At 34.5% G+C, this 144,179-nt stretch overlaps 1 long non-coding RNA gene across 1 annotated transcript; it reads left to right on the top strand.

Moving 5' to 3' along the window:
• Nucleotides 1-34,549: 34,549 nt before the first annotated feature.
• LOC150094476 (uncharacterized) lies at nucleotides 34,550-142,321 on the top strand. Its single transcript, XR_016550225.1, has 3 exons — nucleotides 34,550-34,626; nucleotides 125,573-125,697; nucleotides 141,975-142,321. It is a non-coding gene; the product is annotated as an uncharacterized LOC150094476 (long non-coding RNA).
• Nucleotides 142,322-144,179: the final 1,858 nt, after the last annotated feature.

Here is a 144,179-nt window from a genome sequence, read left to right as displayed (position 1 = left end):
TTAGAAATAAAGAATCCGTGAGTGGAATGATAACGTTGATATAATTAAACCAAATGCAACGATAAAACTATCAGTGTTCCCAAATACATTCATTTCAAACTCGCGTTCAGCAATGGTAGAAAGAATGGAAAAACTAACTGTGCAGATTAATTCAGTTTTGAAAAGAAGATTAACCCTCCTTTTTAATTATATTTCGTTTTTCAAAGATTCTGCCATCAAAGTAATTGTACTTAGACACTATATATTGTAAACATAATCAGAAAAACGTTTTTTTTAAAAAAAAAACTTCTATTCACGAACAACTTTTCAGGACCAGTTATTTGCGAAAGAAACTGAGGAATGACTGAAAAGGCATTTGTTGCACTTAAGATTTACTTAGATTCAGAAGTGGGTGCAGGACATTTAGGACTACGTTAATATTTATTAATGCCTCATATCAATGTCAATTAATGTTCAGTTTTGTTCACAATGATCTTAGATTAAGCACTTAGGCATCTATTTGTATTCTACTGGGTGAAAATTACTGTAGTTTTCTATTCTAAAATGAGCCTATATTCTTGCTTTCTAATTCTCAAGTTAAGTGACGCAATCATTGTGTGTGTGTGTGTGTGTGTGTGTGTGTGTGTGTGTGTGTGTGTGTGTGTGTGTGTGTGTGTGTGTGTGTGTGTGTGTGTGTGTGTGTGTGAGAGAGAGAGAGAGAGAGAACTAATATATATTCCGCGCGTTTAGGACACGAGGATTTAAGCACTAATCAAGTGAAGTTGAGTTATTTTGTCTCATACTGAAGCAACGGGGTTTTCATTCCCGGAAATTCAGGTTTTATGCCCAAAATAGGAAGAACACATTCAACAAACTAATCTACTGGGTTTTAGGTCTCTGTAACCAGATTTTATTAATAGAGAAGAAATTACAACTATTGCTCACAGGACTATGATCACAGTATGTTATCAAAAATTCATGACAAGAAAGAAGGTTAGCCAGTTGCATTATTTACAAATATGAAAAGTTTTGTTTCATTCAGATCATATCTCGTTATATTCATATCTCGTTATATTCATCTTCCCGAAATATATGAATATATATTTCAGGAAGATGCCTGTGTGGATATCACAAGGCATTATCAAAACGACAATGGCCACAACTGCTCTATAACACCCTATGAGGGTTCAAAAATCCATGTTGAATTTTTCTTTTGAAAGAGATGGAAGGACAGAAAGTGGCATTAATAGGTTGTTATAAACTTTTATTTTACTTTACCTATTCTCAACCAAAATTACTATTTTATAATGCTACCTAATGAATAGAGACCGGTCTACATTTATTTAAAATAAATACTATAAATCTGAAATGTTATTTTAACATAAATTAAGAACTTTTGGAAACAATTTTGTCCATTTCATAAAGTAAACAGGTGCAAATTTTGCATATTATAATAATATTCTAATTAGAATTAAAAATCTTATTCTTCAATGCTCATATACACAGTGCGAAATAGCTTATGAAAGGGAGGGATGCATACTAGTTATATATAAATAAATATAACGTTGATGAAATATGACAAACATCTTTAGTTTTTAATCAGTGTGAAACTAGACAATTTGAATTACACTATGGAGATCAAACCTTTGATAATACATTTAGAAGGGAGGGAGAGGGATGAAAAGCATTATTTTCTCCCTCCTTCCCTCTCTCATCTCTCTCTCTCTCTCTCTCTCTCTCTCTCTCTCTCCAAACTGTGCGTTATTTTCCTTTAATTAAAAGAAATTCGAGGGTTTCTATCAATCGAATAGGCCATCTAAATGATAGATAGATAAAATTAATCGGCGGTTTGATAAAATGTGGAATACCGTACTTTTAAATTACTGTTAAGTTGTGTAGTTAATACAAAAAATAATAATAAAACTGATGGGTACTTGTGGTAACATCTATGACACTGAATGGACAGATGAAACACGGTTATATGTTCGAATCTAGTTTCAGACCAGATGATCTTTTCCTTAGCTTTCTTCAGCAGGTTTCCGACTTAGTCCACATCTGGTGGAAGCAGATTGGATATGTTCTCCGAAAATCGGATTTAAAACTGTGCTTAGAAATCTTTGCTGTATAATACACTCTATTTCACAAGTGTAATACGAATTCAGTATTAGGAACATAATATGGTGACAGATGTCTACGGGACTCTCTACCAGTAACCTACAAATCGTCGATAGAGCAATTCGACTACTGAGAAGACTTCTGTGAAGTGGGTTGTCTACCGATTTCGAAAACTTACAGGTTAGTGAGTTAGTATTCCATTTAAGGAATGAAAAGCAAATAATGAATTTACTCATTTATGAAAAGCAAATAATACTCGTCGTTGTCCTTTAGTTAGGAGCATATTAAAGTGTATCCTACCTCAGTGAAATGTATACAATTAATTAATAATTTAGCATTTCATATCAGAAAAAAAAAAACAGTTTTGCTTTGAGTTCAGAACGAAATCTATGGTTTAATTAAATCCGTAACATAATCTGTTATTGACCTTTATATACAAGGGTGGTCTGAAGAGTTCTCGGCCTCGCCCATAGATGGCAACACTATCGGCAAGATTTTTTTTTCTAAGTTGGTACATCTGCCATAAGCATTTATGTGAAATTGCAAGTCATTCTATGAAGTATTTTGTGTTATACAAAATACTGAATTAAACATATTGTCTCTATCCCTTGAAATGAATAAAATTGAGTATCGTGCGGTTATAAATTTCTTGTAAAAGAAGGTTTAACGCCAAAAGACATTCATTCGAAGTTCATAACGGATACTCTTCCACTTCGTTTTCGACAATTAAGAAATGGGTTGCCGAGTTTGAACGTGGCTGTACCAGCCTTTTAAATGATCCATGTGAAGGACATCCAAAAAATGTAACAACACCAGAAATCATTGAGCAAGTGCACGATATGGTATTGGATGACGGCGAGTCAAAGCGCGTGAAATTGCTGAGACTATAGGCATTTCAAAAGAACGTGTAGGATATATTTTGCATGAAGAATTGCAAATGAAAAAGCTTTGAGCAAAATGGGTGCCGCGCTTGCTCACAGCAGATCAAAAACGCACTCGCACGAAAATCTCTGAACAGTGCTTGGAGCGTTTTAACAAGAATAAAATTGATTTTATGTGTCGATATTTTATTATTATTATTATTATTATTATTACGTGGCTGTACCAGCCTTTTAAATGATCCACGTGAAAGACGTCCAAAAATGTAACAAAACCAGAAATCATTGAGCAAGTGCACGATATGGTATTGGATGCCTGGCGAGTCAAAGTGAGTGAAATTGCTGAGACCATAGAACATTTCAAAAGAACGTGTAGGAGATAACTGGAACTTGTAGGATAAAAAACAATAACTGAGGAATATTATTCCGATCTTTTAACCAGACTATACGAAAAAATTCGTGAGAAAAGACCCGGTTTGCAGAAGAAAAATTCATCTTTCATCAGGACAATGCACCTGCCCACAAAGGTGTTTTGGCAATGGGAAATTAAGGGATCTGCGTTTTAATGTGGTTCATACTCCTGTTTTTAATTTGAAAGTGTTCCCAAGTAACTTTACCAGTCACGCCGAAGACAGTGATATAAAATTCACCGAAATCGCTTAAGAAGAAACTAAATTTTGAAGTGTCAGAAAGTGAACAGAGATGACCGCGGTCAACAACGAGCGAAGAACAAAGGACGTCGCCATTTTTATAATCACGCCACTACTGCTAAAGCGAAGAAAGGTGAGTCATGAAGTGTATCAAATGCCTGGAGGATTTATCGTCCGACAGAAATCAAATGACCTGTACGAAATGCAGTGGGATTCTACACTTAAAATGTGCCGGCTTTTCAGAAACAACCTGGCAACTTAAAACCAATGCAACACGCGAGGAATGAAAGTGTGTAATCTGCAGGAGGAACGCTCCTAAAGCAGCCACCTACAACGCAGCCGATTTATACCTGAGTCAAAATCAGATGACAAACTGAATAGACAAAAAAATGCAGGTGAGTCCTATAATTTCAACTCTTTAAATATACTAATAGAAAACGGTCTAGAGACTATAAAAGCCAGCTTAGTAGATCTTGTGCAAGAACTCTTAGACAAACAAAACGAACAAATAACAAACAAATCTAGCGAATATGAAGATTTGGTCAAACATATTAATTTAGCAGTAATAGAAGTGCTGCAAACGGTAAAAGTCATCAAAATCAGCATTAACGCACTAAATGACAGGCAACACAATTTGATGAAAGAAACATCCAAACTCTGTCAAGAACTTCATTCTCTAAAACTACAATACGAACGGTTAAATCAGCAACAACATAAAAAAGATCTTATCATGAACGGTCTTCCTGAGACTGCACCTACAGAAAATTTCAGAGATGTAGTTTTAAAATTAGGCCATGCAATTGACATCCCCCTACAGCTTAACGACATTCAGACCGTAAATTGGATTCCTAGGAAAAGCAAAAAAAAAAGGCTTGCCATGACCTGCACCAGTCATAGTTCGTCTTACAAGCAAGTCCACAGGAAACAATCTCATAAAAACTAGCAGACAGAAAAACCAGTTGCCAAGGGCTTGAACGCATTGCTAGACAACACACCAATATTCCTACCCGAATATTTAACACCATCCAACCAGAATCTGTTTTACTAAGCAAAAAAAAAAAAAAAAAATGCAAACACAGAAAACAATTACCAATTTTTGTGGATCAGAGATGCCAAGATATTCTTGAGGAAGCAAACTTTAAAACCGATACAAATTAAAAGCTCAGAAGACGTAGAAAGTCTGCCACAGTGAAAAAAAAGGTCTCCTAATTAGTTCAAAAAGAAGACCAAAATAAAAATGAATGAGAACCACCAAGACCGATGCAATAACACTAGAACATACCGTCAATTTTACTTTGATCAGACCTTTTAGATAATTCATTTGACCTCCCGAACATCAGCCTACTTCCAACACAGCAATCAAATCAATAAACAAAAATACACATATCTAACCGGTGTCATCCTCAGATAAGTTCATTAAAAAGCTTCGAGCAAGCAGAGACATTACATCTCAACCAGGATCAAAAAAAAAAAAAAGAATTATTTATTACATTGAAGTGCTGTAGTTACAGCGATTAAAAACATTAAAAAGCAAAAATTGTAAACTATATATGACTTACTGTTATACTATAAATGCTGTTAAAAATGTAACCTTATCCAATTGCAAACTATAAATTACCACCCATAGTCACTATTATTAACGCATTTTAGAATAAAATATACGGAAAAATTTGTATGAAATGCACTGCAAAAAATATATGTAATATTTTTACATATAATATATGTAAATATGTGTATATATGTAAATGCTCTGTAAGATGATAAATAAAATGTTATTACAGAATAAAAAAATATTATTATTATTATTATGTGACACTTTCAGGGAGTCCACAGACTCATCGAGGGAGAGTGTGCCAACAGCACCGAACGATTGATCCCTTCCAACTACTAACCGCGCTCAAACTTGCTTAAATTTTTGCATGAGCCATTAGTAGCAGAGGCTCTACCAATCGACCAATCTTTGCCGGATGAGACTTGGATTCACCATTACACATCAGAATCCAAACAGCAGTCAAAACAGTCGACAGAAGCCGGTTGTTCAGCGCCAAGGAAGACAAAGTCTGTTCCATCAGCAGGAAAGGTCATGGCATCGGTGTGTTGGGATGCTAAAGGCATTTTGTTTATTAATTATCTTGAAAAGGGTAAAACAATAACTAGGGAATATTATTCCGATCTCTTAACCAAACTATACGAAACAATTCTTGAGAAAAGACCCGGTTTGCGGAAGAAAAAATCATCTTTCATCAGGACAATGCACCTGCCCACAAAGGTGTTTTGTGGGCAGGTGCATTAGTTTTGTGGGAAATTAAGGGATCTGCGCTATCAACTGTTGAGACATCCACCCTATTCCCTATATTTGGCTCCCTCTAACTTCTATCTCTTACCAAAAGTAAAACTCAGTGGAGCAAGCATACCCTGTCAATTTGAATGCCATAAAAAGATTTTTGTCTTATTTCGCACAAGAAACCGCTCTTCATCTACTCTCACATTTTAACAATACCTACATCTTCACCCAAATCAAAGATCTCCTTTCAAATTGAATTACACTTCTAGCCTCTCCTTGCATCGTCATCTCACAGCCCTTGAGTCCTTTGCACTTAAAACTATGTGTATTCTTTTTCCACTCAGGATATAATTTTTCACCTGTGCAAACTACTAACACTGTTCAAATCCCGAATCAGCCCTACCTTAGAATATGGTTCTCATATATGGAGTGAAGAATCTAAAACTTCTCTAGTAATTCTTCATGCTATCTGGAAGAAGGTAACTCGGTTAACCAACACTTCACTTAAATGCTCTCCTACCAGTATCTCATATGTCCTGTTTCCACTCTATTACTCTTCTACTGGTATATGTGTTGCTCCTCCAAACTGACTAAGACCATTCCTCCAGTTTCTCTTAAACCCATAAACACACGAGCAGTCGCCGATACTCTAAAACAGTCTTCCCCCACATAGTTATACCCTAAGAACTGCAAGCTTTAGTTGTTCAAATAACATATTAGCGGGTTCTTTCTTGATAACTACAAATGTATGGGTGTGTATATATATATATATCCCATTCCCATTCTCACTTTCGTATTGGGCTCAATGGCCTCTCATGACCAAGTAATTTAGCTTGTTTGGAACCGAATTAATACTGAGATAGGCGGTTAATACTCAGATAGGCGCACACCCTATCAATTTGCGTTTTATGCAAATTGACAGGGTGCGTTTTATGGTTATCGAATTGCGTTTGTTCTTCTAACCGTACTCGCGCTTTTCTCTGATGAAAAACCCGATATTTCAAGAGAAAAGCCCACGCACCTTCGTATAAGACCAGCCAACTCACCTTCAAATGAAATGTCCTGATAGAGGTTCGCGTCTGAGATTGTATTCGAACTCCGGTCTTTCTAACCAGTTGTAAAACCGACTAAGGTACGGCTTATTGATTATAATACATATTACAACCGTTTTCATATACGCACAGCCGATTTTCGACTGTTCCTTCTGCTATGAGAAGATTTGATTTGTTCTAAATAAATGTAAAAAAAATCTAAACAAACAAATAATATATAAAAATAAATCAGTACTCATGTTTACAACTTTTCTTGGTGAGTTAATAGCATTCTGTGTATTATTATTATTATTACTTGTCTTGACATGTTAGATAGCATTATAGGCTCTAAGTGTAGCGTAGCTTAAGAGAATAAAACCATTATTGAATTGTGGTTTATATGTATATATATTCTTTCGATGAGTTTATTTTCTGTGTTAATAAACTGCATGATTTGACGAATTTATTATTTGTAGAGTCTTAATTTATTAACTATTCAAACGGAGAACATTTCTTTTTCCCCTCATCGAGTTAATATTCCGCAGTTTCTTTCTTGGTATAGATTTCGAAGATTGCTTTGGTTGCTAACACAGTTTTATGTACAGCGACCATGATTGCGTCTGCTAGTTCATGAAGTCGATCATTCAATTTATTGAGGAGACAGCATACCAAAGAAACCACATTATTAGATAAAAGAAGACATTTATTGACACAACCAGTGACCTGCTTGGAACCGAGCAGATGAATCTGCGGGCTTCAAGCTATGCGCTTCTGTTTTATTGTGAAATGAAAGAGGCATTCCACCAGCAGAGACCATTCAAGCAGCTAGCTGAACGAATTTTTTTCCCTTGAAGTAGAAATAGAGGACTGCATTTAAATGCATCACGAAATTTACCTGCAAGTTAGTTGGAAAAACGTGTTTACTCTTGATCTATTTCTGAATCAAATTAATAAAAAAAAAATAATGAAAAAAGACATTAGTTGATAAAATGAGCAGAGCGAAATGATAAAAAATAATTTCTTTCGGTAACAATCTTATTTAAGGCATCAGCAGCTATTTTTTAATGCTCCATACGAGTTCTGGTGGTCAATATATTCGAATTTAAAGTTATCTGCTTAGGAAGTAAATAGAAAGTATTTCGTTTTATATAATGCATTTATGCTGTGCAGAATATTCCTTATTACGTACAAATATCTATTTTTAATCATAAACGTGTGATTCGCAAAAAGTATCTTATTATAAACATGAAACTATTTATACTTCAGTATGAAACCTGATATTATTATTATTATTATCTGAAACCTCCAGGGAGTCAAGGATTCATCAAGGGAGGCTGTAAATTACCCAACCCAGCTATCATTCCTTCCCTTAAATTCATTTACATTAGATGCACTCACTACCCCTAAGGGCAAATTATTCCACTCACTCACTGCTCTGTGAGTGAAAAATCTAGCTCTTACCCCTTTCTTGACTAAGAACAACCTAACTTCCATGGATGCCCCGTGTTCTATCCCCGCCTTCCATATAACGAAAATTTTCATCATTTGAAATGCTATAACACCCATTCAAAAGTTTATAGACCCCTATCATATCACCTGTCTTTCTCCTGTTAATCAGAGTCTGTAATCGCAATCTCATAATCTAAATCCCATATTCCGGATATAATCTTTCAAACTCTTCTTTGCACCCTTTCGACAGCTTCTTTATCCCCTTGGAACCCGGGAAACCAAATCTGAGTACAGTAATCCAAGTGTGGTCTTATCAAAGCCTTATAAAGACGCAAAATTACTACCTTATCCTTACATGTCAAGGCTCGCTTCAGCATAGAAATTATCCCCTCTGAGTTGTATTTCCAACTTTTGCTATGAAACCTTTGAACTTAATTCTTAACCACCAATACACCAAGATTCCTTACCTCTTCAGTTTTTTGTAGTATAACCCCGCTAATATAATATGTCACTGGATCTCTAATCACTCCAAAGTGCACAACTTTACACTTACTAACATTAAACTGACAGCCATTTTCGTTTGCCCAGATTTCCAGTCTATTCAAATCATTTTGTAATTGCTGGATATCAGTAGCATCCCTGATTACCCTGCCTATCTTCGCATCATCAGCAAACAATTGCAAATCTGATGATAGACCCTGCTTGAAGTCATTAATGTATAGATTGAACAATAATGGTCCAAGGACTGAACACTGAGGTACACAACTGGTTACCTTAAATCTGGCAGATTCACAGCCACTGTATACAACTTTTTGATATCTGTCTGTCAACCATCCCCTGATCCAAGTCAATAGATTATGTTAAAATCCCATATTCTCCAGTTTACGCAATAGCCTATCATGTGGTATCCTCTCAAATGCCTTAGAAAAATCCAACATTATCATAGTGTGTCCATTTCCTTTATCCAACTCGGCCGTAATATTGTTATAAAATATGAGCAAATTGCTAAAATATGACCTTCCTTTAGTAAACCCATGCTGTTTCCTGCAAAGTATAGAATGATTGTCTGCCCATTTCTGTATGCGAGTTCTTACCAACTTCTCTAAAATCTTCACTACCACATCAGAAATGCTAATAGGGTCGGTAGTTAGACACATCAGTTTTTGCACCTCCCTTGTGCAATGGAACTATATTACATTCCTTCCATTCCTGTTTTATCATTCCTGAGCTGAGACTCAAGTTATACAAATGTGTGAAAGGCCTAGCCAATTCAGCTGAACATTCCTTTAACAAATGGGCAGATATTCCACCTGTCCATATTGAAAAATTCTCATCCAGGTTATGCAAGAGCTCTTCAACCTCATTTTCATGAACCTCTAACTCTTCCAACGTAGCAGTAGCACTGTGCACCATATACATAAACCTGGTTGATATATCTTAGCAAAGTGAGCACTCATTAACTGAACAATCTCCTTAGCTTCCGACACTCGTGTACTATCTGCATTCAATAAAGTTATTCTTCCACATTCATTCTTTCTTTTGCTTGCGGCATAACGATAAAATTCTTTTGGATTGCCTTTTAGCTTGCATGGCCAATTTCTTTTCATACTCCGTTTTAGCTTTTCTCAGAATACTCTTTACTTTTCTGGCCTGAGCTTTATATATTTCATAACTCCTCTCACTCTTATTCTCACGATGTTCTTTCCACATCAACTTCTTGTGGATATAAAGCCTATTCTGAAATAAAGATTGACATGAAGCAGAATTCTAGGAATGGAGTAATTGTGACTATTTAGCCATTTATGTACAAAATAATTAGAAAAATATTGAATTACATGGATTAAGTGAAGATTCTTCTGATTACATGTAGACTAGAAAGGTTTTTTGAACCTAATTCCATCGTTTAATTATATACTTAAAACTTTATTAGAATCAATGCTAGGGAAATTTGACTCCGAATTAGTTGGAAGACCCACAATATATTTCTCCTACCTTTATTAGGTATATTTATTCCACGAACTGGAAACTACAGTGAATGCATTATTTTACCAGAAGTGGTTTCCAATTCGTACAAAAACTAAAGCCAGGACGCTAACTCCAGAGCCTCAGGAGATGCTCTGGAGTTAGCCTATTCTCTATGAAAACTAAAAAGGCACAGACCTAGGCTCTAGTTTAACAATCAGAATACCATCACTTATTTTCAAAAGAACTAAACTTTCCTCTTTTCTACTCGTATATTTATGCTAAAAGCTTTAGTTTTAAAGGCTGGATATGAGTCATTGTGAAGGTGCAGTATTTAATGGAAATAATACACGTAACTGAGTAAAGAAATTAATGTTTAGTTTAATGTTTCTAGTGATTCCTCACTGTCACGAAGCATCACATTGGATAAGAGGGTAGCATGCATGCAGAACACATAAAGGAAGTACAAACTATAGCTTAGAGCTAAACATTGCAGAATAGAAGTCCTATATGCAGCTGGTCGGAGTCTTAGTTATTTAGCGATCTTAAAATTACATTTCCCATATTTTTAAAAGGCTTATATTCTAAATATATTTATTCAGTCAATCACTCGAAACGGAGATCACTAACAGTACCACTTTTCATGGGAGTTTTCATGTCTATAAAACTATCTCTCGATACATGCATGAAACATGTGGAAATCCTTAATTTATTGCTTTTGACATTTCTAGGTCATTCAGTCGATTTAGCATAGGTTCTTCATGTAAGCTCCGATCCTTTTGCAAGTGGCTGAGCTGTTGCTTATATAACACTTATTCTCATAATGGATTTTTTTTTGTTTTTCATCAGACAACTTTATTAACATACATCCTAGTCCATGATTTTTTTTTTCTTTTCAATGAAAATGTACTTTGGGGATTACAATTTACATTTGATTGAGAATCAGACTTCATATGATTCTAAAATTTTCTGACTAGATAATTCATTTGGGATATCTTATATATATATATATATATATATATATATATATATATATATATATCTGATCCACACACGAGATGCCATAAGACCTATAACATATTAGTGTCATGTATGGGAAAGAGGAATAGAAGAAAAGAGTCTGTTCACATTTTCTTGAACAGCTGAGGGGTTGTAGTCTTTGGGGAAGGTAGACTGTTCAAAAGGACAGAAGTAAATGAAATAAAAGAGGGGGCAGTGAAGTTGGTTCGGAGAGTTTTAAGGTGGACTGTAAAAGGGCGTTGGTTAGCAGTGGCTCTTGTTTTAATGATTTTGGAGGAGAGTGGAGGAATAATAGTGGCCAATTCAGCAGAGCACTGTCCATGAAAGTATCTGTAGAAGAGACACAAGGCAGAAACTGAACGTGTGTGTGAGAGCGATTGAAGTGGGTGCGAGAGAGAGAGGGATTATTAATGAGCCGGATTGCCTTGCCCTTTTACGGATAAAATCAAGCAATCTTAGAGAGGATTTTGGCGCACCACTGCAAATTTGGGAGCAATATTCCATGGCTGGGTGAATTTGGGTTTTGTATAGGGTTAGGAGGTGTGAAGTAGTGTCTTGTGCCAAAAAGTACACCAAGTGTTTGCGCATCTGCAAAAGCTATAGTTGAAATATGATTGTATCAGGAAAGATCGGAGGTGCAAGTCAGTCCAAGAAAGGAAATCTGATCGTGTTAAGATATTTCAGTTTTACTGCAGGTAAGGAGGAGGAATGCTAGTCCTTTCTTGTGAGAAATCAAACAGAAATGGGTTTTGGTGGCACTGATTTTACAAAGTTGACCTTGCCCCACTGAGATATATCTAGGAGATCTGAGTTCGGGTCCATGGTCGTGGTAGATCTCGAGGATTCTGATGCTTGATCACTAGGAGGTTTGTCGAATGAAAAGGAGGAAGGGGGATGTATTGTCGTCGTCCTCAAAGCTATGGATAGGATTGGAAGTCTGTGAGAGCATATCGTTTATATACAAGAGGAAGAAAGTGGCTGAAAGAACAGAACCCTGCTGTACTCCTGCATTGATGGTGAAATCTTAGGAGAAGAAGCTGTCCACCACAACAGGTAATTAGCGACCAGTGGGAAAGTTGGCGATCCAGTTGCAGAGTGAAGAAGGTAGACCATAAGATGGTAGTTTGATGAGAAGGCTCCTGGGGCAAACCCGATCAAATACCTTTGAGATGTCCATGGCAACCAAGTGAGTTTCTCCAAATTTCTCCATGGCTTGTGTCCATAGGTGGTTGGTGAAAGCAAGTAAATCAGCTATGGATCGCGTGTGGAGGAATCCATACTGCTGATCTCTGATTAGTTGGTATGTTCCTAGGTGGTTCAAGAGTTGGCTGTTGATCTTCTCCATACTTTTTGAGAGAACAGAAGTGAGAGCAATTGGACGGTAGTTCGATGGTTGACTTTCATCACCTTTCTTTGGGATGGGCTGGATGTGAATCTGTTTCCATGTTGTCAGGTAGATACCAGTTGAATAGACTGAAGATATGATACAGGATAGGTGTTAGTTCTGAGTCACAATTTTTAACACAATTGATTGGATACCATCTAGACCAGATGCCTTGTTTATGTTCAGGATTCTTCGGATTTCTTTTTATCAGAAGACTATGGAAGATGGAGGGAGCCGTTCTTTGTGGAGTGGACGGAACTTTAACCAGAGAATTACTATTCTCTTCCAATGCAAGAATTGGAAGAGAATAGTAATGCAAATAATTTGGCCTTGTCTTTTGGTGGAGTGACTACATTATCATTTGGATGCGAGATTGATGGAAAACTGGGTAGGCAAAATTTGTGCCCAATGGCAAGGGACCAAAAGGAGCGACTGGGCATGAAGCGAGTTTGCAGCATTTGACCCTTTCAAATCTGACTTCGGATTGATGATTCTTTTGCAACTGTTGCAGAGAGGGTAGCTGGAGTTGTGGTCTTGAGCTCTGGTAAGCAGAGAATTTTCCTCTTACTGCATTGGCACACTTTTTGTAAGAACCAAGGTTTGAATAGAGGCTGAGAATTTGGAGTTGAATATGGGCCTAAAGCCCATATTCCACTCCAAATTCCCGCGAAGATGATTTCTGTTATTCTGTCTGAGCAGGTGTTTGGATCAGCAGAGCTGAAGCAGTAGTCGAACCATGGGAAGGAGAAATAGAAGTTATGAAGGTCCTCCCAGTCGGCACCCATCTAGTGCCAAAGGACACGAGACTGCGAACTGGGTGTAAATTGTTCTGCAGCAAGAAAGAGAGAGCGAGAGAGAGGTATGAGGTTGTGGTTAGAAAACCGACAACCACAGTAATCGAAGCTTCCTATCAAGCTTCCCTAGAAGGGAAGCTTGTCAGGAAGAGGTCAAGTGTGTTTGTAATTGTAGGGGATTGGCTGGTATTCTGGTGGGAAGGTTAATGATCTGAGATAGGTCTTTGCGGATGGCGGTCACCTCAGCATCCCTGCCTGCTTGGTTGGTGAAACTGAAGAAGGGGAGCCAATATGAGTAATGGACATTGAAGTCCCCAAGAATGATGACCTCACTATTGAGGTAAGTAGACTGTAAAATGTCGAGCATTAGAGAGAGAGAGAGAAAGAAAGTTTAAGAGTTCAGAGTGGTTGACGGAATTTAGAGGGCGATATGAAAAGGGAAGATTGATTTAGTAGAGAAATTTTGAACCAAAGCAAATCAAACAGTAGGAATTCAAAGATTTTCAATTTCTGGCATGGCATGTTGGTTCTAACGAATGAACAATTGCCACTCTTGTGGCGGAATGAGCTGAGTAATGTATAGTTTAAAAACGTTGAGGTGTACAGTGGCTGTTGATGAGCCAGTTGGTGTTCTGAAAGGAATAGTAGTTCAGGTTTAGATGACTATATGTGGTGGTGCACATCGTTTGTATTGCTGTTTTGGTCACCAGTATTGGTGAAGTGGAAGTGGAAACGTTTTTTTTTTTTTTTTTTGTAAGAATTGGTATTGGCGGGTTGTTTGATTGGATTTCTGTTCTATTTTATGTTTTTTTTTTATAGGTTCTTTTGAACTATTTTGTGTGTGAGCATTTTTGAGATCCACAGTAAAACGTATTTCGTTCGGTTGTGGTTCATTGCGTTTGATGAGAAAGAGATAAAAAGGAAGTGGGATTGGGAAAGGAATCTATTTACAACTTTTATTTAAAAATATGAAATTAATACGTGACGTATTCTACATTAACAATATCATTACCGTGTTGTTTGTTTTATTTATTTGTGTTGAGTCGATCTGAGAACTGCACCCTCAGTGACCGAACTATTGGAGACGACTGCCATTATTGGATTGCCTGTGCAAACAGTGTGATAGGTAAGGCAAGCAAGAACAGTGTTATAAACAAAAAAAATATGAAATAAAAGCTGGACGTATAAATACCAAATTATATATTGGTACAATTGCTCAAATGGCTGTGCTGTAGAAAACCAGGTTGAACTGAGGAAACATATGTAGCCATGTGTCAAACATCACGAATGATGTATAACAGTAAATCGACCTTTGATTTACTCAAAGGTCCACTTATTTCCAACAAAATCAAAAGCAAAGAAACATCGAGTTTAATACAAGATAACTAGAGCAAGGTCGAATGATGTGATGAATCCTAATATTTGTTATTTAATGACCAGGAAAGGAAAAGAGTATAGCAGCAACTACACGAATCCATGGACTAAGGATAATCATAATTATTACAACACTACAGGATGACAACAGAATGGTCTAAGACATGTTTTCCTGGTCTTCCTTTGGTACAGGTTGTCAGTACACTAAAGGATCAGTTTGTCCATTTACCATGGCATTGTTATTGATGAAGACATCGATGTTTTATTTTTTATGTTTAATGTTTCATGTGACACTCCACTCGCGAAAGGTTGTGAACTATTGGTACCTTAAGTGGTTATGTTTTTTACCTATTTTTATTTTACATAAGTTTCTATTATTTTTTAAATATAATCATGCTTGAGAGATCCCACATGAAACTTTTTCAAGGCACTTCATGCTTACAATAAGCGGAAGGTGGTCTCACATCGAGCACCGAAAATCATCTCCTACCCATCCTAAAGGAGGTCACAAGCATCCACGGCGGGGTTGGAACCCACAACCTGTTGTTGGAAAGCGTATATGCTGACCACTGGCCTTATTAAGCCAGCAGCATTGACAATTTACTCTTCAAGAGATGGATACTGACAATATAACATACCACTTCAACTGTTTTATACGAACTTTTACATGTACATTGTAGTGAGTTTACCTTAATGGATTAATCTCTTCAGTGAGTGGATTACAATTCCAGAGACATGTTTGAATATCTGTTCTGTACTGTACTGCAATGTTTTTCCTTATACGTATTTCATCTAGCTAGAAAGTCTACTTTAACCTGGAGTTTGGATTACAGATTCACGCAGCCTTAGTTACTTACCCATAATCCAAATAATAACTCATAGAATATACCTACTTGTACTCTTCAACTCTCATAGTTCAATATAATATTCTTCTCCCATTATCTTATGGCAAGACAGTTCGGGCAAATGGAATACTTCTCAAACAAACACGTCTTTGAGTGAGATATCAACAAAATTAGTAAACTGGTAACTTCTGAAGTAAATTTACGTTCGTAATTTTTTTTTTTTTTTTTTTTAAGTAAGTCATTGATCTCGAGTAAATTGGTCTCTCTTGGTAGACTCTATCCTTAATGTTGTATCATAAAATATATCCCACAGCAAAGTACACTAAATGCATGTTTTAATTTCCCTACAGAAAGTTCACCCAAAAATTTTAAAAAAGTTTCGCGGCAGGTGCCAATCCCCATGTTGTAATTTAGACAATCTGTTCATAAGATCACGTGGGTCTGTTGTGTGCAGCCGCTCCTTTCTCAGCAGTTTATAAAGGGTAAATTATGGCGTCGTGGGATTAATTCTTTCGCTTCCACTGCCTGGAAAGCGACCACGATACTTCGCCCAAGTTGCATGTCTGAAATTCTTGACCAGCGAATTTAATTATTTCATATGTCAGTTGCCATCCGGTGAATATTTTGCTTTTATTTTGCTTCTGTATTCTACCCTTCTTTAACGCGCATAACTTGCCGGAATCTTGTGCTTTTAATAAATGTTTTTGCATACGTTTTAAATCTAAGTAACTGATTGTCTGAAAAGAATGACAGTCGACACTGTAGTTCTTGAGAATTTTAAATTATAAAAACACTAATACAACAGACTAATGGAAGTGCTTTTTTTTTTCTACAAAGTATAAGATTATTATATAAACTCAGATGGAGAAAGCAATGAAGAAAGCAAAATATTTTGGCAGAGGAATGGATGATGCTAGGAGAAAGTGGAAGAGAATCTCTTCAGTCAAGTGTTAAAAAAAGTACTGTTCAGTTCCTTGGTAAATAATAATGGCTCTCGGATAATAAAGTCAACAGCACAGCAAAAAACTCACAAACTTTGTTTTATATATACTGTATAATCAGTTATCTAATAGATTGTTACATATGAGATTCTTATGGATTGCTAGAGTGACCGGTTCGGCACGATATGAGATCGCCTGGAAAAAAATTGTTTTTAATTCGAATAAGGCTTTGATTTTTAATTTATAACTTTCACTTGGTGCTATCAATGGAAGTTTTTAAGATTTCAAAATGTGTTCTTCCCTTTCCTCCTGTACTATTGCTGTTGCTGCTTATCTCCTTGTTTCCTAAAATTATATTCATGAGCATCGGCATAATGGAACAGTGAATAAGCCTGTCTGCATAAAAAGATATCAATAATAGTACGATTTATGACTGCTGGACGACTATATCTACATACAATATATGTTCCCTGGCTAGTTTGCAATGTTTTTTTTTTTCGATGAAAACTAAAATTCCAGGAGGAAAAACTTCGCCATTTACATTTATGTTAGACTGGCTCATGCACCAGTTGATGAAGGCAGATTGCGCTTGTTTCAGTATAGTGCTACTGTACTATATATATATATATATATATATATATATAGGAAATTTGGAAGAAGAAGTTGCAATTGATGTCACGTTTTAGTGTGACTAAATTTAAAATACTGAGTCCTGTTCTATTATTGGAGGATTGCCATGGCTTGGATAAATACATCCTAAATTAGGTTTATATTACCTTTCAAGGCAAATGAATCTCTTACTTTTAGATGGGGGGGGGGGAGTCATACAGAAAGCGGAAATTTCGAATACCATGAATGTAGTTGCATAAATAAACTTGATTTGATATTTTCTTTCATATTGTAAAAATATTTAGATCACTAAACATTTTCAGTCAGAAATAACATTTGGGTAAATTTATAAATTTAATTCATGCACTAAGATAAATAGGCATATGAATTCTCATGTCCAAAAATTATTTACTACATCTTACTTGTTCCAGCTTTCAACACATATTGTTCATACATCAATTTTCATGGATCTCTCTCTCTCTCTCTCTCTCTATCTATCTATCTATCTATCTATCTATCTACTGCGCTAGAAGAGGAGCACTAATAAGAGCACGACGCAAACATATTAACTTCGCAGATGCCCCTACAAAGTATTTCTTTTCACTAGAAAAACGCCAACAAGAGTGCACCACTATATCTGCTATTAAAACAGATAATGGAAACATCATAGAAAATAATGACGAAATCCTCTTATATACCTTGCAGTACTACAAAAATTTGTACCAAGCCAACCCAACATCTATGGAGGCCACGAATAAAATTCTCTCCGATGTGAAAAGACTCTCACCAACAACAAGGAGTAACACAGAACTCCCTATCACGTTACACGATCTGAAAACTGCCTGCACCTCCTTACCTAAAGATAAATCTCCTGGCATAGACGGGCTCACCACTGAATTTTATCAGTCCTTCTGGGAACAACTTGGACCTATCCTCTACAGAGTATTTGTCGAAGCGAATGCCAATGGCTTTCCACTCAATATGACAACATCAATTATCAAACTCATTCCAAAGAAAGGAGACGCGACCAAACTAGGAAACTGGAGACCCATCTCTATCACAAACACCGACTGCAAAATTATATCCAAAGCCATTGCCAACAAACTTAAACCCGCTCTGAGCGAAATAATAAATAGGCATCAGAGCTATTCCATCCCTGGAAGATCTATCCACGAAAACTTACATCTCATAAGGGATCTCATAAGCATTGCGAACAACAACAGTGAAACAATGGGTCTTGTAACACTAGACCAAGAAAAAGCTTTCGACCGCGTTGAACACCTTTACCTCTTCAACTGCTTGAAAGCATTTGGCTTTGGCTCAGGCATCATTCACTCTATTAAAATGTTGTATGCCAAGGCACAGTTTTGCATGAAAATAAACAACAGGCTTACCATAACTGCACCATACAGCAGAGGTATTAAACAAGGCTGTCCACTCTCCGGTCCTCTTTACACAATTGCCATCGAACCCTTTCTGTGTAGACTCAGCATGCTGCTCAAATGGGGGGGGGGTGGGGGGGGGGGGGGGTGGGGGGGGGGGGGGGTGGGGGGGGGGGGGGGTGGGGGGGGGGGGGGGTGGGGGGGGGGGGGGGTGGGGGGGGGGGGGGGTGGGGGGGGGGGGGGGTGGGGGGGGGGGGGGGTGGGGGGGGGGGGGGGTGGGGGGGGGGGGGGGTGGGGGGGGGGGGGGGTGGGGGGGGGGGGGGGTGGGGGGGGGGGGGGGTGGGGGGGGGGGGGGGTGGGGGGGGGGGGGGGTGGGGGGGGGGGGGGGTGGGGGGGGGGGGGGGTGGGGGGGGGGGGGGGTGGGGGGGGGGGGGGGTGGGGGGGGGGGGGGGTGGGGGGGGGGGGGGGTGGGGGGGGGGGGGGGTGGGGGGGGGGGGGGGTGGGGGGGGGGGGGGGTGGGGGGGGGGGGGGGTGGGGGGGGGGGGGGGTGGGGGGGGGGGGGGGTGGGGGGGGGGGGGGGTGGGGGGGGGGGGGGGTGGGGGGGGGGGGGGGTGGGGGGGGGTAAAGAACCCGAAAACTGAAAAGCAATATCAACAGATGCAAGCTGCTATTATAAAAGCCTATCAAAATATCGCCACACCTCAGGAAATCCGTATTCCTTCTAGAAACTGCTCGGGGCCGATATTTCATCTTGTACAATCTGAAGCCTCAATTCCAATTCTTCCCTCCAACTACAAGAAAATATACCACTTATTCATGTCAGTGTTTCCAACCTCGCCCTTCATATATTCATCCTTAACCCACTCATCTACAAGGCTGCATATGCCACTCAGTTTTCAGTTGGAACTTCCATATAAATCAAAGTGTGCCAAACCAGATTCCGGCATACAGCGGAGACTATGGCATAACACCTTGCCAACTCCTAAGTTCTACAAATTTCAGCTAAGAGAAACGGATCTGTGTCTATTCTGTTACATTTCAGGAACACACACATATCTAACCTGTCCCGCAAACAAAGTGATGATCACCTATGTCCTGAATACTGCCTCTAGCACCTGTAACTACGTACACAGCCAAGAAGACTACTGGAATTTAGTTCACACAGAAGAAAACAGACGCAGAATATGCAATTTCCTCTTTATCTGCACTAAGGCCGTCATCTACAGCTTCTACCTAAAACACACAAGAAATAACCAGCACCCATCCATCACTGAAACTGCACAAATCCTCATGTATATCCTCAGTCGGAAACTAAAAAGCAGTCTTTCACTCGAACTAGTGTACTACAAAGAAACAAGAACTGTCGCGAAATTCATAGAGGAGTGAAATTCAACTGGTACCCTCTTCTGGATTGACGACGACAATACGCTTCATCTGAAAGATAACTAAGACTGAAACTAAACTGTAATGTTAAATTCATTTATTGCATTCTCTATTGTACTCGAGAAGAAAAATTTTCTTTCTCTGTAATATATATACTTATAATATGTAAATAGTCCTTGTTACCTATCGTCTAATGTATATTTTAGAAGTTAAATAAATAAATAAAAATCTATCTATCTATCTTTCATCCCTCTCACAGATGATAGTATATTTCACAAGTTAAAAGATAAATACATCAGTTCTACTCCATTGCATGCGGGGAAACTTCTTCCTACTGGAGGGAGACATTCCAGAGATGATACTCTCCTTCTGTCCTTATCATTCTGACTCTTTATACTTATATTGTATTCTCGTAAGCTTATCATGAGTCCTTTTCACTTTCGCATTCAACTAAATCCAAAGTACTGTCACAGTCTTGTCGTGCATTCTGACGGTTAGAATCCGGAAAAGGGGAACTTTTCCTGATTCCGAGCTATGCATACATAGCTTTGATCCCCCCCCCCCCCCTCATTCCCATGAACGGTCTCTGATATCGTGGACACAGTAAGTCGGCTAGTGCGATTTGCCATGATAGATCACTATAAACCTAGCCACGAGCCTCCAAATCTTCTTTCTCATGGTTTCCAAATCATGAGAATAAAGATATTCATACTGTTTAATTATAATTCATGCAATAGCTAAATATTCAAGAGATTAAATGTCGACTTTAGTTTCGGAAAGATTAGTAAAATACATAAAAACAGGAAAAATCCATTGTGGTGATATTCAGGTATAAACGTAACGTCAGTATCAATATTCAGAGTAAAAATTAGTATCAGTATATTTTTCATTTGATAATTCGCGAAATAGTAATACACTTAAGGAATTAAGTTCTATTGTATTTTTTATAGCAGATATTTGAGTTTAACTGTGTCTGCTGACAAATTAAGATTTCTCTTTTTATGACAACATGCACTATATCATTGTACTTTGTCATATGTTGACAGAGGGATGGATGATGCTGAGAGAAAACGGAAGAGAATCTCTTCAGTCAAGTGTTAAAACATTACTGTGCAGTTCCTTGGGAAATAATAAAAATAATTTCAATTATTTTATTTTTATATTTTAATCTTAATTTTAATTTTCAGAGTTTTCGCGTAATTTTAAAACTGGATATTGAAGTTACATCTGAAATTCTCTGAACCTACAGTATATTAGTAATTAATGCAGTTAATAGAATTCAAGAATTAATAATCCTTAAAATTCTACAGTTTTGTTTTTCCTTTGAAGTAGCAAGGTTAGTGATTCAAGTGTTGAACATCAAGTCACACCTAAAATGTTTTCGTGTCATTTTTGCTCTACTAGTGCTGCTCTTTTTTCTGTTAGGTTGTGCCTCGAGGAAATCTGAGTATAGCAGCTTCCAGGGGTTTCGGGCCATACTCGAATTGCTGAACACTCCCTGACTGGAGAAGTGTCCACACGTCCTTCACCCTTGCTACTTGTCCATGTCCTGTAAAAGTTTCCATATTCCATTACCATTAAAGCCGGCATAAAAGAATTGTTGCTGTTGCTATAATTAAAAACTCCTCCCCAAACTCCAACAGAACCACAAAATTCCATGTAAACACACACACACACAGTCGTGTGTGTGTGTGGCATCTCTCTCTCTCTACCCGCTGCCTAGATTAGAGACATTTAATAGTATTGCCACACATCCATGGGAGGCGGAAGCTTTCTCTTTTACGGAAATGACTGTTCAGACAACTAATTATGTCAATCACTTGGGAAATTCTCAATTGTTGTTATAAAAAAATTAACTATTATTAAAGAGGCATGTTTAATATAACAAGAAAGAATTGCATACGAATTGTTAATGTTATCCAAACAACGTTTCTCTAACTTGAATGTTGTCATGAAATCTGAAAAATCTGGTTAATGTAGCTGGGTTAGATATAGATTCCAGATAGTTCTGGTATCGTTGACTGCTCGGAGATTTTATATGATGCAAAGTAGTTTCTTATTAAGATAAGCACAAATCACAGATATTCATGTCAACTATAATCACACATTTTAATCAATGTAACGTAATTCACACGAGAAATTGCTCTCTCTCTCTCTCTCTGTTTATATGGTAGTTTCAGTAGAAATAATATAAATAAAACTAGCGTGTAAACCAGCGCAATTTGTAAGCTGTCTAGGAAAAGGAACGTGCATGCTTTCTACTTCTTTCTCTCATTTAAATGAATTTCTTTTATTTAAAAGAGTGCTTCATTCTCTATTTACTCCCCTCTAGTTCCATTAGTTATTCGCGTTTTCCTTAAACAAATAACTCTAATCTTTTGCAATTCGAACATCAGAAATTTATTGCTTCCAGAGAATTTTCTGTCTGGTTGATTGTCGGTAATTAAATTTGATAATAAACTATCAATTTCTCCGAGGTTCATTCGGAAGGCAAATACGCTGCATCTACTCCCAGCTCACTACCGTAGAAATTATTTGCGTGGCAATTTGTTTTAATTACGGAGAGTTCGCAATAGCTATATTTTCTGCAAAGATGAGCATGCATCTCGAAATCCCTGAGGACAGCCATGTTATCGATGTTTCTGCGATATTATATTTCAGCACTTCGGCCTTATTCTTAATGGGGTTTTCGATAATAATTTATGATTCATAAAGATATTTTTCTCTTTGACACGAAATCAAGTAATCTATATTAACGATCGAAAAAAGGACTGAATCGTCGAGCAAGTTGGATCTATGAAGGATGCCATCACCTCATTAGCACGGGTTTAAACTTAGTGTGTCCTGTTGTCATTAGTAAGGCAGAACTAATCTCTTTTATTCTTAGGACAAGCTCGTGCCGCTGTGTTTGTCATCTGTCTAAATGATATAGCTGACCCTTCGAGTTGAGTTCTAAGCTCTTTATAAAGCTGTCTGAGAGAAAATCCCCCCGCTCTACTTTCCTTTAGCGTCATGGGATTTGCGTCAAAGATTTTTTTGGCATTTCTTTGCAAGTACATAAATGAATGAAGATAATACGAAAGGTTTAACAGCAGTGATCCTATATTTAAAATGAGAATAAGCATTAAAGAAGAGAACGAAGTTTTAAAGATTACTCTACTATTTTAATTGATGTTATTTCTAATCATATAAGTAATATGAAGAATACTGAAATAGCATTGCAGACGGAATAGCAAGAATGACAACAAATTTATCCCTAATACACAATGAATCATCAAGATTGCCTGTAAATGCTTTAGAAATCTTTTAATAACATACGAAGGAAAACAACATATTTTTAAACTACTATTAATTATATTGTATATTTTCAAAATAAAAAGTAGGAAAGACAGCTGTTTTTGTTTTGTTTTTTTATCACAAATAGAATTTGATTTTTGTTCTCCATGCTGACATTCGCGAATCCTCTCTATTACTAGCATTTGGTTTACATCTAACACCCAACATAGGAATGAGTGGACTCACCTTAGCAGGCTGAAAATGAGGTTTCACTCAAATATGGATATTAAATATTAATATCAAGCATGTTTCCAAGATATTTTAAAATACGTACGACAGTATTTTTCATCTGCATTTATAACCAATTTCTATGAATTCTCTTCTCTTCATGTTATTATTATTTATATTCCAATTTTTACCATTTCTCTATACTTCTGTATTTTGCTCACGAGTCTTACGTCTTTCCTTATGGTATTACGAGCACTTAAGTTTCCATTTTTTTATTGCAGTAGTACCTATTTTACTGTTTATGAAAATAGATCTTTTTGCCTCTAAGTTTCCAAACTATATTTTCAACTTTTATATTGAAAGTTGGAAAATTTACAGCAGCTGTTCATTTTTCTAGAATTCTTCTTTCTGAGAGAGGATTGCTACTTCTCTTTGCAGCGGACTATTTTTTATTATGTTATAGTGGTTAATATTAGAATTCATTTTGCTGCGACTTCTCAATTTTCTCGCTTTCTTGAGTTTCCGAATAAATAACGTATCTGTAATTTTATATTTCTCCATTGGAAAGATTTCGAGAGAAATTACAGAGGTTACTGTATTACTGTTAGTGTCATTCGTATGGTTTTACTCTCTTTTAATTTGATCATGTTCTTCAAGACGCCTTATATTTACCATACGTCTTGTATTATGCTATTATTTCTAGACTCTGAGAAATGTAATAGGAATATGAAACTTTTAAGAATGAGCGTTATTCAATATTCTCTCCTGCAAGAAAACGAAATGAGAGAGAGTTGCGGCAAATGAAGATTTAATTAATTTAACTAAAAGGCTGCGACATACTGCAACACCGTTTCTCTCTGTTACTACAAATCGTTCTATGAGAGATAATTTATCCACTAAGTCATATACAATTTAAAATTATAAACCAGGATACCTACTACAGGTGATGTTTAGTCAACAGTAATTTATTCGTTCAGTTTTTATTCAATGATAGTAGACAATTTTCATATCCAAGTGTGAAGCTTTCTCCACATTGTATATTGGTCTCTAAATCTAAAAAATGAATTTTGGTCTCTAAAGTAGGTTCCTTGTTTTGTAATTATTATTATTATTATTATTATTGCACCTAAAGGATTATATTTTCTATAGGTTTACAAAATTTCCGTGGATTTCACAATTGTAAAATACAGCTACTCCTGTAGCATAAGATTAATGGATTCTTTATTAATTAAAATGTATAGATTAGGAAGAGTAACAAATCAGCCATATCTGGATAATATGAAAGTCAGGACCATTAGTACAAATTTAAAAATGAGCCAAAAAATTATGTAACATCGGAAATCAATGTGGAAGGTGAAGTGATATACCATCAGAAAATATATATCAAAACGTAGGAATAAACCACAATAAAACAAAATTTAGAAGGCAGTAATTTTGCCTTTTAATTTTAAATATAAACATTTAAAGATTATGAAAAGTAAAAATAGTATGAGTTAAAAATTTGTTGCACTTTGATGTGTTACAATTTTTATTTAAAATTTTTTATTTAAAATTTGTAATCCATAAATAATCCATTAATCTTAAACCTAGATTGGTAAAAAAACATAACATTCAATTACCATACACCTTAGCGTTTTTGTTTATTACAGATACTACTTTAATTCCTTATTTAATAATTAAATAACAGTGTACATCTTTCGATAAAGGATTCGATTCTGTATGAAAGGAGCCTTCCTACAAAGGGGGGAGTTCGTTTATTGGAGCGTTTGTGTGCAGTCAATATAATCTTATTAAATATAGATACATTTTTCGGTTGTAACGAGAATGCTCTCACATTGTTTTTATCCTATGTTAGGCTTTCTGGATCTTTTTTTCTTCTGACGCTTAAATATGTACCTGCTAAAGTGGTACCAGTCTTTGGATAGAATGATGTTGGTTCGTGTAGTAGAAGTATGTCAAGAATATTTCGAGATTTTTTTTACTGAAAGTGTGGTTATGTCTGGATAATTCCTCCGGAAGTTTGGATTTAGCACCTAGGATAACAAGCAATATGTGCAGAAAAAACACTCTCCTCGATATCTGCCGATAAATATATTTTATACACCGCCTTATTTCCTCTAGTGTTGTCGCCATTTAAAAATTTCCATTCTATTGAAAACACATTATTATTACAGGAGGTTACTATTGTGACCACTGACAGTAGTATTGTAATATTTTCCCCACGTCTCTAATCTTATCGAAGCAAATTCAAATATTTAAAAACAAAAACACACGGTGATGAGTCAGATTGGGGTGGGAAATAAATAGTTCCTCTACATTTATTTAGTTCCTCTACAGCAAATCGGAACGTGTGTGTTGCAAAATGGACTATTTATTTTAACTGGAACATCAAGTAATGTACAATTTCGATTCGGAAACCATTCTTTCATCACACTTCCGACCAATCGCTTTCAATAATAATAGTATATTCATTCTTTTATATATTTTATTTTTATTCCGTTTTGTTTTTGTTTTGTTTTTCCTATATTTATTTTAAGCTATCGAGTTTCGCTAACCATTTATCAGATTTGATTTCGATATATTCATTATGTACAACATACCAAATCAAAGAACTATACGAACTAACTCTCGTATAATGTGCGAGTTTTGAAAGCCACCAGTATTTGATCGATTCAAAGATTAGTTAATGCGAGACAACTGAACTTATTCTGTTTAGGTTCTTATTCAGAAATGAACTGATCTTATGTAAACAGCAGAAAAAAAGTGCTTTTTACCAGTCAGTTATTTTCACATACAGTAAATTAACGATATGAAGATACTAGGAAAATTCAACAACTCACTTATGTTCTGTCACTGTTATATTAACCTATTTGAATAAAAATCAGGCAATGCTATCTCTCACAACACCAGTTTAAAACGATGTGAGAAAAGTCCGTACTTTATTCAAATACGCAGTTTTGATCATTATTTATTATAAACCTAAGATATACTTGTCTGACAGCTGCTATAAAGTGCTATAAAGATTTTCATTAAAGACTAAGCGAAACCGACTACTGCAGTGGCTCTTATTTAAATTATACTTTTCACAAACATTTTCTCTGCCATTATTTAAATCATAATTAAAGAAAAGAGCCTACAATATTCATTTTGGCTGTAATTCTTATTGCAGAGAATAGTCATTATAATAATAAATCACTAATTATTTTATACTAGGTAGGCAAAGAGAATTTACTTTTTTCCCCATGAAAAGCATAAAGCATCCTATATTATCTCATGAATCCCGCCTCTTCATTCAATCAGCAGAAAGTACATAAAGTGCACTTTTTGCACCTTCTTAACTTTAAATAATGGGCATCTGCTTGTCCGTCGTTTACGCTTAAGAAACTGCTTTCGCTACCTGAACTATCTCAAGTATTATTCTAGAAAAACTACTTCAAATGAAGCAGTTGTATAAAGAACTAATTACGCTAACTGCACTAGATGTTTAAATGCCTTGTTACTAAGAATTTCTAAGCCCACCACTGAATGATTTTTGTTAGTGTGAGCTGATGCAGCTAACGCAATTGGCATGCTCTATTTCATAAGAATTTCTCAGGCAGTATTTGGATTTCTTATTGTTAACATCTAATCCATATAGTCAAATATTTTCTTCTTCGCGTTTTTTTTTTTTATAACCAATGAGCATGCATTGTTAAACCAGTGCTAATAATGTCTTAATCATCCTTATTTATTTGGTTAGTTGCCTATTAGTTTAACCCGACGTTGCGAATTATGCCTCTGATAGTTCTCATTAATTGTAATCCTCATATAAGTTAATTGGTTTCTGCAAAACAAAAGCGTACTAAATAAAACTGACTGCATTATCATTCATGAAAAGTAATGTAGATTAGCTTAATTTTTTCTACGTGCTCAAATGCTAATCATTTTCAAAATAAGGAGGAACTCTTTGTTTACTTATTGATACTTAGTAAGTAAACAAAGTAATTATTTTTGTAATTTACTTAGTAATTATTTTGCAGCTATCATTTCTATTATGCATATTCTAAAGAGATATCCGACAGACATGAAATTTCATTAATTTGTGACAACTGCAGTGTTTTATAGTATTTTCTTTAAAAAAGATAATACCAATAAACATGAGGTGTTGGTTAAGTTTCACAGAGAGTAATGCTCATTTTCCAGACTTCAAGCACATATTCTTGAAACAACTTGATGACTTTTATTTATAACGACTAAGGAAAATTTATCGTTTGTTAACTGGCATATGGTTTATTAACTGGCATATTAACTAGCTAGCATGCAGATTACAAAAAACATTTTAACGAAATAGTTCAAAGATAAGTGTGTTGTAGTAAGAAATGTCTACACTTGAGTTGTTTCTACTTTCTTCCAGTTAGTGCCGTTGTTTTTATTTATGCATTTATTGATTTTTACGCGATATTTGCTTCGATTATACATATTTATTCGTGAGACGCATCATGTTTTACTAAAACATCACTCTCAGAATAGACTCATTCGATAGTCGATAGAATAATGTTCTAACCCATGGCAGCTTTAGCTGACTAGTTAATAACGCTAACCAATCAACAAATCCATACTTCTTGTTACATTCAGTTTTTAGGCCTTTGTTTGACTGCTTTCAGGTATATTGTGTAAAAGTAGTCTCTTCATACCAGCACTTATTTTTTAACTATTAAAAGCAATATGCATTTCTTACAGCCTCATTTTTATAACAAGTTAGTGCACAGATTCTAGCGAAGAGACTGAGGCTGTATAACAATATCTTCTGAACAACAATAATAAACTACTGTAGAGAAAACTGGTAAAATTATAGAGTAAACTAACCATTGATTCAGCATTCCGACCGTATAATTGTCTAAGAATATTGCTTAAGGACATGCGTTAATCAAATATATAAACCGTATGAATAACAAAGAATTTGGAGCTACGCTTTAAAACATGAGTTATATTTGAGAAGTAAATATAATTTGCATCCAGCGCATTGCGTTTTAAAGAAAAGATTTTTACGTGACTTCTTGAAATATCTCTAACACTTGCATCGATGTTTATAAACTGATCTGTGGTAAGAAGACCAAGAAAATTGCATTTAATTTTCTTCTGAACAAATACTACCAAGAGATTACTACACAGATATCAGTATATATTATACCTCTATAACTTTAATACAAATATAGTTTTATTACTCCGTGATTTAATAAATATCGAGTGTATTTTGAAGCTGGTTGAATATTTATTTTCCTTTATTTATAATCCGACGACTTTTGCACTTTGGTGAGAACTTGGAAACGATTGTGATAAAAAGCCAAAGCTATAATAAATGCCGAAACTTTGTGCCTGAGACAGAACGAAGCGTCAAGAGTCATCTAATGACGGGACTGTCAACTATTGATTTCAGATTAGCAACATTTCAGACCAAAAAGACGAGAAGAAAAATAACAATCTAGCAGGTACACCGCCAGTCAAGTGGAAGATACGTTAAGTGTTCTTACTTTGCGCAATACCTCTTTAGGTAGCAGAGATGGGAGGGAGGGGGGGGGTAGAGAAAATATCTACCAAAGTCGAGAAAATGTTATCATCAGTTTCAAAACCAATGAATGTAAACGTTTGCTTAAATAACACAAAAAACGAAGAACTTAATTTGTGTTTTCTTTATGAAATCCTTTTCGAATTAGTGAAGAAAAGCAGCATAATAATTATCTACTTGTTACTTCTGTTTCTTTAACCATCCATGCTATTACGTAGCTACTGACCTTTAATATGCAGTTCAAGATTATTTCAGTTGAATTCAAACTCTCCAATATCAGTGAATAGCCCTCATCTAAGGTGAAAGTGGATATTTACCAGGCAAATCCTATTTATCCGCTTACAAAGCAAGAAAATCATATAACTCTTAATTCCAGTAGATTGGTGTATAAAATACTGCAACAGTAGACTCGAACATATTTCTGATCAACTTTTCAATTTATTTTCGGTTTGATCCAGCCAAATCTATCTTCACTCTCACAATTCAGAATTTTTAGGTGAAGTGTATAATTCGCAACAAGTATTCAGCAGGTTTATAGAAAGCTGTTAAGATATTAGAAGCTCGCTGCTGCAGCATACATAAGTTGCTGCCCAGCAGCAACATTTTATGCCAATGCTATAGATGACAGATCTTCAACTGCAGAAAAATATATTACTATGCTGCCAATAGTAATACTCAACCTATAATTATTAAACGGGTTAGTTTGACTTATAGTGATTATCTGCTGTTGAAATTATCACAACAGGAAATAAAATTTTGCAGAAATTTATTCTTGGACAGAGAGAGATGTATATTTGAAATAGCATGTGCATTTTTAAAATACAGAGCTTCAAGAATTCTCTCTATTGTATTGCACAGAAGGATTCGTCCTTCTGTCTAATAGCTTCTGATTTAGCTATTGCATGAACAATCGTATAGCTGGCTTTGAAAGCAACATCCCTTAACTGACAAGCAGAGTAAAGGCTGATTGCTGGTTGATACTGTTTTACCAATGAGAGTATTAAGTCAGAAATGTTTTGTTTCCATGGTTGCCTCGAATTTGCATTGGCATTTCTTACATACCAAATATAACCTTTCCCGTGACAACACCACAAAAAGCAAAATACCTTCCATTTCGAAACTTCTGATATGCTCTTCTCTTATACAGTAAAATGCATCTTGTGAGGGTCTATGACAATCATAGCTGTGGTAATGCAAGAAATGTATTGTTTATATAGATAATAAACATGCAGTGAAGTAGTTGGAATTATTTAGCGAAAGGAAATCTCATAAAATAAATTGTTGATGCCTGATTTAAAGCAAATTTCATCTTCGCTTCTCCATGCAATCCAGCAATGATGGCAAACATTTAATTAGCGCTTTTGAGTTTAAAATTTTACTGACTTGAACGTCTGTGTCAAAGCCGCTGTTTTCCTCACGGGGACCAGATAAAAACTCAGAATAACTACAACTAGTGCAAGAAAGATAAGCAGCATCTTTACATTTGTAAATCATTCTATACCAAGGTTTGAAACATGTATATTTTGTTAAAGTAGGCACGTATAATGTTTCCTCTTAATACTGAAACGTTTTAGGGATGAAATGAAATGCTCAAAATACATGAAAATACAGTGACACAAATATTATTAGAAGATTATCTTAAACGGAAGGCAAAGTCTGCTTTTCATCTCGATATTTTACCAGTGTTTGTTTGCTGGATTGTTTTTTTTTTTTTCGCATTAAATTCATTTTACACTTTATCTTCGAAATGTATAGAATTACATGAATAATAATATATCGATCGATGGATAATCAATAAGCTGTTAATGAAAGAGAATATCGATTGCGCATGTAATTATATTAATTCATTATATTACAGATAATCATTCATTATTGGAAAGGTTGGAGAGACTTACAAAACTAAATACTGTGATACGAGATATTTATTAATTCATCAATTATAACAAAACCCATTTGTGATTAATGAATGCTATTACCCATTGTTAAATTGACAGGGAAATGGATTGCTTTCAGTAAATAATAATCCAAAAGTTTTTATACTTTTACACTCCACGACATTTTTATGAAGGCATATGCATTCCTTTAGAGGTAAAAACGTCATTCATATTTTGTGGAAGAGCTAAAATGGTGAACGGCTAAGAGTATGGGCCAAATTATCTCCATTTTCATAGAGAGTAGAGTATTATAATAGGGCATAAATTTAGATATCCTAATTGAATAATAATGTAGGTGCTCTCTTTCTATAGGAAGGCATTTTTGAACTTAATGCGGTAAAGCTCTTTTATTAGAATGTTATAGTTTAATAACTGGTTTAATACACTTATCAGGGTAGCAGCAGCGATGCGAGTGAAATTAATATTGGGTCGTCTCTTTGTTGATGGGTTAACATAAAGGACGTTGATTAAAAAAACGTCCATGCATTACAAAAGACACTAAGCACTACATAACCCCCACCATACATTGAAGAAGTGCTGTTGTAAAACAGGTGAAACTTGCCTTCATTGATTGTTGTGAATAAACTTTTTTATTTATTATTTAACTTTTATGTTTGTGATGAAACTCATCACGCGTCTCTGTTCTCGTATGTTAATAACACTAATAAAAGATTAGAGTACATAACCTAATTAAGAAGAGACCCAAACGTGAAATTATTCTCAATACATATTCTGCAGTTTTCTTTTATTAATCAAGTACATAAAACCAAATATGATGCAATAAGTTAAGGATAGAATTCATATTAAAGTCAGTCAAATAACATTGAAAAATAGTAATGTATGGCACTAATGAAGTTCAGTGAATGACACTTATATGACATACGGAAATGGAACTATGCAATAATGAGTACATGTTCAATTGCTGAATGCATGCATTATTTGTCTCTCTCTCTCTCTCTCTCTCTCTCTCTCTCTCTCACACACACACACTGCTTACTCTTTGAGGATCTAATTTACTCACAAAATTATATATTTAGGCATAAGTCTAGCCAACTTATCGTAAATTTGTGAGTGCAAAAACCAAGGATATTCGGCAGTCTAGGATCTCAAAAGACTCTATACACTACGGATTATTAATTTATTATTAGACATCCATAAAGTTCAAAATGGAGACAGAAGATGAAAAACTTAAAATAGCAAATATTTAAAAAAATAAGGGTTCAATCAATTTTTCTGGTACGAGTGAAATTAACTTTTCTATATTGTCTATTTCATTCAAGGTCATCTCCATTGTTCTACTGAAGAGGATAAAGCACATAATTGAAAAGCAATTTAGAAAGAGCAAAGTGGATTGGGAAAGGGATAAAGCGGAATAGATCCGTATTTTCAACGGAGTGGATCCTTCAGACATGCATTGAATTTTAGAGACCGAACACATTGATTTCAATGTGATTGATTTGAAAAAAGGATTTCTTTTCATTGATACGTACTGTGAAATTGATGGAAGACTAAGAACTGTGGAATACTTGATAAACTCATTAGCATTCTAACCTGCTTTCTATGATAATAGCAAAACTTGCGTTAAAACTGATAAAACATACAGTGAATGGTTTAAAATAACTGGAGTAGGACAGAAGTGTGCGTCTTGTTACTTTTGCTATGTAGTCTCGTAATCAGTGTTGTAATAGAACCATGAAGAGGAAGATCGGGATCAAAAGTAGACTAATAATTTTAGAGAATAATGTGTCAGAAGCGAATTACTTTATTGCTTGAGAAAACAAAGGTAATGAAAACAGGTGATAACGGATGTGCTATAGAACACGTCACTAATTTCAGTTATCTTGCAGCTATGTAAATATTGGTGAATTAAGCTGGTCGATGATTGGCAATGGCTTCTAAACTGCTCAAAAACTTATGGAAAGGTTGTAAATACACGGAATAGGAATAAGAACAAATTTTAAAATTTATAGTAATTTGGTTCTCTTTGCTTGCGTTATGAAGCATACGAGGACTTGTTGCTTGCTTTTGATCAACGGTATTTAAGGAGTATCCTTGAGTGAGATGGTTTGACTTCTTGAATAATAAGATATGTTGGAGAAGCTATCAGCTACCTCTTAGCCTTATCCTGTGTAAGGAAAGGCTACGATGGTACGGCCATTTTATCAAAATGAAGGACATTCTCTTGGTCAGCAGGATTATGTTAAGTGGTCCAGAAGCTGTTAGAAAAAGCGAAAGGCCACGAATGAGATGCGTTGACAGTATCGAACAAGACCTTAATAGAATTCATTTGCAGTAGCATTAGACAGACTGATGCTCATGACAAATGCATCTATAGTAGGATGATTTCAAGCTGGCAGACCTTTGTAACCGTTGGTTAATTGAAGAACTTGCATGCATGAGCTAAACTTCGATAAAAACCCAATAGGTGTTTATTGACCATTTTGGCTCACATTGTTGAAAATTTATTATTTTTTCTTTATTATTAGGATAAATGCCATTTACTTGTTTGCTTGTATTGCTTATAATTTCTGTATTTAGAAATTAACACAAAAATTAAGAGTAACATTATAATAAATAATACCAATTAAACTGTTTTGGTAAGTCAAATAAAATGTTTCAAATGATTAAGTAATTAATTTAAATTCACTTTTTTATTTATATTTGTATCCTCATCTAAAATTTTTGAACATTCCTTATTTCACGTTACGTCATATGAGTTCATAAAATTAACAATTCTAGTTAATTAACAATTATTGATTCTGAGTAGGGCAATGTCCCCAATATCCCAACATTTATAACACAACAATAAGCCCTAAATACATTAACTGCAAAAGTAGTTGTGTCATAATTTAAATCCTATTTAAAAGTATTCTAAGAGAAGATACTATTTTAAAAAAGCCAGTGCGTTCGTTTTCCGGATAGATCTGTTTTTTTCGAAAAGTAATAAAATGTATATATATATATACAATAAATGTGAACTCTGTTGGGTTTTATATAACCAGAATATAAAACAATAAAATACTTTAATGAACTAGAACGAAATAAGTAATAAATTTAATAAATTATGATCACACAAGCAGACTGAGGATGTACATTAATAGTACTATATATTACTATACGGTTTATATATGGTATGATTATTTAAATCATCTCATCCCAAAGTTATTCATTTTCAAATTTATTTCTTTTGTGATGGTCAATAATAGCTGTCTTGGACAAGCTGTAGAGTTTCCTGTGACAAAACTCTGATAATGTACTATCAATACATACAAGACACGTGGCTATAACTTAATGTGCTATGACTTTTACATATCACAATATGTACTTTTCTAGCTAGCTTCATGCAGAAATTCACTAGTTCATTAAAGTATCTTATCTATTGCGCAGTTTTCTTACTTCATGTAGTTATTTTTTGTTCATGTAGCTATTTATTTGTTCACATTCTCATTTAGTTTCACCAATGATCTTTGTTATTTTTATTTTGCGAAATAGCTCCAACAACAGTTAAAGAAAATACAAAAAAAAAAAAAAAGAAGAGAATTACTATACGAAAATGACAACAGGTATGTGCCTTTTTTCAACAATATTCATCTAAATTTAAATGTTTAGCATTATGCTCATTACATTGATGATGGGATTTGCTTCTGTGGGCTTTTTATCGCTTAATGATAATATTTTGTTATTTGGCAGCTTACAGCATGATTTGATTTGATTGATTCTCCAATGGACGAATACGCTGTTTTTCCCTCGGTCTAATCACTTTAAAAAGTAATGCATTTAATGGATCGAATAAAGAATTCAAATACATTAATTCAACATGTTTTCCATCTTTAAAAAACGATATAAATAACTAATTCATTTGTGAAAATTGAAAACGAAAACGCAAATTCCCATGACTAGGGACTGCAAATTTTGAATAAAAATGCTGCCGCATCTATGAAATTATTTATTTCAAACTTTATGCTATTTTGAGCATGGAAAATCGTCACGAGCTGTGTGATTTCTTTAACGTTGAAATGTTTGTCGCCCATTGTCTGATTTTCTCTCGATTTATTTTACATTTATTCCTTTTATGTTATTTAATTGAGGAATAAAACTGCATCAGAATGTTCTCGCATAAAGCTTGATTTGTTCTCTGAAAATTCGATGGCCATCTCAAAAGTGAAATACAAAGAAACAGTTGTTAGAAAAAATATTAATTATTATTATTATTAGTTGGTAGATATTTCCTGCGTATGTAATCGTTGAGATGAGCATAAGAGCACGCTAGATCTGTACATGATGACATTAAAAACAAAACGTGTGCATGACTAAAGAGTTGCAATGAACATGGTGGTGAGTGACGTGATCCGAATTAATGTGAAAAGCTTCACAAATCTGCATTGTAATTGGTAGCGTAAATGATGATAAGTAGAAGACCATTTTTCGTGGTTATAATACTTTACCCACATTATATAGCATTTTGTGCGTGTGTTTGTGAGAGAGAGAGAGAGAGAGAGATTCCGAGCAGGAGTTTTCCTTTAAGTCAATTCTTAAAGCTTAGAATGACTGTGAGTAGATTTTGACTTATGAATGCAGAAAACGAATCACAATATTGTTTATCCAACTCTCTATTTGTGCACCTATTTGAGTCTATCATATTATTTACATGCAGACAGCGCATGTTTCTTGTTGCAATAAGTACTATCATGCCTACTAATATTAGATAATTAATTTTTTCTAGCAAATATTTACCTCATCTAATGTTCCTTCATGCATCAGAGTAGTTGTGGAAAAATTCATTGGATGGTTATAGTGATATTGGCATGTCACTATAACCATCATATGTCACTATATGCCTTATAGTATAGTTTCTTCCCTTCTCTCTCATTGCGATGCATTAAAAAGGTTATAAATAAAACACACTTGCTTTGGGACAAAATTAATTTACTTTTATTTGTTACCATATTCGTTGAAAGCTAATAGAAATTAGTCCTGTTGTTAAAATAATGCTGCTGCAAAAATATATTAAAAAAACAAGTCCCACCTCATAAACGCACTTGTATATTGTACGTCACTTACATCATATATTTGTATAAATGAGTAAATTAAAAAAAAAAAAACATTCACCTCTCTCAAACGCTTATCGGGGATTCTGAAGAGAGTAACTACTGCTAACTATTTCTAAACAATAAAGGGATTCATTTCTTTTATTATTCGATATCGGGTCAAACTTTGTCTGTTTTGATTTTCAAGTGATTGATGATAGAGAACGAAATTTAATATTGGCAAACAAAAGATATTCTTCAAAAGATAGAATTACATTCCTTCTCAGGAGCACGAACAAAGAAAAAAGTATTCAGCGTGGGTATGGATCTTCTCTGTCATTTTTATGGCATTAGTAGGATTTGTGCTCAAAAAAAAAAGTAGTACCTTGGAATAGTACTGCTGGTTGCAAAAGGAAGAGCAGCGTTGATATTAATGAATAGTTTTCTGATCTGTTTATCTGAATGCGTGTGCGTAATTTGAATATTTTAAAACACTTTTCATCTGAGTGGACTTTTTCACAATTTATGTATGCTATGAGTGTTTTTCTAATGTTTATTTTTATGTTCTCTCTGTAGTTAAAAACCTTGATTATCCATTTTAGAAATAATATGAGAGATGAATCAGGTGGGAAGCGGAAAAAAACTAAATCCTATTTCCGCACTAAATTACTTTTACTATAATTGTGAAAGGCAATCGATAGAAAGAAAATTAAGTTTGATCCATTTTTTCTTAGATGCTTCTACGAACAATACAGTAATAGGGAAGGAAGAAATGGAGTATGCTAAAGAAATGGAATTTCGATAAATTTCAAAAGCGAAAGTTTAAAATGCATTCCTTTTAAAATTATTATCTAAGAAAAAAACCAAAGCGGAGGAGAGAGGAAGGAGCATAAAGAGAAAGAAAAGAAATTGCCTTTGTTAAATTCCATTGTGCTATGATTGATGTGAAAAGAAAAATATCTATATGCTAGAGTTTCTCTCGTGTTTGAAGTAAGATATCTAAATTTATGCAAATTCGTAGATTAGCCCTGCACATCAATTTCCTATTGATCCTGTATACAGTGATTTCGAGAATATTTCTAAACTTTTTCAAGAATAAAAAAAAAAAAAAAACGGCTGACAAGAAATCGAAGCCACATTTCCTTTATATAAAAGCCTTGTATGCATGTGGAATTGCTGATATTAGTAATGCGAAAGGCAGTCAGCAGATTATCTCAGTGCTTATATGGACATGCAACGACAACCTCTTAGCTGTTTTGATATAAGTGGAATATTCCTTAAAATAATATTCTATGTTTAATTAAAGTCCTAAGCATTAGAACTGCTTTATCGTCTTCGTACAATAATAACCGCCGTTCGGGCATGCTGCGTAAGTTTCGCATCCAAAATACTCTTCACGGTGAACACATTTTTTGCTCTATTTTAAATATATTTAAATAAATAGCTCTCATATAAAACTGCTAAAACTAAGCTATTTATTCTGTATTAGAATTTAAAATGATTACATACCATATTCCTTTTATGATTTTTTACCTAAACACGTTTTATTAATTATGTTCAAACTTCGTTATGTTGCTGAAATCGTCACTAATAATTATGATATTTTCTATTATTTTGGACATAAAATTTATAACTCTCTCTCTCTCTCTCTCTCTGAACTCACTGTCCAATACAAGAGTCTTTTTTCTCTTTGTTTTCCCATTACTTCTCCTGCGTAATTTCTTTAATGGCTGTAGTGTTCATATTTCGAGTTATTTTTTTATCGATTTGTGAATTTGTCATTCGCATCAATCGTAATTTATCATTATTATCAAACTATAGAATATCCTGTTTATATTCTAAAGCAATGTTTTCCCAAATGAGAGGATGTGTCTATACATTGTGGTATGGGGTAGAAAGTCTAAAATGTTATATAATATTCGATTTTCGTTACTTATTTCCTTAGCATTTCTTCCCCATCAATGTAAAATTCGAGTATAGTAGATACAGATTATATCAGGTTTGAAGAAATAGCTTCCTCATCACTTTATCTTCAACATTTTGCTGTTCAGTGAATATATTTTGCAAACTAAGCAACAGGCTTTCACTCAGAACCGAAATTTCGTATGCAGCTTCTTTCATAATGTATGAAATTTATTGTGTTTTTCATGGCTCTATAATGCCTTACTTAAAAGATACTGCACCGAACTGATATTTGACCTTTTATTAGTACAGCGGGATCTACTTAAATTGATTAATTAGAAATTGGGAAAACTTGGTCACAACGGGAAACCAGTTTCTTTTTTCTTTGTTTGTTTTTTGTTTTTCTATAAAATTATCTAAATATTTCTTTATAATGGTACAGTAAACAGGTGGTGTTCAAATAAAGAATAGCAAAAATGCTTTCGTAACCTATTCTTAGCTCAAGAACGTGTGTGTGTGAGCGCGCGCGTATTAAAATAAACGCAAACTGTAAATAATGTTTTGATTTTAAAAATCCTGAAAAAAATCCACAACTTAAATATAAAAATGGCTTTATGAGAAAGATTCTGGAAAAATGGATATTAATACATGAACAAACAACTATCTACTTCATTTAAAATCTTTAATAATTGTAACAGATATTGTAAATGGGAAAGAGCGTTTTCTTTGGAAACTTGCTCTAAACCAAAACACAGTCCTACCTATGAAATCACTGACATTAACTCGATAAACAATGAGTTAAGATGAAGAATGTTGCCAATAACAGAACGTTTTCCAAATGATTTATTTTTGTCATTTACGTAGGTTTTTAGTCAGAATATCTCCGTTCTTTTTATTGGTTGTCCAAATTCAGGAAACATTCCCGCTCTTCTGATGTTGTCGTCGGTGTGCAATAAACAGTAATGTCTTTCACAGTTCACCATGACTTTAAATTGGCGTGCAATATCTACCATATGCTGACTCTTTCTGCTTGTTCAATTGTGAGAAATGTCATATTCGCACCGGTAGACGTTCAGGTTCAATAGTTTTGATTTTGTTTGAAACAGATTCGCTAGTGTCACTTTCCTTTTTTTTTTTTTTTTTGCAGGACATCATAACTACGTAAACAGCTCCCATTATATACATGTGTGTGTGTGTGTGTGTGTCAGTCACTAAAACATGATTTAAGAATAAAAACTGTCTGTTCAAATTCTGAAATTCCAAAGTGTGCACCTCTCTTCGTGCTCAATGAGGGCAATCTCTTTACTGAGGTTGCCATGAGCGAAATGTGAAATAGAAGTTTTTATTTTTTACACACAAATCATTTCAGGCATACTTCTATCTTTTTCACGTCTCGTCTATCTGCACATCATTTTAAACTATTTCAGCAGTTTATTTTCAAGAAACAGTAAAATTTAGTCCTTTAGCTTAACAACTTTTATGGAAGTTTCTATAAGTTTCACAATTCCTTACTAATGATACTGTCTCTTACTGCTCACGATAAAGCACGCCTACTTGTACTCTATGAACATAACCTCTTGAAGGAGAGCGTTGTGCACGGCACATAACCATAGAATACTTTATTTTGCTTCTTTTTTGACTTTGATACTGTCTGCACAAGACCTCTTATTCTGCAAGATACTAGACGAAAAAGTTTTAATTTGTTCTTCCTGTCTGACTAATTGGAAACAATAGCAAATCTCCAACTAATGTCTAAATGCATAAAAAGTGGCCCAATAATTATTGCGCGTGAAAATAAAATACTTTGAGTGCAATTTTTGGTTTAAGTTTTATGTCGTGACCTCTTGAGAATTTAGCGCTTTCTCTAAAGCACACCCTTGTTGCTAATATGCAGCATGAGATTATACCGGTTTTACCTGAAAAATAAAATAAATAATACAAAATAAACTACATGCCTCGATAAAACAGTCAAAAGGATTTGATCGTTATTATGGTGATGAACCGGTTAAGTGTTGCCACCTTAAGCCAACACCTACTGTACTAGCGCTCGTTATAATTTCCTAAACATTCTGAGGTTCGGAATGTGCAGACAAGTAACTAAAATCCTAAGAAACACTTAAAAATAATGAAAGAGAATGCACTTCCTCTCTTAAAATTTGTGTCTTTTAAGCTGGGTAATAAATGCGGAAAAATACCATATTCTCTTTCTGAAAGTTATAAAATGTGTGATTACTGTTCGTATTAAGAAATCGCTACCATATATGCTAATCGCTACCATATAAGCATATATATTACTGATTTCTTACTAGTTGCGTTAGAGAAAATGCACTGAAGGCTAAACACAGATATGAAATATACTGGTGCTAGTTTAATAGTTGAAAGTTACAATTATTAGGGAAGTTAAGTATGGAAGACTACTACAGATAGAACAAGTAAATCCGGATGAAAAATATTGAAGCTGGTTGAAATGACTTGGCTAGAATTATGGCTGTAATTAATGCTATGAGACCAGAGTATTATGTCTATTAATTATATATTCTCCAGTTAGTTTGCCAGTTTTACGATTTACAAGTTTAAAAACCCTGGTTTCCGAAGTGGAGTGAAACCTTTCAGCTTCCCTTGGGAGAATGGCCAAATGATCTCATTTGAAAAGTCCTTATATGGTTCCCCACATCCAAGTCTTGTTGAGTGAGTGTGTAGTTGATTGATTAGGTGCTTATCTCTATCTCAGGCTTGAAAGAAAGCAGACAAATATGCCACTTGAATGAAAGGGCATCGTACCTTTCGGTAACTAACGAGGCAAACACTAGAAATTCTGTGAGGCAGATAGTGGAATGAGTCATTGAAAGAGGGGATCATGTCTTGGCCGAATTTCCTTCGGCTAGAAAACAAGAGATGCCAAAATAGATGCCTAAAGATACTAACAGTATTATAAGCGATTCGTACATCGTTAGCATTTTTCAAATAGGCATTACATTTAATCTATTGAGGTGAAGTCGAAGGCCTTTATTTGAAAGAGCCGCTGTCCCTCCTCTAAACAGATGAGGAGAGTAAGGAACTTTTTTTTGTTATTAGGAAACGAAAAAACATTAAAATAAATTCATCCTCAGAATATAAATCTAATTCTCTCTGACTATCTAAGTATTATCAAAAGTATCCTGAATGAAGTGAGCAAGGTGATAAAACTTTGCTCTGGTAATCTTGAAATTACATGGAGATCGAGTGAAACATCACCCAACGTATTTAGGTAGGCCTGCAAAGATACCGCGACATTTGTCTTACGATTTGTGAGACCTGAGTTCGCATCCCGTCTATATGAGGAACTTCCATAAGGAATTTTCAGTTCAGGAGAGTTAAACGGTATCATATTGGTAGGGAAGTTTGTCTACAGGACTCTAGTGCTTTTTATCTGGTAAAAGATATGCAGTTAACAAGCACTGGCCTCATATTGTTAGTGTTTGAATGTGAATCCCCGACGAATGGTTGTTAGCCTCTTTACATTAATATTAGTAAATATAAGTTGAAGTATATTTGGTCTCTAGAGCGGAGTTTCTGCTCGAGTTTTAAGCTCATTCACTACCCTTCTAATAATCGGGGTTATGGTCTCTCACCAAGAGATAAAATTCGTTTTCCGCTTAAAGATATTTACAATGCCCATGTTGGAATTTAACTCGACCTATATGGCTTCTAATAACCACTCGGCGAACCAAGGCGCCGTTGATTCGGTTGTGATTCAAATCAAATTAAGCTCACCCCATTGAAGAATGGCATAAACATCCGTATGACAGAGGATCTTGAAGCTTACAGAACACACTCATAAGTTATTATGTAAGTCTGTTAAATATGTGAAACAACTGAATAATCTATTGGATAGCATTTTAGATCAGTAAGAGCAGATTAGTTCTATAAAGCAGGTGAGATTCAAACAAGGTGTTTATTTTCTGAAGAGAGTTGACGGAATAACAGAAATCTCACTGACAGGATCTTTCCTATGAATGCAAGAAAACTTGAAGTTTGTTATTCAATGCCATCTACTTGGAAATGCAGGGAACAGACTGCAAAAATTAGACTTCTTTTAACTCTTGTTCATTCATCTTCATGATTGAAGTAGAGCATCGCTGTTTGCTGATTTTCATATCGTTAAGTTTTCGACTGCATTTTGGAGATCACCGAGTGCCCTTTGTTCACCACTGTTTTACATCTGGTATCGGCTATATTTGCAAACCACGCTGTGAGCTTTACATGCCTTGTTATTTATTATTTTATATCATTTTTGATCAATTTAAAAGGCAGAATACTAACCAAAAATTACTTTATATATGTGCCTATTAAAATGTAGTTATAAGACTGTTTAGACAGCAAAAATAATTCTCCTGAATCTTAAAAATTAATTTTAACTACCTATTAGTTTGCCAGTCATTCGGAAGAAGACTGCTCACAGACCTGGAGTTCATTGAGACCCACTGTGTGAATTGGTTATGAATTAGAATTGGTTCAAACACGAATGGATTTTTGAACAATATCGATGTCCTCTGAATGTCTGCCGGAAGAATCTTTTATATGGCAATTCCGTCCAATAAAGCTGTAATCTTATGGCTCGCTAAGTGTGGTAATCTGCAAACTACTCTAGGAAACCGAAATGGTTACTGAAGCCAATTCAAGTCTCTAATAAACAGGATGGAATTCTTTCGAAGAGCAAGAAAACAATCTCTTAGCTTAAGGCGATCGTATCCCATTATTGCTTGGACATTGGAATATCCTAAAATTCCAATGTCCCAATAACTGCTAATTATAAAAGCAAATCGATTTTAATCATTTTTATTTTATTGCATAAACGAGGATATTTCATTATCTTACACATTTCTCCAAAATAAGTTCAAATTCAGTTTGAATTGCAGGAGATAAATTCTACAGATTTTAATACTTTATTTGCATTTGTAATTATAGTATGTATTTCAGGATTGTAAGTGAATGGAGGTATGGGGATTATTTTTTTCCATAATAATGCGTCCTCCGCCATTATTCCCATCACAACATTAGTAATTAGTAATAGATTTAGGATTCTGCTGTCCATGGGCCATAAATTAAGTGCATTCAATATGAACTTATTTTAGCATTTACAAGTTAATTAAATATGCAACGAGAACAATTTCAGTTGAACATTAATACTACATTTTATTATATACTAAAGTATTCATTATTTACATTTTAACTTGAACGTTGGCAGCGATAAGTAGATTTCCTTCCCGAAAAACTCGGAATTATAACTGCAGCTGAATGATTCGATCATAGAACTGACACCGTTTAAGACATAATATGCTTGTTCGGGTTGAGGCCCACGAGATTACAGCGCTTGGCGTCTCATCCCCCCCCCCCACACACACACTCCACAGACTAGATTCATTGGCAACTTGGAGCTACTAATAGGCGGATACTGGCTGCTAATTTACCCTCAAAAGTTAGTGCTAAATAAGCTCCAATTATCCCTTTGGAATTAAAAAAAGTTTCATGATTTATTTTTATTGGACCTAATTACATATTTTGCACATGCACATTTAATTGGTAGAACTGGTTATCTCTGAATGATATAGGAAAGTTATTAAACTCTATTCAAGTGGCAGCAACAAAAATGTGATTTTTGAATATTCTTTCATTTTTCTTTATTTCTTTCTTTCTTTCTATCTTTTGATGCTAGTTGTTAATTACAAAGTGCAATGAAATGAGCTTCTTTACAGCTAGAAAAGGAGGAGGAATGGTACAAAAAATCATTTTTTTTAAAATATTACAAATCAACGGACAGTAAGTTTAACAGTGCCGAAAAGATTTTATGGTCTCAAATGTGAAGAGTCGCCTTTTAATTAATTTTTTCGATCAGTCGTTTTCTTCGATGATTAGCTGTTTTGATAAAATACAGATTATCAGACTTTGCCGTTCATTGAACTACTTTATCAATTAATTGTTGTTCGCTAAACTATTTATCTTCTTTTTTTTTATTAATTTTCATTAACCTAACTTTTGATATATGTATCAAATTTATTTAATTAAAATGTATCGAATGAAAGAATATTAAAATTCCGTTATTTCAAAACAAAATATCTGAAACTGAAAAATTTCACAACCCAACTAAGGACCTGAAGATAACCCTGAACATCAGAGTAATCAAGTTATTGCACTATGTAAAAGAATGAAACGAACTTTGCCCAGCAACCGGTATTTTGTTGCACTGACCAGAAAGCTGATATCTCTCCTCTCAGTATTGAACATTTCCTCCAGTTTAATTATATTACTGGAAAAATGTCTATGGTATTTTCAAGAATGAGTCCCTGCGTTATTTGAGGGTTATAACAGAACGAAATTTCCCAAGGATTTTTATCATCCGCGTGCTTCTTATTTTACTTGCGCCATAAAGTAAAAATCTTTTTGAACAAATTTATTGTACACGTTAAGTACAAGCACGGTTTTCAAAAGTTCCAGTTGATTCCAATATACAATGAATGAAGTGAACCGAAAAAGGAAACATTGGATCATAAAATAACGATTATGCAAGGCTTGTCATCTGCAGTCAGCGGAATAAAATGTTATATTAAAAGAGCCTATCAAACTCACTAATGATTCTTTGACGATACATGTAGGTAGTTTACGATGGCTTCTATGAAATATCCAAGAAATCAATAAAATTGATTCAACAAAAGGTAATACTCATTAAACTGAAAGCATTATATAAAGCATATTTCAAAAAGACTCAATACATAGTAATAGTTACTTTAAACTTAACAATAAAATACTTCTCCTCGTATATAATACGAGGAGAAGTATTTCTCTGGTTTCCCGCAAATGAGCAGCTATTTTTCAATTCACAGATTCGTGCGACCTACATTATTTAAGGAAATTAATTAAATAGAGGATGCGGTTACAAAAATTTGTATCGATATAAGAGGAGAATTGAAAAGTTCTGATAAACACCTAGAATATGGTTCTCTACTCAGTTCCTTCATGGTGATTATCACAACTTTTCAGCACACCCTCGTAAGTTACTTATGAATGAAAAATGTATTGTTCTTTCTAGTATTATGCTACGAAATCTGTAACCCTTATAGGGGTGTATATCAAGGAACTAGTTTGCATGATATATTACCGTACTTATTTATTCCCACTAGTGTGGCAACAGCATCTTATTTGTCTTCAAAGAATAGTTTTCTATAACCACTATCTGAATGAAATTTTAAATTAATACTTACTTTTCTTTGTATCTGCAAGGATGTTAAACAGAGATACTACATAAGCTTCTATTGTATATCATTATTAATGAGAAATTAAGCTTGCCAAGGACCCTCTATGTAAACTGAATATGCAAATTCATGTGTTTCAGAATTTGCTACATAATTCATATTAGGTACACGCATTATAATTAAGACTTGCCATTTTGATCGTTTATTTCAGCAAAGTTCATTACCTTCATAGAATATTGTTATACGAGTTTACAGTGAAAGGCTGCTTACGCATATTCAAGGGATTTCTCAAGAGATTCCTCTCATACAGATAAGATATTGGAAATTAAAAATGTCGAAACTAATTTCGAATAATGCCGTCTTACAACATTACTAATTAAAATATTTGGAAAGCCAATCACTCGTTACTTCCATTATTTTCTTCTTACTTTTCTGTGCTCATTTATCATACCAAGAATATTTCAAGAATTCTTCTAAATGACAAAGCGAATAAGAAATGCAGAATATCGTTCCTAAAACGTTATTTTAAAAGAAAAGAAAATGATGGGAAGTTTCTGAGTCGCTTGTTTTTTTTACGTTCTTTTTCATTGACTGAATTTATTCCCAAACTTTTTAAGTGGAACGTCTTCAAGAAATTTTACTTCATTCATGTATTCATTCATTCTACTTTTGCTACGTGGAACAATATTTGTTCATTCAAATTTTTATTAACTGAATAATTTGTACAGTAAATAATGGGTGACAAAGACATTAAAAAATTTCTCTAGTCATCCAAAACTTGCTATGCAATCATATTTGAAACATTTATCATGAAGCTGTCTGTGAAATAAAATTATATTCTACATACTTCAATGATTATATCCTCCCTCCCGCACAATGAGCGCGCTTTTCAGAGTAGATTGCCTCTACTCTGACATCTCTGTACTATACTCTTCGTAGCAGTGCTCTGTTACTAATATACTCCCGGGTTTCAAGGGGATAAAGAAGCTGTGGAAAGTGTGCAAAGAAGAGTTATAAATACTATATCCGGATTATGGGATTTAGATTATGAGGACAGACTGCGAGTATGTGGATTACAGACTTTGGTTAACAGGAGAAAGAGGGGTGATATGATAGAGGCCTATAAACTTTTGAATGGGTGTTATAGCATTTCAAATGATGAAAATTTTCATTATATGGAAGGCGGGGAGAGAACACGGGGCATCCATGGAAATTAAGGTTGTTCTCAGTCAAGAAATGGGTAAGAGCTAGGTTTTTCTCCCAGAGAGCAGTGAAATAATTTGCCTTTAGGGATAGTGAGTGCATCTAGTGTAAATGAATTTAAGAGAAGGTATGATAGCTGGGTTGGGTAATTTACAGCCTACCTCGATGAGTCCTTGACTACCTGGAGGTGTCAGATAATAATAATAATAATAATAATATACCATTAATAAAGATATCGTACCCTTAAAAATTGTAAGAAGACACTATTGCTAACGGTATCGATAATTACGCTCTTCCACCCAATGCGTTAATTGCCCACAGCGTTGCGGAGACGCTCATTAGCGAAATTTCCTTTTTTACTTCCACAGTAAAATTCACATTTATGAACGCAGTGAAAATAATTTTATAGTTTTACAAGTGGTTCAATGTTATACTGCTATTTCAGTAGAATTATCAATAATTAAATGATGTATGTATTTCCTAAATTAACACAGAAGTAATCACGAGTGTTCATTCACAGATGTTGAAATGCACAGAAAATGATTCTACACGCATTGCGCAGGATGTCAAAATGTTCACATGAAAAGTGTAATGTTATTATAGAACAATTAATTCAGCAAACGAAATTCAGTCAGAGATCTGGACATGATCCACCCAAACAGCATAACATAGTAGCAGAACATGCACAATTATGGAAAACGGATACAGGACCGAGGGAAAATAGCGCGATAAGAAAATAGAGGATGGGAATTTACTTGAATTGACGTGATGTGGAAATCAGTATAACATAATCTCCCATTCTTATAATGTTTCACACAAAAATTGCTGCTTACAAGAGTTAGTTGATGCAGAAGTCACAGAATGGCAAAACTGTGTGTTTGTGTGTCTAATGGGAAATTGGAAATTTTATAACCAAAATATGATAAGATGTGTTCTCTCTCACGTTTCCTTCTCTGATAAAGCAACCTCTACGTTGCTGGTAAGATACAATGATACAAGAGTAGAATTTTGAACGCGAAAATCCAAGCATTGCAATTTCACAAGAGAGAGTGACTTTTGAAAAATTATCTGTGATGTGGCGAAACTTGTAATTCCCGCAACTGAAATTGCTGTAAAATTATACTACCTTTCGAATACTTATTCTATTAATTCGGAGTCCACCCTGTAATACTAACCAAGAAGTTAGAATCCGAATTCCATTGTTGCATGGATATTTATGGATATTTTAGGTGATATAACACAGATAAGACACCACCCTGCTGTATTAGTAGTCCTAAAAATAGTGAACTGAAAAGTCTACCGAACTATAGATTTTCTCCCTCTCATTTGAGAGAGAATTACATACAATTGTTGCAAATAATGATAAAATAATCTTATAGTTCTTTCAGTTTAATAAAATGAACATTTCATTCGACTTCCTATGATAAATAAATCATAGCTAAGTATATTGCAAAACTGTGCGACCACTTTTGTCTATTTCTGATTTACATAATTCAGAATGGGAGAATCACCCTATTTCACAATTATGCATGTTTATTCTATAACTTTTAAATCGTTTTAAATAATATTTTCAATAATAAGAGATGCTTCTTAGTCAACGGGTTAGTATTACGCGGTGAACTCCGAATATAATGTATATATTTATTGTTTAACATTAAAGAAGTATTCCATATTTTTTTATTGTTAAACACTCAATATTCTAACATTAATATTCGATTTATTTTTGTTTAATACTAAAGAAAACTTGCATGCATCGAATAAGAAAAATTAAATATTCCAGCTTTATATAATTTATAAAATCAACGAAACTTCGTTGAATGATACCTGAGATGATATTTATTGGAAGAATTTACTTTTTTGATTATTCGAATTTAAATTACATTTTATGAACTATCATTTAGAAACAGTCTTATCGTGGTATGGTACTATGACTCACGAATTCACGAGGTGTTTTAATGTTTTTCTGAATTTGAGAAGTAAACAGAAAAAATGCAGTTAAAATCTTAAAATGTTTAGTAAACATGATTTATAAGCATTACTCTAATACATGTATTTTCATAATAGCCATTAAGCATTGTACATGCCATTAACTACTGCATGCAATTCCTTAAACATCTTTAGAAAAGGAGATCAAAGTTGAATTAAATACTAAAAATATTTCCAGCGCGTTGAGTTTCTTGTTTACTTGCCTTCGAGCTATACCATTTCTCACATTTAACTACAGATTTTCTCATTTATCATTATTCATTACGTTTTGTGCATCTTAGAAAGCACAGATTTAATCCCTTTAAATCATGAAGTTCCCGAGCAGAAACCAATTTGTACTCAAGGTCTTGTTCACTTTCTTAATTAGAGCAGGGAATATTATTTACTGTACTCCTGACATCTTTCCCAACGGGAGAATTAATTTTAGAAATTAAGCAAATGCGCGAAGATTACTCGTTCTAGATGATGACAGTCAAATTTATCTTAAGACATTTAGAAGATAAATTATTATTGGACCTTTAAATTAATTTATCAAATACAGAATTTAAATTTACTGCCTGAATTCTACTGTACAAGTTATTATGCATCATATAAGTTATTGTCATTCTAACAATTATCTGTAAAGGGAGTAGTGTGCATTTGGTATTTGATGCAGAAATCTAATGATAAGCAATACTGATTATCCGTTAACTTCGATCAGATGATCGCTTCGAACTTTCTTTTTTCATTCATTAATGAACTGCATTTATTCGATACATGTTGACCATTTTCAGACAAAATACATTCGGTCATCTTAACACTTAACCAACTTATCTTGCTAAAGGTAAGGTTAAGAAAGCCAGAACTGGAAGCACCAGCGATGACGGTAATGATTTGGGTCTGATCACTGTTGCATGAAGCTCTTCATTATATCTGTTATATATTTTTTGTGGAAATATCATCCCCTTATGGTTATCTACGTATAGATTCAGATGTACTTGAGAATATTTTGAGTCGAATAAATGTGAGATAATCCAGGAACCTTCCTCCGGAGTTCAAATATGATAATTTTCCCCTGAGGGTTTAAGACATTTATTCTGCAGGTTACTACTATCACACAAGTGATGAAATTTAGCTGCCATCTAAAACACATTCACAAACTTTCCTTGCCACAGTAGGGATTCGAAGAGATAGCAAGATGTCTGGAAATAAAAGATATGAATGATATTCATACCTCTATCGCAGAGAATTGAAGATACAGGTAAAATATCATAACATTAAAAATGTAAACCTTCTAAATTCTTTGAAGTTGCTTATAATGTGATTTTTTAGCCATTCGTTTAACCATTCTAGTATACAAAAGAAATATGTACCTATTATTTCATTTATTTGTCTGTAATCTCCTCACTGAAAATGTCCTTTGTTTTTTTCAATGGATAACAATCAACATATAATAAATACTCTTTGATAAAGACGTAAAGATTTATTAATGTAGTTAAGAAACCAAAAAAAAAAAAACCTAATTTGCTGGAATTACTTTCTTGATTAAAAATCTTGAAGTTATTTTTCGTGAAAGAGGAAAAGTGTGAATAGTATTAATGCGTACTGACCCATGACTGTTGTTTTTCAATCACTTTCATTATAATACCATCTTTTACTGCAACATATTTCTGTGTTGTATCCATTTTTAAATTGGTGATCAATAAAATCACGATAATGCGCGTGCAATTAAACGATACTTGTCAAATTTTCTAGACAACCACACTATGCTTCTACTGTTCGCTTGCATAGAAAAACGAGTATAGTAAGCGACCTAATTTTGTAATTCCAGTCTCTTGTGTAATGGAAGCAGCGACGGAATTAATTTACTTCCAATCGATTTTTACTATTACTGCAGAATTGTCTGTCTGCGGCTACTGTGGTTAAATTCTCGGGTGAAGCAACATTTTTGATAATTGATTACGTAACTAAAAGTAAACTCTTAATTCTTTATTCGTGAAGATGTAATACGGAAACATTTGTGTGGCTGATAAAGCGAGAAATAAATCTAGGTAAAAGAGAACTCTTTTTAATTGTGTTACATTTATCACTAAGGTTCTCGTCCCAGCGGTTAATAGAAACATTATTATACAGCAACCTTCCTTCGTTTATCCATTTATTAAATAGTTAAACGAGTTTCTACAAGAATTGTAAAACTTTATGGATTTCAAATGAACTTTAGTGGCCACAAAAATTCGAAAAATATAAATAACATAATCGTTTATTACTAATAAATATGGGTCTGATTCAGATTAAAATAAATTTTAATCTGAGTCTGTCCATATAAAATTTTGCTGTTCTTAAACACAGACTAAAAATATATTTCTATTTTATTATTACGCGACAATAAAATTATACAAATGAATGTTAAACAATATGCTACCAGAAAAAAAACTGCAGAACCCGATTTCTTCAGTCGATAAAAAAAAAAATCGAAATACTTCAAACAGTGCATGCGCGTATTTCTACAATACTCATTACTGAACATGTAATAATTTATAATCACAGAGCATCTATGTTTTAGGCTCATATTTTAATTCGTATCCAAAGTAATTACCATTAAAATGCCTATTTAGATATTAAAGTGATCGACGTTTGTGTGGAAGTTTGTGCACGTAGCATTATATTGAACAAATGAAGTTCAAAATTAAAATTCGATAAAAACAACTCAATGCAATTACATTAGTTTTAAAATTTGTAAAAGATGTAGCAAATATTTAGAAACAAATCTACGCCAAAAGGAAAGAAGGATAACATTTTAACGTTTTTCGCACACTTTTCTTCCTGACATAAAGTGAGGAACGTAGAACTGTGCCTATCAAAAAGGAGAAATTTCAAAATAATATCAAATAGTATCCCACGATGAGTCTTTTAATTCTAAGGATGTTTCGTTTTAATAGAATAGAATGCATATAGATTACCGTTTTATATGTTTGTTCCTTTAATAATATCAATGAACAAGTGTTCAGCTCTTAATCGAAGAGCACTTCTTAGGGGGAAAGTTCAGGTTTAAAACACTATTGTGAACCAGCAAAGTGTTAATTTCCCTTAAGTGAGCTTTTCTACTTGATGCAATTCTTACATTACATCAGAAATATTTTTACAGTGAGGTCTTGCAACCTTATGATTCATAAATTGCACATGTTATTTGTTAGAAGTAATTACTATTTTGTTATCTTTATCGGCATTTAAAAATAAGTTGTTGCTATTATTTCTAAATATTTCTGTCTATTTCTAAAAAGTTATCATATACTCTGTTTCATTCCCAATTTAATGTCTATGTACCTGTTAAGAAAAGTAGTTTCTTTCTTCTAAGCATATTATTATTGCAGATTATTACTTTGGCATTTAACCTCCTTCCCACTATTTAGTTTCTTTTTAACTAGTTTCTGCATTATCTAGCTATTCTTTGTATTGCATGTATTTTTTCATTCATCCATACATAGATTATGCAAAGGATAAATTGCACTATTCTTTTCCTTCAATACTCCATCTCCTGGGTTCAGAATCACTGTATTCCCTCCTTTACAAAATCTCGAACTGTGCTTGTTAGTGCTCCAGTGCGTGAGCTGGAAGTTGACGGATTTTTGTTGCTTTTTTTTCTACCAATTCCTTTAATCTGAGATCGTAAGCTGTCACATTCCTTTCGAAAGAGACAGATATAGATTTATTCATATGAAGCAGATCATTGTTATCTATAGAAAACTAAGGCACTTAGTAACTGAATATATTTGGTCACTAATACCAGAATCAGCATATGTGTAAATCTCCGGGAACTCTTGTATCAGTACATATTTGCCAAACATTTTCTGGTCATTTTGTAAAAATTAAAACTTCCTGATTAAATGGCTACGAACTTTAGAGAAAGAGTAATGCATTCATTTAGAATATCATGCAATACTCGATATTGAAAATAATATAGATAAATGACGTAAAACCAACTACAAATGGCAAATCTAGTAATAAACCACAATTTATTCAAAAATATGATTATATGGTTCAAATAGTTGTATAGAGATAAAATATAAAGGAGAAGTGAATTAAAAGTGATTACTATTTTATGATTACAAGCACTTAAAATGAAATTTCTTATAGCACTTAAAGGATATAACGAAAATGAAAGAAAACAAAATTGCGAAATAATTGATAATATAATTGATAACAAGCTAAACCATTTTATGAATGGATGACAGATGATCAAATAAAATTATTTAATAAACTAAAATAAGTCTAAGAAAAGAATTAAAGTATAGTCTTTAGAGTGTGCTACAATATTTTAAGAGGAGAACTAAGATGAATAAGTTAAAAGCTAAAATCCTATGATTCATACAAAGTGTTTCCCCAGCTGATGTGTCTCTGCCTCAAAATAAAGAAGTTATATTATATATATATATATATATATATATATATATATATATATGTATGTATGTATATATATGTATGTATGTGTGTGAACAACATTTCAACAAATGAAATATGCACTTATGAGATCGACATAAAGAAGCAATTAAAAATATGCATGATTAAAAGGAAAAGTTAAAGTGGCAAATACCATTCTGAACAGTACTGATCTTTGAGATTCCTGTCACTTCCACGCCATCTTGTGCGTTGGATTACCAAATCGATGCAGTGATTGTTGTCGATTACCTGAAGATCGACAGCGATCACATTCTCGTGAAATGTTCTGGAGCAGTATTATTAATAAGGCAGAAGACATTCTTTTCAAATACCATTCGGTGTGATAAAACCGAAGAGTTTGCTTACTAAGTAGATCATATTTGATAGAGGGGAAAAAGAATACAATTTTTTTCGAATTTAAATGCCTTCCTATAGGGAGATAAAATTTACTTTTGAATAACAGGATATTTAATGCAGGAAACACTAACCATTTTAATCGGAAATGGCATAGATTCGATCCTGTTTCTGTAGTCATTAAATACAGAAAGGGTCCAAAATGTTTAAGTAAAAAATTAGGCTTTCGCTAAACAGGAATGGAATTTGATGAGTAATTGATTATATGTTTTTTTTTTTTTATAGATCTTTAATTTAAAATAACATATTATTTCTGATTATACCACACAATTAAAATGTCTGGCAAATGTTTTGTTAATTAGTTTTATCTAAAATCTTCCCACTACAGTTTGCAGACAGATTATACAATTTTCAGTACCATGGATAGACTAATGGTCCTATAATCCGTAGCCCTGCTCTACAGACAACGCATGATGCATTTTAAAGTAACTTCAGACGTCTAATAAATAAAACCTGGTCTACCGTGTAGTATTAAAAATTCGTCTACAACGCCATGAGACTAGGCAATACAAACCTTAAACCTTCTATTTTCAACCAAAGGCCACCAGTCCTTCAATAATGGTTTCTTTCTTTAGATTAGCATCAATAGGAAATTCTCTATCGTAAGATATATTCTGATTTTTTTTTTTTTGCAAATTACAGTAGTAAGCTACGTAGCCCTTATATGTAGTTTAAGAGAGAATTTCCCAGTCCTATGGTGTTGAACATGCATTAAATATTAGGTTTTGATATATGACTGCTATACAATAACCCTATTTCGAAATTTAAGATTTTAAAACTGCTGGGACCTTGCCGTATTATTTATTATCCCGTGATTTGAACCATGAGCACTTTTCTTCTTATATATAAACACTTTATTTATCGTTAAAGATACAAGCAATTTTATAAGATAGGTTTTTTTAATCCTTTTTCCCAAGTAAGCAAGCTGAAAAGCAAGTCAAGTTTCCGGCTTCACGTAGTGCAACCCGTGGTAAAGGTGGAGCAAGCTCTGATCACATTCCTTAGAATTTTCACCTAATGCAAAGCACATTTCTTGCGGAAATGTATGATGCTATGCATTAAGGTAATGGTCACTACCTTAATTACTGGTTTCGATCTTATGAATAAGTAAAGCCGTCTCTAAAAATTCGGACGATCCCTAGGCCACTCAATTGTGGGCAAAAGACCGTCCATCTCAGCGTTGGCACCACTCAGTGATGGCGTTCAACCCACCACCACCACCGAGCAGAACCGCTCATATTCCGAAGAAAAGCATTCACCGACAAAGCCCCTCATCGGGCCGTGACGGAAAAAAATCTTTCCACAGAGACTCAAATTGCTCCCTTAAGGCAAAAACCTTAAGAGAGCGAACTCATAATAGTCCCCCACCGGTTTCGATCTTTATTGAGGTGTATTTAACTAAAGACTTCTCTAAAAATTAGGACGATCCCTAGACCACTCCATAGTGGCCGAAAGACCGTCCAACTCAGCGTTGTTGCACTCAGTGACAGGCTCACCCCGTCACCGATAAGAACTTCTCAGCGTTGGTTCTACCCAGTGTCAGGCTCACCCCACCACCACCACCAGCCAGAGCAATAATCTCAGTGGTGCCCCTACTCAGAGACAGGCAAAAACCCCACCCCTATCGAGGTGTCAGTGTGAGCCAGACCTAAAAAATGCCAAGGATGTCCTTATAAGGACTGGCTTAAAGGGTCGAAACAAGAATGCTTTTCATCTTCCCCATTATCTGTAGAGGACAGTGTAGGGATAAGGTGTTATTGAGCTATTAAAGCTCTGATCATGTCATGGCAGGAGGGTAACAGCAATAGCCGAGCCTCAGTTAGAAATTCATTGGCTACAGTATTGCCATATTTAAAGGTAAAGCCGTCTCTAAAAATTCGGACGATCCCTAGGCCACTCAATTGTGGGTGAAAGACCGTCCATCTCAGCGATGGCCTTCCACCCACACGCCACCACCGAGCAAAGCGGCTCAAATTCCGAGGAAAAGCATCTACCGACAAAGCCCCTCATCGGGCCGTGACGGAAAACACTTTCCACAGAGACTCAAATTGCCCCCTTAAGGCAAAAACCTTAAGAGAGCGAACTCAAAAACTCTCGAATCTCAGCGCCCCTGGGGGGGGGTAACAGCAACACCCGAACCTCAGTTAAACTTCATTGGTACAGCATTGCCATATTTAAAGGTAAAGCCGTCTCTAAAAATTCGGACGATCCTTAGGCCACTCGATCGTCGGCGAAGGACCGTCCATCTCAGCGTTGGCTCTACTTCGTGATGGCCTTCCACCAATTTAAGAATCCAATTTAAGACATTTATTGGGCCTATAAGGTTTCGTGTTGAACAATTTAGAGGTATAGGATTAGAAAAAAAAAATCGAGTTTTACGACTTGGCAGCAATACGTTTTTGCAATTAATATAAACAAAAAGTTTTGAAAAAAGTTATCGCAATTGGCAAGTTGTTAAACTAAAATTTATAAAACGAATAAAAATATACAAGACATTGTTCGAAACTGCAGCCGTTTTTGAAAACGTTGGCTGGATGTCAGCTTAAATTCATTAATTTTAAATGAATATGTCGGTTCTATCAGTTTACTTTCCATTCGTTTCCATATTATTGTTTATTTTGTCCTTGGGTATCTTCGCTTGACGTGTTCATAGAATATATCGTCTTGTAACAAGTAATCCAGAGTATTGTCGTTATTTCTTCTCTTTAGTTTTGACGTAAAAGGCTGCTGTTTACTGGACTCGGTATTTCGAATTCTTGAAGGTGTCAAAGAGAGCTGATATGCATGAAAAAGAAGTTTACTCCCTCTCCCGCCACACGAACCTTTTTTTTTTTTTTGAGTGACGTGAAGGGATAGTTCATATTCGAATTATTTAGTTTTCAGAGCTAGTTGTATTTGTTGGTGGTATACAGAGTAGTACCAAACTTGTACTCCTTAATGTGGAAGGAAAAGGTAATAGTGTGATCTACCCTCAGAGAAGCCCTTCAAAAATGCGAACTTTATCTATCTTTCGACACATTGGAGATATGGCAATCAGATTCTGGGAATTTGTAATTAATTCTCTTAAATATATAACAAGTACGTACGGCCTCATTTATTTTCTTTTTCCTTTTTTTTTGTTGTTATTGTTGTTGTACTTGTGCCCTGCTGTTTTAAAATTTCGCATTGGTATATACGTACCGCAATATTTATATTTGAGTCATGTGGTAGAGAAAACTCATCTCAGAGTACTTGCTTTACTTGTACTTTACTTGTACTTTATTTATAGGTTAGCCCACGAAGAGTCTGTTAAACTTCGAATAGGTTGATCCTTTGAGCAATTTTAAGAGAAGGAAAGTTTATATCAATATGAGCCTGTTTTTTTGTGTGTCATGGCAATTGTAAAAGAATAATAATCATAATAAGATCTTAAACTTTTATTTTAAAATTACTAAAACTAAAATTTTTGAATATTGTCTTAAAACTTACTCTTTAAGAAATAAATGCCAAAAAAATCTTAAAAGAGTTTGTTCAAAATATATGCATTTTACTTGGACTGAGTTTATTTTGAAGCATTATGAAGTAGTTTTAAGCATTATGAAACAAGTCTATTTTCTATTTATTTATTATTTTAAAAAAATATGATCAAATACAAGACCAGATGGTCTAGTTTTCTATAACTTCGTAACTAGGAAAAACTATATAACATAACTAGACCACATTTTGGACAGAGTGAGGCAAGTTTGCTTACGGGAAATTGATTCTCCTTACCAGATGAATGTGACCCATGTTGATATTTTTTTATTTTTGGCTCAAATTCACTCAATGAATCAGACGTTCCTTCGGTTTATTTCTTAGATTATTAAAATTTCCAGAATGTGATTTAACAGTTGGAAAAATGAACAAAACAAATGCTTGGATAATCCAGTTTCGAATCTCATCCCGAATTTGAGAATTTTTTTTCTCCCCCTTAGTTGAAATATCGGCGTAAGGATCTATAACAGAATTTTCAACAATTGTCCTATAATTCAGAGGTGGGTTTTAGAACGAAAATTTCTCGAGGAAATCCATCCATGTCCATGTTTTCTTACACCAAAGTAAAAAATGACGAGCTGTATATCCAACAAAACAGCTCAGTTTTGGAGAAGCTATTATGAGGTTTTTTTTTTTCCTTTCTAACTGTATTGTAGCGAATAAAAAAAATAACCAAGGCTGTTTCTAAATGAAAGATTTCCTTTCGGATATTCGTGCTGTTTTCAAGAAGTGCAAGCAATTAAAACATATAATTTGATTTTCATGCCGTTCGACTTAAGATAAGGCACAATTCTTCGAGCCGTCGCTTACTCTCTGTATTTAATTTATCTCGTACGTCTGCGATGTTTCTGATTTTGGTGAAAGGCGCTTCGTAATCCGCATTCCTAAGTATGCATTACCATACAACAGACAAATAAGACAGGGTTTGTTTCTAAACAAACAAGTGCCGAACATTCGAAAAGTGGATTATAGAAACATTATTATCTGGCTTAGTGTTCTTGGACGTTAGAAAAGACAGCGCTGTTAAATCCGGTTATATTCATGTTCCTCCTTTGGTGTTTGTCGAGCAGCAAACGAGAAAAAGAATATCGTCCAGTGCTTATTCTAGAAGAGAACTTAAAATATTTATAAAGTTTCTAGCATTTCATTTCTTTTGTAAAGATCATTTGATATTCGATGAAATAAATAATTCATTCCACTAGTACGTGCTTAAGAACATCGCATAAAATCTTATTTAAATTCTTGTCTTTAGCTTGATACTAAGATTGTTTCCAATGAAAGAGTAGTTTTTTAATAAAGTAGAAAACCGAGTTAAAAAAAAAAGATCTCATCGAAGTTGCACAATATACGTACGCTGATATTGTATGTGTGAATTGTCTTAAGAAATTTCTTTCTAAAGTTATCGAAAGGAATAAAGGAATGTGTTTTTATTTTCTAATAATCGTATAACAGTAAATCAGTTCACAATTCCATAAAGAATTGGAAATCTTAACCGTTTCATATTCTGAACATTAAGGCTGTTCAGAATATTATTTCCCCTCTGGCGTTCTGTATTCGATAAGGCAATGATTTTGTTTTCTTAAGATGTAATGTCTATAGGGAAGTTATTTATATACTAGGTTCACTTATGACTTTCATGTTTCGTGACTTTCGGATTTTGCGGCACTAATTACAAGGGATTTCTGGCGAAAATAATTACGATGACACTGGACATAAGTATTTAAAAAAGATCTGCACATATGCCTATTAAATGATGGTACATACTCCTGCTCGAAAAGCTGTTGAATCATAATTCTTTTGTAATAAAAATATATTAACTGCCTAATATTAATCGCATTTTCCAGCTATAATGCGACTATAAACCCCATCCTAAGGGGAAGCTCATATTGAAGATTGCCAACAGAAAAAAATGGTAAGGACTTTATTAAACTGTACCAATTCAAGAAATTGGTACAGTGTAATGCCAATTGTATTGATAAGAATTCAAGAAGAAATATCTCTTCTTGAATTCTTATCAATACAAGATAATATATATCTAGAAGTGACGTTGTTGAAATATTCTCTCAATAACGCAATCCGTCTTCATTTATAAGATCATCGATAATGGAAACCTGTTCATTAAAACTCCTACCAGATTAATATGTACATATCCCACAAAAAGTTGTAAACCTGCCGTAAGTGTAAAGATAATTCGAAAACTCTGCTGTCTAGAGAGAGAGAAAAAAAAACATGGAACATTCTCTTTAAGCTCTTTAAGCTGATTCAACATTCCAATAGTCAGGTGGTCACACACACGCGCGCGCGCGCGCAGGGAGTTAAAATATATTCTATTCACAGTGAAATCGTATCTATTTTTGTAATTTTATTCTGGCACAATTAATATAGATGGAATGAATCTTTTGTGTATAAAAACAGGCAAGTTTTTATTTTATTTTATTTATTATTAGAAGCCATACGAAATCTGTAATCGTATTTAAACAATCATATGGATAAAATATTTAAACAAAAATACCGCAGAGCCTCGGTGTTATAAAGTTTTAATTTGTTTCATAAATTATTAAAATTTAACATAATGTTATGGAAGCATCCAGTAAACTACTATTATCAAAATATGTACCTATTTTGATCCAAACTACTTAACTATCAGACCCCCAATATATTATTTTACTCTCCAATAACTGCAACAGTCCTTGATTATACTGCTTGAAAAGAAGTCAATGGACATCATAGTGTGATGAACAAAAGGCCATGGCGTCCACCTGAATAAAATGTAGGATCTCCTTTCGCTGGGATAACTGCAGCAATCCTACGGGGTATATTTTCCACAAGCGTACGGTAGTGATCAATGGGAATTTGCGACCATTCTTACTGTAGGTATGTAATGAGGTCGTGGACTGTTGTTGCGTGCACGTCTCTGATCTCAACCTGTTGAACATCCCACAGATGTTCAATAGGTTGAGATCAGAGCTCAGTGGAGACCAGTCAAGTGTAGTGACGTTCATGGACATATACCAAGCAATTGCAGCAACAGCAGCAGCCTTATGACACGGTGCATTGTCTTTTTGAAAGAGACCATGATCAGTTCGTAGAAACGCCACAGACGTACGCATTGCATTGTCCAGAATGTTCAGATACTTCTCGCAGTTCAATGTTCGTGGCACCACAAACAGAAGTCCGAAGAAAACAGACCATACGATCACACGCCGCCTCCGAATTTCATAGTTGGGGTTATTCCCTCTGGTAAGAGATGTTCATCGGGCATCCACTACACCCGCCATCTGCTAGGTACAGATTGTAGCGTGATTCGTTGCTCCTGACTAACATAGCTTGTGCACCACTCAAACCGAAGCTGCATGTTGGTTCGGGTAATGTGGGGCTTGAATATATGGGAGCCCTATCATGAAAATCCATGTTGTGAGCCTCGGTTCGGAATGTTTTTGTGCAGTCGCGTTTTCCAGTCGGTACCCAGAATAATACATTGAACGTGTCGGCCGACGAATGGTAATTTTTACATACGCATCTTTCGTAGCACCCTGTGATCACGTTCGGTGAGTGTTGTAGCTAACTTCCGGAAGCACTTGCAGTTGACTACCTACGCTTCCATCTCAGTATTGTATCACTGATTGTTGACTTGGGATGGCCCAATTTATCAGCAAATTTCCTGAACAGATAAGCTATCATGACATCATCAAACTCCGTCAATTCTCTTCTTGCAGCTATTTCACTCGGACACAGTTGGGACTTGGGAGTTTCTCCCAATACAAATTTCTCCGATTTGTATTGGCTAAGAAACGTGACTCGTTTATATGGCATGATGAACCTTGCCCTTGGGGGGGGTCTGTTGAATTCTTTTCAAGGTGTGTGTGTGTGTGTGTGTATTCGTGTAGCATTAAACCCCGTATGTATAATACGGGGTTTAATAGTACACGAATGCATGTGAAAAACGTTGAATATTATCAATAAACCTACCTGATCTATACCATAGATATAGCATAATGCGAAAATGTACGGGATAACTCCTCCCCGTTCTTTGTTCGCTTTCATGATCCCGCTGTATAAGCCTTTACTATCCCCTTCCAGACTTTTCTATTCTTCTATTTATTATCACCTTCATCCCATTTAATCACGTCTTCCTAATAATAGATCTCGCAGAAGGTCCATCAGCTAGGTTTTACCATTCTCAATTTTCATTTTATACTACTTAATTTACTTCTGTACAAAAAATGCGTTTTCAGAATTGATATGATAACGGAAAGTTTTCCTCGAGAAATATGTGGGTATCCCCTGACGTTTCCGGGATGCCGCCTAATGGAGATTCAAGACTGTCGCTACGTGGCTCTCAAAACAGCGCTTTCTTAATATTATACAGTAAATAGCACATTCTTCATTAATCCGGCATGCTGTTTATTAATATGGAGGAGGTCAACCGATTATAAGGAAACACATTCGTAGTTAAACTCTGCTGTCGTTAATAATAATTCTTTGAAAATATTGGTTTCTAGGTTGTTTTTTTTTTGTTGTTGTTATATGAACCAATCTTTTCCTGATTGGTTCATATATTTCGCGTACTATCAACAACAAATATACTAACTGAAATGTATTAAAAATGTAGACTTCTGGTTAAGGATTACAGTTCAACCGCAATTTATGTAAAAATACTAAAAATCGATTTGCACTAGACTTTTGTGACAGAAGATCTTTCCAAATTTCACGAATAATCAGATATTATTTTGAATTAAATATACTGTGTTATATTATCCTTATATATCTCTACTGTAGTAGAGATATATAATGGTAATAAAGTAACTAAAGCGCTTTACTGTTTTCAGGGGTAGCACTAAAACAAGAAAGCTCATTGTGAATTACGTTTACTAACTCAGTATCTTTTATTCGTCATAAAGCACTCATCTAACAGATATGCTGCTCGGGTATTTTATATTATGATTTTGGTATAATGAAATGGAGAATTTGAAATGTGATATAATTTAATCGGATTTTTATGCAAATTTGAAGGCATTTATCTGTATTAGGTGAAAAATATTAGGACGAACAGTGTATATATTATCCGAATTTCTTGAGTACCTCATTTGAAACCTCAACTTCGCTTGAGGCTCGTATTAGCGATGATAAAAGTTTGTTACAGAAGCACTTCAACCATCTCTAGTTCTCTTGAAAGTGTACACACACATGACTAATTAATTACACAGAAAGTTATAATAAATGTTTAGTTTTCTGTAATGGACCATTCAGATTTGCTGAATTATTTAGCTACGACGATTGTGAAGATAGCTGAAGATAAAGAAAAAACCTTTGATAAAATTCCATTGCCGATGCTTGTACTTTTGTAATTCTGTCTTGTATTTGTTAAATAATTAAGTATTTTATAAGTAGATGTAGTGTGCAATTATACCATCGGTCAAAGGTAATAAATAACCTTCATTTCTATCGCCTCAAACTAAGCAATAGAAATGAAGGTCAGCAAAAAAAAAAAAAATTAATAAGGTACAAATTGACCGTGTAATAATGATCGCCGTCCCATTATTCTGGCAGATGTTACATACCTTTATAGTAAATCAAAGGTCAGCGGTAAGAAAATAGTTGTATAATGTATATATATATATATATATATATATATATATACAGGGTAGCCATAAAATAACTTTCCCCCTTTGGAGGCATCTGTAGCTAAAACCAATAAACGGAATGAGACCAAATTTTATATTGAGACTTTTGAAGGCACGGGGGAGATGATTTCCGCGGAAAAAAAAAAATAGTACAAAAACTCGCCAACAGGGGAAATTTTGGCACTGGCGGAGCCGAAAACATGCGGATAATTATATTACAGGCCAATAAAATGGAATAATAGCATTTCGATGGTGTAAGCGAAAGCCGCGTCACTCATTTCAGCTGGATATGTGGCGCGATACAATGATAATAAGAATAATAATAAACTAAAACAATAACTGGCGAGAGACACAGAAATTAATGTGATTGAACTCACAGGAAATAATGTTTTATTCACCAGAATCAGGATCCCCTGCACCACATACACGATTTTCAATGTGCTGACCTTTCTTGTGTACAACAAATTGCATCCGGTGTGCGACTTTACAGCTGAGCGTAAGGAGTCGGATTGGATGTTCATAACAGTCCGTTTTATGTTCTCTTTCAAGACATGCAAGTTGGGAACGCCACCAACATACATAACGGATTTTAAATAGCCCCACAGCCAAAAGTCGCATGGAGTGATGTCCGGGTATCGAGGTGGCCATGCCGTCGGAAAGAACTGACTGATAACCCTCTCATTACTGAAATGCTGGCGTAATAGGCGCTGTACTGAACGTTCAATGTGTGGCCATGCTTCATCCTGAATAAAATTTATGGAGTCCAAACATTCTCTTTGCTGCAATGCAGGAATGACAAAATTTTCCAGCATTCGTCGATAAATCTATCCAGTAATTGAGTAGATTACAGGACCTGTAGGGGTAATACGCTCAAAAAAGTATGGTCCTATTATGAAATCGACTGTGAATCCCCACCACACGGTTACTTTTGGAGAATGCAGTAATACTTGCTGGATCGCTTGGGGATGTTCAGATGTCCAAATTCTGCAGTTGTGAGTGTTGACCGACCCATTCAGATAAAAATGAGCCTCACCACCCCACAATATTCTCCAAGGCCATTGTCGACCTCCATTCGGGCAAGAAACGTTAGCGCGAAGGTCATGCGCTTATCCTAATCTGCCGTAGTTGGTGCTTGCACAGGGTTGAACTTATACGGAGAGAAGTGAAGCATTTTCCGTAAGATTTTCCACACTGTACCATAAACTATATCAAGCAAGTTTGCGAATTGCTATGACCGAGCGCTTGGCCCAGTACTGGTTCCCTCTGTCGTTGACCACTGCAGTAGCAACAACGTCTGTTACTGTCTCTTCTTGCACTGCTTTCCGTCCTCTGCCAGGTTCCAGTTTCTTCAAAATTCTTAATCATAGCTCTCAGTGCTACAGCTGACATAGGACCTGCACGCAGGTTATGAAGCCTTCTAAATTCCCGAAGGGCCGCTACGGCATTGCACTGTTTAAGATAAAACAACTAAACAAGTAAAGCACGCTGAGGAAAGGTAGGACGCATATTGAGCACAATTCGTCAGTCATTCGAATAACTGCCTGAATGTGCCCAATTCCTTTTCAAGTGGAATTTGTGGCGATGCTGTCACGTACGCACAGTAAAATTTGCATAATCCTTTTTACCTGCATTTACTGTAAATATCTGACTGCTTGCGGCTCTGCCAGCCCCAAAATTTCCCCTATCGGCGACTTTTGGTACTTAATATTTTTTTGCGGAATTCATCTCCCCATAGCTTCGAAAGTGCCAATATAAAATATAGTCTCATTTCGTGTATTAGTTTTAGCTACAGATACCTCTGTAGCTAAAACTTTCCCTCCAAAGAGGGAAAGTTAATTAATGACCACTCTGTGTGTATATATATATATATATATATATATATATATATATATAACCCCATGGAAATCTAAATGTTCAATAACATTCTTTATGCTGACAGGAAGTAATAGGATTATTTTTTTTCTATAACAAATAACTGGATACCTATTGTGCATGTTAATGCAATGGGTGGGCTGAGCATTAGATAATATGGAAGTCCTATTCTGTATATCAAACTTCGAATTTGTTTTCCCCAGAAGTTTCAGAATACCAATAAATGAAGTGATGAATTCATACCAGCCGATGGAATTCATTTACCACTTAGAAGTTCTGTAGTAGGTTTGGATTTATAGATAGATTATCGATCTATCTCTCCTCCATATGAGATAGATCGACTCACATTCGCTTGAAACTATCTTATGAATTTCTATAGTCTTCCAACCACGTATAGTTTTTTCCATCTGCGCAATGGAGGCTTACTGATTGATAGTCATAAAATATATTAACAAAAATGGTTTAGTCTATGTTCCTTTTACTCACTAGGTATTTAGTAAAAAGTATTTAGTTTCTCTTCTTCCTTTTAACCATTGTAATAGGCCACATGGCTTATTGCAATCCAAGCGGTCTTCGGTGCTGTCATTCCAGTGTTCTCTGGATGTTGGACAAATATTCTATAATTGATTGGATGTGAGATTAATACAAAATTAATAACTTTACAATAACAAATAATGGATGAAGCGATAGAGAAATTTTAGTTGTTAAATGTACATATAGTATATATTAGCTGATTATATATATATATATATATATATATATATATATATATATATATATATATGAGAGAGAGAGTTTTTTTATTATATTGAACTTGATAAAATATACATTGGAAGATAGATAACAAAAACGGACTATTTACTTATTATAAGAATGTATATTGCAGGAAAAAAAAGGATTTTCTTTTTAGATATACAATAGAAATGAAGGGAAAAAATGTACATTAGTAGACAGGATGTGTCTTTTCAGTAACAGTCAATATTACAGTTTAGCATCACTTTTAGTTAATCTTCAGCTGAAGTGTATTGTCGTCGGCAATCCAGAACAGGGTACGAGTTGGATTCCACATCTTTACGAATTTTGCGACATTTCCCGTTTCTTTGTACTAATCAAATTCCAGTGAAAGCCTGCTTTGTAGTTTCCGCTGTAGGCTACACATGAGGGTTTGTGACGATTCAGTTATGGATGGGAGCTAATTATTTCTTGTGTGCGTAAGGTAGAAACTGTAAATGACGGCCTTGACGCAGATGAAGAGGAAATTGCATATTTTGTGTCTCTTCTCTTCTGTATGGACTAAATTCCAGAAGTCTTCTTGGCTATGTGCGTAGTTACAGGTTCTAGAGGCTGTATTCAGGGCGTAGGTGATATTCGCTTTGTTTGCAAGACTGGTTAGATATGTGTGTTCCAAGGTGCCTGAAGCTTCGCAGAATAGACACTGATCCGACTGTCTTAGCTGAAATTTGTGGAGCTTAGTAGGAGTTGGCAAGATGTTATGCCATAGCCTTGACTGTATGCCGGAATCTGGTTTGGCACACCTCGATTTATATGGAAGATCCCACTGAAAACTGGGTGACATGGCAGCTTAGTAAATGAGAGGGTTAAAGATGAATATAAGAAGGGCGAATTTGGAGGCACTAATATGAGGAAGTGGTATATTTTCTTGTAGTTGGAGGGAATAATTGGAAGTGAAGCTTCAGATGATGCAAGATGAATGGTAGGCTCCCCGCAGTTTCTAGAAGAAATACTGATTCCCTGAGGTGTAGCGATATCAGAATAGGATTTTATAATAGCAGCTTGCATCTGTTGATATTGCTTTTCAGTTTTTTGGGTTCTTCATTGGTAGGCTTTTGAATGTTTTACACTTTAGGGTCTGGGTCAAGAGGTCCCCTTAGTCCAGTTCCATGTAGGGAAAAGAAAGGGCTGGCGAGCTGTGAGACTTGCTATGTTTCTGTTCGAAAATAGTGGTTCTAACAGTACAGATGACTCTGTTGATCCTATCAGTGTGTGATGAAGTTCTGTGTTTTTCCACCGCTGTAGAGCATCTCTGTAAAAATGAGGTAGCTTAGGAGGAGATGGTGCAGGACTGGCCATTCGATGATTGTGGAAATTGTAAGTCCACTGATGGATGATTTCGTGATGTAATGAAAGGTGGTTACATAAATGTGATTGCATTGAAGTATCTTTAGGAGAAGGATTATTCTGAATGATGTAATCTTGTTTTCAAGGGAAATCAGGCCTTAACCTCCCTTATTGAGTGGCTTGCAGAGTTCAGAGTATGTTGTTCAGTTAGTATTGTTCCAGAGGAAATTTGATTGCCATTTGAATGTGGTGGAGAAATTCTTCAGGAGGTGTGAGTACTTTGAGGGTATGCCATAACACACTCGCAGCCATCTGGTTAACTATTAGTACTCTTCCTCTAAGTGAAGACATGTAACGAATGCTGTTCCATTTACATAGCACCTGTTTAAAATGGTTGTGCAGCTGTGTCCAGTTCAGTGTGTTATATATTTTGGTGTTGCCAAGGTGCACACCTAAGTATCTTTATCCTTCACTTGACCAGGTACATTCGATCGCAGAATCATTTTTATCCTTCCATCTGCCTGACCACAAGCCAGTAGTTTTTTTAAGAATTTGATTTGGCCCCTGAGACTTGTGAATATAGTCTGTGTGCTTCCTCGGTTACTGTCATTTCTTCTTCATTTCGGATTATTACAGTGATGTCATCGGCATATGCTGATAAGGTTATTTTTTTATTTGTATCTGTTATGCTTCTTCGTTTGGAGATGATGGTGTAGTGTACTCTTTTTAAGAAGGGTTCTATGGCCAGTGTGTATAATTGTCCAGAGAGAGGACATCCTTGCTTGATCCCGCGAGAGTATGACGAAGTGTGAGTGAGCCTGTTGTTGATTTTTAAACAGAAGTGTGCATCTCTGTATAGCAATTGCACTATTTCAATGATGAGAGTACCATAGCCAAATGCCTTTAGAACTTCATAAAGGTACTCGTGCTCTAACCTGTCGAAAGCCTTCTCCCGATCAAGACTGACGAGTGCTAGGTTTTCATGTTGGCTGTTCGCGATATGAATGAGATCTCTTATAAAATGGTGGTTTTGATGTATTGATCTTCCTGGGACAGAGTACGTTTGATGTTGGCCAATAACTCCAGGCAGTGTTGGCTTTATTCGGTTTGCTATAACTTTGGAAATTATTTTGCAATCGGTATTAATTAGGGAGATTGGACGCCAGTTTCGGATATCCGTATACTCTCCCTTCTTCGGTATCAATCGCGCTACTAAGTTCGTGATGGATTGTGGGAGTCCGTTAAGGTAGGCTTCTTGCAGTGTTTTGAGGAGAAGTAGTCCGAGTTGATTCCAGAAGACTTGGAAAAACTCTGACGTGAGACCATCAAGGCCGGGAGATTTGTTCTTTGGCAAGGATGTGCATGCAGTTTTCAGTTCATTTAGCGTTAGTTTTGTTTTCTAAGTGGTTCCGATCTGTTGTAGAGATTTTTTTTTGTTTCTTTCAGTATCTGTATGTGATTTTACTTGGATCTTCTGTGATGCTGCCATCTTGAAGTCTGATAGCAGAGATGGAGTTTGCTGCCTGCCATTTTTTTTCCAAAGAGAAAAAATATTTTGTGGGGGCATTTTAAAGATTTGATAGATAGATAGATTTGTGAGTTACAAAAAGGTACTAATAATTGCAGATAGTGCTATGAAAAATAAGACGACTATTGCCTGGATAAATAAGAAATAATAAAATTGAATGAGTTTTCAATGTTATAATTTCAGAATCAAAATAATGAAGGGTTTATTCAATCAAAGCGACAGTTTTATACAATCAATTTCGTTATATAACAATTGAACTAATCGAATTATAAACTATAAAAATGTCTCGTAAATAGCATGCATGCTTATAATAAACGAAATCTAGGTCAACACTCTTCCCTTGTTATACGAAAAACTAAGCATAGAAATAATTAAAACTGACAACTACCTTGGCATCCTTTTCTTTAGATTTGTGCTAAAGCAACTGTCTGTTTTAATTATTTCTCTGTTCATCATGCATGATGTTCTGAATACCACCAACGAAGCTATTCTCAGAGGCATTATCTTTTAAAAGTGTTTCCAAAATGCATTTGCTTAAAGTGCTTGGGGTTAAAATATTGATCAGCTAATATGGAATGATCCAAGATGATGATGTTTACGCACTTGGAACTTATGTGATGAGGAGAATAATAGTTTTTTACTGCATTATCATAATGCAGCATCACTCTTGTAAGGTTAGAGTTTCTCGATGAAGTTTCGTAGCTGTCTTTTACAATTATCTTCAAATCTTTTGTTACTGCAGATTTTTCAGCAAGTGTTAAAGAACTTCCTTGGACATCGTACCGAACAAGAGACAGACGGTGATGAGTGAGGGAGGATGATGTGTCAGCTGCTTCAGAACTGGACGTATCGCATTACTTCCCCCCTCCTGTCTCCTACAAGACAATAATTAATCTTGTGTCTGTGTCTGCTTAGTAATTACAGTTCCTCTACTCCACCAGTTATCGATCGTCCTTACCATTTACTCTACGAAGATTCTAGGAAATGTACAAGCCGTTTTGTCCCATCTAATCTCACAGAATAATGCTCTTTTTGCTCCCAGGTTTCACTCGCACGGAACCTCTGACAATGAAAAACTATCTTCCCTGAACATTTCCTGCAGACCACCCATGTCATTAAGCTGTGTTATTTATTCACGGTGCATCAGAAGCATATGAATCTTTTAATCTCTAAAACCTCTGCTGCGTTGGCATTGTGATAAGATGGGACATAAGATAACCTAAGACGATTATTTATACGGTTTGTAATTTTGGCTAACTGTCAAAGTAATATTTCAAGCAATATTTCTAGTTTAAATTTTAATAATTGTAGGTTCATGGATACCTAAAAGAAGTAACATTTTTAGACTGATGCTTTAAATGCCTGAACGTGTATTATAATTACGTCGTCACTCACTGTATTATGTTAATTGCTAATAAGGACATTTAGACAAATCATAAGATAAGTAACATAATCGACATGTTTTTTGTCATTCATAGAGATATCAAGCATATGAAATTCTAAGCACAGATTAAGTAAAGCGTCTGTTGCTCAGTCGGTATCGACAATGGTGTTGGGATGGCAAGACCTGGCGTAGAATATCATCTGGACTCGAAGGATTTTTACAAGAACTTATCAAGTGAAGTCGAGTTAACCAGTCCCTGGGGGGGGGGGGGGGTAGAATTTTACTTTCTGGAAACCCGTGTTTTTCTTTCCGCAAAATATGCACACAAAAAAGCCTGAAAATATATGGTATGACATACTAAATACAATTGACCACCCTATCATTATGTTAATAATGTTTATTAATGAAGTCAGTTTACTTGATAATGACAGATCTTTGAACTCAAGACTTTCTTATAACAGCAGGGTGATGCTAATTCATGAAGAAAAATTGGTAAATCGGTTCATTCAAATTCAGATTAGCAATATATGTCAAAAGTACGCTAAATATACTGGATCTTAACAAAAGTGTTTATACGACAATCAGCCAGCTAAGCGAATTTAAAAACGGAAATTTTAGATTATATTTTTACAGTTATATTTTAAATGAACAAAGAAAGCATTGCATTTATTATGATTTGATTGATTAGTTTCCTTTCATCCATACGGATGGTAGGGACAGCTATGCTACCATACTGGGGAAGTGACTATGAGCAAGGTGGTTTTCCGTTGCCTTCCTTCCCTAACTTGGGTGTGGCAGATCCTTCAGTTCCTCACTTCTCCGACGAGAATCGAACCTAGGACATTCCTTCCCCAGGCATATGGTTATGAGGTTCACAGCCACTAGGCATACAGCGCAGACGCATTTTTATACATTTCTTAAACTTAACTCTCAATAAGATTTACGATCTGATTTTGGAAAAAAAATCTCATTATGCGCCAGAATACCATAGCTTTTAAAAGAGATTACCATGATTATTATGACAATCATTATGAGTCTTAAGAAGATAATTTCTTTTAAGAATTCATTGATATTTTTGCTTATTATCCCCTCGGAACAAACTTCAGCATCTTTTGAAAGCGTAGTAACTATAAAATATGAAAACCATTGTTATTACATGAAGAAAGCATTTCTTGAAATTATATATATATATATATATATATATATATATATATATATATACACCTCTCAAACATTCTGATCATAAGTGTTCTACAAGAATCGATTAATATTTGAAATTTATGTGGAGTAATGCAGTTCTGTTATATCTGAATTCAATTTGAAGTATTTTTCGTTATCATTCTTCTTCTCCTCGTTTCATTTCATTTCAGTTGCCATACACTTTGTATATAGTAAATAACAGACGTTCATAAGAAATTAGAATATAATCTGTTGCGTGGTTATATCCCGTAGTTGAAACTAATTTTCCTATAGAAAAATCAAGCTAATTTATTAACTTTGAATGATTTACACAGTGATACAAGAAAGATTTAAGATTTTTCTACACCTGAGAAAAAAAAGATGCGAAATAAATATTTTTTTTGAAGATTAGTTAAGCTCAGGACGAAGAGAGAAAAGTATGTCTCACAAAGTGGGAATCTAATCTAAGGCATATAAAATTAGCAAACACACTCAGTACAAGTACTAAAATATGTATATTTTAATAGAAATTCATAAAAGAAATCCACATTTTAAAAGAAAAACAAAGGGAAATAAAAAATAAATTTTTACCTGAATCTGAAGTCTTTGATATCGAACAAATATTGCATTTCGAGAAGTTTTTCATTCTTTCACTCTACCTGAAAGACATTTCTTGGGGGTCAAGTAATTCGGGATTAATAAATAAAGAGCACCACTCACTTTGCAACTTGTTTTCGAATCTTTTGGATTCGAAAAAAGTGTTCCCGGATTCTGGAAGCTGTGTGTGGAAATTGAGACTATTACTTCTGCAACAGTGTGGGCAAGTCAGAGTAAATATGTAGATTAGTGAAAAATATTGAAATCGATTGAAAACCTTATTAGAATTTCCCGGAGATTAAATTTACATGTCTATTGAAATCTTGAAATTAGGTAGTTCGAAATCGAGCAACAGACCTAAATGAAGATCACTTTTCTCTTTGGTCTGTTGCTCTACATTTAATCATTGAATAGGTAAAATATGCAATCTCCCGGTGGATAATACATTGCAGAGTTTCAAAACTACAACCAGATATTAAGCGTTAATGCCAAGAAGTTGGTGCTAACGAAACATTTATGTTTATAGATTCACAGTGAAAGTGGTCGGAGTACTCCAGAAAATATTTGAACAAAAATTTGAACAAATTCAACACTCTTCAATCTATCTGCAAACTTGAAGAAAATAAGATATATGTAGTATGAATTAACTTGCCTAATCTTCAAAGTTTACTAGCTTGAAGACAATATAAAGGAAAATCAATCTTTCCTTTCAACCATTTAAAACTTGTTCAGTCAGCATAATAGTTTCATGTGTTGTTCCAAGCTATGTAGTTATACACTATACGACTGAGAAAAAATTCAGTACGTATTGATGAGTTAGTTTAAATGTATATATTAGACGAATGGGGATGTATTTTCGATTGTAGAAATAATAATGTTGAATGACATTGTTATATGGAGTGTGTTGAGAAAAGAAATATGCTGTATTCAAACTATAATTAATTTCTAATTAATTTTCTCATGAATTCTCTACGTAATGACGTAGAGAATTCATGAGAAAATTCATGCCAAACCACATATGTCTGGATCCGCATATCAGACGTGTTACAATATGTCAAACAGTAACATATAATGTCTTCTCGCTTTAATAAATACTCACAATGAGATAAATCAAGAGACTTCACTATTATCATCAACTGACACTTTTGACATAAAACCGCTATCAGTTTTGCAGAGATAGCATACAGAAACCGTAAAGAGGAGAAATATTTCTGCAGTAGCAAAGATCATCAGAAAGATTTCATAACGCTGTAAATCGTATCCGTTAAATGCCTCTGAACTACTCTTAGAATAGGAGAGACGAAAATATAAAAGCGTAGAGATAATGAAAACCAGTAATGAGAGTTTATTTTTACGTGAACACCAGAAAATAAAGAAGCATTTCTCTAGCTATTTTAGAGAATTCTGCCTAAATGGACCCGAATTAGTAACAGAAGATGTCGCCATTGGAGAAGAAAGAAAAGGAAAGAAGGCAAGAAATATTACTGGAGGCCATGAGGGGAATAAAGCGCGCATGAAGAAGAGACAGTATACAATCACATTAAAAAATGAACGAAAACAGAAAGGAACAAGCCAGCTGCATCACTTAACCAAAGAAATTTGGAAAATATAAAACATACCAGAGCAATGTTGCATGGATATGACATGCTTATTTCTTAAGAAAAAGTATAAAGCAGTCTGTGAGAATTGTTCAGGAAGTATCTACAATTGAGTATTTTAATATAATATTTACTAAAGTGTTGGATATAAAATCACATACATTTCGAAGAAATCATGAGCGGTTATCGATGCAGATTTAGAGCAAATATAGCGAACCGTGTCTTCCCTTTGAACAAATACTGAAGGAGAAAATTTTCTTTTCGGCTTCAGGCAAGTTTATAACTGTAAAGAAAAAACGTCTATATTAGAACATTGAGGAAGTTGGGAATTCACCAGAAATTCATAATGAAGACACTTATAATTACTAATGGAAAAATTAAAACCGAGGTGAAAGAACAGCTTCTGAAGAACTTAGCAGTATAAAGAAGGGGAACGTGTTACCTAATTTGAATTTTGAAAAAGTGAAAAAAGATGTGACTCCGAGAGTTATTCGTTTCAATAGAACTACAGGATCTAATCTGTGCAGATAATCTAAACTTTCACTAGATCTTGAAAGGATTTCGAACAGCGCTTCATTATTTTCACAGTATACCTATGGCCATGTACCCATCAGCGAATGCCAAGAATAACATTTTGGCAACGAGTGGAAGGATAGGTAATTAACAACAGTCAACAGAGTTTGAAAGACAACAGATATTTAATACTTAAGCTCTGTGGGACAAACGGTAATTCTGTTCGAAGAAATCAGTCAGAATTCCAGTAGTTAAGAGAACTGATTATGCAGTTAAGTTATTTTCTTCGAGAAACAAGAGTAGAAATATGAAATTCTCCATCTCTCGTATAGTGGTCCACCGATTGCTACGTACAGATCATAGCAAACTTTGCAGCATAAAATGAAATGAAGCATTAAATGTTTTATAATATATATATAAATGGATTTATCATAAAAGCAATACAGAGTAAAAAGGGCTAGTAAAAACTGATATTGTTTACACTAACAACTCGACGTCAAAAAATTAAGATTGACCGCTTCCAGTATACGGGACATACTGGAAGCGGTCAATCAACGGGGTTACTATCCCCTATCATAAGGCATTATGATGGGGAATAGTAACGAAATTGTTTTATCGCAAACCAGTAGAAGAGATGACCGGAGAGACAGGGGAAGGTACCTGGATGATGCGGAAGAAGATACACAAAAAAGCTAGATTAGGATATGGAGAAACATAGTAGAGGATGGAGATTAGTGGAGGGATATTATTGGGGAGACCAGAGTCCTCAATAATATGGGTTGTAAAGACAAGGGATTAGTAAGAAAAGTAAGTAAGATAAGTAAGAAAAGGTGTGTTTCGACACATAGACCAATTTTATTTATTTGCATGTTAAAAGTTTGATCTCCATTTTTTGTTTGCTTGTATGGACATCGCCATGACTCTCCCACATCGTAACATTCTAACAGTATAGTTTAAAGATAATGTGGTAAACCTACTTGGCTTATATAAGTAAAATCAGTCGCATCAGAGAATTCCCCGCAAACACTCGGTGTTCTAGTGTGACAAAACGTAGCTGGGCTGAGACAATTAAGTTTAGTAAATGAGCTGCTAACTGCTTCATTGTGAACAATCTACTTTACAAAATTGCTGCCGAGAGCGTACCCTGCTGCGTACTCTGATGTGATATTATTTTGCAAATTTTTAAATTATGTTAGTTTTTCCCTCTCATTCTTTCAATCCAAGTTAGATGATATTTTATATGTGCAGCAGTGAAATTGATGGTCATCTGGATGAAGTCTCTCGTATAATCCAGAAATGAAAAATAAATAAATAAATTATATATTGAATAATATAATACAGGCTATCTCGACGTGTTTACGACTGCGGTGTGTTATAGCTGCAGTTCAGCTTATAGTTAAAGAAAGTTTCGATATTTTCATTCGAAAGGTATTATATTGATAAGAATTAAATAGCCGAGTCACTGACCTCAGCAGTTAAGATACTTTTTTACATAAATCTGAGCACCACCAATGAACAACGAGTCAGTAGCACCTGCTGTCGAATACCTTAATCTTTTTTGACAGCGTCTCTTAAAATGCAGGGTAGTGCATGTTTTCTTACCTGCAACTTACTACGGTTGTCTCCAATGCATTACACTGACTCCTTCGAAGTAAACTAAAACGATTTCACCTTTCTTTTAGCTTTGTGAAAGCTTGAGAAGAACGCTATGGGATTTTAGCGTACATATCGAGAAAGGCAATTTATGAAGCGCATGAAATCAAGCAGAGGTTCATGTTCATACATACGGCAATGCAAAACTAGAACACTCCAAGCAACTATTTGCTTTCCATCACTTAAATGTCTTCCAGAAAATAACAGGATGAACAGATTTGAAATACAGGATCAGAGATATAAAACAGTAAGCTCCACAGTGAATGATAATACACAAAACATGATAAAATAAATTGGGAGGATTTGCTTTTCTTATCTTGCATCCTTCCGGTATAGGTAAAGAGGTTATCGTTTATTTGTGCTGGTAAAATACGTTACGAATTGCATTTAGTCGCTCTCAGAATCGTAGAGGTTTTCATCCTTTTCGTAATATACGTTAGCTACTGGGAGACAATCATAACATAGTTGTCATGACGGCCGAAGCAACTTGTCACAGTTGTCTTGACTATAGCTTCAACTAACAAAACTAATTCACATTAATACAGAGTCTCGAACTCTGTATTAACGTGAATTAAAAAATAACACATCACCACAATTTTTTCCTTAATCATGATTAATCTTCCAATTTGCTTTGAAGCAGAAATATTTTCTCATCATAAATCGTTTAAAATGCCTAATACGTTTGAAGTGAGCATTTGAAATGAACAGTCATATAGATATAGTTTTAAAAACATTATGCTGGTGTGCGGTATTCTTCGGATTACAACTTTTAATATGATATTATGGTTTCATATTTTCATACGATCATCATTTATTGTGTACATTATATTGTGTACATTAGGCGTATGCTGTATTTGGATCAAGATTTATTTTAGAAGAATAAATGAACAGTATATTTTGTCTCAAAACCTCGAACAATCCCATTGCAGTAATAAATAACTTCATTTCATTTTAGAAAAGGTGATTTGTCCTTTCTTATATACATTCCGAGGCAGGCTAGCTAAGAGGTGTGGACATCGTTTTGAAATCTCGAAAATGATTAAGGCTTAACGTCATATTTGGATGTTCAAAATCTGAATCTGATTTCCCTTTATCCTTTCAGTTATTTTCATCCATTCTCTTGATCTCTAGACCACCTGAGGTTTACAAACCCAAAATGTTCATCAATGTTATAGTGATCTAATAGTAGATGGAAGGATGTTTGTTCACTCGCGATAGTAAAAAAAAATTTATTCCATTTCATTAGTTAAGTAAAACGCAATTTGTGTTAGAATCCTCTTGTTTCATTCGAGTGACAGTGATTACGAATGGCCCTAATTTATTGTTGACATGCTCGTCATACGACTTCTGAATTAACGGCACAAGTTGCTAAAAAGAAGGTTGAGCTTTCACTCTGGTCTTGTATATTTTGTTATGTGAGCAGTGATTTGAAGTAAACATGTTTGCTACAAATGTAAACATTTCAAACACAAATATCAAACCCAAATAGGTTTGTTTTTATCGTTATATAAAATCACTTTTTCACGTGATTGAACATCATAAGAGTCCAAACAATATTTCTGTATTCTTTATACGTAAACACGACTTTTCCATCTCCCGCAAAGCAGTCAAACCAGTGAAAAGAAGCATGTAATTAACAAACCCATCATAAAACTGGTCTCGAGGCGGTAGATGTTGCAACCCTGATTTGCGAATAACAGCGACATAAATATGTGAATAAATTGCCATGGCAAGATTGACATGTTAAAACAGGAATTATCATTTCCGTGTTAATAACATGTCATTCTTACCGAACGACATAAGTAATCGGTATCCGGAGAGTTCATCGAAAAACAGTTTACCGAAAAAGCAATTCACCGAATAAACAATTCATCGAAAATCAGCTTATCGAACAACAATTAATCGAAAAAGCAATTCATCGAAAGGCAATTCCCCGAAAAAGCAATTCACCGATGAGGAGTTAATCGAAAAGACAGTTCATCGAAACGCAATTGATCGAAAAACAACAATTCATCGAAAAATCACAATTCATCGAAAATACAGTTCACCGAAAAATGAATTATAAGGCATGTGGGGGCGAAGATGTGTGTGCAATTTTTTTTTTGTTTGTTTCGGATTATTTTGAGAGGTATATATCTTTTTATTATCCTACTAAAATCTTCAGGAATGAATTTTTTTCAAGTTTTCCAATATTTTTACTCTGAATTCCTGTATATTTTATTATTATATTGTGAAAAATATTTACATGAAAAAATCAATTTATTATTAGTAGTAGTAGTAGTAGTAGTGATATTAATGATTAATGCTATTTTCCCTCATCCTCCTCAATATAATGATTGTTGGTATAGCAGTGCAGCTTTACTAAGGAATAATTACAGAACAATATGGATTCGTATTGTCTTTCTTGTCCGATTTGCCTATTTCCAGGAGGAAAAGCCTAGTCATCTCAGTATTAGGCCTACTAACTTACGTTCAGTAAATTTATTTATTTATTACATTTATTAATGAAAAAATTTTATTTGGATTCCGTATTTGAAACTTTTACAAAAAAAAGTTGAACCGTTCCAGTTTTCAGTTCAGCTATATTCGGGACTACAAAGAAAAGTGTCGAAATTATGTATTGCAATAACTCGCAGACTTAGCAGAATTCGCAGAAGTTTTCAGAACAAGAAGCTGAATGCACGGTTCAGTTTTTGTTCGTAATGGATCATGACATTTCCGTAAAGAAGTTCCTAAATGATATTAGCAATTTCGCTCTGGATGGATCAAATTTAATGAAATTTTTAATTTCAATCGACTAGACTTATTGTGACAAAATTTGGTAGAACGAATTTCTTAGCCTATTCTTCCCCTTATTAACTGCAATTACATGTTTTCGAAGTTATTCGAGAGATAAGTGCATGTGGTACTCCTGTCTTCCCTACAGATAAATCGCTAACTGTACAATGAAGCAGGATGTACACTTATATTAAATGTTATAAAATGCAAAAAAATAATTATTACGTTTTAATGCCCACTTCCATATGTTGTCTGTATCATGGGTAACGTACCGCATTGTTACTGAACATTTTCTAAACAATAGTTTGCAAGAAAAATGACTTTTCGATGAATTATGAAAGAATTCATCGAATGATTTTCGGTGAATTGTTTTTTCGATGAATTGCATTTTCGACGAATTGTCGTTCGATGAATTGTCTTTCGAGGAATTGGTCATTCGATGAATTGCCTTTTTGACGAATTGCCATTCGTTAAATTGTTGTTCGGCGAATTGTTTATTCGACAAATTGCTTTTTCGATGAATTGTCTCCCGATTAATTGTTTTTCGATGAATTTGCCTGTAACCAAGTAATCATCCCCACTCACTTCGTCAGTGAGTAGGAAGGATTTATTCCTACTCACTGGCGAAAGATAATTCCTACTCACTTGGAATTATTCTGTAAAATAATACCAAGATTAAGTGACCCGAACTTACCTATACCATGGCAATTCGTTAGTAGGGGTATATGTAAGTTCGGTTCACTTAAACCTTGGTATTCCAGGTCTACCTACTCACTGATGAGACCTCAATAAAGGTCGAAACCGGTTTGGGTAGTGACCTCTCCTCATAATGTAAAACAGTAATACATCTGCTAGGAGCTGCGTTTTACTTTATGAGAAAATATTAAGGATAGTGACAGAACTTGCTCCACCTTTGACACGAGTTGCCGTAGTGTTGTACTACCCAAGTGATGACTTACGCTTGGACTCGCCGATAGGCCTTCGGCATGAAACTCTTAGATTTCGATGGATTTCGATCTCCGAGTTTCGTAACCGGCTGTAAAATAATAGGGGATTTATTATCCCCTTAACTTATTCTTTTGTCTATAAATTGCGTGTGTTCAATTGACCGATTTTCCTAGTTCCGGGACAAAATCCGACTTTCCGGTGGGGGATCCTTCCATCTCCTTATGAGAGCGGCTAACTCACTTCGAAATCTAATCAAACAGCTGTTAATAAAAGTGATATTGACGAACATTTTAGAGAAAGCACATCACTCCACTGCTTCCCATAAAATTGATTAAAACGACCTGAATTTCGAAACATATTTTCGACGCACTTACTGTCGAAGAACTTTATTTTATAAGCTTCTTTAATAACGATCATAATACGGGATTCGAAATATAAAATAATATTAAAGAAAAAAATCGTTTTTATGTCCCATCTACTGAAGATGTAAATCTATTATGCATTACTACGGTGGACGGACTAAGAGTTAGGTAACCTAGAAACATAGATCCTAACGTGCAACTTTATCAAGTCGCTTCAGGTCTCCAGAAAGTATAGTGTGGTTTGAAACTCGAGCAATGAAAATAATCTGATATCTGATACTCACAACCGTTTTCTGACTAACTAGCAGAATGGACAGCGTTTCCTCTCAAGAAATCATTCTAGGATATGAATTATTGTGAAAACGTTCTACAATGGTAATCGATACAATGCAATAACAGATAGAAATGTTTCTCATATTTACTCCTAATGTTATTTTCTTAGAACTGATACTAAAATTGCTCTTCATGATATAATTTATTCATGTGAATTAAAAAATGAAATTTATGAAAGGCTTTATGGTACCTTATATTTTAGGTTCTTAAATTATTTTGCATAACACAATATTGGAGATATGCAAAATGCTTCACGACTCTATTTTCCAATTTCGTTTTCACTGTCCGTTCACATTCGTTCTTCCATTCATTTTCTGTCGTATTTATATCCTATTAAAAGCAGTCAAAAGGCCATATATTCTGTACTAATAAACTTAATCCTCATTCATAACAAAATTGCTTTGCAATTCTTTCTTTATGGGTTTTTTGGTCTTCAGCTAGAAGTATTTTGAAATGATTTTGGAGATCAGCTTTCGCACTTTATCGAAAGACATCAGCACTTCCGCGTGGATTTCCAAAATGAAATACTTCAGGGCATTTCATTTGGGGGATAGCACTTTTGGGGGATAACAAGGTGGTAAAAGCTCTAGTTGTCGTGAAGATTCCCGTATTTCCATTTTTATAACAGTCTAACACTCTTCGCAATTTCAATATAAATCTTGTGTAGAGTACCCACTCGTTTAAATATTCAATGCGCATGCGGAAATATTGATGACTTTCTAAGGATGGAAAAGAAAAATAACTATATTAATACCGTCTTCAAAGCTTATTAGGTTTCCTTTAAAACATTTGATAGTAGTTGCATTAGCCATAGTGACATTCTTTCACTTTTTCCAGCATTTTGCAAAATTTTATTTCATGAATTCCAAAGTTCAGCAATCACAAGAAGTTTTTTCCCAACCATTACAAGAAATCTATCAAACTTTGTGAACAGAAAGTTCAACAAGCCATTTTTTTAAATAATGACTTTTGCTTTTTCTTCTTCCTTGTTGTACATCTGTCATATTTCTATTCCATTCTGGGAGGGGGAACCCTTCATCTCCGTATGACACCGGCTAACTGCACTTGAATTGAAAAGTCTCGATGAGATTTCTTAAAGTCCTAGAGATGATACGCACTCAGTCTTTTTCACCAAACGGCATCATTGATACATTGAGCTACGGAAGCTCCTATGCAGGCTGTTTCGAAACACAGAACGTCCTTTCTCCTTAGTTGCTTCTATAGAGTTAAATTTAGGTCTTATTTTCGATATTATTTGCGATTATTGTGATGATTATTTGATATTATTTTGATGTGAGATTGTAACATGTCTATTTTCCATAAAGTATACTCACAATATTATTTTAGTAATATACTTTACATATTGCATGCACAACCACAGACATGACACTAGTTCCAGTAAACGCAATGAATTCTTTTTATATTTGTTTACATTTAAACATATCTTTATTATGTTATAAATAAAATATTTCCTAAGAGAACTTTAAACCTGTTTTGCTAGTAGTATTAATAATATATAAAGTTTAAACAGTGTTGCAATATAGAATACATCGCTGCTCATTTCAATGCTTGCAATGATTACGCACATCGCCTCGTTTGCAATAATTCATATGGAAGAAAGTGTTTTATTCTTTCTAGCGCATTTCGTGAAAACATTTTCGGGTTTATGTTTGACTGATGTCGGCGTATTTAGCTATTTGAATATCGAAATGAAAAACAAATAACAAGAGTATTGAATGAGAGAAATTTAACCTCTTTCATTTATTCATTATAAAGGCACAAAGAACAGCCTTGTAAGACTTTTACAAGTAAAAACGGTATAGATGGGCACGAAACAACAACTTATCACTCTGTGCTCTCTGCAGAGATATATTTATCCATCAATTAACTGTTACATAAACCCGAGCCTCCTCAACTCAGTTGATTTCAACGGAAACCTTTTGTTGGAAAGGCCTGAGTTCGAATCACATGTATAACTTGAAGAAACTTTATCAGAGGTTAGTTAACCGGTTTCATATTGGACTGTTTTTCTCCCGTGAATTTTGGTTTATGATCCCTCAAAAGAGCCACACCAGCCCCTTGAACATACATACTTGAACATAGACAAACATAAAATATTCGCACATAAGGGATGCAGCAGAGGTCAAAGTCGGCTACTTTGACTAAAAACTCATTAGGGGAATCAACCCGTTTTGGATGAATATTACGTAAAATAAGAAGGTCACTTTAATAATTAAAATATTATTAGTAAATCTTTTAAGAAAGAAGAATTATAGTCAGCAGCGAATTATCACACTAAACTAACCTATTATATAATGTCCTATATCATTCCCTCAGCCATACGGCTGGTGTGTGTGTGGGGGGGGGGGTAGTTATATACTAACATACTAGGGAGATGATTATGAGCAAGGTGGTTTCCCGCTGCTTTCCTTGCAGTAGTATATTTTTTATGACTGGAGCTGTGTGTGTTCACGGGACCAGTTTGCCTGTTTTGAGGAATGAAAAACCCGAGTTACCGGGAGAAACCATCCACCTCCTTATGAGACCGGTTAACTCACCTTTAGTCGAAAGAGACCAGATAGGTTCCTCACATCACTGACGATTATCGAACCCAGATTTTCCGACCAAAGGGCTTCGTCTATGCTTACTGAGCTAAGGAGGTTCCATCATATAATGTAGTAATAGTGAAATGAGAGTACATAATGTGATCGGCGGGAAAAATTATGTATGAATCATCGCAGGAAGAACAGGTTGTTGAGAATTATTATTATTACGGGAAACTCCAAGGAGTCCTTAGACTCATCGAGGGAGACCCTAAACATCATATCAAGAACTACTATTTGACAATCGCACACTATCTATCATACTTTGCTTTGGACTCATTTACAGTCATGACACCCATAACAAACTCTGGCAGCTTATTCCACTCATTCACCACTCTCCAAGTAAAAATCTTAGTTCTAACACTTTTGCTAACTACACGCTTGCTCAGCTTCCATGGATGGCCCTTAGTTCAACCATCACCAGACTGTTCTGAAAAATTTCCTCTGAATTAATCTTGTAAAAACCTTCGGTAATTTGAATGTCACAATCATATCACCCCTTTTCCGCCTATCCACCAATTTTTGTAACCCACAGATCTTCAACCTGTTCTCGTAAGGTTCATTCCATAGACCAGCTATCATCTTGGTCACTAGCCTCCGGATCCTCTCTACCTCCTCCCCATCAAGAAGAAACAGTGTCCAGATCTAGGCGCAGTAGTTAAGATGGGGTCTTATCATGCTCTATGCTCATCAAAGTATTCTTCAGTAACCAAGTGATCTGATGAGCCGATTTAGCCACTTTGTTATGTGTCCTCTAAACTTCAACTCCCTATCCACCAACACACCCAAATCTCTGGCTTCCTCAACCTCCTGGAGTACAGTTTACCAATGCGATATACTACCGCTAATTTATTCACCCCAAAATGCATAACCTTATGCATTTTAGGGTGAATAAATGAGAATGGGTGTCAGTTTAATGTAGCACTTTGCTACATTAAACTGATATCCATTCTCATTAGCCCAGACTGCCAATCTATCCAAATCATCCTGCAAAATTTTGACGTCATGTGCATTCACTATTGCTCTACCCAACTTTGCATCATTAGCAAATAAATGAACAGTTCCTCTCAGATCCTTTCCTATATTATTAATGAACAAATTAAATAACAGTGGTCCAAGATCAGAACCCTGCAGCACACTACTAGTAACAGGCCTTCTTTTGAACTCTACTCCTGAATAAACTACTCTCTGATATCTCTCCATCAACCACCCACCTATCCATCTCACCAACCCTATATCCATCCCCATGTGCAGCAGTTTACTGATCATAATTCCAAGTGGTATCCTCTCAAAGGCCTTAGCAAAGTCCAGCAGTGTTGCTGTAAATCCATTATCCTTATCCAATTCAACCGTCTCTGTATTATAAAACGTGAACAAGTTACTGAGGCATGATCTACCCTTCACAGAACCATGCTATCCTCCAACTGTATCCCATTTTCATCTATCCATTCCTGTATTTTGCTCTTGATCAATATCTCCAAAACCTTGACAATGATTCCTGATATGCTGATCAGTCGGTAATTTGCAACAGTAGTCTTGGATCCTCCTTTATGCAATGGAACTATTTTCCCCTCTTTCTACCCCTCGGGACTAACCCAGAGCTGAGACTTAATTAAACAATATGGTCAAGGGAACCGTCAATTCCATTGCCGCTTCATGTAAGACTCGAGCTGGTATACCATCCAATCCCACAGATATATTTACATCTGTGGAATTGGATGGTATACCAGCTCGATTGGATGGTATATCACCGCTATTTCATTCACTTGAATTCCTGTATCAGCTGTTCGTTCTCTCATTCCTGCAATATCACAGCCTGGATGATATACTCTTGCAAAGTGTTCGCTTTGCAAGATATGCCAATGGCAGAGTTACCTCTCTGCCATTGGCATTCCTTAAAATCATTTTGCCGTATACATTTTTCGTTTACTTGCAGCATATCGAAAGAATTGTTTGGGATTCACTTTAGCTTGCATTGCTAATTTCCTTTCATAATCTGCTTTTGCTTTTCTTACCACACTAGTTACTCTTCTGGCCTGTGTTTTGTACTGTTTGTGTGCCTGCAGGTCACCTTTCCACTTAGAATCATCCACAGTTGTTTCTTTTTTCGTAGCTCCAGCTTAATGGTGGAATTTTCAATTAAGTGTGGAATATCGAATGGCGTTATTCATCCATTTAACTTCCACTTGATTTATTCTCGGACTCTACGTATGCAGTCAGCCATACCTCCCTCACACGCTCCTTTTCTACTTCCCATTCACAATCAATATCCAGCCCTTGCAGTTTAACATGCCATGGCACTTATCCAAGCAATCTCCTAAGATACCACATGAACCCTGTCTTAATTGAAAATTCCACACATTTAGCTATTTACCAGATCAAGACCTTATGATCACTCTCACCAGTTGATGGCAATATGGTCATATTCATAATAGTCAATTTCTCAGATGCAATTACAAGTCAAGCACTCTCAAACCCCTAGTATATTCCATTACATGCTGCCTCAGGTAGTTATCCCTTAGTAACTGCATAAAATTCATTTCCTTCCTCCCTCCAATTAATGTTACCATAGTTGAAAACCCCCATAATAATTACCTGTCCTCCACTCATTGAATCAATTTGCCTATGCACACTATCTCCATCATCTATTCCATCGCCTGGTCTATAGCAGCACTAAACTGTAAATTTTGTTCTGCTGACCTCAATATCACACCAGATAGCCTCAAATGTGCTATTTTCACTATCCTGAAGTTGAACTTCTATTCTATTTGGCTGCAGTTCATCAGCATCACTCCTCCCATTCTTTTCTCTCTGTCTTTCCTGAACACACTATACCCCTCACATTCTCTCCCACTAACTATATCATCTTCTGTTAGCCATGTCAGCAAAAGGTCAGCAAAAGCCAGCAAAGGTCGGTCGACTGGTAGAGTTTCTGCTACTAATGGCTCACGTAAAACGTTAAGCAAGTTTGAGCGAGGTTAGTAGTTGGAAGGGGATCAATCGTTCGATGCTGTTGGCACACTCTCCCTCAATGAGTCTTTGGACTTCCTGGAGGTGTCAAATAACAATAACAATAATGTCTCACTAATGCCAATAACCTGTGGCCAGGAAGAACCAATCAAGACCAAATATTCCTCCGTTATTCCAACACTCCTGGCATTAGTGTACATAAAGTGCAGACGTACCCTAGCCCCACTCCTATTTTGATGCCTTATACTAACTACCCCATTTTGGTTTGCTATCCTTCGTCCTAACTCAGGCATATTATATGCATTCTTACACTCAACTGCCTCACTGATGTCTACATGTCCTCTCAACAGCATCACACCCTCCCTAAAAGCTTTAGTTTTCCTGATTCTGCACATCCACTTTCACTTCATTCAGCAACAATTTTTCCAGTCTTCGAACACCAAAACCCTTCAGATGCAAACCATCCTTCTTGTATAAGTCCTTTCGGCCATCAAACTCACTCCACACAGCCAGAAATTCACACCACTCCTCCTGCATAACCTATGCATAGAGTCATTCGCAATTATGGCCCTCCTTCTCAACTCTACTCTGTCATACCGCGGCAACTGACTAACTATCTTAACTTTCTCACTCTTTCCTTTTGCAACCTCTAGTAATTCTTTCAAGTCCTCTCTCATAGCAAATTTTTCACCTTTTAAATCATTCGTTCCAGCCATTACTATCACTTCTTTTACCCTATGCTTCTGTGCTCTAACAGACTCACTAACATTATTAATTTTTGCACAGGGAAAGCACGATTTTGTCAAACTCTCATCTATCGCCTTTTACTACTGAATCACCATATAACACTAGCTCCTTAATTTTCCTTTCACTCCCTATCATGTTCTCATTTATCTTATCACACACACTTGCTTCTTTTTGTTAGCTGATCCACTCGTTAGACATTTTAGTAATCGCTCCAGGTGCCGCTTCGCCCTATGTATGACTCCGCATAACGGAGCTATCTCCCTCATTGCAGCTGACTCTTCATTTTTTTTAATCAGTCAACCCATTCTCTTGCTCTGTACTTTTACTTTCACCATCAAATGTATCACTTTTAAACTCACTCTTTATGCTATCTGGCATTACAACACAATATTCTATCACACCACAATTTTCTATCGCGTTCTGACTTTCATCAACTAAGTCAATCTCGCGACCTGAGACACACTTCAGATCTTCGCTTTCATGGCACTTTCGGCATAATTTCCCACCACTATCGTTCTCAAACCAAACTCCAGCCGCTCTCGGCAAAGCATATATTCCACAGACCTTACACTGGACGAATTCCCTTGGTTAAATTCTTCAAACAAATACGGCGATTTGGACGCCATTGCCTTTCTTCTCTTTGGTGCCATGTGCTACGCTACGTATCTACGGTGCCTTATCAAAATACTAAATTAACTTTATTTAAAACAAACTTTTAAGCTAAACTAATTAACTCCGCAATATATTCTAATTCTAGCACAATTTTTAAACTAATAACGCTATTTTTAAAAAAAACTAAATAACTTATCTTTCAGAGCTCTTCAAAAGCCGTGCCACCATCAAAACCCCTGGACATCTTTTTGTTCAAATAATAAAGCAATAAGATTAAAGGATTGAGTCGTTTTGATAGACTATACGGAGGAAATAAAAAATTCCTTTGTTTTAAAAACCATCGACAAAATGTAATTTATAATCCTTTTATCACAGCCCGTCTTGATCGTTATCAAAAGATAGGTTATCAAACCTTGCGATATGCAAGATTTCAAATATATCCAATATTGATTGTTGTGCCGTCTCTCTATACATAAAACAGAAGCACTCGTAACTGCTATTGAAATGAAGTGAAGTGACCTTAACATCTCGGCTGAGTTCTTGAGATCGGTAGACAACTTTTAGACCTGAACATCAGCAGTTGTTAGACTGAGTGTGTAGTCGTCTCTCCTCTTGCCTAGTGTTAGAAAGTACACACTACCTTATAAAGGTAGTAAACCTTGAGATAGTAAACCTCTGAGTTTACGATAATCCCTTGCACTAATTCGTACCATAGGACGCGATTAAGCTAAGGATTATCCAGGATTATTAAGCTAAAGGTTAGGTAATACTGGAACCTTACTCAAGCAAGACAATGGTCACACAACCGTAGTCAAAAATCGTCAACTATTACCCAAAGATCTTCGAGATACCGGTGGATGCAAACCCACCCAGTCGATTGAAAAGGATACGTGTTCGACTCCACCAACCAGAGTGGTGAATGTTGATCTATATCAGCGTTTCTCAAACTACGTTCAGCGGAACACTAACTTTGCGTGAGATGTGAACAAACGTTTCGTGATAAAACTTGTCCTGTCCTGTCATCTAGATCCAAGAGGTTGACTTTTGTGGATCTCTACTTAAGAGATCCACAAAAATCGGTTATTCATGTACAGGCATAAACTCTCAAATACCGCTGAACACTTTATTTAGCGGCTTTGCGTAGTGGCATCTTCGAAAAATAGCAATGTAGTGTTCTAATATGCCTTTCGTATGCCATTTTCTCTAGAGTATACGGGTTTAGGAAGGGGGCGGGACGGATCGATATCATGCATCTTGGTTGAAACAAAATTGCCTTTCCCTGACACATTCATGCATGTTTACATGGTGTAGTTGGTGCGGTGAGGACTGTCTTCGCAATTACGAGATCAGTTCTATAGTAGTGCTGAAAACTAATAAGCATAACTAAATTCAGTTGATTGATTGCATAACTAAATTCAGTTGATTGATTGCATAACTAAATATGTTTTAATATTTATCAATAGGACAAAATATTATTATTTCGAATATAGGTGTTCCGTAAGTACAGGGTGTTCGGGATAAATTTGAGAGTTTCGTAAGGAAAAAGAAAATCTTCTTTGTATCTATTAAATTTAATGAATTGACAAAAAAACATTACAGGCAGAGTTAATTACAATACTATCAACAAGATTTACTCAAAATAACCACCATTAGCATCGATCACAGCTTCAATTCTGCTTCGGAACCTCGAACAAGCTGATGCTACAGTCTCCCTGGGAAGGGCCGCAAAAACTGTTTTAATTTTATCCATTAACTGGGCTTTTGTATTACTGGAAGTGCGATTGGTGTCTTTTTCAACTGCGCCCCATACAAAATAATCCATGGGGTTAGGGTCTGGGGAGTTTGGAGGCCAAACATTTGGACTGGTGAAGTCGTAGAAATTTTCAGACAACCATTTTTGACTTTTCCCAGAGGTGTGACAAGGGGCCGAATCCTGCTGCCATACATACGGCCTACCATTGGCTACCCTTGTTATCCAGGGCTTGACTACAGTTAGCAACTCCACGAACAAAGCCCGAATTCCAATGCCAGGGTTCTTCAACACCTGTTCCTGCAGATTTGCGAGGAATTCTGCTGTACGAACGCAATCAGATCGTCTGCTAGGGATCTTTCTTCTTGCTACATCCTCGTAGTCACCATTGCAAGTCTCTAGTTCATGCCTGATTGTTTTTACTGTATTCAGGGAGCATTGGGCAGCAGTCGTAATATCCTTATTTTGATGGCGGGCACGAATCATCATGATACAAGTTATTCTCTTCCATGATTCAGGTGGGTTCCAGCTATCCATCCTTTCTGACATCTTGTATATGAATGAAGAAGGGTCCAAACTTTTAAATGAAGAGAAGTGTGTGTTAATACATGTAACTTACGGAAAAATATAATTAATTATAAATATGTCAAATTTATCCCGAACACCCTGTATATTGCTAGATGAAAAGTGTTCCGTGACTAAAAAAAAGTTCGGGAAACGTGATCTATATCAGTCATAAATCAATCGCTGGCCTGTGAAGATGTCAGTATTTTAAATAAGAAGATACTTTCTCATGAAGAGTGATAATTCCTTAGGTGAAAAGAATAAAAACATATATAATGTAAATTTATTATTATATATTTTTCTTTTAATGCTTTTCACTAGAAAAGAAAATAGGTCATAATACATTGACCCAGTAATCATGACAGTTAGCGATATGAAATTTTTGAACTGAAAGCAACAACTCAGCTTCGCGAAAGTAAGTCGCGCTGACTGTGTGAAAATTGACAAAATATAAACTTGAACATTAACGGAAAAACGAGTAGCGCAATAAAGTCACTAGCCCTTTCTCCCCGATTAAAAAAACTAATAATTCCAGCTCTTCCTTCCCCAATCCCTAATGTAAACTCAGATTAATTCTGGAAACCGAATGTACACTTTTAATAATTCCAAATAGATCCAAATCAAAATATAGTTGTCCGAAATTTGTGTAAGCTGTTGGTGAACATTTCACAAAAAAAGAACAAGCGTCTCCATAGGACTTAAGCAAGAACATTGTGATATCTGCTTTGGCTATTGATCAAATTTCGGTTCGTCAAGAATGTGAGGAACTTAACGAGTACTTTTCATTTGATGACGAGTTAGTTGTGTTCACATGGAAATGGCGAAATTTTATAACCTCAGGTTTTTCATTCTGCAAAGCGACAGACGAGACATGGGATACAATTAATATACATGACATATTGGCATCTTAGCCTAGGCTGCTAGATCTCAATTCTGGCGAACACAACTTCAAAGGACGCCTGAACAGCGCAACTACACTGCTTGGAGAGAAGTCAGCGGGCACTGTAGTGTGATAAACAAACAGCAATTGCGCCCATCTTAATAAGATGTAGGACCACTTTCGCTGCGATGACGGTACCAATCCTACAGGATATACTTTCCACAAGTGTACGATAGCGATCAATGGGAATTTGCGACCATTCCTAGGTCCTGGATTGTTGTGGGATGGACGTCCCTCACCCGACGCTCCAGTTTAATCCATAATGTTCATTATGTGGATATCATGGTTCTGTGAAAACTAATATAGTATGAGGAGATTCATGTCTACAAACCACGCAATTACAGCAGCAGTATTACGACACAGTGAATTGTCTTGCTAAAAGAGACAGTGGTCAGTTCCTTAGAAACGCTACAAAGCAGGAGGTATTTGATTGTCCAGAATGTTCAGATACCTCTAGGATTTCAATGTTCTTGGCACCACAAACAGAGGTCTGAGGTCAAACCAGGAAAAAATAGGACAATACCATCACACCGCCATCTCCGAATTTCATAGTTGGGGTTACGCACTCTGGTAAGAGACGTTCACCGAGCATCCGGCACACTCGTCCATCTGCGCTCTAGAGGATGAACTGTGATTCACCGTTCCTGACTAACACAGTTTTCCAAGCTTCCACATCCCGCTGTATAAGCTCTTTGTACCATTCGATCCAATGCTGCATGTTGGCTCGGGTAATGTGAAGCTTGAATATATTGGGGCGCTACCATGGAAATCCAAGTTGTGAGCCTCGGTTCTGATTTTTGTGTAAATTCGTGTTCCAGTCGATGCCCTGAACTCCACATTCAGCGGGTCGGCAAACAAATGGCGGTTTTTACATATTATCGTAAATTCATAGCACCCTACGCTCACGTTCAGTGAATGTGTTGAGTGGTCCACTGTGGGGAGTATTTGCAGTTGACTTCCTGCGCCCCCATCTCAGTATGGTATCAATGATTGTTGATCTCCTGGGATGGCCCACTTTTTTTAACAATTTGCTGAACAGATAGGCCTGTAACATGACATCCTATCATACCGCCTCTTTCATACTCCGTCAGTTCCTTTCTCGCAGCCATTTCATCTGGATACAGTTGCAATGACCTAGCAGCATCATATTCCTCCAATTTATTCCGGATACAAACACGTGACTCATTACATGGCACGATGTACCTTGCCCATGGGTGGGGGGTTCGTTATCTTCGTTGCAAACAGTGTATATTATATATATTCATTGTTTAAACGTTGCATTTGTGCATCCGCTAAAATATGACATCGGTATGTATATTGGATGCATGTCCTGATTAAAAAAAAAAAAAAAAAGACCAAGACAACTGATATAAACCACAATGCCTAGTGCATAGGTCATATGTGTTTAGTAGGTATTGCTGGCATTGACAAGATAATGGAGATTTCCTTTGATTGGAAGGCTTTGGTTCTGTTTACATGTAGTGCAATACGAAATGTAGAAAGACTTTTCAGCTATAAATGAGTCAGTTTCCCGTGGAGATTAATGAATCTGTTCATCCGAAATCTCAGCATTTTAATTCTGTCTAGCTTGCAACCGACCAGGGAACAGAATCACTTTATGGGCATAATATACTGTAAGTCCCAGATAGCCTCGGTTGCTTGCCAAATCTAAGCGAACGCTAACTAGCATATACATCATCGTATTGCTTCGATCTTAAGGCCACCTTTCAGAATCAGCAACATTACCGAGCATATTTTTTGACACCCGTAAATGTAGATTAATGGACATTGATCTAAAAATGTGTCAAACCACTGGGTTGTATTCATGTTTGAAGATTTTATGCACTAATGAAAAATACAAAAGGAATACAAGTATTTATGCACTTGATAATTTAAAATAAGATAGCCCGAAATTGTCATATACATGAAGGAATGATTCATCAAGTTTTTTTTTTTTTTTGGTAACAGTAACGAAACATATTGATGATTTTACAGGAAGATTTCGTTTCATAAATGTCCATTGATATGGGCTCAAAAATTAAGAAAAGTAAACTTCGTTTAACGATGATCCTTCATTATACTAATTGATGGTTATAAATTTCAATCCTATTTTTTAAAAAAATAATAAAATTTGAAAAAAAATTGAAATTATGAAGTTCATATTATTCTATCACACACACATAAGAAAAATATTAGAACCTATAGTATATAAGTGCCGTGTGTGAGATTCAGATAACGATTTGGAAAGAAGAAATCTATGAAGAATCATGAAGGCTGTTCAGGAAGACAGAAGTAGATGGAATGAATGAGAAAGAGGAGAGAGAAAGAGAGCTTCTATGTGTTTCCATTTCTACTGAAAAAATATGTTGGGCAGCTGCTACTCTTGCTTTAATAGGCTCAACAACAAGCAGGGAAATGATGTTTGTCAATTGTCTAGAGGTGTGACCATGGAAGTATCTGTAGTTGAAAATTTGCATCTGTGAGATCGAGGTTGAAGTGAGCTTGTGAGGGAAGGTGGATCATCTATGAGCTGAAAAGCAGGAAATTTAATAAATTAATCATTGTAATAATGATTTTAATGATCATAATGAAGATATCGATTATATTTGGTCATATGGTTATCCGACTTATTGATTATTCTACCCGATCTAAAATGTTACCTTATAATCATCGACTGTGAAATGGTAACTGATGACAACAGTATTTAGTACTGGCCTAACAACATAAAACTCTTTTGTAAAAGTGTTTTCGAAACCCTTAAATCATTTCAAATGAACAATAAACGATTGTATATTTTTCAGAGCGTATTTTTGAACCTCTTAGTTCATCATATAATTATTCTTTACACTGAGTTGAAAAGAACCGCGAACGGGAAAAAAAAAAAAAGATCTGTCTACCAGATCGCATTTTTTTTCCTAGACAAGAATTCTAGAAGTAGTTAATTCTATATAAGCTTACAAAGCTTACATTGAAGATGATTAAGTTCGAGACCTCATAAATAGTATTTTGGTTTGAAAACGTAATAAGAAGGAAGCTGAAACTTCCTTCTTAATACGTTTCGATCAAGCCCATAGCAAACTTTCGTCGTAATCTGAGTGGCATATTAGACACCCTGTTTTACTTGTAACACAGGTGGTGGCGTGGAAGAATTTCTGTTACAAAACCAACCCTAACAGTTATCGTGTATGTAAATAACTCTTCCCTGAAGTAATGTCAGCATCAAATGTATATGGCACAATCAGGAGGAGGATGCTTTCATTTGGATTTCGGTTTGGAGACTTCATAAAGGTTTTTTTTTTTTTTTTCAACTGAAAAGGGTTTACCTAATCTAGTCTAGTAAAGAAGCTACAGGGATTTTCCTCGGGGTTTCATCACGAAGACAAACCAGATGGAGAATACATGGAGTTTAATACACAGTAATAAACTGGCCTCATAATTTCATGTAAATCAATCGAACATGTGGAGTATTTTCTCTAGCTGCTAAAGAGTTTAAGTTATGTAACGAGACGTAACTCACGGATTTTAAGATTATCCACAGAGTTATTCAGAAAGCTACTTCCATCTGCATCATGGAAGATGAATATGCAGCATACAATACACCTAAAGAAAAGGAAAATAGTAATTTAACAATATACACAGACAACATGTTTCACTCTACAGTAACGCATTTCCAATTTTACTGTAATCATTAAAGTGACAAAATGCTTGTATTTTATTTCTAATAATAACTGCAATGGTTTCAGCAGAAGTTAATACAATTTAGAATATAATCATTTGCTTTTTGTGCGAACTCTTGCAACAACGGTTTCGTAATTATATTATTTTCGTTACAGTGTCATGCTTAAACTCAAAAATATTACATCTGGCTTTAATCCAATGAAAGCTCCATGTTGTTCAGATCTTGTTCAGTTCAGGTCTAACATATTCTCTACATATTAAATTTTGGACATGTTACTCGTTGGTAGCAGTTTTCATTTCATCTCCAAATGTTGAGTATTATTTTTGTTTTGGAAAGCAAGAGATATTGTTTTTCAAAAAAATGTTTAATATATTTAAATTAATTCTTAAACAACATTCTTAAAGATGTTAGTTTGGAATCAAAGCTATGAGACCAGTGCATTATATCTGTAATATAATGATGGTAGGGAAAACCCTACCATCTTTGTATGTGATCAGTTAACTCACTTTCATTTTCGCATCATTAACTAATTAAAATATTTTGGTTTCACAAGAAGACTGCGATTCAACTGTAGTAGTCTAATTAATTAAAATTATTTCATTGTGGCACTGTGCTCAAATTTCCAAAACAGATGCCCCTCAGTCCGAGGTGTTCCGGAAATTCTCATGAAAAGTATTGAACATTACTGATAATAATATATTTATAAATTCTTTTTTACATCATAAAATACAATTTTAATAAAATTGAGGAATAAAGTTCTTGGATATTGCGTATTGCATAAGATAATTAAATGTTTAAGAATTAATATTACAATTTTAAACATTTATGCAATTCCTTCTACTTGAACTGAGAAAATCTGATGCATAACATGTTTGCGGTTTAATTTCAGCCTTACTTCATTATAAATCAAAGCATTAATCAATCTCATGACTAAAAACAGCACGCACAATAGCTTCGCAACAGAAAAGACGATTTGTTTCATATATTTCGAGAAAAATTAGTACACTAATCCACGTTTCATATTACAACAAGAACTGGGGTTCACTTCAATTGTCGCCATGTGGATGACTGATAAACTTCGTATTTCACATGAACCGATTTAATGGTATGGAAAGAATATACGCGAAGGCATATTTGTTCTCTAACAAATTTTGTGCGGTTGGTTTTCATTTCAGCATGCAAGATGAATAGCCTAGCTTATCGTCTGGACACAGATCAGTGCCTTAATCTCTCTTTTTTGACAAATGCTATGCAACAACTGTTGCTTGGTGAGTATTCTCCACGTTATGTTTACGTACACAATAAAAGTAATTTCTGTAGAACTGTATGTTTCCACAGATTTCTAGTCACCTCTCTAAGGAAGAGAATGCTTATAAATATTTTGATAATGCCTAAATGTAATATTCAGTGGATTTACAAACGTCGACAAGTATTATATTCAACAGAATTTATTTGTTGAGAAAAACGGATACACAATCCTCTAGTGAAAAGAAATGCATTTCGTTAGGCCTTGAGACGACGTTTCGAATTCTTTCTTAGCAATGAAATCCTATCGAATAACATGTTGGAATGAAAATTAAAAAAAATGTAAAATTTAAAAAAAATGTAAACTAAAGGAAACGAATTTTCTAAGAATTGCAAGAACTCATTGTTTTTCTTTTATTTGATCTACACATGGAAAATCCAATATAATTTCTTGTATGACTAGCAGAGCAGAAGAATTTAATGATACTTCTTCCGAGATCTCGAGATCTAAATATAAAACTTGCAATTTTTGATGAGTCACTATTTATCTTCGCACAGGTGACGCTTTTCAGACTGTAAACACTGACTGTGTTTAACTTGGCTTGATGTAACTTGCGTTATTATTTCCAATATACTATTTGTTTCGAGATTAGTGCTGGAAATTATTTTTTTGAACTAGATAATATGCTGAACTCATCTGGTTATGATTTCTCGGGTGAAAATTAATTGTGGCTATTGTTTACAATAGTCGATCTGTAGAATGATTTATCTTCACCCTTTCAGACAATGCGTAATCATATTCTTCCTTCATTAAAAATCAGGTCGAACGATTGCAGCACCTTGATCAGAGCATCTCGGATCAACTATTTCTGAAATCTTCAAATGAAGCCAAAAGGAAATTCAAGAAGCAGTTAAACTCCCTACCGGCCAATGTGGTACACCAAATTACACTTCTTATCCATGTTATTCAATGGGTTTTAGAGCTTCGTATCCAGATTTATCTCGATGTCTATAGACGTCGTGGCCGGTTGGGGGGGGGGGTGTTAATCGCAGTTCATAAACTGATGGATAATAATAGAACCCTGCTGAAGGAATTTACTACCTTTCTATCGTTATCACAGGAAGATTGTTGCAACCTGTAATTCAAGGAGTTCACAGCTAAGATATGTGTCAGTACTTGTGTAATTGGAAGAGTTGCAATAAAGCGCGAAACTATGCTTGTGGCTGATTTATCTCCTGGAGAGCACTGCGTGATTAGAGACAGACTGTCAAAACTGTAGTAAGGAGTAATAGAATGCTCTGTTCATATTAGATGGACAAGTTTGGATATGATGATTGCAAAATAATTTTTTCGAGTTTTTTTTATATCAAAATACATGCTATTTAAAATGTACACATGTGCACAACATAGATTACTGGCATAATACTACATAATTAAAAAAATGAAAAGATTTATCATACAGAATATATATATATATACACATACATACATACAACGAGGGATATTTTCTGTACAGTACAAAGGTTTAGTGCCAAATGTAGAGTACTTAATTCTTTAAAAAAAAAAAAAAAAAAAAAAAAAAAAAAAATCAGCTAACGCCTTTTTATTCCCGTATATACGGGAGTAGGCGAGGCCATTTAGCCCTATCTAACTTTTGGAGACTGAGTGGGCAGTTCAATCTCCACTGGTACCCAATCAGAGACAGATGGCCCAAGGCTGTCACTAATTAAGCGGTACGCAGTGAAGAGACACGGCTCAAATGTGCCGCCATCTCGTGGTCTCTAACCCTAACACAATATATTTAATGTCTGAAATAAAATAATGTGGGTTCTACGGTCGATTTTCTTGAGTTTACAGGACGAAAAACCCGAGTTTCCGGGAGGAAAAACCTGCTTGCCCGTGCCAGAGATCGACTAACTCGGGAACCGGTCGAAAAAAGGCTTAGAAAACCGACTAGACTCGAAACCAAGACTTCCTTCGTGCGGCGGTGTGCAAACGCCACATCCACTGAGCTACACAGGCTCTACTACTTAATTCTTTATAAATATAATTATATATTTTTTAAACTAACTAAATATTTATCCATCGTATTTACATATGGAATGGCATAGATGTGCATACAATTCACTATACAATGCAGTAATACAACTTGTAGTTCAATAATAATAATAATAATAATGGAATAATTTTATATTAATATATTTAATTTTTCTGCATTTTGTATTATTATTATTATTATTATTATTATTATTATTACGCGATACCTCCAGGAGTTCAAAGACTCATCGAGGGAGGACACCTACTCTACAACTCTGTTTCCACCACTCAATCCACCAACTACAACTACACCAACTCCATCTACCGCCCACCACCACAAGTATTTTCACAGATAATCAAAAACATGCCTACCGCGAGATTTGAACCAGTAGCCTTTTCGCTATGGATACGCTAACCACTCGGCTAACCAGGCCGGCTGATTTTCTTTCAATATTTTTATAGATTCTGTATTTAATACTGATATTTTAATTCTCTACATAAATTCAGTATACAAGTTACTGAGTACATTCTGTTTGATATCGCGGTTTGTTTGGTTGGTTGTGTGGCATTTTTGCTTTCTTCCTCAAAGCTTCTGCAGTGCTTATCTTTGGAAGATAATAGATGGCGGAGGTTTCGTAGTTTTGTTTCAGTACCCATCACGAGCTAGGTGTTGATTTAATTGTTCATGTGTATGTGCTTGGGAACTTATATATGAAGATATATATATATATATATATATATATATATATATATATATGCTTTTTTCCAGTTAACATGTAGAGGCGAGTATATGCCCTTACAGTCTACCACTGCATGAGCGTGGTTGAACTTATTGAAGGGGGAAGAGTTGGATTTGGATACGGTGTGTTTGTGTCCTTGTAATGCAGTCTTAGTGGAATTCGTTATAGGTTTGTGCGCGGGTATAATTTCCATCTAATTTTCAGTCTCGCTATAATATCTAGATAGCGCCTGTTTCCAGCTCTCTGTAGGTCCCTAGGTTTCTGCGGTCGAATGGCAGTTTGTTACGTTTCAGCTCTCTGTGGGTACTTAAGTTTCTGTCATCGATTGGCAGTTTGTTGATCATGTCAAGTATGTAGAAGTTTCGGTTGGCTTTTCCATAGTAATTATTATACTCACATGTTATGTAGTTTGTTGAGTGTGGTCTTGTTATCTGATATGTTGTTCTGATCACTCTGGAGTTCGGACTGAAATAATGTTTTAGCATGACTGTCTAATGGCTTACGTGTTTCACCATAAATATTTTGTGTTCTGTCCTTGCTTCCCGTATAAGTGTACAATATTCCCTTTGTTCCCAGAATATCAGTTTTAGCATTTTATTTTGCAACAATTGTAATATGTTAAGTTTGTAGTCACAGAATGCGTATGATGTAATTGAGTATCTTAAAATGTTTTTAAATCATGCTTTAAAGATGATTATTTTCATTTGTATCGATACAATGTCTTTTATCGATATAATTTGCTTGCTATTATCTTGAGTTTGTTGTGTAGATAATTTGTATGGCTATTCTAACTTTGATCAGCATCGAAGTGAAGCCCGATATAACGTGTTTTCACCTGCGTGATGGTTGTGGTTTTAGGATCAGTGCTTCATGTATGGATGGATGTCTAAATAATAATAATAATAACTTTGTTTATAAGAGGGTGCACCCAATCTGTTGTAGTGTTATGGTATGAAGATGATTTCCTGGTCTGGAAGAGAACTTTCTTGTCCTATTTCCTGAAGCATTTTCATTGAACATTATCTTAACATTATGAACCAATAACTGTGCCTATTCATGTTTCGAATCTAAAATACTCATTTCTAAAGAAATAACTCTGAATAATAAAGACATTAAGTGTATGAAAGCAATAACTTGTACACATTATGAAATATGTACGTAAAGTCGTTATGTCAGCGATGATTATCTTATGTGAGAGGGCTCATCGAAAATATCGAGAACAGAGCTGTGTTAACTACATTAATTACTTGAGGCGTATCCTTCAAGGTATGGGCCAGATGACTATGTGCAACGATTCAGACTATCTTTCTACTTAACACGTTTCTCAAGCATCTCAGGCAATTCTGTTGGAATGACTTACTGCAGCAGACTTTTAGTTTTAATACGCGATATTATGAAATTCTTTCACTTTCAACGTTATTTTTATCATAGGGGAGGAGAAAGAAGTAGGTCAAACAGGACAAAATCGAGTGAGTACGACTGACGGAAATCAGCAACGATGCTTTGCTTTGATAAGAATTCCTGTATAATAAGGGTCGTTTTATAGCATATACGTCGTAGCGCAGGCAATTAATCTCCAGCGTAGTACCGCCATCATTTTTATGGTACTCTCTTCTCTTGCTCAGCAGTTGTGAAAATTGTGAGTTCTAATCCCACTTAAGAGGCAAGGAACCGTTTATAAAGTTTTCTATTTATTTATTTTATTATTTTATTCTTTTTTTTTTTTGGCAACCGAAAGTAAGTTAGCCGTTGACTGACTTTTTCACCATTTCAACTGAAATGGACCCTTCAAACTTCAGCATTATTAACAGCTGTTATTTCACTTCTGCATTCTTTGTAGTTCAGTTGGTATAGACGAAGTCCTTTGATCGGAAAGACCTGCGATCGAATCAGAGCCGGCGCTAGGGTCTTTGCCGCTCGCATGCAATGTCTATCTAAGCGCGCCCCTGTAACGATCCGAGCTTGTGTGGTACGATAATAAATATTTAAATTATTTGAAATTTCTTAAATAAATTTTGACAGAACAGCCACACGTTGGTTCGCTAAATGTAATGAACCACGGGTGTTGACTAAGCAGGATAATAGTTAAAAACCCGAATATTCAAAATATTCTCAAAAGTTAAAGCAAATTTTGATAAAGCCACCTCACTTTAATCGTTGAATATAATGATACAGGGATTATAGCCTTATCACAGACCCGAATCACTAACAAAATTAAAATGAATTTTAATTAAAGTTAAAATTTATTTGAACTAATGTTTTAAAAATTCTTGCATTTTACAAGTTACTAAATTCTTAGTAACTTGTAAAGTTACTAAGAATTCGGTAACTTGTAAAAAATTTTTTAATAATTTTTATAAGTGGAACTATCTTTTAGGAAAATAAAAGAAACTCAAGACAGATGAGAAAATAAGAAAAGAATTCAGAAATAATTAGAACATTTAATATAAGTATTCAAAAAATAACATCATTACAGAATAACAGAAAATAAATTATATTACATAAATATACTTCACATTTTTTTAAATCAAAATTTTAGGGTTTTTGATTGCATATTCATAAAATTAGAAATAATGGTCATAACGTCTAATTTCGCACATATATCATTTTTAATAGCTATTAACGCCAAACTAGCAAGCCTTTTTTGTGACACTTATTCTTAAGTAGGTTTTAAATTAAAACCTACTTTTAATCAATTTCAACTTGGAAAAGGAACGTACACCGCTCGTTACACTAACAGGTAAGGTTAATAGTATTCTTAAAGCAATTGAAAGGTTAGGGAAAGATAAATTATTAGACAAAATAAAATTAAGAATATCAAAAGGGTTTTGAATATTTAAATTATCCTTCCGAAAAATATCTCGGAAAGTACATAACTCGTCATATAGTTCATATAGTCATATAGCATTTACGTCTTTATTGTCGCCGTCCTTCAAGAGAATCTCTAAATCGTCATAATTTAGAGAAATTATCATAATATGTTTTTAGTTGTTCAAAACGTTCTATTAACGAACACATTGCAACGTCTAGAAGTGTATAAAACACATTCACTGTAAATTTATCTTCTGGCGATTGGGGCGTTTCGTCATGATGCTTGTAGTCAAATTGCCTTGTCTTCTTTCGTCGTCGGACTTCCGTACCAGTTTTACATTCTTGTTCTCCGTCCACCTCTTCATTCAGTTCTTTTGCCGTTTTAGAACTTTAAAATTTGTATCTGATCGATACTCTTGAAAGAATATTTTTAAGTTTTCGATAGATTCTAAAGCAAGTGTAATGTTCATATTTTAGTCTTGAAGAATATTACTCACAGTGTTTATTCAGTTAAGTAAATCATGCCCATTTATAAGAGAGGAAATAAATTTGTAGTCCTTTATTAGCACATAATGTTTGTGCTTCATGCTGAGTTTCTTTATTAAAATCTTCATTATTTAAAATTTCAAAAAGTGCATCGTAAATTTCTCGTAACTGATATCGTAGAGGGCGAATTGCATTAATTTTACTTTCCCATCGCGTATCTGATGGCTGTTTCAATGTTAATTTTTTACGAAATTTAAAAGGATTGCCCAACGTTTGTAAGAGAATGTAAAGAAATTGTATATTTCTTGAATAATTGCAAAGAAACTAATTGTATCTGCATTCACTTTGGCTGAATCGTTAATGATTAAATTTAGAGAATGAGCAGCACGTGGAACGTTAAAAGCCAATTTTGGAGCCCATATTTTTTCCCTTTCATATTTGCCCCATTGTCATACCCTTGACCTCGCATGTCTTCAATGGGAATGTTCCATTTTTCGAGTTGTTCCATTATTGTTGCGCATAAATCACGTCCTGTGGAATCCGATATATCTGCAAAACCTAAAAAGTTTTCCCTGATCTTAACAATTCCATTGTCACAGGAAACAAAGAGAATAATAATGGTCATTTGTTCTGTTTTACTTACATCAGGTGTGCAGTCTAAAATTATGGAATAATATTTAGATTTTCGAATTGATAATAAAACTGTATCCCTGATTGCGTTACTAAAAGTTTCCAATATTTCATTTCGACTGTCTTTACTCAAATAGTGTACTCTATTGTTTCGTTGTAGGATCCTTTCAACATGATTTTCCATAATGGGATCGAACTTCAAAAGCAAACAGTTCGACTAATTTTAAAAAATTGCCACTATTCCTTTCATATAATTTATCAGATGATCTGCGAAAAGTTAAATTTTGGCTACCAAGGAATTTTATAATTTCAATCAAGCGTTCTAAAACACTCGTCCAATGTTTCTTTTCCATTGAGTCTGGCAATCAATAGTAGTTTTGTTTTTTAAATTTTTATCAACTTCCTTCCATTTTAAGAAATTTTTCATGTGAGTTAAACTAGTCTCATGTATATGCAAAGTTGTACTTACATTTCTCCAATCGTTATAGCCTTCTACAAGACTACTTGATTCGGTAGGTGCGAAAGGTTTGCAACAAAAGCAAAAAACAGAATTTAAAGTTTCGGAATAAATGAGCCATGTTCTTGGCACGAGGTCACCGTTTTCCATTTTTCAATTATAATACGTGTCGCCAAATTTATGACTCTATGTATCTCTAGGATATATTATATTTTTCTTTTGAACAGGCCCCATTTCAATTAAAACAACTCGTAATTTTTCATCAATATTTCCCCATTCTGAAATCACCTGGATCTAAATTTACAGAGACTAACAATGTGTTAGTTTCGTAGTCAATTACAACTAAATCTTCTCCTAACTATTTTTCACTTAAATCATGCATCTTGTTATCTTGTTCAATAGTTGCAATAGTACTTTCTTGAAAATTGGATTATGTACACGGTTCTTCAACCCTGATTTCTGATGTATCGAGTTGGTTATAATCTGCATCAGAATATTTTAATATTTTAACAAATTTATTAAGAGTCCCAGTTTGTTTCTTAACATCTGCTTCTTTCGCAGCATGACGCTTACGATTTTGTGCACTGGATAACTTTTTTTTAAATTTTTGATTCCATTTCTATTTTATACCCCACAGTAAATTATTACACAACACGACAGAGAGAAGAAATAATAGTCCGCACTGCTCTACTGTCAGTAGCCTACTCATGAGATGCGTACCATATGACTGGTTAACCAGCAACAAATGTTTTGTACGAAAATTCGTTTCTGCACATAAAAACCGTTCACCATTTCACTTTAGATAGACTGCAGTAGACACAACATTCTTTAGGCAAGCATTTAGCCTGCTCTCGCTGCAAAATTGTAAACAGCCGGCTGATCAAAGGGGCGGCAATATACAATTTTTTTAAAATTTTTATTCTGTGTATCCGGCCAATATTTATTTCAATATTGATCATTCTAAGATTTTTTTGTTTTCATGATAAAAATTTTGTTTCTTGAAAATGAACTTATGAACGGTGCCCCGGCGGCGGCGCCCTCATGCTCTGCATGCCCCCTTCCGCCAATGACTAAGGAACTTTCATCAGGTGTTTTCGAATAAATGTGAGTCGATCTCATACGGCAGTGGAGATTTTCCCGGAAACTTCGGTTTTCATCCCTCAAAAATTGCCAAAACCGTCCCATAAACGCACATAACCACAAACATAGGACACTTAGGAGAATGATGTTAATCTGCAATGGCCCCTGGCTAGGAGCTATTAACTTCTGACCAATACCTGATCTCGGATCCAAATACCATTACATGTATCCTGGATACTTCCATACGCTAACAATAGAAACTTCATATCTTAGGTGGATTATCACTGCTATTTGAGCTCTGATTATTACTTCGTTTCAGAATGCAAAGTTAATTAACATCATGTCCAAGATATCAGCATCTTTCTGTTTCAAGTTGAAAATGAAAAATACTCAGAGTCTCAGAGCATCCATTTTGTGAAATAGATGAGGTGAGGCATTCATTCAAAAAGGAACAAAAAGAAAAAGCAGCCTTTACGTTATAATTGAGCTACAAATTCTTTAATAAAAATAGAGAGGTGGAAAGAGAAATAGTTGTAGGTCTGTTTGACCTAGGGGCTGCCTTTTCCTTCTAATCAATTGAGCTCTAGATTCGAATTCCACTTTGAGCATGAACGCATGCGAATACCTTTCGAAGGTAGACGATTTTCGTCACCCAGTGCTTATTAGAGGACTTATTATCACTACCTGCTTACCAGAGGTTTCGAGTCACTCTAGGTTACATGGAATGACTTCGACTCTTCTGAGTCGAAGTTTTGAAAGAGAAGTGAACTGCCTTTTAATTCCATGTAGAAAATAAGATTCTCTCGACATACTTAAGATAATTTTTTTTATATTTGTTTAGTCTTGTTCTTAGGTACATAAGATGGTGAAATCTATCATCAGTAGATAGAGGGCTTCACAGTGCACAACCTGGCAAGTAACTCGTTTTTATTATGATAAGCTAGTTGTCTTATGCCTGCTGAATACAGGAGCGAGCAAATTAATCATAACACTCACATTTTAAAGAAAATTTTAATTTCGCAAGAAAATAAGTACAAAAATTAAACTCCAAAAATTAAACTTCATTACCTAATAACTTACATGTGCTCCTTTCTTCCTAATAAGTTTATGTAGTCGCTTAGGCATGGACTCTACCAACGTAGAACACACTTTTCTCGTTTCTGCATCTCGAAACCATATTTTTATAATTGATTGTATTAAGTTATCCTTTGTATCACAATTTAATTCTCCAAATCTCTTTTACCCTATGATCCACAAAGTTTCTATTGGGTTAATGTCAGGAGAGTTACTTGGCCACTGAAGCAATTGGACGCTGTGATTTTTGAAGAACCTTTTCACTTTTTTTGAAGCGTGGCATGGAGCGAGACCCTGTTGCAAATGTGATGTTTGTCTTTCTAGATCTGTGAGACCACTATTTAAATTCCAACACTTTTATGTATTGGTCACTTTCATCACACCTTCGTCAGGCACACGTGATCCTGGACCATCATGTCTGAAAAAGCCAAGCCCAGAACATCATTTCAGCTGCATGTTGTGCCGCTCTCCTTGTACAAAGAAATAGCTCCCATCTGAGAATATCGCCTTCTTCCACTTCTCAACAGCTCAATCGTTGTACACGTTTGCCCACTGAAGCCTCTTTTTGTACATAGCCTTCGTCAACTGTTGTTTCTTTTTTGGTATGTGGGCAGTCCTCCCTGCTTTCAACAATCTGCGATTGATTCTCATATCAGAAACACAGAAACATTAATCCCATTAACTGCCAAGTCTCTATTTAAATCTAAGCAGACAATCTTGTACTCCTTTTGCTTTTCCTAACTACGAGTTAGTAAGTGTAGTTTTCCTTTTTTGCCCTCATTTTCCTTTTCTCTCAGGAAAAATGGTATCTGCCCCCCTACACCTCTATAAAATTGCATTAACAGTACCAAAACCAACGCCATATTCATTGGTAATTTGTCTTTAAGTCATGGATATGTGGTAAAAAAGAGTACATATATTTGAACGCCTTCATGAAGATGTATCCATTTTATAGTTGCACAAAATAAATAAACCACTAAGAATGTCAACTTTATGTCAACTTATTTTCACTATTAAAATTGCACAATACTATTATAATAAATATCGTACAGACAGTTAAAACACGCAGCTCTCAACCAAAATAGTGAAATAAAACTGAAACCATAAATGAAACAAAAATCAAAAATTTGACGAAAATTTGTCTTTTTCGAATTAATTTGTCCGCTAGTGTATATAATTTGTCTGTAATTTCATGTGCTATGCTTTTCGGTTTCCCAAATTTGTGGGATGAGAACCCAACCATTTCCGTATGATGCCCGCTAATTGTAGTTGAAATCCCTTTAAAAAGTTTTCTTCCATCAGGGGATTCGATCTCCTCATTTCATTAAGAAGGCTCCATTAATATCTGTTAATGATGCTGAAGTTTGAGGGTTCCATTTCAATTAAAATGGTGAAAAAGTCAGTCTTAGAAGCAGAACTTCTATTCTGTCTGAAACTGATGTCTGTGAAATAAGTGTACTACATTGGAGTACATTGTCAAAATCAACTGACCTACGGTAGATCTGATGAAGAATGAGTTATTCAAAATTTAAATGACGAGACTTTTTGGTCTACAGAAAATGCCCGACGAAGTTCTTTTGTATTCAGTTGGTACTGAATAATTTGAAAGAATGTTTTGTATTTATATACCCGTTGCATTTGTATTATATTAAAAGTATTTGGAGATAAGACGATCAGAAAACTGCTAAGAAGAATGTGGTTCTATTGAGAATGTGTGGCGGGTCAGTTGGTGGCTGGGTGTGTCAGCTAGAGGCTTTTATTTTATTTGTGCTGTTATTCTAATTTGATTACTGCAATACATCTTTAATTTCATCAAAAACAGCTTCTAGAATGTTACACAAATACTTCAACGGAGCATAATCCTGTAATGCAATTATATTATTTAAAAAAAAAAAATCAGCTAACGCCTTTTATTAGGGATTAGGTGTATAGACGTATACGCTAGGCCATTTTAGCTATGTGTCTAACTTTTGGAGCTGAGTGGGTAGTTTAATCTCCACTGGTAGCCATTCAGCAATAGCTAGCCGACGGGCTATCACTAATTTAAGCGACCGCAGTGAAGAAACAGCTCAAAAAGTGTCTCTCGTACTCCCTAATCTTAACAATATCTTTAATGTCTGAAATGGTGTGGATTCTACGATCGATTTTCTTCTTTCCGATTTTTTTTTTTTTTTTTGAGAAAAAAAACCAGCTTGCCCGTGCTAGAAAGCGACTAATTCGGGAAGCAGTCGAAAAAAGGCTTAGAAAAAGTTCATCTAGTCGGCGAATAGACCTGAACTTAAATCTATCTTCGGATGGCTAAGTGCTGAGGAGTGCATGCAACACTTCCACTGAGGTACACAGACTCGGTTATTTTATTTAAACTGTATTATTTAAATTAATTATTACTATTTGTAAAACAGAATATCATCCTGTAGTAATTTACGAGTACTGTTAAGTCAAATCTCACAGCTTTTTCTTCAAATAACATTTCCAAATTTCTGTTTTAAATGTAATGAGATTATTTTACTTCAACACAGTAAACCATTAGAAACGAAGCACTCCTTCAAATATACGGTGAGGTTAATCCGATTAGCATTTTTGTTGACGTCATCTCTCTCTCTCACATACACACACACACACACACACACACACACACACACAACATATATATATATATATTCGCGCCCTGACACAAAGTTAAAAAAATTTGTGAAATTCCGTATTACTAATATCCTTATAATTCTAAAAACACTACATTATGATAATACATGAAAGTTCAGAGCTCAATTAGAAGTGAAAAAAATTTCCCTAGCTGTAGATGGTAGTTTGTTAAGAAGTGTTATAATTTTTATTTTATTTTATTTTTTCAAAGATAAAGAAAACTTACTTCTTTTTCTTCCAGTAAGTATGAAAAAAATATTTTCTTTTTGGTGTTTATTTTTTCCATGATGATTGTCTCGATTCCTTAAAATGTATTACTTAAAAATATTTACTTAGCATAATTTTGAAATCAAAATCTGTATGCATTTATTTATATTTGACAGCAGTCCTGCTAATGAGTTTTTATCAGATGACTCGAAGAATTTAGAATGACCAGTTGCCTTGTGCTTTAGGAACTAATGGAATTTTCTGACCTCTTATATGTTACTTCGACACCGTTAACCTACAGTTAACTGTTTGAAATTTGCACGCATACACACACATACGACTTGAAAAACTCATTCATTTTTCGATCCTTTGATTTCTGACTTTTCAAGACTTATTCAGTCTAAAATTTTTCGACTTTCTTCCGGCCTGTTTTTGCAAATCCCAAAGTAAATCTGAGTATTATGTAGCTCTTGGTTTAGCTTTCATTTGTCATTAGTACTTTCTAATATTTCGCTCGTTATCAAAAGATGGTCTTGGCAAACTTTTCAGTAACACATGCTTTACCAGTAATTGCAAGAAGTTTTAAGAACTGCTACTCCATGCAGCACATTTTGCTTTCTTTATAAACACGATCTCCTGTCCTAAAGGACAGGAGATTGTGTTTATCGTAAATGGTCAGTAGCCTTGAGACAATGATAATGGCTGCTTCTGAATTGCAATTCGTTAATTGAATGTAAAAAAGAAAAAGAAAAACGTAATAAATTCGGAACTTCTCAATAGAATGATAGGAACCTGTCTCGATTCCTTAAAAGCTGAAGCAGATTAAATTGATCGCAAACGGTCAGTATTATGCTTAATCATGAAACAAGAGTGGAAATAAATTGCGAGTTACACACACACACAAACTGCATTCAAAAAGTTAATCCAATCATGTTTTTTTTTAATATCTCAATATAATCTGTGTTGTTGGAAATAGTAAAATCTATGATTATGATATGGTTTTTCTATGGTATATTTACATATCGAGCCACTGAAAGCGATCCATCTCAACATTAATTCTGATCAAATATGAACAGTTTTGGATTTTCGTAAAATAGCAATTCAATAAGTCAGGTGGATATAGTGATGAAATAAGTGGAACTTTTAAACCTTGTTCCTCAACCATCTCATGCTTAAAACCACGCAAATGTACCTCAAGTGTGTGATAAATTAAAAAAAAATACCCTGAAATTAGAGTGTTTTTTGTTTCTAATTTATAACAATAAACTTCATGTTGACAACACTACGAACAACATGATTTTGATTAACAGGTATTTGAAATAATTTCATAAATTATCCCAGGGAACTTATCACAACGTAGTATAGAATCCCAAATTTTCCTTGATTTCTTCTCACCGTTTTAAACGACAGTCTCAATCTTTACCTTCCATTGTTTATTTTTTTTGAATAAAAAGCGTATATATATATATATATATATATATATATATACATACATATATACTGTATATGTTAAAGATACCAAGCTATTTTAAATATATAGAAACCTGGTTTTAATCCATTTTCCAAGTAACTTTATATATATATATATATATATATATATATATATATTATTAAAACATTTTAATGACTGATACCGAGAGATCAAGAGTTGACATGGTATATTTGAAAAGATTTTACTGGTTTCGTTTCGTTGAATTGATCAACATCTTCAGGTATCACAATCAAAGAAATATATAAAAAATTACAGAGACTTAAAATTGCATTAATAGAACAAGTACAAAAGACAGTAGCGTGTTTGAAAACAAAATGCGAGCTTGAGTTTCAAACACGATACTGTCTTTTGTACTTGTTCTGTTAGTGCAATTTTAAGTCTCTGTAATTTTTTTATATATTTCTTTGATTGTGATACCTGAAGATGTTGATCAATTCAACGAAACGAAACTAGTACACTAGTAGCATCTTTTCAAATATACCATGTCAACTCTTGATCTCTTGGTATCAGTCATTAAAACTTTTTAATAATATTTCCCACCGAGTAAAAATGAATTATGATAATATATATATATATATATATATATATATACACACACACACACACACACACACACACACAAACACAAAGAGTGCTGAATTTGCTTTTTTAATTAATTATTTTTTTTTTAATTTTATCTTAATTTATGATGAACAAGGGACTTTTATTTTACAGCCAAGTTTACTGCTTAATCTGATCTTTCGGAAGCACTAGTCACAGAAATATTTGCATTCGCGCATTATCCTTAATTGAATACGGGATTTCTGTCTCTAAAGAAATGTTTTTTTTAGTTCCAATTAAAGTCCAAATTTTCATTTTGAAGGATTAATTATCCATAACTGTGAAGTGTTGCTTAGTAGAAGAACAAAACAACTTCAGAAAATTAACCTAATTAGTGAATAGCGCTAATTAAATTGCCAGAGTTACGTTCTTTCGTGTTGAAATGGAAATTGGAAGTCCCAGGATAAATAGAACATAAAGGAAAAATTAGATGAGCCTATTATAAAACTTGATAATTCATTTGTTAACTGAGAATTTAAAATAAAAATAATATATTTTAAAAAATCGAGAGTTAAAATTTTTTTCTTTTTTCCTTAAGTAAAGAATAAGACCGTGTGGACTGAATTTCTTTATATTTGTTTTAACTTAATCCTAGTCAAGAAAAGTTGAAAATCTATATGGTATTAAGAGAGTAGAGAGCTCAAGCTAGTCAATTAAGTCCACAAATCCATGAAAAATTTTAAATGATTTCGAACCTATTTTTGGCCTCCAGTTGGCAAGTTATTTTCATCTGTGTTTTAATAGTCTATCCTCGGAAAACCTAAAAGTAGCATTGACTCACAGATGTCGGAAATATTACTCTAAAGATCATACATGGATTGTACTACTTCTGGTCTCCAATAAAAACGCTAGATAATGGCATTACGCTCTATCCAGCAAACAAACATTGCTCGGCTACTTTTTTGCGTGTGAATTGTGACATTCATGATTTCGAATATGTATCAAGAATGAAAGATTGTGATTTATCATCTAATGAAATTTGATAAGCTTAGTTGACTTTCACAATGAGTCTTTTCACTGATTGTAAGTTGATTATCAGATTGATAACCCGCCTTTCATTTACAGAATTTATTGGTTTTTATTTTTTTTATTTTAAATAGGAACAAATTCATGAGAAATGTAAAAGTAAAACAAAATTACTAACTTAAAAATAGGTAGAATTTTTGGCTATTTCGTTATAATTTGCTAGTAAAATACTTTTATGGAAAAAATATTATCATCAAGATGAATCCAAGGCCTTCACCAGTAACGAATATCAAATCTGTACGATGCAGTTAAAATTACCATTTAAATTATAGCTATCTGGAACCCTAAAAGAAACTAGCTGTTTCTCTGAATTTATACATTTCTGTTTTTTTTTTTTCTTTTTCTAGAATCCTCAGTGTCGAATTATTACACCTTCAACCAATTCAAATTGAAGATTGTTCTCTAATTGAACTTGCGTATGGAACTGTCATCAAAAAAGTATTTGATGAATAACCGAAATGTCATCGTAACAAGACAGTTTAACGTCTATTAATGTTTACCACTGGGGAATAAACTTCGTAAATAAAACATAAATTAGATTAAACATATTCTTTACTATTTATTGTCCTTATTCAGTTTTTAGCGCCCTTGGAAAATTCGTAGTTAGGCTCCTTTTATTATGTGATGACTTCGATAATTGGTAAAATATCATACGCTTGCACTCCACTGACACTAGCAATTGCTCCTTTGGCGAATGGTTCCTACGCCAATGTCTGTATTGAAAAATAATCAAAGACTTTAGTGTTTGTCTAAATTCTCTGCATCAGATTAGTAATCTGAAGAACGATTCTTCTAATATAATAATTTCACTGGAGATTGCCAAAGCTTGAGAACTGAAGGGTGAATATATAAATGTGAGATATGTAAATCACTCCCTTCGGTTGCATATTTAAGTAAACCGTGGAGTGGTGATGAAAGCAGTTTGGAATTTAAAGCCAGACAAATAAAAAATTGTTCTCGAAAATCTAAAAGCACACTTTCCGAACATAGTCATCTGTCCTAGCAGGAAATTCCCTTATTAATTCATGTCTTAAATTATCAAAAGCAATTCGTTTTGAGAATGTAAGCTATTATATCAGCCTGTTACAATGGAAAAACAGTAAAGTAACGATTTCTTTATTAGTAGCTTGTAGTGGTATACTGTGAAAAAAATTGGAGGAAAAAAACGTGATATGTTGTGTAGCCAACTCGTGACATTTCTGCGCGACACGTGTGTTACATGTAAATTAAAACTGATTTTTTGCTGTTTCATTAAATTGTACTTTTTACTAGTTTCATGAAAATGCATTTAATTAGATACATTTTCTGTTTTAAGAAACTTGTATTTTGTTTACATAAAAATAAACAGTTTAATGAAAATGCACGTATTGAAACATAATAAATTAAAGAGGTTTGTTTTCAAGTTAAGGAGTGAAATGAAACATGTAGATGCTGTCCGTCCAAATTGCGCTGTTTGTTACAATTATGCCTAACTTTGATTTGCATGGTGGTATTTGAGAAATGTAACATTTTTAATGTTTATTAATGTTTAAAACGCAAATTTAAAAGTTACATATCGATTTTATGAAAAAAATTAGAACCGTCTTGTAATTCAAAATTATGGCGTATCTTTGTAGGTGTTAACAGTTGTTATCATAAATTATACTGTTTTTAAATATAAACCACGCTTTTTATTTCTGTTTAACTTTTAGTTTTCCATCACAAATATTTTATGTGCCTTCATATTTTGATTTTGATAAAATTACATTTTTAAAAACTGAAGTTCCTTGTAAACATTATATAACGAGACTGGCCTAGTTGATCGGATGGATATTGTATCCGCTTTCCCACTGTGGCTTGAATGTTTGGAAATCCTTCGGTGATAGATGATTTTCATCGCCTAGTGTGAGACAGCCATCCTGTTTATCAGAGTCCAGTAGCGCTTGTAAATTTTCAATGGTTGGTTTCTAGATCTCAGATCAATCAATGGATCAATTTTAGTATGTGCTATAGAAATCATTGCACTGCCATTCAGTTTCGTTACGAAATCGGTAATTTTAAATAATTTCAAGAAGTTTTCATTTGGAGTATCTCCTTTCCTTTGAAGCTATATGCGCTTCAAAAAAAAATAATAAGTAAATTACTCCCTAGTAGTTACTGAACCGGCCCGTGTTTTTTTGTACTCTACAAGGAGATAGCAGGTGTTGATTACGAGGCTTGATAGCCATCATTGTGTTCGTCTGTTTCTTTGGTCAGCAAAAACTAAGAAGCATTTTCTCTAATAAAAAGAACACGAACAACGACGATGAAACAAGAAGAAAGTTCTCCTACCACGTAGAATGAGATATTAAATCATGCTTGGATGAGTTCTTCATTGCTATTAGAAAGCTTTCGTATGATCATGGCCGCAGGAAAGTTTATTTGAATGATTCATATTCTTTTTTTTTTCTTTCAGCTTAATAATTTCCTTAAGAAAGTAAACTATATTGGAGATGTTGTGCAACGTAATAATTTGCCTCACATATATTAATTATCATGTATACGATATTTATGAGGAACAATAATATAATTGCAAACAAAGAAAAGTTAATTTTTGAGAGATACTTTCATTCATCTTGAAGATAGCGTGTGATTTCTTTCATATTCAACTATGATGCATCCATATTTTTTTATTTCGTGACAGCATTCAAAACAAGACATCACAGAATGCGTGTTCGTAGAATTTCATCTTTATCCAGTAAAAGGTTACTTCCGCACACGAAGAAAGGGATGGGGAGGGTGATGCGCCCATAAACAAAAAACACTTAATGCATATGCATTACAAGACGGCGTAAGAAAACAGTTTGTGCTCTAAGATGGTGGGATAACGAAAGAGCAGATAGCTAATGAGAAGACTGTCATCTATTGATTTCAGATTAGCAACACTAACGACGTGCCCGGAGTGAAAAATGATGGCTGTACGAGGCACGTAACTGAGTCGCGTGGAAAGTTTCAGTAAGTGTTCTTATTTCAGTTGCTACACGTTACCGGCTGCTGGTTGAACGAAAGAGATTCCAGGAAGATTAAAACTAATGCTGGTTTTTGTTTTATACGTAATAACTAGTAGCGTGTGGTGAATGCTCAAGGAATCTAGCGGTCGCTTTATGGTTATTGCTGGTTCAGCATAGGATATCGGCTACTCGCTCAGCGCTAGCGACTTTTGCCGTGTGGTTCACTTGGGATTAGTCGTCTAAATGTTTAACTCTCTGAGAAAGAGAGAAAAGCTAACGAACTATTCAGATGTTAAATTTTTACGGATGCATTAGAACGAACGTAAGAGTTAAATGCTTGCGGCAATGATCAATATGGCTCGTTTGGAAGCAAAATGCAAAGTTATCAAGATTATTACACTCTCAAAAAGGAGTGCTGGGAAGCTCATTTGTCATAAAAGTACTGCGGGTCGTCTGCTGCAGCTGTGCATGCACGGTTATTTTACTGACTGCACAGTAGTAGAGCCCAGTTCATTATTAAGAGGAACTTACTAAGACCTACATATTTTGCTGTCGTTTAGTCAGTCATTTCTACCTTTTCTGAAACTGATTGCGCTAAAAGGTCACAATGTACCACAGAATGGTCAGCCTAAGATCATCTTGACATATCCTATCGACAATAGATAAAAAAAATAGATAGGTGAAGATAGTTCTTCCTCAATGAAATACGGAGAGCTCTCTCTCTCACTGAGAATTCAGTTTTATTTAATGTTTTTATAGGAACATTATGCAATCTTAAGTTTCAAGAATAAGATTTTTACTGAGTAAGATATGAAAGTTATATAAGAAAAACTCAGTTACCAGGAGAATAAATCTGAGTGAGCTTTAAAAAAAGCTTTACAAGTCAGCGAAATAGCTTATTTTTTCTTCATAATTTTGTTGAATAGTTAATTTTTTTTTTCATTTTTTTTTTAAATGAACGAAAGGATACTAGAATAGTTATTGCAGTTGAATAAGCATTGCAACAAAAGGCTTACTATGTAATTGAAATCATCTAAATTATTCTAATATATCGTCTTCTTAACTTTATTTTCATATTTCTTGATCTTTATATACAGCCTCAGATAGGGAAGAAACTAGGCAAAAGTTTCAGTGATGATATGTTTGCATAATCTCTTTCCTATCAGATATTGCTGATATTTTCACGAAATGTTTTAGACATTTCACAATTTTCTTCATGATATCCGTCTTCTGTGTATCATATTCACACGTTTTTTTTTTTTTTTTCATTTCCTTCACTGCATCTGTCTTCTGAGCTTGTTTCATCCAACTTAATATCATACCTTTCCAGAGAACACATGTTCATTACATTCCCAATGCCTAAGAATTTTGTGAATGTAAATTGCATGTGTTCTTGGGAAGTAAATTGCTGCAATGTAGTATAACGAAACACTATTAAGTTAAATGTCGTCAATGTGTCACTGGCAATAGTAAAATTTTAAAACGAATGAAACTTAATTCAAAATTACTAAATTAATTAGAATTAGAGGAAATGAAACTTAAAATTACTTATTAAATTATTAATACATTTATAAATTATTTCCAATATAATCGGGATTAACTTAATGAAGTTGTTAATAACTTGTTAACTTATCAATAAGTAATTTAATTATTATCAACTATAATAGTTAAGGTGACCGAATTAAATTTGGTGCATGATCTATATTAAAGTTTATAGAGAGATATAGTCAAACTATTTGTAGAGGCAAAATTATACAAAACAAAATTATATGTTCAAAATATATAAGCGAAAATCTTTTGAAGTTTTCTACATTGCGTTCCAACTTTTGAAACATTTGTGGACGTTTACAAAAGCAATTTTTACAATCCTTCTCTGAATACCGCAAATTTTTCGCAGCCACCATGATATTTCTTGCTTTAATCGATTGAAAACTGTCGATGTTCGAAAATTCAACTTGACAATATATTGTATGTAAACACGAATGATTAATTATTCGTTTTATCGCTGTAATTGAGCGTTGTTTATTAGTCAAAACATTCAAAATGGTAACAGTAATTCCTTTCTCGCTGGATGGAATTTAATGTTTTTTTGTATTCTTTTTATAGTATATTTACTGTCTTTTAGTCCTCCGCTTGGACTAATAGGATAGATAATCTGGAAACCCGGATCGAGATACAAAACAAGCCACTTCATACCTCTAATAAATAACGTCAAGTCTCACACCAACATGCTAGTTTTTTTTTTTTTTTTCTGTATGTGTGTGTCTATGTAATATTGCGTTTTTTCTGTAAAAATTTGCCAGTAAACTAAGTACCATCGCAACCAAAACCGAAATTTTCTGAAACTAAATTTAGACTCGATCGTATGCAAAAATGAATTGAAAATCTCATTTACTTATAGTAGTCATTCTTACTATAATAAAATTCAATCAAAAAAAAAAAGAAAAAAAATTCCAAAAGCTAGAAAATTTGTTCTCCAAAAGTTATGAAACACATTTCTGGTTCCACATAAATTGGTTTTTATTTGTTTACTTATAATTCCGAATAGTGTTACGACCTTATGCACGCACGCACACTAAGTGATTTCATTTATTGTAATAAATAAAATAGGGCCGGTGTCATTATTATTCTTTTTACTGTGTTCTTTAGCATTATATAATTTTATTAGCTATTACTTCTTGTATTATAAGGTACAACTGTTTCGTATTATGATGTTAATAACGGTATACTGAAAGCCCTATTTTGATTCGAATCGTTTACTGTGCAAAAAGTTGTTTGTGGTATCTTTATACACGGCATTCAATACCGTAGAACTGTTATTTCCAGGTGCCTTTCAAATCATTTAGAGCAAAAACTTCAATCGTTTGGTTGACGTTTTTCAATGTCAGTTTATGGAGGAAAAAATCTATTCGGAAAAAGTTCGTTTGAAGGGTGGTCATCTACAAAAGATTGCTGTTGAGCACACAGGCTTGCTAAACAGAGGAAGTTTTCAAATTCTCCTTAAATATGTCATCGAAATTTTTATTCCGAAGATATACGTGCCTTTTTTTGCTACCTGTTTCTTATCACTGACACGTGCGCGCTCAGAATTCTATACCGCATGGATAGCCGTGGGGTTTGAATGCCAGTAGAAGGCGCCCAGAAAGATTTGGAGCACCGCTGGTCACATGAGTACGTCAGGCTAAACATATAATACGAAAAAGACTGCCCAGAAAGATTGTCGGTAAGTACTTTCTATGCTTCAGGCTCCACTGATTCTAACACTAAAATGTCCAGAGCTGTAAATGGCCGGAACTGCTCTCTAAGATAGATTGATTTGGTGAGAATCCAGAAGTAATTATATTTCTGGGACTGTAACTGACGTGCTCCCTGTAGCATTCTAAATATCAAAGGGATAAAAGACTCCATTGCTCCTAGTATCTAGTTATACGTTGTAACATCCATTCGTTTCACTTTTTTGTGTAAAAAATGCTATTTTTTATTTATTTTAATATCATTCACCGTGAACATTTGATTTGATACAAATATATCGAGGCTAAGTTAAGATGAATACTTTTGCTATGTAGGATAACAGAAAGCATTTCCTTTCTCTATTAAGAAGGTTAAGTTGTTTCTCTATGAAGAATTTTTTGCGTGCATTTAAAAAAAACAGCACGCGAATTGGCAGTGTTCCAGAGATCATATACATTTGAGATACGGCCAGTTCTGTATATTTCAGAAAATAAAGAGTAAAAATATCCTAGCACCAAGTTTTTGTGTGTCATGAGAAAACAGAGTAAGTAAATTTTCTTAGGGTTCACTGTTGTTGTTGTTTGAAATGAGTTAGTTGATAACACCCGGCAGGTTTCACAGGAGTAGAGAAGGTAGTCTCATGAAAGAAAGGAAATGATATAATGCACGAATGAAGAGTAAAAGTAAGAAAGAAAAAAATTAGGTATATGGAATTTGATTATAAATCTGATCATTAATGGGCTATATAATTAGCTTAACCAAAGTTTTAGAAATTCTTCAGAAATGTTTGTTTCCTTTTCAGAATGTTTTTTGGAAGGGGGGGGGGAACTAGTTCCAGCTAATTAACCGCTTCTTATCAATCCTCACTCTTTCTATGAAATTAATACCATCTAACGTGGCCTTTATTGAAATGGCTGACTATATACTTTAAATTTAAACCTGAACGGACACGTTTCCGTTTTTTTTTTTAAATATCTCATATTAAATAAGTATGTGTTTGGCCATTTCGACCTTCCTATTTATTTGCCGGCCTGAGTGGCATACTGGTCAGCATAATAGCTCTCCAACCAGCAGAATGCAGGTTCGAATCCTGTCGTAGTCACTGATGTATGTGATTGTCTTTAGGTGGAAGACTTTATTTGAGCGGGCAGTGGTCCCGCTCAAATAAGCGGGACCACTGCCCCGCTTATTTGAGGTCTGAAATGGCTTGAGATAGGTCCATGTTTGGTCACTACAGCAGAGTTTATGTACCAGGTCAAAATGAATAAAAATATAAAAACAATAATTAAAAAAAGACAAAAAAATCAGTTAGTTCATCCACGGTACTGTACTATAGTTTGCAGCCTTTCGGGGGATAAGAATCACAAAAATCACTTTTCACTAAATTGTCTTTTATCTTAATATATTATACCTTAAATCAATAATGAATTACTTTCTTTATATATAAATGAACACCGTTATCAAGTCATTTGGAACTAATCACTTGGGAGAAAAAAAAAGACTAAGAACATTAATAAACTCGGTAAAAAAATCGAAATGAGTTATATTACAGATTATATTTAAGAGTCTGAGACTCTGAATATAGCAAAATACTGGAACAGCATATGTTGTTAAGTCAGATCATTTTATATAATTATATATTGATGATACAGTAAATAAACCTAATGCATAGACCTAGAGCAAGTGTTCTCAACCTGGTTGTGGTCGCGGGCTCATTCGAGATTAGGAAGAGAGTGGGGGGGAAACCATAATTTTTTCTCGGAAAATTTATACTTGCTTATCATATCAAATGATAACAATTAACAAATTAATTAACTATGAAAGTAGAATAAATACACATACAACATTTATTATACAACTAAATTAAAGCATCTCACAATAAGCAAAAACATTTCTCTTTGCTCTGGGTGAAACAAGTCTTCTTCCCAATCATTGTTGAATATACAGGTTTGTTGTGTTTTATTTGGATTACTCCTTTTGGGCCAAAATGTTTAAACACCAGAAAACAATGTATGGTCAACGTATGGTCAAAGCGTGCCGACAACACCGATGGAGTGGTGACACATCCCTCAAGCGCGCGATTGCCAGTAGACTAAATACACATATGAACAAAATTGGAACTGGTAACATTCCCGCTCAAAGACAGAGGAATTACAAAATGTTCATAATATAACATAAATGCTAACATTTTTTTTTACGATTTCAATAAATATTATTACTTGGAGAAGACTTATATTTTACAGTTTTAATATTATTTTTTCCATATTTAATAATTGATAATGGGTGCATGCCAATAGCTCCGCAGGCGCATTTCCGCCCGCGGAGCTATTTGCTTTATGATTGAGAACCGCTTGCCTAGAGTAACGTGCTACAATGGACTATTCGTCCAAGCATGGCTAAAGATAATATAATAATAATAAAGGATGAATAATAATAATAATGAAAATGTTACCTCATTTCGGGAAATGTTTATGTTCCCTTTAGATTTGATTTTGTATGCTATCTACTTATTATAACTCTGCTCTGACTGGATACATTATACGAAAATTTTGCATTTCGGTCTTTATTACAATTTGTTTTCATCCGAATTTTAATTCATATCGGACACGTTCAATTTTTTTTCAAATAAAAAAGAGAAATTCAGCAGTCTGTTTTGGAATTATAGTATCTTTCCTCAGTAGAACGGAATTATTTAAGGAAATTTGGTATTCATGATTTTGCTAAACTTTTGTTGAGTTATTTCAATATTGTTTTCAGTCACACTAGTTTAATGGCAGAATGAGGTATAATTTCACACACACATTTACAAAGAAAATGTGTTAATTAACTTATAATGAAAAAAAGAGCAAATTAATTTCCATTTACGTTGAAAGTAGTTTTCTTTTTGGAAAACTGCCTACATTAATACAAATTCACAGTCTTGTATAAAAATATAACACGTTTAGTCGAATTTTTGTTTTGATAAATTATTATTATTATGCGATGTTTTTAAGCAATATCAGCTGTATGAGTAATTGTATTGATTAAGCTTCTAGAAAAACCGCAATTATATACTAAGTTTAAAATACTAGCAAATGCTGCCGAGTTTCTTGAATATTTACAGTTTGTTTACTTTATCAAGATTTCTTCCTAAGCGGTAAGAAGTCGATAAATTTACAGGTACGAATTCGCTTTGGCTCAATTATCCCCTTGTATGTTAGAATCTTGAGAGTCTGTGTAATTCTGTTTTCATTTTTTTTCTTTAAACAATTAATGCCTTCAAAACTACAGGAATTCGAAAACAAAATGCCCTGGAAGTAGGTATGTGGAGGGAAAACTTATTATTTTGGTAAAAAAATTGTGAGGTATATCTAAAAGTATTTAAACATGCAAACTTCTAAACTAAATTTTGAAAAATAAAATCAAATGCAATTTTATTTCCTCCTTAAAAAGATGGGGGGAAATGAAATCCCAAGAGAGTTTGAAGTTGAGCAGTTCCGAGTAATTTCTACTGATAAGTGAATATTTGCAGTCACAGAAACACATCTCTTTCACTGAGCTAATTTTCATGTCCGATACCTCTGTATAACGAATTACCCACAAATGTGACAGATAATGTAATATTAGTATTTTATATGAAACTTTAATCATATAATAGTGTTTAAGAAATAAAATTATCCCTAATCCTAATGGCACAACAGTTGGTAGATTCGTAGTAGTTTTCCAATTAGATTCACTCCGGAGAGCTAAGTTTTCTAATTCTAAAATTTGTCTTTCAACTTACAGGTTATCTTGTTATAAGATAAGAAAACGAATTGTTCAACGAGATTAATCTTCTTTATTTGAGAAGGAAAGTTTCCAGAACTTAACTTACTATTTAATTTCCTCTAATTTTGTTAAAATTGCGTAGTTGCTCCTTCCTTGAAAACATGTGATCAGTGTAACGTCGACAATAACTTGCACGAGTTTTGGAATACTATTAAATCAAAGTACATTATCACTAAGAGAGCCTCTGTAGCCCAGTCGGTATAGAAGTCCTTTGGTCGGACAGACCTGGGTTCGATTCCTTTCCAAGACGTGAGAAACATTTATGTGCACTCTTCTGACTAAAGGTGAGTTAGTCTGTCTCATACGGGGGGGAAGGTTTTTTTTCACAAAGAAACTCGGGTTTTTCGTCCTCTAGAACAGGCAAACCGAACCCCTGCACACGCATCTACAGACATAGGACACACCGGGAGGCCTAGGACCAACCACATTATCCTCGAGATTGTTGCGGTTGTGAAGTACACAGCTGAAAACCCAAATGGTGCGCGAAAAGTTTAAAACAAGACATTATCACTGAGTTTCAAAATATTCTGAATTCCATGCATCAGAATGAAACAAAGGCTCACTTATTTCATTTCATTGCTAAGTTTTTATTTGTATATTCCTATTTTACAAATTTCATTAGAATTTGTACAAATAACATTACTATTTGTTTAATTTGATTTATATCAATTTAAATTGTTAATTCCCAATGAAAAGTCTCATTTGGTGCTTTCACTTTGTGGCACTATTAATTTCTTATCCTTGATTTCCGTATGCGGAAATCAAGGATAAGTAATTAATAGTGCACTAAACAAATAACTTAGATTTCCGACTTTGAAAAAAATTAATTCAGTTTCAATTAAAATTGAACTAAGAAAAAAAATTATATGTTTAGCAACCTTTTCACAACTGACTTACCTTATTAGTTTCTGTGCCCTTAACTTGCAAAGATCTAGGTTTAAATCCCATCATGGATGCAAAAATACTTTATAAAGGTAAAGTGAAGATTTAGGTACCGTATTATAGTCTAATAAGCTAACTGCATGATTGCCTCTCCGAAACTCGGTTTTTTAATCCAGAAAGAGAGTAAAATTCTTTAGAGATATATAGTATAGATAAAGCACTTGTTAGATTTCTATAACATTTTAGAACATTTTAGCCTTTATGTATTGGAAATTCATTGTTTCAATACAAAAAGGCCAAGCAGAGTCCTAAAATGTTCGGCACGATAACGAAGTGCATGTGATATCAACGTCACATGCGGTTACTAAAAATGAGAAAAGTGGCGACCTCAGCCAATTTGATCTCTGGAAGATAGTTGGGTCCCGGAGGGCAGGTGCCTGTGTTTCGAAAACAGCCACACTTGTTCATTGTTCCCGTACTATTGTATCAATGGTGTACCAGAACTAAATTAACCATAAACAGACATTCAACAGAAGGGCTTACATTGGTCAGCCACGCGTGGTTGATTATCCAGGCGATCGTCGGGTATCACCACTCGTATCTCAGCAACAGTCACATAGCTCACCCACATAGCACAGCCGGTGACCAACAAGGGTACTCATGATGACGGCCAAGCATCGCAAACGCCTCGCGTGGGCGAAGGAACGTCGGTAGATGGAAGAATGGACCATCGACAGATATAAGAAGATCGTCTGGATGATGAGTCCCATTTCCTGCTGCACCATGCTGAAGGACTTGATGTTGTTTACGCATTTGGCGTAAACAACAAGTTGGTTGCACAGTCGGGGTTCAACAGGCCGGTAGAGGGTGGTGTTATGGTTTGGGGAGCTTTTTCCTGGTACGCCATAGGTCCGTTGGTTTTCATCCCACAAAAACTGAATGGTGAACGCTACAGAGACCTTTTAGCCAACCATCTCCACTCATATCTGCCTGAGGTCTACCCCGAACACAGTGCCATCTTTCAACAGGACCACGCACCCTGTCATCGGGCTCGTACAACTACTGAGTGATTGAAGTTCGCCACATTGCCTTGGGCCCAAATTCCCCTGACTATAACAGAATTGAACAAGTGTGGGATATGCTAGAACGGGGTGCGATAACTGCTGATCCTTCTCCAAGGAATGAGCTTGAACTGACGGAGTGTCTGTAGTGTGTCGGAGTGTCTGTAGGACATAGGTCGAATTACGTATGGATGATGTTCGACACCTCGTGGAACCTGTTCCTAGGCGTCTGCAAGCTGTGATTGCACAGAAAAGTTATTAGGTGGGTGTTCCTAATGTAAAGCTAACCCAATGTACATTTAATAGGTATATGCCTTCATATATTATATTATATTAAGTCAAATACAAAGGAAGTTATTAATTTTAAAGGAGAGTTAGGCACATGAATCAGGTAAAAAGAAAATATGAAATACTGAAAACTCAGTTTGAGGGACATGCACGGAAGGATAGTTCACGTTTTTATTCATGACAGAAAATAATATTTTCTAAGAATTTATTTAGCTTAATAATTAGGATGCAGTATTAAAAGTATATAAAATACAATTACCTAATAAACAAATTTTGGGTCAGCATTTTGAAACTTCACATATTAATATTTCCATGCGTTACTTAATTTAATTATATAACTTTTTTATAAAAAACGTCGCCTCATATTTTTTATAATTAATTAATTATGTCCCTCAAAATAACTTGTAAATATGAGTGTAAATGGATGTATCATAAAAATCCATCGTACCAAGTAGGCACGCTGGAATTTGGTTGGAAAATACTGTTTGGCGCGGTATTAAATGTGAGATTAAGATAATTAAAAGCATGGTTTAAATTATTCGTCACATATTAACAGCATGATTACATAGGGGAAAATATGTAAATGTTATTTGAATAACTTCATGTACCAAAGTTTCCTCTGCTGATTTCAAGAATCACACCATTTGTTTTGTGTGTGGGGGAGGGTCTGCACTCACCAAATATTTTTAAGGTCTCGTTTTGCAAATCCTGTAATGATTGTTTCTGTTTTTTACTATTTTCTAAAGCAGTTTTACTGCCTGAATGCGTAAATGAAACTTCAGTGATCAACACAAACCGATAACCATTCTAACATGCCTATACGTTTCCAAAGGATGAGATAACACGTAAAGCTTTGTGTAGAGACCAAAGACAGAAAGGTTTAAGTTGCTCCATGCCTCTAGTAAGTAGACAGTGGTCTCATACTGATGATGATGATAAAACTATATATCACCTAAAGGCATTCACAATGCTAACAGTGGATTTCCAATTTTGCTATTCCACCAAACAGACCGGCCGACATATATATTCCCAAAATTCACAGTCAATACATCGTTTTACTTTCAATTTTCAGTTGATAAAGTTCCATCGCTTACTTCCAAAACAAAGCAAATAATAATAATAATAATAATAAAAGATTGTTTCAAAGTTTTTCTTTGAACATATAAAGGGCCTGGCTATATTTAGCGAATAACATTTAAGAGAAAGGGGACAGCAAATTCGCTCGACAACCTTTGTGTTCAAATCTCACTTAGGTATGGATATTTGTGAATTTTTTTAAGTTGTAGATAAGCTCATTGACATGAGAGACCACAATTCTACTTATTTTGGACCTCAAGTAGCTTGAATGTCTCGCTTCCTGGTTTCTAGAGCACTTTTCCAGGATTAACCCTTATCCTACTCAGAGTACTTAGATTAATGTACTACATGTGTATAAATTTAGTGATTGGAATTTATATAAAATGTAAATTTTTATTTAAATCTTAGACAGGTATATGACTCGGTTAGTTTTTTAATAAATTCAATCGTCGCTGAAGGGCTCTTGTATATTAAAGAATGATTATTGTGGTCATATTTTATTAAGCTCTCTTGTAGGCTTCTCATGTGATGCATTTCGCAGCAATCTGGACAGTGGATATTTGTAGCCACAAATTCTTTACGCACCAGATGAAAAACTTTCTTTACCTCCCAATTCAAAAAGGAATAACTGAATAAAACTGTATTATCTTTATTCCCATTCCGGTCTTTTCCATTTTCCCTTTTTTTCTTTTATTTTCTTCTTCTTCTTTTCCTGCTGTTCAATTTTTTAGGTAACCCTGATGTAATTTCTAATCATTTTGGCTAATTTCTATTTTAATTCTATTTCATTTCGTATATACCTCATTTTCTTGTGTTCATCAGCTTTTCTCAGGGAATAATTCATGACACTTTAAGCATTCATATCACAAAGGTTGCTGGTATTTTAATAATGGTAATTGTCATTGAAGAAATGTTATGGCCTTTGTCAGTGCTGTGTTGTTTACTCTCAATTTCTATTATGTTAACCTACTCCTGTTTTCTGTTTACTTCGATTTCTTACGATGGTTTTTCGAAACGTTATCCTGAAAATATATGCTATATGCATGTATGAATTTCAGTTGAGCTAGAAAGATTTTTTTCTTTCTGAACTATGGATACTCAGGATTAAACGAAAGTCATATCTGTATTAGCTTTTTTGTTTCTGTATTATTCCCAATGAATTTATTAGCTCACATTTCTTATTTTACGTGGCTTATCATCATGCTGGTATTGAAAAAAAACTGCAATGGATTATTTTTAGCAAAAATATGGCTAATGGTGTATATAGAAACAGAGCTGATTTAAAAGTAATATTATAGAAGAGTAGTGGCTTGAAAAGTTGCGCTCCACTCTTGGTGGCTTAGGTAGGATTCCTTGTATATGGACTGAATTCGCATGGAATCGCATTCTGTCTAAAATTACCTAATCACAAAACGGGAAAAAAGTCCTAAATGGTTGATAAAACATTACAATATAATCGTACGCTATCGATATAGTGCTAAGGAATCAGTCATTGTCTTCCTATTTGGTTAAGTTTCATTCTTGAACATGCATTATTAGATTTAATCAATTTGCATCAAAAGCGGCAATCATCCTACACTGTTCTTTGAAACGACATTGGTTACATGCAATTATAACAAAAAAAACCTCTCTTTACAGAGAAACTAATAACGTATTGTCCTCTGGCAGTAATAATTGTTGCAATGAATAGCGGAGGACATCATTTGAAGAATTGTGATATTTAGCTCTTCTGCTCCACTCCGGAAATATTGATAAGTGCACCTCATCAAGAAAGTTGTTCTTAGCCATCTCCTAAGTTTCTTCCAGTTCATCTTACAGATGTTCTGTCGAATTCAGGTCGTGACTCCACGTTAGCCATCTGATTACTATTATCTTAAGCCAGTTTAGAATTATTGCTTTGTGATATGGAAAGTTAGCGTGTATTTGTACCATAAAATACGATACACAATTATTCAAAATGTCAACTAGGACCTATAGTTTATAATTCTATGTACTAAAACCAGTTGACTACCTCAGCCATAGCATAATGCCACTTCCAAAGTGCACGTTGCGACAACGAACACATGTGCACAGGTAGAAATTCAGTTCTCCGGCCACCCTTTATATTCACACATCCAGCATAGTTGCAGATTATGTACTATGAATCATCTCTGTAAAAAGCGAATTTTCATTGCTCCACACTTCTGATTTTTATACATATCCGTATGCTAATCGATGATGTATATTCGTTCTGTTTGCAAAGGTCTGTTGCATTTTATTATCTTCTTGTCGCCAAAATGCCGATGAGATTACCTGTGGCTACTTGCACCTTCAAAGATCCAAAGCTATAATCGTTAACTATTTACATGCACACAGCATGTTTTCATTCGTCATTGCGGTCCTAATATTCAGGTTTAATATAATGATGTTTATTTGATTCTTGACATTTTGATGAATGTTCATTTTAATATTTAAATATATATTCTTCACATCATGTTATTTTTAAATGTATATATGCTCTAGTATTCCGTATTCTCTGTTCTATATTTATCAAACTATTTTATTTTAATATTTTGCATATGGAACTAGAATTGTGAGAGCATTTTCAAAATATGTAAATTTGTTTTAAGTATTAAATAAAATGACTATGATAAAATAATATACATTTTATTTTCTATTAAAGACGGTTTTCATATCATGTCTTTACATATTCCATTTTGCCATTCACACCCCCCTATGAGTAAAAGCAGAAAAAAACTAAGACGCTTGTTTCGTCAACTTAAAATACAAGCGACCAATAATAATAAGGTAAGTAGTTTCTCAAAATTAGTTTGAAATTCAAAATATTAATTTTAATTATTTTAATCAAGATAGTTAATTCAGTAATACAAGAAGCCATACAGTCGTGTTCAATTTTTGAATAGCTCATAAAAAAGATAGCTTTACTAATCAAATTATGCATTTTTCCCCCTTTTTTGGTCCTTTTTTTTTCCAAAATTAATGTCAACGTGGATAAAATCACTTCTTACCCGTATGTTAAGTATTGATATGACCACTGGATTCATATGGACCTTTCCAATTAACGAACTTTCAGAATGGACGTTTATCAACTTACCAACACGACAACATGTTCAATTTTAGAACGCGTTATCTAGAATATTCTTGAGATTTTGTACAAACAAAATTACCAGATTATTCTTCCTGTTTGTCTTTCGCCATTTTATTAAGGAAGAATTAAAAAAAAATGTATTTTCCTGTTCAAATTCCACTCTCTAAATATCATCTCATCTTAATCGATTTTCTCTTGTAGTTTTCATTCCTGTTCCAACATTGCGTGTGCACACCTATATAATGATTGAACTAATTATTGTAGATTCAATAGTTTGTCTGTTTACCGTGCCCGAGTTGACCTGTTAGCGATAGAAGAACTGTGTGTTCGATTTCTTTTGTCTTGATTTTTTTAAATAAACTAATTAATTTCCTAAACCGAATCTTAACATCAGTACATGTATGATTTATTTCCTTCATCTGTACTTTGATCATAAAATTCGGCCATCCACCTAATCAACTTCTTGATATATGATCTAATTATTGTTCTTTATAATTAGCTTAACTTCATATAAATATGAATATGCATAATACTAAAATAAATTCCATGCTACTTTTAAACGAGAACGTCTCCTGAACATATTAAGACAGTTAGCTCCCCCCCCCCACTTCCATTTTCTATATAAAGTATCTTGTGCACGGGCTATTGAGTAGAGATATTAAGTAAATGTGGCTTTCAAGATTCACAAGAAGGCGAGAAGTGTATCACGATGACGGTGGATTGCATAACCTTCATGCTTAATTCCTCGCCTAAATGTTAACTGTGAATTAATACTACCTAAGTGAGTGCATCAATCTGAAGAGAGCACTACGCGATAACATTAATCAATTTCCGGAAATAAAAAAAAGACATTTTAAAATTCCAGCTATGCTTTCATTTAAAACATTGTATTAATGTAGTGTTAGTTCTATGAGTATCAGATCAGGAAAAAAGAGTCCTTTGAGAATGCCAACAACATTTTAGTAAAGTAAATCATACAATAATTTGACCAACTAAAAATTCCAAAGTATTATGAATCCTGTTAACGATAACGAATTTACGTTAACGATTATGAATCCTGTAAACGGTTTATTTTCTCTGTTCAAATTACACTCTCTATATTATTTACTCTTCTTTCACAGATGTCAGATAGCAAATTACAGTTTGTAATTTCAGACCACTACTTCAAGTTATAACCAGTGTCACTACTTGATGAGGTCAATATCTATGATTTTTTTCAGATGGCATTGCAAGTCCAAAAAGTATAATAAAACATTGTTACATTTGATGTTTTGGAGAAGAAATGTGACAAAAATCATAATTCCAAATATAGTTTCAAGTTATTTTCTTTTGAAAGAACAACTAGTAATTTCTTTATACTTAGCATGAAATTTACCTTAAATAACCAATATTTATAATTTTTTATGTTACTCCCACCCAAGGAACTTTCGCAAGTCGTAGTACGTAATTTATTGCTATAGTTTTCCTCCCGCGGTATTAATGTTACATAATCCAAGGCACTTTGGAGACGAAACAGCAACTTTTTCAAGCCAGTTTTAGCCATTTCTTAAATGTCTATATTAGCTTAAATAAACAAGAAGATAACTGCATATAAATGCCAGGCGGGAAAAATTATCTAAGCCTAAAGAAAAACATCCATACAGGGTACAAGAACGGAGATGTTATCTACTCTGTCAACCAAAGCAATAGCTATATTATCTATGTACTCTTTACTCTCTGTTAGTGGTAAACATTATAATTATGGTGGTCGAGTTTTCTCTCTCGGAAACTTGAATATTTCATCAAACCATGCGCAGAGCTGAAGAATACTTTCAACTAACAGATTTATTCTACAGCCCCTCCCCATAGCCAGCTTCTTGAGCTTTAACTGAAACTAAACCGAATACGTCGAAAAAATGAAATTAATAGCAGCTGCTTTCGCAAGTATATTCTTGGTCAAATATAACACAAGGGAAAGAAAGTTATCTAACGTTTGTCTTAAAATAAAGCTTAAATGATGAATGGGCTCATGCAAAACAGTTCGAAATTAAAAAGAATATCTTCTTCTAAATATTTGACGTGACTATGAATGCAACGTAATATGCTGACAAGAAAGTATGCAGTATACTTTAATACACCCAAGTGACTTCATGGAGTTCTTATTAAATATAAATGTTTCTCAGGTTTTTCTTTATTTAAAAATCATGCTTTAACATTTAGAGAAAATCGTCACGATGTCTGTACAAATGAGAAATCCCTGGCTTATTTTGAATGTTTATACATTTTCTCCAAAAAAGCGTAACATTACTTACAAAACTTTCTTGCGGAGACATAAGTTTAATATAAGGTGACAGAGCTCTCTCCGCGTTTCTATTGTGGTGAACCTTAGCGTCCTTGCTTTAATTCGACGATGCTCAGCAGATCGTAAACAGTGGGTAAAAGACAACGTTTTTCTTACTTTTGTTTTTTGTTTGCGGCAAACGGTATGTGGAGGGAGCTTCATACATCTCTAGAAATGAGAGTGAAAACGCCTTAACAGGACAAAGGAATCCGTGATCAATAAATGCAAACGAACAAGAAGAAATGAATGCTGAATAAGAACTTCTTTTCATGATGAGCTGTGCACTGGAAGCAATGTATATCTTCATGCATGAACAAATGAGAGAGAAAATGGATCACGGGGAAAAAAAAAAGAATTTTGCTGTAATATTAGAACTTATTGCAGCACTAAAATGAATTATTTCAAAACATAGGCATTTTTATCCAAATAAAAGTACATTATGGAAAGTATTAACTATCTAGAAGGTGTTGCAGAAATAAATAGAAAATATTTAATGAATGCTACACAAGTTATTTTATATTTTGATTTGCCTTTAAACATATACATGGTTTACGGATTTTTTCATCCGCAAACTCGGGTTTTTCTTCCCCCAGAACTGACAAACCGGCCCCGTGAACACACGTGGATTAGATCATGAATACGTCCCAGCCACATGCCAGTCCTGAGCCCAGATAAAATTGGGGGTTTCGGAAAGGAATGGTGAACTTCCGTGTAAAAATCTCAGCAGGAATACTTTGTGGGCAATGTCTGCAAAGTCACCTACGGTCGAAAATGACTAAGAGGGATAATCAGCCAGTCCTAATACCTAATCCTTAGCCCATCCGTGTTACTACTTAATACAATATGATATACAGTGGTATCTCGCTAATCCGAACAAATAAAAACCGTGCTCGTTCGGATTAGCGAATTTTCCCCCAAGAGACAACAATAACTAGCGTTTAAGACAAAAATAATCAGATTCTAATGGCACATCAATTTAATTCTGTAAATAAATTAAGTAACTGATAGAAAAAAAGCTACAGTACTGTAATGTAAAACAAAAAATAACACAGTACACAAGTTTATTTTAGTAAAAAATTTAGTTTGTATGTACCTGTAGTGTTGAGGATTCTGATTTAATAAAATTGCATAGTTCAATACATAACTTAACTATGCAATTATTAACTTAACTTAACTATTAAATTTGCGTAAAAATATCACTTTCTTGTACACAACACAAAAAAAGTTTCATAAAATAACACAAAAAAGTTTTTATTTCTTTGTAAAAAAGTCACTGATTTTCCTTTGCTTCCTGGAAGCTAAACTTTTTTCGAATGTTTCTTCTCGGAGCTGCATTAGCTTTAATAAAATTTTATGGAGTGGCGTGTAATTCTGCTTAACCCATTCTTTACACACATTAAAACTGTCAACTTCCTCTTCATTTTTTTTTTTCTTCGAGTTCTTCATCGTCATCATGGTCTTCTAATTCATTCTATAGCGTCATATTTATAATTTCAGCGTCTGACTTGATTTCGAATTCACTTTCGGTTCTACTTGTAATCCATTCCGTAACATCTGTTTGTGAAATTTCAACATCTGGATTTATATTTTTAACCAAATTATGCACGTTTTGAATTTTCTCTTTTTGTGATTTGCGATTCATGCCGACAATACAGTACGTACTGTACAGTATAAAAAAAGCAAACGTGAACACAGTACATCAAAATAGGCCTCCAGTATAACCGTACAATCGATAGTATTAAAACATATACTTTACTATAATAAAATAAATAATAATAGTTAAAATAATAATTATTAAATAAAAATAATAGTACACAAAATAATAATACTTAATAAAATTTTTTTTCTTTCGAACCGCAGTTCGGATTACTGGAGGGTTCGGACTAAAGAGGTTCGGATTAGCGAGATGCCGCTGTAATTTATAAAAAAAAAAAGATATACTTTATAATCTTTTGTGAGCAGAATTCACTCAAGGAAACTCAGCCGAACTAATCTGTGTCCCTTTTAACCGATCTAAAATTTTCTAAATACACATGAACTCATCTTCATAAAATAATGGTGATGCTAATTGATTTCTGAGATGTAATGGTTTCATATCGCTAAATCTTCAATTATAGCTTTCTTCATATTTGCGTGATTTTAAATCCTGTAACTGGCAAATTTAAATATGTTGCAAGTTACAATAGTGTACTCTCTTAGAAATTAAGTCTATTGAAATAATATTGGAAGGCAACTTGCATATATAATCACCTCTTCTAAACCCTTTATAGAACCATGTTTATTTTATAAATATGGTTTTATAAAGGGCTTAGACACTCCCCTTATTTGTCTTCATCATTCTCTGTTGAAAGCTTCCTGAGGCCAACATGTTTCATATTATATCCAATTAGAGTTATTGCTCATTCTTCACGACTTTCCCATCGTTCTCTAAATATTTTGAAACATTTAGAAAAGAAAATTACATGAGTTAGGGATCAACGTGATCAAAATTATATATATACACATGAATTCAGGAATTATTTAGTATGGACAAAAATTGAACATTTCGCATGTACAAATTTATTGAGAGAGAGAGAGAGAGAATCTTTTCAATCTTCTCTGTTTATCCTGATTTTCATTTTTCCTTATTTTAGCTGGAACGCAGTCAAGTTTCAAGTAAGCATTTGCTGAGGCTTGATCTTAATCTGTTGGCGTTTTCAAAACAGTTCTATTAACTAATACAGTAGGAATCGTTTCCACAATCAGTGTATTCGAAAATAGTTTTTTTCTCATATATTAATTTAGTTCTGACTACAATATTATTATTATTATGGGAATGCTGTATTAGTAGCATTTAAGGATTTTAACCCTTAGGGAAAAAAACTGAAACCCTGCTCTAATCACCACACACACACACACACACACACACACACGTGGATCATTTTCAAGCCATTTTAGGTTTCCGTTACTCAAGCTATTGGACTCACGCCACAGATAAAGCTATTCTACGAACAGAAACATTCACACCCAGTGAATTGGAAACGAATGCACTCTTCTTTCCAACAACCAGACAGGTAAATTATAATTTTCAATTAAAAAAAAAGTGCTCTATTAGCCTTTTCCCCAAATATATTTCGGTCTTTTATCCCAAACTTTTGAAAAATCAGGAGGCAGCCAGACTTCATCCTTAAAGTTTCGCGAACTTCATCCTTAAAGTTTCCGACTATAGTTCCTATAGCCGAATACCAGAATCTGATCTATAATGAGGGGTACTTAAGGGTCAAAGCTGTATAATTGAGAGGAGACCTCCACGTAGTCTAAAGAAATGCGGACGCCGACAAGGGCTTCTGACCTAATGTCCGATCTTCACCTTCTAGTGGCGCACCCTGTTAGGTATCTAATTAGATACTGAACGAACGAGGATTGGCTGGCAATTTGGGATTTAGACCGAACAAATTGTATTCTTATTGGCTTAAATCAAAATATAAAATAATGTACAATATGACAGAATTTCATGTCGACTAGGGTGTCGTCCGGTTAAACAAGGACCCCCCGTTGTTTTCGCCAGTGAACCAGGGGAAAACAGCGAAACGTCAGCTGCTGGAACAAGTCTTAAAACACTCCCCAACTCAACATCACCAGAGTTAAAGATCAGTACTATCAACAGAAGAAGCCAGAATGGCAAAGAAATGGAGCTAGCTGAGGAATTAGATAAGTACCAGATCGACATAATATGTGCGACTGGAACAAAAAAGACGAAAACCGGGAAGATCATTCTGAGCAATAAATACAAAATGTTATATTCAGGCAATGAATCAAGGAAAAGAAGGACTAGCCATAGTATTCAACACTAAATACGAGGCTAATCTTCTTGAATGACATGCAGTCTTGTGATGCGGGCAAATATCATAATGGGTAACTGGACAATGAGACTTATTTGTACCTATCGTCCCACAGAAGGTTCTACTAAGGTAGAAGTGGAGGAATTTTTTGAGGCTTTAGAGACGCAAGGAAAAAGAAAAGTTGGTCATTGTTGGGGATCTAAATAGCAGAGTAGGAAATGATTGTCAGACATACAGAAATATTTTGTAAAATTTGGAGAAAAGAGCAAAGCTAAACATAATGGCAAATATCTGTTGGATTTCTGCTCAGGACATGGACTGTTTATTACTAACACAATGTTCCAACATAAAAATGTGCATAAATTCACATGGAGAGAAGAGACAAGGAATAAGAAAAGTCTGATTGACTATGGTATTGTCGATAGTGACGTTTTCTCCCTGGTGCAGGACACCAGAGTGTACAGACGATTTGAAATTGAAAGTGATCACTATTTAGTCTCGAGTAGGATAAAATGAAATTTCATATTGAAAAGAATAACATGCAAGAAACTTTTAAAGAGAATAAAAGTTGAGCAGCTCTCAGATGTGAACTGCAGACTATAATACACAAAGATTATTGAAGAAAATATGAAAGAGTTTGAGAACAGGAACCAAACCTTGGAGATTCACTGAAAAGCCCTGAAGAAAACACTGATTAATTCAGCCAGAGAGGCATGTGGTAAGGTTGTCTGCAAGGATAGAAAATCAGAATTCCATGGTGGACAGAGAAAGATAAAGAAGATGTGAAGTAAAAGAAGAGAGTATATCAAACATTTCTGCCAAATAGGTCAGCTTGTGCTCTTAGAGAATACAGAGACACAAGTAAGAAAACTAAACACTGTGTAAAACTAGCTAAACAAAAGTCATGGTAAGACTTTGGGAAGAACATAGAAAATAAATATCAAGAAGGTGGCAAGATATTCTCGAGGTTCTTTAAAATGCTTAGAAATGCAGGAAAGAGTGTTGTAAAAGGAATTAGAGATGATAAGGATGACATGAAAACTGGAGAAAAAGATATCCTTGATGTATGGGGTAATTACTTCGAAACATTTCTAAATGAAACAAGCAGTAATAGCATACTGGTAAAAAAAAAGCATTCAACAGGCATGCAGTCAGGAACACATATCCACACTTGAAGTAGAAAAAGCCATCAAAGGCGTGAAATGTAGAAAGGCAGCAGGAGCAGATGATATTTGACCAGAAAAATGCTCAAATATGGAGGTATAAAAGTCTTACTGCATAATTCAGAAGGCCTGGACAGAGGGACGAATTCCGGATGATGGAAGTAGAGCTCTCATAGTATCCATATATTTCCCTACTGAGTGTTCCTGGTAAGATTTACACAAGAATACGTGAGAGAAGGATTGTGGAAGAAAAGCTTGTTGATGAAAAAGCTGGATTCAGGTCAAATAGAGGTTTTCAGGATCAGATTTTCACTTTACAAATAGTTGAGAAATCATGAGAATATAACAAAGACCTGTATTTAAGTTTTGTAGAGCTGGAAAAGGCATATGAAAAGGTGCCAAGAGACACGCTATTCAATACGCTACAGTTATATGGTGTCAATGGGGCATTATATCAAGCAATACTTAATCTTTATTTGAGTTTTTAGTCAGCAGTTAGCATTGAAGGATGTACAGGAAGATGGTTTAATGTTAAATCTGTTGTCAGACAAGGATGTACATTACCCCTGTGTTATTCATTATCTATATGGATCAGATTATGAAGGAAAATGGTACTAAACCTGATATCAAAATTGGAGATGTTTGCTTTATGCGGACGATATTATACTTCTAAATAAATCCGCTACAAGTCTGCAAGATTCCCTGACTAAATTGAATAACTATTGTAATGGATATGGCACGAAGGTCAGCAATAACAAGATAAAGACAATGAAAATAGACAGAGGCATTGAAAAGATCGACTGCATTGTGAATAGAGAACCTATAGAATAAGTAACAACTAACTTTCAGTTACTTAGGCATGATTTTTAGTGAAGATGGTAAATTAAATATTGCGATAGACAACACAATCAACAAAGCTGATATGGTAGGAAGTCAACTGAATACATTTATATGGAATAAGAGAGAAATTAGTCAAAACACTAAATTAGCTGTATACAAGACAGTGTTCAAACCAATTTTAACTTATGGATCTGAGACCTGGGTCAGAAGTAAAACACTTGACGAAGGACTAGAGACCGCAGATATGAGAGTCCTGAGAAAGATAAGGTGCATGAACGGATGGCATCAATGGGAATATCATATTAAAAATGATGTTATTAGGAAATAATTTGGCATTGTCAGAATCAACTTCCAGGAGTGCGTTAGCAGAGCTATTCTGAGGTGGTATGGTCACTTAAAGAATGGGCAAGGAAAGATTAGCAAAACAAGTGTTCTCTGCCAGGTTGGCAGGAAAACGTCCCAGAGGAAGACCTAGATATAGGTTGATTGATACTGTAAAAAGTGCCTTAGAAGATAGAAATATAAGATCTGATAATGTTAGTCTTGACAGGTAACAGACTGATTTGGAGGACAATTGTAGATAGGAAGTTAGTAATGATATAAATTTTTTCATGTAGAACTATCATATCCTGGAAGTTGATTCTGAAAAGATCAGTTGATAGACCAAAATGGACAAAATGCCTGCATTGAATAGGCAACATGCTACAGTACATGGCAGGAATTTGATAATGATGATAAATCTAAAATGATATTTTCTGGCTGTCTAACTTTCGCACTCTACAGTGCGAAAAAAAAGTTGAACATGGGTACAGAGGAACAGGTTGTAATAATAATATAAGTATTTATCTTCTCCTTCTTCTGCTTTAATCCTCAGCATGTTGCCTATTCAATGCAGGCAATCTGTCCATTTTATATCACCTGATCTTTTTGTATTTAGTTTCTAGTCTGTAGCTAATTTAACTATCCTTTTTGGGTTCATCCGATTAACATGTTGATTCCATTCCAATCTTTTCTTTTTTATCCATGCGTTCATGGATTGTAATCGACCTTCTTCATAAATATTTGCATTTTTTACTAACCACTATTTTAACTCTTTTCCTTAATGTTTTCATTTCACGTGTTATATAGTTGATGTTTCTATTCTTATTGCACGCGCATACGTCAATATTGCTAGGATTGCTGATTTATTTACTCTTACTTTTCTTTTTCTTTTTGCTAGATATCGTTATTTTTCCATACAGCTTAATTTAGATATCTCGATATTTTGTTGTCTTCAGGGATTGTTCTTCAGCTTGTGTTATATTTTCACCGTTAGTAGTCAATCCTACGTATTTAAATTTAATTACTTGTTCCAGTGTTCTCGTATTTAGTTCTAATTTACATCTGATTGCACTGTGAAATTACCATTGTTTTTGATTTCTCTGTTGATATTTGAATTGTTTTGGACTGCTGCATATCTATTCGACCTGGAACAATTGTTTTCGGAGATTATCTTCATTTCCTGCAAGTAATGCACATCATCTGCGTATCCGACTAAATTTAAATTTTCTTTTTTAAATGTTTGTTCCATTTGATTGCTGATTCTTAAATTCCGTTATTATTTTGGCAATGATTATGTTAAGTAACATGAACTGAAAGAATCACCTTATATGATCCCTTTCCGTATACGGGTTTTTGTTCTGATATCTTACTATAACAATCACTTTTTTGTGTATATACATCTTACATTTCGATTATTTGTAGCTGTATGTTGCTTAATGCTAGTACTTTCAGGACATCCTGTAATCTGTCTCTCTCTCTCTCTCTCTCTCTCTCTCTCTCTCTCTATATATATATATATATATATATATATATATATATATATATATATATTCATTTTGGGTATTTTTAATACATAATAACTACGCTCATAGATTTCACAATAGTGAATTAGCACTTCTGGAAGCTCTATTATTTTCACATATTGGACTTTATAACTAACTGCATAATTTTTCTGTCTTAATGTGAATAAATTATTATGCATTCACATCTTTTTTATTATTCGGTGTATTGTTTTACCCCGCTCTTTTTTATATATATATCTCAGGGTCTGGCTCCCACTGATAAGACTTCAATAAAGAAATGCACAGGAGATGTGCTTTGCATTATGGGAGATACTAAGGAAAGTGATCAGAGCTTACTCCACCTTTACCACGAGTTGCCTCAGACCTGAAAATGTTTTAGGCGCAAACTTGACTTACCAGCTTGTTTGCTTACTTGGGAAAAAGGATTAAAACCAAGTTTATAAAATTTCTTCGTATGTATATAATCTTTGTCAATTCACTATTGAACGAAAGTTTAGCTTCATTTCTGCGGAAGTCTCAAGTTTTCTTGTTACTCATGATATTTTCATCATTTTAACAATATATCAGATATTGTAAGGATCGAGAAACGTCTAGAACTGCTCTATTGAATTATTAACTTTGTTACGGTTCTACAAGAAAGGAAACATTGCTTTTCAAAGACTTGCTTCTCTAGTGTACCTACTGATTTAGTTATCGCTTCCGAAATTTGCTGAATTGGTTTAGAACCATTGAGACGTATCAATTTACAGACTTACCAAAGTAAAAAGGAAGTATTCCTGAAAAAAGAACAAAATATATTCCCATTAGCGCTAGAATCGGCATGATTTCTTCTGAGTAAAGAGAAAACTATATTGAAAAACAGAAATAGTCTATGATGCGCCACTTAGTAACATCTGCTTCCAATGCAAATTAATTCAGCAGAAGGAAATATTATAAGGTTTTATGTAACGTCTTCTCAAAAGGAAAGTAAAGTAAGGTTACATGTGATATGTATGAAAGCAAATGCCCAGCGAAGACCATATTTGGAACAAAGCTTCAGTTTCACATATAAATGTATTCTTCTTGCGAAGCGCGTCTTGGCTTCATTTTATACAGCCATAAGTTTAAGAATGATACATTGATCTGCTTTAAAATAACTATAATAGGATAGAAAAAACAATAGTTTTAGAATTTTTATTGTAATAAATTTATTTTAATTATATTTAAGGGGGAAATACACACCTTTGGTCTTTCCGACCAAAGGGATGTGAAGAATAGTGATCATTAATTAACCTAGTTAGTTTGATTTATGCCTTTTGCAAACGAAATAAAAATAAGAATTTTACTCTGTGCAGTAAGAACATTTAGACCAACATTTTAATGTCTATTCCGATGATCATCGGAATAGACATTAAATATATACATTTTTATGTGCTATTTTGTTTCTTGCATACAATTGATATGAGTGCGGCACAAAGAGGAACCTCTCTTTTAATCAATGTGAAAGCACAGTAAATACTTCAATGATCGCATCGTATTTATGTAGTATTACACATTATATTACTAATTATATGTACTAAACTTCAAGAAACCGATGAGTGACATATTCAGGAACGGGTACAGTCGTGTTTTATTGTCATTCACATATTAAAGAGTAAATCTCAGTAGTTCGATGCATCACACAGAACAAAAAATATACTGGGTTTTACGGAAATATGAATTGCCTAAGTTTACGTCTTACGTGGCAAAGAGATCCTTAATAAGAAAACAGAAATTAATTATTTTTGTTATTCAACTATTTGTAAAATGTTTTTATATGATCAATACCAATTAGCAATAATTTCGATTTTCGAACACAAAAAGCTCTGTCATCGGTAATAAAAATCCGTTCTCAAATCGCAGCATTCCTTGTTACTGAAAGATATGAAAGGAACATTTCTAAAACGATGATCTGACACATGCTGAATATAATTAAAATTAATTTAAATTGTTTTCAGCATTCAGTGTTGTTCTTTGTTTTACTGGTGCGAATGATTCCCGTACTACATTATTGACAATCATTAACCAAGTATTTTGGACATCCATACTTCCCCTGATGGACATCTTCCATTCTTGTAGGTCAGATGTTCTGCATTAATATTTAGCTCCGTAAAACTATTGCTTGCATGTACAGATTATGAGAATCTGTCTGCCATAAGGTTAATAAAATATATCGAACTGCAATGGGTTGTGTTTCAAGACTGTTCTGAAAATTACAGAACTGAATTATAGAAAATTTAATCTATTATCAAGAATGAAATTGTCATCAGTATTATACATTTTTATGTGCTATTTTGTTTCTGCCAGATTGTATTCACGTGAGTGGACCGAAACATTAAAGGCAACTGCAACAGTTGCATTTAGAATATGGGGAATGATTTTATTTTCATATTTGTTAATGAGTTTAATCCAAGTATATGCGATCTCAAAAATGGACCACTTTTATTTGACCTTTTCGTAATAGGCCACACACACACACACACACACACACACACACACACACACACACACACACACACACACACACACACACACACACACACACACACACACACTTTGTCTCTCACTCACACACACACATTCTAATTTTTACGTGTGTGCTTACACTGAAAGATCACGTTCATCAGCATCAGACAGCGACATATGTCGAGTTAAAACCCTTATCTGTAGAATCTCCTTCATCATGTCATCTGACTCTAAAGTGGACACTTCAAGACATGTACAGTAAGAACCCTGAATGTCTAACATTAAAAATCATCGCTTCCAGAAAAAAAAAAAAAGCATGAATGACATCTTCCACCAATGTGCAATTGGTATTGTTGCACCTTTTCTCACTGATGTGAGACAATCAATATAACACCTTGCTAAAACTTCGAAAAATTGATCAGTTATGCCGACAAATGGTATGGACATGATTTCATACAATGCAATTCATCCATTTAGGCGAACTGGAAAGTGTTCCTAGGAAATGGATGGGAAATGATGCAGCATCCAACCTCCCATTTGAGCGAAATGGTCGTATTTGTGACAATACATTCAGACGTGGTGATTCTGCTTAAATATAAAGTAAATGTATGCATGAGTGCAAATAGTTGTATTTCAGTTGTATTGTATACATTATTAAATCCCAAGAAAAAATGTATTGCAACTACATCATTAACGTTACATACTCGTCATTATTCGCTAATAACAATACGAGATGTATACGCATATACATTAAATAATATTTTATAACATTTATTGCATCTCATTAAAGCATTATAAGATAGTGAGAGATGTACACGATGCTTTGCCGTGAAATGCAAACCAGTAATATATAAAAGGATTTTTCATAGATCATTACGTAATGGAATGTCTAATGAATCTCGAGTTGCTATTTTAATGTCGATTCCTTTATCAAAACTCGCAAAACCTAGCAAGTCATTGAAGAGAAAAAGAACTGGCTATATCATGGGGAAACACTGTGTAATCAAAAGGAATTCTGTTACTGTTTGTTTAGCTGGTAAAGAAAGTACATAAAGTACCGAACATAAAGCCTAAAAAGCAAACATTTGCTTTCACTTACTAGTAAGTTAAGCAGAAATGAAAACACTAGTTGGATAAATTTTCCCATACGATCTTTGTTTAACCACACAACAAGTTGCCTCAGAATTCACAATAAAGGCCAATCCTCATGAGAGAACGGCTATTCTTTCTGGATGAACAATTCAAGCGAGAAAGATAATCAAATTCTAGACTGTTTAAAACATCTAATGCATGCATTGTGTTAACAATAAAAGCCCAAGATTGATTGGTTATTTAAAAAAAAAAATTTCAGATAATTTCCTTCCATTTTATAACCTGCTCTTACCTCTTCCTGAGAACTAATCAATTGCATATTATGTTTATAATCTGCTTTTTAACATTGTATCTTGAACACCACACATCATCATTAGTCAGTATTTCATAGCCAGTGTTATCTGTTTGTGAAATATAATTACCCTTCCTACAAATAATCCACGCTGAATTCCAATGACTTCTCAAAAACGAAATCCTATGAAGGAAACAATGGAATAATCAGAAACAAACTCTTTTATCAGCGAATGAGAAGTGAGAAAAATCTGCTTAGGAAATGAATCGCTTTATGCATTAACGAAGAACAATTAAATTCTCATCGCGTACTCTACTTCCAATGTTATACTGCTCTAATTAAAATAACGAATATATTTGAAAGAATACAAAATAGTTTTAATCACGATAAATTGCTAAAAATAGGAATATTATATTTTTAATGAGTTTCAAGCTGTTAAAGTATCCCACGGTTTATGTAATAATTAAATAGAAGCATCAAGGGTTTGTCACAACATCATGCTACCGATTGCTATTGGGTATAAGAACAGCATTAAAAACAAACGGAAGAATGTCGTTTTACAGGGTATAAATGTTAAAATACACTTGAAGACCAATCACTTTTACCATATGTACTGCTGTAATCTGTCCTTTGATGTCTTTGCGCCATAAAAATAAAAATCCTTTCGCTGCAATGAATACAGCCATCCTACGGGCATACTTTCCACGAGCGTGCGATAACGATCAATGGAATTTGAAACCATTCTTCCTGTACTCATATAATGAAGTCCTGGACTTTTGTGAGGCGGACGTCCCTTGACCTTGCCCGAAGGTCCAGTTCATCCCACAGATTACTCCGAGATTGAATAGAGTTGAAATGATCGGCTTTCTGTGGAGGCCAATCAAATGTGGTGACTTTCATGTCCACTAACCACGGAGTTACAGCAGCAGCCATATGAAACGGAGCATTGTCTTGCTGAATGTCAGTTCCTTAGAAACGCAAACCTCACAAAGTAGGAAGTATTGCATTGTCCAGAATGTTCAGATTACTCTCGGAGTTCAATGTTAGTGGCACCAACAGAGCCCTGAGGAGAAACCAGAAAAACAGGATCACACCGCCACCTCCGAAGTTTTATAGTTGAGGTTACGCACTCTGGTAAAAGACGTTCACTGGGCATCCGCCACACCCACAGACTTACAGCGTGATTCGTCGCTCCATAACAAAGCTTTCCAAGATTCAATGTCCCTCTGTACACGTTTTTTGGCACAATTGGAGACGACGCTGCATGTTGATTCTAGTAATGTCGGCTTGCATATTGAAGTTCTAGCATGGAAACTCATGTTGTGGGCCACGGTTCTGAATGTTCTTGTGCAGATTCGTATTCGATTCGATGGGTGGAATTCCACATTCAACATGTCAGCCGACGAATAGCAGTTTTTACATATTTTCCGGTCACGTTCGGTGAGTGTGATGGGTCGTCTACTGCAATGCTTCCCAAACTTCTGGATGTCAGGGCCTCCTATGGAAAAATTAAAATATTTCACGGCCTCCCCTCGAAAAAAATTTTAATATATAGATATATATTATTATAATATTTATTGTATTTATATTCAATACAAAACATACACAGCGAATATTGCAAAAATCAAATGGAAATATTACATTTTTAGCATCTTACATACACATTTGACATGGCACATTTTCTCATATTTCTATAAAGATAGATATATTGTTATTGTACATTTGCAGTACAAGCACATGAAACATAAAACGATTAGTAATAAAGAAAGAATTAAAAACATAAGAGAAGTTTAATAACAATTTAATGTGATGGATGTGTTTCAATACTGCTACACAAAAAGTCAATATCGGGTGAAATATTTGAAACTGCAATTCTTAGATTTCTGCTTTGAAATGAAACTTATATGAATAAGCATATGTTTACTAATATTCATTAATCGCCGAAATACGCAGGAAGCACAATTTGTGAACCCGCATCAATGTGTGATTTTTTGTTCCATTAAAATATAAAAAATAACCAAAAAGAAATAATAAATAATAAAAATTAAATATGTTTCTTTTAAGATAAACAAAATCTACTTAGTCTTAAAAGATTTTAAATTTGCTTTCATTATTTCAAGGTCCCCTCAATAAAACCTACGGCCCACAGTTTGGGAAGCGCTGGTCTACTGCGGGTGGCACTGGCAGTTGAATCCCTGCGCGTTCATCTCAGTATGGTATAGCTGCTATTTTATCTTGAATAATGTCACTGGAGGAGCGTCTTAAATTTTCTGTTTATTATAAATTTAAAATTTATGTATGGATTCATCGGCAAAAAAAAATAATAACTACAACATAGATAGTTAAGAATTCAAATATATGATCCATAAATTATTAGTAGTAAATATTAATCTCTGTGAGAGTCTTAAGGCCGGATTTGCCTAGTGGTTACTGTACTTGTTTTCCAACCATCAGGTCACTAGTTTAAATCCCGCTGCGGACATAAATGCTTGTGATTATTATACCTTGTGTACTGCTATAACCCTTGATATGGCGCAGTATAACCTTAGCTGTCCTTGCGCCATGAAAACAATTAATCATATCTTCTGCCAATCCCTATTCATTGTAAATTAAATTTACGCAGTTCATTATTATTATTATTATTATTATTGGTATGGGGCACATCTTTTTATGAATGTTCAATAATCTTTTATACAAAAAAAAAAAAAAAAAAACGACATCAGGAAAATGAAGTTCATTTTGGTAAACCACTTTGAATTGATACGCTTTTTGTTTTGTGCAACTAGTTCCAAATACCGCTAGATGGCATTATTTATTACATTATTTATATTGTTCTTTAGGTTTTATTATTATTATTCTTTGCCTGATGTTACCCATTAAACATTCCCATGTTACATATTAAAAATTTAAGAAAGAATGCTGTTTTTTTTAAATTTTATTTTATTTTATTATTTTTTTAACCACCTACTTAACATGTTTCTTTGAATATGGCGTCATGAGATGCGACGAGGTTTAGCTAAATTGAACACAATCATTTCGTTAAAGGAAAGACAAAGCAAATATTTCTGATGTGAATCACAATAACGGACTGGATTTTGATGAGTTAAAAATACGACAACACATTTATTTATCATACATTTTTATTTATTTTATTTTGTTTTTAAAAAATTTAGTGATTTATGATTTCAAACTATTTCATTATGTAATGTATATATTAGTAGCTAAAACTTAACAAAGGTAAATATCACCTTCATAATAATCATTTTGAAATTAAAGACTTTTCAGTAATTTAGTGCAACTCTTTTCAGAGTTGCACTAAGGATTTTTTTAAAAAAAACTATCACACTTCGTTTAGAAGCTTCCTTATCATCATGTAAAGTATCCCTGTTAAGACTACCACTTAAGTTTTACAATTAAATAAGATTTTTACTTTTTATAAGAAGCACGTTAAATTGTAGTAGTAAACCCATTTTTATAATTCGATGAAATTGTTTTTATAAATAACATTAAAATATAATTGCAATGAAACTATTTTATTTAATTATAAATAAATAAATTTTATTTTTATGAGCATATTAAATGGTAACATTAAATTAAAGAACTAATTGCTCATTTCTTTGACAATTCAGTTTCAAATTATCAAAAGTGAATAAGTTTTAAAACTACGGCAATTTATACATATAGACTGAGCTGTTTGAAAAAAGTTAAAATCTAGGTATAAATAAGGAAACAAAACAATTTCATAATTCATTAGGATTACCATTTCATTGATAATGCTGCCGGAGGAGATTATTATTATTATTATTATTATTATTATTATTCGTGACACCTCCAAGGAGTCACGAGACTCATCACGGGAGGACACCTACAACTGTTTCAACCACTACACCGAACCTCTACTACGAATCATCTCCATCAACGCCATCTACCGCCCACCTCCACCACTACCACAACTAGTATTTTTTGTCTGTAAATTGCGTGTGTTCTGAAGGATAGATAGTAATCCTATCGTATCATAGCATCCTTGGTGACCTTAGCATTAGACATCCCTCAACCCTTGCTCGACATATGAAAAATGAAAATATTACACTTTAGTACTTTCTACAAAATGTCACACTTTATAGGATCGATGGTATTACACAACATTCTATGACTGCATTTGTTACTGCAGTGAAAATTATCACTGAAAACTTATAAGACCATCGAAACACGTAGAATAGGTAATATTATTGAAGTTTTTCGGGAACTGGACCAAATCGCTAGACTATTTTTTCTGAATGCAGGATGATTCGAAAACCGCTGTATCTAGTTAATATTCGTAGATC

This window comes from Typopeltis vanoorti, chromosome 22 (assembly GCF_054136105.1).
Source record: "Typopeltis vanoorti isolate ZY-2024b chromosome 22, IOZ_Tvanoo_1.0, whole genome shotgun sequence".
In the NCBI taxonomy this organism is placed as follows: domain Eukaryota; kingdom Metazoa; phylum Arthropoda; class Arachnida; order Uropygi; family Thelyphonidae; genus Typopeltis; species Typopeltis vanoorti.
This window is presented reverse-complemented; position numbering and strand designations above follow the sequence as displayed.